The sequence below is a fragment of the Cervus elaphus genome, chromosome 26, assembly GCF_910594005.1.
Source record: "Cervus elaphus chromosome 26, mCerEla1.1, whole genome shotgun sequence".
Classification (NCBI taxonomy): domain Eukaryota; kingdom Metazoa; phylum Chordata; class Mammalia; order Artiodactyla; family Cervidae; genus Cervus; species Cervus elaphus.
Window position 1 is genome coordinate 41,939,028 of NC_057840.1, and position 144,179 is coordinate 42,083,206.

General features: G+C 44.4%; 1 long non-coding RNA gene across 4 annotated transcripts; it reads right to left on the reverse strand.

The window, feature by feature from the left end:
- Positions 1-43,017: 43,017 nt before the first annotated feature.
- Positions 43,018-102,078, reverse strand: LOC122684352. Of its 4 annotated transcripts, XR_006338001.1 has the most exons (5): positions 101,760-102,078; positions 69,818-69,925; positions 68,613-68,759; positions 58,046-58,109; positions 43,018-43,623 (listed from the first exon to the last, which is right to left on the reverse strand). It is a non-coding gene; the product is annotated as an uncharacterized LOC122684352 (long non-coding RNA). The 4 variants fall into 4 exon arrangements; XR_006338000.1 differs by lacking the exons at positions 43,018-43,623; positions 58,046-58,109 and adding an exon at positions 63,815-66,534; XR_006338002.1 differs by lacking the exons at positions 43,018-43,623; positions 58,046-58,109 and adding an exon at positions 63,815-66,534 and having other exon boundaries at positions 101,483-102,078.
- Positions 102,079-144,179: the final 42,101 nt, after the last annotated feature.

Sequence of the window (144,179 nt, forward strand, 5' to 3'; positions counted from 1 at the left end):
AGTGTGATTCTTCCAACACCATTCTTTCTCGAGGTTGTTTTGGCTATTTGGGGTCTTTCGTGTTTCCATACAAAATTAAAATTTTTTGTCCTAATTCTATGAAAACTTCCATCGGTAATTTGATAGGGATTTCATTGAATCTGTAGATTGCCTTGGGTAGTATGGTCATTGTACCAATATTGACTCTTCCAATCCAAGAATATGGTATATCTCTCCATCTGTTTGTGTTGCCTTCAATTTCTTTCATCAGTGTCTTATAGTTTTTGGAGTACTTATATTTTGTCTCCTTAGGTATGGTATCGTATAGGTAGGTATAGTATAGGTAGCTCTTCCCTAAAAGGTCTTAACATTAATATGCATCCATGTTTACTAAATAACTAACCTCTATTTTGTAAAGCATAAGAAACACAATTCTTGGATCATTTATATCAGAACATCAAGAATGCTTCTGAATTCTTGTAATCTGTGTTTTGGGCTAGAATCATATAGTGCATTGTGAAAAGATTTATTTAGACTATGTGTGAACTTAGTATATGTTAATTAATAAAGCTGAATGATTTTTCTCTTTATATATATATTTGTTGAAGTATAGTTGATGTACAATGTTTCTGCAACACAGAAATGTGATTCAGTTGTTATGCATATACATATACATGTTTTGGGTTATACATATACACACATTATTTTTCAGAGTATTTTCCATTATAGGTTATTACAGGACAATAACTATAGTTCCCTATGCTATACTGTAAACTTTTGTTGCTTGTTGTGTATCTTTTTTAAATTAGAAATCTAGCATTCTATTCATACTAGGTCAAAAAGGATTTTCTACTATGCTTGATAAAAGCTTGAGAAAGAATATAAAGAAAAAAGAGATGGAGAAATTGGAATACATAAACTAAATGAAATGGGAGCACTGAATATGACATATTAATAGAAAAAGTGAAACAAACTAGATAAAAGTAAAGGATCCTCATATAGTCCAGTTGTTTTTAAACATGGCTTCTCATTAGAAACATATCTGGTGCTCTGGAGAAACAAAGGAATACCGAGGCATTTGTATTTTTCAAAAACTTTCAAGATAATTCTGATATGTATCTGGATTTTAAAGAGCAATTACAGGGTTTTCTATTAAATGGTAGTTAGTTTGGGTGATATAAAAATACTTCCCTGGTGGTTCAGACGGTAAAGCACCTGGTTACAATGCAGGAGACCCGGGTTCAATCCCTGGGTCGGGAAGATCTCCTGGAGAAGGAAATGGCAACCCACTCCAGTACTCTTGCCTGGAAAATCCCATGGACGGAGAAGCCTGGTAGGCTACAGTCCATGGAGTCGCAAAAAGAGTCGGACATGACTGAGCGACTTCACTTCACTTGGTGATGTAGCATTCTATTATTTTCTGCTGACCAATTATGATACAATGATATTAAGTGAATAATAGTTACATAATCACAATAGTAAAAGATGCTTATCAGCTTTCACAATCAATAGCCAGACAAAAAATAAAAGATAATTACAATTGCAAGCCACAGTGGAAACATGACTAACCTAACAATATAAAATAAATACATACAATTTGGGAACTTAAGTAGAGTGATGTGGTAAGCGACAGTGCATACATGCACATATTTTCATCCACCCAGCCTGTTTCTGTCTTTTGGTTGGTGCAATTAATCCATTTACATTTAAGGTAATTATCAATATGCATGATCCTATGACCGTTTTCTTAATTGTTTTGGGTTTATTTTGTGTAGATCTTTTCTTTCACTTCTGTTTCCTCCCTAGAGAAGTTCCTTTATCATTTGTTGTACAGTTGGTGGTGCTGAATTTTCTTAACTTTTGCTTGTCTGGAAAAGCAGATTTGATTTCTTCATCAGATTTGAGCAAGAGTCTTGCTGGATAAGAGTATTCTTGGTTGCAGTTTCTTCTCTGTCATCACTTTAAATATATGGCGCCATTCCCTTCTGGCTTGTAGAGTTTCTGCTGAGAGATCAGCAGATAACCCTATGGGAGTTCCCTTGTATGTTATTTGTCATTTTTCCCTTGCTGCTTTAATATTTTATCTTTGTCTTTAGTTTTTGTTAGTTTGATTACTGTGTGTTCCTCCTTGGGTTTATCCTGTCTGGGATACTCTGGGCTTCCTGGACTTGGTTGACTATTTCCTTTCCCGTGTTAGGGAAATTTTCATTCAGCTTTTCAGGTTCAGATTTTTCATTTCAGCTCTATTAAGCTGAATGATTTTTAACATGGTTTAAAAAAAAGTTGTCACGTATGGATGTGAGAGTTCGACTATAAAGAAACTGAGTGCCAAAGAATTGATGCTTTTGAACTGTGGTGTTGGAGAAGACTCTTAAGAATCCCTTGGACTGCAAGGAGATCCAACCAGTCCATCCTAATGAAAATCAGCCCTGAATAATCACTGGAAGGACTGATGCTGAAGCTGAAGCTCTAATACTTTGGCCACCTGATGCAAAGAACTGACTCATTGGAAAAGACCCTGATGGGAAAGATTGAAGGCAGGAGGAGAAGGGGGTGAGAGAGGATGAGATGGTTGGATGGCATCACCGACATGAGCTTGAGTAAACTCTGGGAGTTTGTGATGGACAGGGAGGCCTGACGTGCTGCTGTCAATGAGGTCGCAAAAAGTTGGACACAATTGAGCAACTGAACTGAACTGAAAAAAAGTTGAAACTGAGATATTGGAGCGTAATTTTATTTTTTCTGTCTTATAAGTGACTGTTCATTTTTCTTTTAAACAAGTTGTAAGGCAAGATATTAGTATTAAAATTTTCTTTCATAATAGAATACAATATTACCTCAAGCTGTTTTTCCTCTTTTAGAAGAGTTAGTGGTAAAAAATCAACTTAAAAAAAAAAATTTACACGAGGCCTGAAGTTACCTGGATCCCAGAATCTTAGGGAGTGTCCACGCTCTTCATGGCCAGGTTGCAGGTACATCTGTGGAGGAAGTGACTCTGTGTCGAGGTCTGTATGGGGCCAGATGCCCCGGGCTGGGTGTGGCTGGCCGTGAACCCAGCTGTACAAGGGGCCACACAGAGCCAGCGCTCTGCCCACCCTGCATGCTGAGTCATCACACACCAGTGAGAACAGGCGGATCTATAAAACCATACCCTTACCAACGCCTAATTTTTTTAAACATAGAGTATAACATTTTAGAAATTTGGGAGGTTTAAATTCTTCAGATTCTTTTTTTCAGTCTAGTGATTTACGATGTAATAACATAAGTCTTAACCCTGGCAGTTCATCTTCCTTTTCTGAGCCCCCAGCAACATCACTTTACTGTGTCCTAAATCTGCGACAGGAGGAGATGACACCAAAGAAGAGATTTCTGAATGCGAGTAGCTGGGTCCCCGTGTTTCTGGACCGTATCAACCCAATCAACTTCGGTATCTGAAAACTTTGCACTTCCCAAATAGCAACAGTTAACAGAAATCAAAAAACCTTAGTATTTTATATCACCATGTGGGAAGCCGGCTAAAGTGCCTGCCTGGAAAACCCAGAGAAAAATAAGAAAATGGGCATTACAAGCGTAGGAATTAAAGCACCTTTCTCTAGGAATGAAAAGGCAACCTAGGAACTTATAAACTGGACTTCTGAGTATTTGAGAAAAGATTTGACTTTCCAGCCCATCAACTTTGGGCTCTGCATTTACCAAGTTTCTTCCATAACCTGGGGTGGACCCTAGAGACGTGGTCACAGGATCACAAGTTTTTGGTGATGTTCGCACAGGAGGACGTGTTGGCTGCTCATGGCCAAGGCCGTTACCTCTCTGCCCTTCAATGTCCCTGTTGCTACCTCTCTCCCCATATCAGGTGGCACTGGAGAGTCAATGGGCATTTGGGGGATCTGTCTAAAGAGAAGCTGAGTTTAGTGGGATACATATGTGTATTAGATATATATTATTATTATATTATATATATAAAATACACATGTCTGTATCCCACTAAACTCATCTATATCCATATCCATGTCTGTGTTTATGTCTCTATTTATCTATACGTTACAGTCGTTTCCATGTATGTTTAAGTCATTCCCAGCTGATACAGGAGAAGCTTCCAGGAATTCTCCAATTCTCCTCCCTCCCACCTGCTGACTCCACTAGGTCAGACACAGATGGGACGAAGACTCAGGAAGTCTTTGTCTTCCCATGCAACATGTGTGGGAGCTCCAGGGCCTGACCTTGGATTCACGTGGGCAGCGGAGAAGAAACAAGGTTAAAATGAACAGCGTCAGAAGTGACACCACTTCCATTTCCTCCTCCAGTGGATCTTGCCAACCCTAGGACTGAACCCCTGTCTCCCTCATTGCAGGTGGATTCTTTACCACTGAGCCACTGGAGGAAGTCAAATGAGGTCATTAGGGTGGGCCTTAATCCAATATAACTGATGTTCTTATAAGAACAGGAAATTTGGACATCAATAGTTACAGAGCAAAGAAAATGTGAAAACAGGGAGAAGAAGGCCAAGTGCAAACTAAGGAGACAGGCTCCAAAGAAACCAGCCTTGCAGACACTTTGATCTTGGTCTTATAGCTTTCAGGATTGTGAGAACATAGATTTCTATTGTTTATGCTAAAAAAAAAAAAAAGAAAAAGTTATCCCATAGAGGTTCCTCCACATCAAGCACAAAAATTGTAAGCAGAGGATTTAGTTCAGATGCCTATTCAAAATTTAAGTTCTTTCTAACTGGGATTATACACTCCAAAATGCAGTGTGTGAAATTATAAACATGTTGTGTGACATTGTTCTTCTTTCTTGGGAACAATGCAGAATAGATAGTATCAGAACTCCTGTGTTTCGAAGGCACAAACTCGCAGCAGTAAACCCAAAAAGTTGAGTGTGTCCATAACAGCCCCTGGGGGAAGGAAGATTGATAGAGATTTTTCCAAATTTAATACTGATCCGAAAACTTTATACAACATCATCAAAATTGAGTCAAGAAGCTAAGGAAACTTTGCTAAACTATCAAATAGTAAAATAACCAAGTTCAAGGGAAGACTGAACCACCTGATGTGAAGAGTCAACTCCCTGGAAAAGACTCCAATGTTGGGAAAGACTGAGGGCAAGAGAAGAAGGGGCCGACAGAGGATGAGATGATTGGATGGTATCAATAACTCAATGGACATGAGTTTGAACAAAATTCGAGACAGTGAAGGAGAGGGAAGGCTGGTGTGCTGCAGTCCATGGGGTCACAGAGTTGGATACATCAGTAATTGAACAACAACAAAAATAGTATGAAATTTTTACTAACTGAAAAAGTGGTCAGAATATGGAGCCAAAAATGTAGGAAAACATATTATAGCCAGACACCTCATTAATAAAAATAGTACAATATTTTTCTAGATCTAATGATGCTTTTTGACAACTTTTTAAAATTTGTAACATGTTGTGGCTTATTTTCTCATACCAAATTCATATTTTCACCATGGCACCTAATTTCATCTTATGCACGCTCAGTCACTCAGTCGTGTCCAACTCTTTGTGAACCCATGGACTATAGCCTACCATGCTCATCTGTTCATGGAATTTCCCAGGTAAGAAAACTGAAGTGGGTTGCCATTTCCTACTCCAGGGGACCTTCTCAACCCAAGGATCAAACCAACGTCTCTTACATCTCCTGCATTGGCAGGTGGACTCTCTACCACTGTGTTATCTGGGAAGCCATCTGGTCACCAGTTCATTCATAGATGGCCAGACTACATAGTGACTCGGGCTTTATGTTAAAACTTTTCTATTCTTTTTCTTAAAGAGGACCACTCCCAAACTGTGTAAGCTTCAGGCCCCACAAAACCAGATCCGCCCCTGCCCCTGGGTGAAAGAGGAGACGACATTCTAGAGAAATTGTGAAACACACATTTTCCTACTGGCAAAGGAGGGAACAATAAGGTAAAAAAAAATTCCTGATGACCAAATAACTGAAGTAGGAAAATCTGAAAATGGCAAAAATTCAGCAAATAAAAATAAATCCTCTAGCTTATAGATCTGCATCCTCCTTCATCAGCAGTTTTCCTTCCAGCAGCCAGAGCATCCCCAGGGTCCAGCCTGGATGACAAACCCTGAACAGGCTTCCAGAAAACATTCGGTCAATGTTCTCATTCAGAACCTGCCTTCTCCCTTTGCAAGACTTCAGCCTGGCCCCTGGAGCTCCAGACCAGATTATGAAATCCAGCTCTGCCTTGTAGATGGCTCACTCCCATGGGCAGACACTGTTCCCTGTGAATGAGAAGGAAGCAACAGACCCAGGGGGTCATGACCTTGTGAGTCTGTGTTTCTTTTTCCCACTACTGGGATGAAATTGTCCTGAGCCACTGGAGTTCTTTTCCATTGCTGGTTGTGCAAGGAGCATCTGTGTTGAGCATAAAGTGTCCCTTCCAGCCCCGGCCCTATTAACACACGTGTGATCCACCCAGATGTCTTGGATTGTTCAATTTGTTCACACAAGCAGACACTGAAATGGGCATTCTGTCAAGGCCAAAGCTGTCCACCTACCCCGCCCATCTCACCTTCTACTGGTCCTTATTTGAACTTGACTGTGTCTTGCTAACCCTAGACTGTGGCTCTGACGTCAGCTTCTGGCCTCCCTTCCATCTTGGCAACTCTCTCAACTCCATTCCCGGCGTGGGAACCCCGGTTTTGCTGTGCCCAGCCTGCCTTTCTGCGCCTTCCCCACGCAGAAACAATATCCCAGGGCCCCACAGTGGTCCCAGCACTCCCAGACTCTCCGGTTCTCTGCTGTCTCCTTCCCTGTGTGTTTGGCCATGCTCACCTTGGAGCCCCTGGTTGCAGTCTTGTCGCTGCAGCCTTTCTGCCCAGGTCCTTCCCACTCTTCCATCTCTGCCAGTTTGATTCTGAACGTTGATTTTGGGCTCTAGGTCTGCAGCCACATCCCTCCTCTGCGCTTGGCTGGCTCCCAGGACCCAGGCCAAGGCCAGATCCTGGGAGACCCACTGCCAAGGAAAGAACATTGAGCACACAGTCCAGTTTTGCTGTTTCTCTTGGTCTGAACTTTCATGTTGCCCCGGATGATCACACCCGCAATCTAGCCCCTATTCCACAGAATTTCGTGGACTCATCCTTTCCAATGAAAAGAATTTGGTGACTAAGTTTATTGGGATAGAAAAGTTTGGAGTTATCTGGTCCAACACTAAGTCTGGAGCCCCTGACATCACCGGCGCCCTGTGGTACCCAGCTTTGTTAACCCCTGGGTCCACCCAGCTAACTTTCCTCCTGGTCCAGAAACCAACCGGCTTTCCAAGACCAAAGATGCTATGTGCAGAAACCTGCAGGAGACTATGCACCCCACAGGTTTTGTTGTCTGGTTTAATCTTCATCCAGGAACTTCTGTGTAAAGGCCAAGCCTGAGAATGTGGTCCCACAGGTGGATCCTTTCATCCTTATTTCTAGGTGGTGATGTATTTATACAGGCTGTCAAAATGAGGAGGTAAAAATGACTGATATAGAAAAGAGTCTTCCAAACAGTTTACTTTTAAAATAAACTTAATCTAAACACTTTGATACAAAGCAAATTAGCAGAAAAAGTATTTTTGATAACAAAAAAATGTGGGTAATTTCCTAAACACAGCATTTTGTTCACTGCAGAAAGGCATTTCAGTGTTTTTTCAAACTTTGAAGGTATGGCAGAACTCGCAACATCAAGAAGGCCACTTAAAAGGAAGAGCCCATCAGGTTTAATATCTGAGAAGTTAAGAGGCTCATAAAAGTTTAAGACCATATCATTCCAACTTCAAACTTTGATATATCCAAATTTTCCCCTTGAACTGGACTCCAACCAAGGGGAACAGATCAAGAAATTAGGTCTTTGTCTTCATCAGACTGAGTACACCCAAGAAGTATGAAGAGACAGGAGGTAGCAACTTCCTGGATGACAAAGTTCTGCTGAATTTTCTCTAGACACTCATGGTGATAGGTCTCATCTGGAATTGCCATGAGTCATGAACAGATACCAAAGACTGCATCTGGTAAAAGGACCACAGATCATCCATTTAAAAGCTGTTGTCTGATATTCCCTTAAATCTTGCTCTTTGCTCCTGTTACTAACTCGTTTTGGACTGATCGTACATTAATTGCTCTAAGCAATTGTATTTATTATATTTATATTTATTTGGCTGCAACAGGATCTCTTGTTGTGGCATGTAGGCTCTCTTCCTTTGCACGGCCTGAGCCCCTCTCTAGTTGTGGCACATGGGCTTCGTTGCTTTGTGACACGTGGGATCCTAGTTCCCTGACTAAGGATTGAACCCTTGCCCCCTGCCTTGGAAGGCAGATTCTCAACCACAGAACCACTAGGAAAGTCCCAGCTTTAAGCCTTGCTTGGTCAGCTACATACCATGTCTAACCTTCCTTCTAGAAATGTGAGGACTTCCAGGTCCTGGTTCCACTTGGGATATGAGGTCCCAGACTCAGGACTGAGCACAGGGGAACTGTGGGTGGTGGGGAATAGCACTGGATCACCAGATGCAATGAAAAGAGCCAGTGGACATCAACTCCATTTGGAGAAACTAAAATCAAAGACAGGCACATGGTCCAGCTGAGTCGATGACTCAGTGAGGAACTCAGAGTTTGCTCAAACCCATCCTTTGAGTCAATGATGCCATCCAACCATCTCACCTCTGTCATCTGCTTCTTCTCCTGCCCTCAGTCTTTCTGTTTAGGTTACTTTGCTGCATTCAGGGTTCCCTCCAGACTGTGGATAGATAGTCCTTCTGCAACCAAATATTTCTGGTGGATATATTCTAATCTCTATACCAAAAGACAAAAATCTTTTTTGGCCCCTAAAGAATCTGTCTTTTCAGATGTAAAATAATGCCAAATTCTAGTCCCCACCAAGCACTCTCAAACCGTCCCCAGAGTACTGGGTGATGGGGATGCTCTGGCCATGTTTGTTTTCTTGGGATATCAGGCGTTGACAGTTGTTTTCTTTAGGGTAGAGCAGTCCTTTAACAATCTCAGCGGACACTTACCTCTCCCAAACTCCAAGGGGTATTTTCTTCTGTTGTTCTGGAATATAGTGCAGGAGTCTAGCAGTGTTTGCACGCTCAGTTCAACAGGGAAATAAATGACATATCAACTGACCACTGTCATCACCACTGTGGCATCAAGGCAGAGTCCATGGAAGGACCAAGGCACATGCATCTTCCCGCTGGGTGGCACAGTCCCTCCCCTGGAATGTCACACACCTCCAGCCCCGCGCTGCACTGCCCAGGACCGAGCAGACTTAACTGAAGGGTACTGCTACCATCATCCATCCTCCCCTTCTTCAGAAGGAGCTGTGTTCCGTGCTGTGTGCCATTTTGGGTGGGGAGAGGACCATCAGGAAGATGAAGAGGTGGCCGTGGTGGGGTTGAGGATGGTTCTTCTTTATGGTCGGCACTGATGGAAGGGAGCCCATACTCCCTTTTAGGGAGGACTCTGGTCCTGGTTATCTGGAAGGTCTAGAGGGCAGAGAATCTTAGCGGAGAAGGGTTGAGGAATAATATTTCCCGCTCTAGCATGGTTTGTGAGAGTGAAACGATGCCAACTGAAAGCACAGCCAAGCACAAATTCATACACTTCAAAGAGTTTTTTTATTTTTTCAATCAGAAGAGACACAAAATTCCAGACTCTCGACTCTCTATTTCAGTTCCAAACTGATGAATTGCTGAGGTTGCAGTCTTTCCGAGAGTCTTTTTGGAGAAAGCAGCAAGCGTATGAAAAGAGAAAACTGTGTTTTACCCAAATGAGCTCCCTGAGTTTGCGGAGTATGTTATTAAGCAAAGCCATGTTGGGACAAGAATCATTTCACATTCCTAAAGGGTGACGCTCTACGATGCTTCGGTCTCAGGACCGACAAAGCTCTGCAGAAACGATGGAGAAGGAGAACTCTCAAGTTACAGAGAATCTGGAGTTTCTTGTGGAAAGGAAGAAATGCGGGCACTTCTCAAACGCGTGGCTTCCTTTATTAGCCCCCACGAGGCTGGCCTGAAGCTGACCATCCCAGATCCCCCCTGGCAGCTCCGTGGCCGGCTGGGTCCTGGAGGAGCTGGTGTGGGTTGGAAGCCCCGCTCACCGCCCCAAGTCTGGTGACCCAGTCCGGGAATCAAACTGCAGAACTCTCCAAGAGGCCCCACGCTCATCCACCCCTAATGCCTCCACTGATACTGATTGGACACTTCCGGCACATGGACCACTTAAGTGTGAAATTCATTCCTGCCATGAGCATTAAATGAGCACCTATGGTATACACTGGTGGCTTCCTTTGACTTCCCTGGTGGCTTGGACGGTAAAGTGTTTGCCTGCAGTGTGGGAGACTCGGTTTCAATCCCTGGGTTGGGAAGATCCCCTGGAGAAGGAGATGGCAACCCACTCCAGTACTCTTGCCTGGAAAATCTCATGGACGGAGGAGCCTGGTGGGCTACAATCCATGGGGTGGCAAAGAGTCAGCATGACTGAGCGACTTCACTGCACTATGGTACACTAGGCAGAGAGTCCCCAGGGAACTTTCTGGGGGAAACAGATGTGAAAACAACACTCTCTGAGGGTCCCACCTCTTTGGGCTGTTGGGAAACCAGAGCATGGGCTCCGGGAGAAGCACAAACCCAGCACAGGGGGAGTCAGCCACAGCACACGAGAGTCGTTTGTGTTTAGGACGTCCCTATGCATGCATATAGGACTCTCGGTGGTTTTATTCCCAAGTGGCCTTTATTGGGGGAAAAAAAAGACTCCAGTGATCTCTATTTGCTGTGTGTTTGACACTGCTGTGCACAAAAAAACTCTATGAAGATGAAAAGAGAGAAAAAAACTACATAAGGAGTAAAGATGGGCTTCCCTGGTGGAGCAGTGGTTAAGAACCCACCTGCCAATGCAGGAGACACAGGTTTGATCCCTGGGTCAGGAAGATCCCCTGGAGAAGGAAATGGCAAACCACTCCAGTATTCTGGCCTGGAGGATCCTATGGACAGAGGAGCCTGGTGGGCTATGGTCTGTGGGGTCCCAAAAAGTTGGATGTGACTTGGGGACTCAGCAAGAACACAAGCAAGGAGTAAAGACACTGACCCTGCCATCAGGGCACTTCCGGTCTAGTGAAACCTGCAGGGTACAGTGCCTGTTGCTTCAGAAAAAGGCTGGGCAGTTTTCTTTGCTGTGAGAACGCTTTTAAACTTAATTAGGTCCCATTTGTTTGTTTTTGCTTTTATTTCCATTACTCTAGGAGATGGATCCAAAAAATATTTGTGTGATATATGTCAAAGAGCGGTCTGCCTATGTTTTCCTCTAAGAGTTTTATAGTATTCAGTCTTACATTTAGGTCTTTAATTCATTATGAGGATTGTGTTGTTGTTGTATATGGTATTAGAGAATGTTCTAATTTCATTCTTTCATGAAATTAACTGCAGAATGGAAGAAAATATTTGCAAATGATGCAACCAACAAGGGATTAATTTCCAAAATATACAAATAGCTCATACAGCTCAATACAATAAAAACCAAACAACCCAATTAAAAATGGGCAGAAGACCTAAATAGACATTTTTCCAAAGAAGACATACAGATGGCCAACAGACACATAAAAAGATGCTCAGCCTTGCTAATTATTACAGATATGCAGACCAAAATTACAAGGAGGTACCAATATAATATGTAATATCACTGATATGCTAAATCTAAAAATGATTAAATAAACTTATTTACAAAACAGAAACAGACTCACAGCCATATAAAACAAACTTATGGTAACCAAAAGAGAAAGAAAAGTGTTAGTCACTCAGTCATGTCCAACTCATTGCAACTCCATGGATTGTAGCCCACCAGGCTCCTCTGTCCATGGAATTCTCCAAGCAAGAATACTGGAGCAGCTTGCCAATTCCTTTTTCAAGAGATCTTCCCAACTCATGCATCGAACCCCCATCTCCCACACTGTAGGCAGATTCTTTACCATCTGTGCCACCAGGGAAGCCCAAAAGAGAAAGGGGGGAGGAGTTTGGAGTTTGGGATTAACAGATACATATTACTACATATAAAGTAGATAAACAAGGACCTACTGGGAAGCACGGGCTTCCCAGGTGGTGCTAGTGGTAAAGAAACCGCTTGCCAATGCAGGAGACATAAGAGATGCAGGTTCGATCCCTGGGTCAGGAAGATTCTCTGGAGGAAGAAATGGCAACCCGCTCCAGTGTTCTTGCTTGGAGAATCCTCCTGGACACAGGATCCTGGTGGTCTACAGTCCATGGGGTCACATAGAGTTGGACACGACTGAAGCAGACTTAGCACGCACGCTCTGTATAACACAGGGAACTATACTCAATAGCTTGCAGTAACATATAATGGAAAAGAATCTGGAAAACACACAAACACACACATTCTCTCTATATATATATCTATCTATATATTTATATATATATATAACGATCATTTTGCTGTATACCTAAAACTAACATAGCATTCTAAGTCAACTATACTTCAATTCAAAAGAAAAAGAAGGAAAGAGTCTGAATGAGAGAAGGTGCCCAGAGGGAGACTCAGCAGAGGTGGGCAGCAAATGCCTCCCAAGGGGGTGCAGAGCATGCCAGGTGGGGTGTAGGGGTGGCGGGGAGGCAGGGAAAGTCTTCTGAACGCTGCAGTGTTGGCAGAGCTGGGGCAGGTCCCAGGCAGGGTGTGGTGTGGCGGCAGGGAGTGGGGCTTGGGTGGGAAGAGCTTGAGGAGGGGAGGGTGGGAGGTGAGGGGAGAAGTGTGAAGGTAGATCAGGCCAGCGAGGGTGCAGGTCCTGCTGTGGCGAGGGAGCAAGTCAGAGGGTTTGGATTTTCTCTTTCAGGCAATGAAGAGTCAAGGAAGGGCCGATGAAGGATTTTAAGCTGAGGAGTAACAGCATTTGCTATTCAAAAATTGTGAATTCTTTTTTTTTTTTGAGTACAAACTACTGCCTGCTCATTGACCAAAAAACTCAGCGAGCACAAAAAACACTAAGAAAATTGAATATAATTTACAAAAGTGAGAAATCATAATCCCATCACCTAGAAAGAAAGATAAGCAAATGGTGAGCATCTGGTGTTTGCCTTGCTCTTGTTTACAGATCCTGGGGTTGGGGGTTTCGGTGGGAGATGAAGGTGTGAGACCCCTGAGAGTTTGCCGCATCAGTCAAGGTGGAAAGAAGGCAAAAGAAGCCTCATGACTGGACTGTCCCCAAGGTTCCCAAGGAAACTTCTTTCTCAGTTGGGCTGAATTCAGGTCTGTTTACTTTCTTCCAGATGAAGAGAACAACACTTATACACAGTGTTATCTGAAAACTTTTAAAAATATGGTGAAAATATTTTCAACAGCTATAAGTTGTTTCTCCTCTTTTCATCAGTTTCCTTTTCATAATGTTTAGAATTCTGGGCTAAGGAAGGGAGGGGAGAGAATTAAGAGGTGGGAACCATGGATAGGGCTTCCCCGGTGGCTCAGATGGGAAAGAATCCACCTGCAATGCAGGAGACCCAGGTTTGATCCCTGGATCGAGAAGATCCACTGGAGTTGGGCATGGCAATCCACTCTAGTATCTTGCCTGGAGAATCCCGTGAGCAGGGGAGCCTGGTGGGCTACAGTCCATGGGGTTGCAAAGAGTCAGACACGACTGAATGACTAAGCACCCACGCAACCCATGCATTACATGAACCTTTTGAAGACCTGTGTTGGCTGTGTCCCCACCATCACACCGGGCCAGTGTTACCACAGTGCCCATCCCTCGCTGGTATTGTCTCACTCACCTGTTACTTTGCTTACTCTGTTATGTTTATTTTGCGTCTCCTCCAGTTAGAACGTGAAATCCTCAGATAGAGAAGTGTCTTTCTTGTTTCCCATGGAATCTCTGTGAAAGACCGTCCACATTGCCATCGGCTTGTTCTCTGGGGAATCGGATGCGGCAACGCTTACAGAAAGCCCAGGCGTAGTCCAATGCAGGGTGCTGTTTTTATGATGCTGCTCTAGCTGGCTGTTGACTAGCTGAGCCCTGTGCTCTCCAGACATCGATCCAAAATCCTAGCTGGGAGAAGAGTCAAGCAATCGGCTGTTTCCAGTTGGCCAGTTCGTCTAGGGCTCTCACTGAATCGGGCTTTCTGATCACTGTTGTCTTCCGCAGGAGACCTGGAGCCCTGCTGGTCTCACAGAGTTCCACTAGGATTTATTCAGGAAGTGACGTTGTTGTTTAGGGTTGATGACGAGTCCGCCACTTCCGCTGGGAAGCCAGTGTACATGGAGGTACCCATGGCAGGTTGGATTTGTCAGAGGTGAACCAACACGCATCCTACCCCATGCCCTCTGACTGTGTGACTGATGCACCTACAAAGAGAGGGGGCATCTGCATTCCTTCCCCCCGAACCAGGGCAGAACTCTGAGACTGCCTTGGCCAATAGAACACAGTGGGAAGGATGCCACAGGCCTGCCAAGGCCGGGTCATAAAGGCATACAAATCTGCCTCTCTCTCTGTCTAGAGATGGTCACACTTAAACACTGGTCACCCAGGTCATATGGGAGTGTCCTGGCCCACAGTCCCAGTTGGGCCCCCAGCTAATAGCCAGCATCAACGACCACGTATGAGAGTTGTGAGCCTTCAAATGATTTCAACCCCAACCTTCGAGTCTTCCATCTGAGGCCCCAGGAGCCACACAGCAGACACAGGCCACCCCAGCTGTGCCCTAACCAAATTCCTAATGCACAGAAACTGTCAGAAATTTTAAAAAAGGTGGGGGGTGGAGGGGATTCCCTGGTGGTTCAGTGGTAAAGAATCTGCCTGCCAGTGCAGGAGACATGGATTTCATCCCTGATCCGGGAAGATCCCACATGCCATGGAGCGGCAAAACCTGTGTGCCACAGCTATTGAGCCTGTGCTCTGGAGCCCAGAAGCTGCAATTATTGAGCCCACACACTGCAGCCTGCGTGCCTTAGAACCTGTGCTCCACAACAAGAGAAGCCTCCGTGATGAGAAGCCTGCACATTGAAGCTAGAGAGTAGCCTCTGCTTGCCACGACTAGAGAAAAGCCTGTGCAGCAACAAAGACCCTGTAGAGTCAAAAATCAATAAATTTAAAAAAATTATTTTTTTAAAAGAAATAATAAAGGATAATCATTCAAGCCACTAAATTTTGGAATCATTTGTTATGTAACCACAGATAACTAATTCACAGCCTTCTTGAGACCACTATGTTTTCACTCCCAGCCTATGTGAACCTCAATAAAAGAAATAACAAGGATGGGGGCTTGGCCATCTGGCTGGAAGAGGGGTCTAGCGGACTTGTATCCATCTCTGCTTGCTTCCAGAGCACTCTGTTTTCATGTGGGGTGACTGGAGGTAAGACATGATGGAGACGCTGATAGTTAGTGTCACTATACATGTGCAAGTGTCTCTGCAATCAACCAACCCAGTAAGTGCATTTAGTAGCCCTTCTATAACCTGGTAAAAACAATCCGAGGCTCTTCTCATTGATCCATGAGAATAGCTAAACAAACTGCTACTTTGAGAACTAGATGTATTCTTGGGTTTATAATGTTATTGGGGTCTCCAGTGGATGGAAGGAGGCCTACCCCACCCCCCTTCCCACCTCCTACACTCACCAAACCTCCAATTGTGTCAATGCTGGAAATGATGCCAGCTCCATTTTTAGAAGTGCAAGCCATTTTGAGGACTATGAAAAGACAAGCAATGACCGCCAACATTTGTGTTAATGTTATACATCTGGAATAAAACAAGAGGAGTGTATGTGACATCATCCTAGCTGTCAAGAAGGCCAGAGAATAAATGGCTTCCAAGAAGTGTGTTCCTTAGACGCCAGCAAGTCTCCTGCTAGTGAAGGGGCTATGGGGATACAGGTCTTGATGAAGAGCGATCTGAGAGTTGATTCCATCTCTGTAAACAAATGGCCTCTCATGTGTTGACCTGGCACACAGCGAGCAGTGGGCTTGGAAAGCTTGCTCCACTGGAGACTTTTCTGGGAAAATAGCAAGATTTTTCTGAAGGAGTCAAAATGTATGAAAAAAAAAAGGATTAGAAAGAAAACAGCTTTGGAGAAGGGATGGAAATCATGGCGCTGCGTCTTACTTGTCAACTCGCTTCCTGGAGGATGCCTCACTAGTTCAGCATTCCCCTCTGAGTAGCAGCAAGTTATCTCTGGTTCACCCTTGAATGAACCGCAGTAAAAAATGCCTGGGGTGACAAGTGTCAGGCTGATGTAAGGGGAGGAGATTAATGAGAAATGCAGGGTTACACCCTTTCTAGGGAATGTTTGAAAATGTGCCAGTGTTCCTGAAAATCTACGACTGCTTTCAGCGTTTGAGAACTAAGAGGGGATGTTTAGAGCTCCAGAAAGGGGAAGGGGGTCTGTTTAGGACTGGAGGAGCTTTGCTTTGTACATTTAAATGGCTGTCAGGATCATGCACACTAGACCTTTTTCTCTAAGAGAAAGTTGTGACATTTGTAGTAAAAAGAAACGGGGGAAGATCACATATCTTTATTTGTGTTAGAGGAATAGTCTTTATTGCAAAAATCTTTGTGATTTACCTAAAATGGGTATCAGGGACTACAAAGTAGAAAATGGATCTTTCTGATATCCTGCTGTGGCATTTCACCTGAGTTTAATCCTATACCTGGAGCCAAAAGCCTTTCCTCACTTGGAAAATACAACTTCACAAAACCATTGCCTGGGGAGAGAAGTGAGGCCTCTTCAGTGGACCCATGAAAGACAAAGTCAAATTTGAAAACCAGAAGACAGATAGCTAGGGTCTTTTCTAAACTTTACAGAGAACAGTGTATCTGATTCATCAATATATAGATTCGAATCCAACAAACATATTTGAGACCTCTGTTGTGCCAGAAACATATTTTCTATGTGATTTATATATATATGATATACATATATAAATTCTAAAGGAAGTGAACCCTAAATATTCATTGGAAGGACTGATGCTGAAACTGAAGCTCCAATACATTGGCCACCTGATGGGAAGAGCTGACTCCCTGGAAAAGACCCTGATGCTGGGAAAGATTGAAGGCAGGAAGGGAGGGGGGTGACAGAGGATGAGATGGTTGGATGGCATCACCATCTCAATGGACATGAGTTTGAGCAACCTCTGGGGGATAGTGAAGGACAGGGAAGCCTGGTGTGCTGTAGTCCATGGGGTCACAGTTGGACGTGACTTAGCAACTGAACAACAAGAACAAAATGTGTATCTCTCTCTCACAAACGCACAGAGTCCTGCGTCCAGCACTTTCATATCGGGGGCTCCTGACTGCTTCCTGCTTGTTCTGGCTTGTCTGACTGGAGACCAGAGTTAGGAAGACTTGATTTCTCTTGCCGCCTTCATCCCTAACCTGGGCATCCTGTTTTTCTTCCTGTTCTCTGCCAGCTGGAGAAATGAGGTAAAATACGCCCACAGTCAGGCAAGCCACAATGAAATTTGATGGTGGAAAGTTCTTGGCTGTGAGGTGCCGTCCAAGTCCCAAAGCTTATAAAAATTGAGATTTAACACATAGAAGAGTGGTCAGGACAGAGTGCAGAGCCCCACATTCTTTAGTTACATCCTCTGATGTGATGAGGAAGAAAAAGGGGTGAGGTCTGGGGAGCACAAGGGTGCAGCGATCCGGTGCAACCGGCTACTGGATCCAGTGCAAAATGAATCGGGACTGCCTTGTACAGAAAGTAGTAAGGTGTTCAGGCTGCTGACCACAGAGCCCTGATCTAAGCCTGAGGCCCTGGTTAGCAGGGACCTGCGTGATGACCCAGACCACATGCCACGAGGCCGGTCCTGCACAGAATCGAACCAAAAGGGGAAGAAGTCTCTGATGCTCAGTGAAACTCGGTGAAGCTGAGTGAAACACAGTGGATGCATCAGAGAACGGGCAGTGAGGGGAGAGTGAGTACCAGCCCCATGAGGGCCAGGATGTTTACCCTCACAATCACTGTGCTGAGGATTAAGGGGAAAAAAAAATCAGAAGACAAACCGGTTGCTTTAGGATGCATTCTTATTTCCACACTCATCTTCAAGTTGGCACAAATCTATATTACTAAAATTAGAATACCCTTCAACACTTTGGGGATGAAACTTAATTCATTATATTTAATTAAAGATAAACATATTTTTTTAATGTATATTTACATTTTTACTTCCTAAATGGGAGAGAAATCTCAAAAAAGAGGGGATATATGTATACAGATGGCTGATTCACTTTGCTGCACTGTAGGAACTAATGCAACATTGGAAAGCAACTATATGCCAAAAAAAGTTAATTTAAAAAAAATACTCCGAGTTAGGCCATTTGAATTCATTGGTGCTTTTACTTGTGTTCTTAGGATGATTTTTTTTTGTTGTTGAAGATTTTCCAATTTCAGTCTAAAAAGACTAAAAGCTTAATTGTTAAAGAAAACTTGATAGACCCTAATGAGAATTTAGGTATTGAGCATCTTTTTCTCTCTGTGTGTCTCTTTTTGTTACATATTGTCTCCCTTCCTTTTTCTTTCTTCCCTCCATTCTTTCTCCTCCCCCTGCACCACATGAGCCCAGATGTCTTTTATTGTCTGCATAATACAGCTATGTTTGGATGGCTTCTAACTACAGTCATCAGGGAACCCTGAATCATGACATTATATGAGCAATCTCAATTTTTCAGGATGCTTGCTCCATTTCTACAGAGATACTACAGTAGTCTGATATTACTATTACTTACATAACACACTGACCTAATCCAGAGTAAGCGTAAAAGATAAATACATAAAAGTATAAATTGTTGTTGTTCAGCCGCTAACTCGTGTCTGACTCCTTGCGATCCCATGGACTGCAGCACACCAGGCTTCCCTGTCCTTCACTATCTCCCAGAGTTTGTTTGAGCTCATGTCCATTGAGTTGGTGATGCCATCCTACCATCTCATCTTCTGTCACCCCCTTCTCCACCTGCCTTCAATCTTTCCCGGCATCAGGGTCTTTTCCAATGAATCGGCTCTTCCTATCAGGTGGCCAAAGTATTGGAGCTTCAGCTTCAGCATCAGTCCTTCCAATGAATATTCAGGACTGATTTCCTTAAGGATGGACTGGTTGGATCTCCTTGCAGTCCAAGGGACTCTCAAGAGTCTTCTCCAACACCACAGTTCAAAATCATCAATTCTTCGGTGCTCAGCCTTCTTTATGGTCCAACTCTCACATCCATACATGACTACAGGAAAACCATAGCTTTAACTATACAGACCTTTGTGGGCAAAGTGATATTTCTGCTTTTTAATACACTCTCTAGGTTGGTCATAGTTTTTCTCCAAGGAGCAAGTGTCTTAATTTCATGGCTTCAGTCACCATCCACAGTGATTTTGGAGCCCAGGAAAATAAAATCTGTCACTGCTTCCATTTTTTCCCCTTCTATTTGCCATCAAGTTGCCAGATGCCATGATCTTAGTTTTTTTTTGTTTGTTTGTTTGTTTTTAATGTTGAGTTTCAAGCTGGAATCAAGATGGCTGGGAGAAATATCAACAACCTCAGATACACAGATGATACAACTCTAGTGACAGAAAGTGAAGAGAAAATAAATGAATAATAACAAATTATAGTAATAAATATAAATACATAATAGAATAACTAAAAATTACAAATGGCCTGTACGAGGGAAGGCAAGACTTTTCTTTATAGTCACAATGTCACTGAACTCATGTGGGCTGCATGTTTTGAGTCTGATTGATTGGACAAGTTTTGGTTTATAACCTACCATCTGCATCAGACAGGATGGGAGATGGTTTGACAGCTACATACACGACAGCAAGAAAGGTGAAAATTAACAGAGAAAGTAAAGCACAGGGAAAGTAAGAACGGCTCAGAGGTATTGCTAATAATGTTGTTCAGTCTCTAAGTCATGTCTGACTCTGTGAACCCATGGACTGCAGCACACCAGGTTTCTCTGCCCTTCACTGTCTCCTGGAATTTGCTCCCCCCCTGTCCACTGAGTCAGTAATGATGAATTTATGCTAAGTGTTTTCTCTTTCTTGACTGCTCAGTGGAACCAGAAAAACATGTGGCATTTTTTCAAGAGGAACTATACTTGAGAGCTTAGTCTCCATACAGGAACTAAACTTGAGAGCTTATCCCATGATTGAAACTCACAGCCTGAGTGAGCACCTGAATTAAGTTCTTTAGGGCTTATTTCTCAACAGCACTTAACCTATGAGATCAGCTACTCACTGACACAGTTTCCAAGCCATTTGCTTTAATACAAATGTTCCTTCTCTCCTGCGCCAATATTTATAAGCTCCACACAGAAATTCACTACCTATCTTGTTTCTCAGAAATATTCTACTAAAATTTACCATTGCCTTTTTTGTTTTATAAAAATAAATAACTGAAGTTGAAAAGTATATGAATAATCCATTTAGATTCATTTGGAAGATCTTGGCTCTGAATATACAGGGTTGATATACCAATGACTAAAGTCCCCTTCAGTCTAATTTTTGTTGTTTCATAACACCAATCCAAAGTCTTTTATTCTTGCTTCAAACTCTATTGTTAAGTCATAAATATTAAATTCCGTCACAGCTGTCATTGGTCCTTTAAGACTGTTGACTTGTAGCCACATAAAGGTGATTACATCGCCACTGGAATTTCAAAACTTGGAGCTGCTTCATTCAGTTGCGGTGAAATCTGCCTACCGATAATTATTCCCACCCTTCTTCTTTGCTAACAAAAACCCTGATTTTATTCAGAGTGGCAATTTGACCAGCCCCAGACAATGATTCATGATGGGTTTAGGCCAATTATGACAATCTTTACTCTTTGCCACATACTCTTTTTCCCAGACTGCTTTGCAAAAAAGGGTGGCTGTTTGATCCAAATCTGGTCAAGAGATGGTTTGAAGAAGCTGCTAGGGGGTTATCTGGGAAATATTTTCTTCTCTTGTGAAAGGAAATCCCTTTTTTTCATCCAGAATCTTTTTTCTTTCTAAATTAAATGTCTCTTGCAAGGATTTGATATTAGAACTGTGACAGCTATTTTGTGGGTACAAGCCTGGGGATAAAATATTGATATCTCAAGGACTAGAAGGATGAATCTGCATCCTGATGACATTCTCAGAATTCCTGCACCAAACCTGGACCCTTATCTTCAAACGTACTATGTGAGCAAACCACTTTAGGGTTTAAGTTGCTTTCAGTCAGGCATTCTGTTGCTTGGAACTTACTTACAGTGGCCCTACCAAGTGGTTAGTTAAAATTGGTGGTCTACAGAGAATTTTATCATGAAGGCAGAATTAGATCTTAACCCCATGGAGGGTAGTACTTAAAACAAGATTTGAATGATTTATTCAGATAGTTGTGTCACTAATAACTTCCGAAAACCCTCTAGTTCAGTAAATAGTCATTGAAAATCCAAACAGAGCAGTGCCATTGGGGGTTTTCCATGTCTGCATCTGAATAAAGGTGTTTGGGACTCTGCAGGAGACCCTGGTCAGATTTGCAAGACAAAAAAGAACCCCCATCCTGAGTGGATCTCACCAAATATTTGTTGCTTTGGGATGTTCTGCAGATTCCTGCTCAGAGCTCCTAAAGAAGCATCTGCAAGCTCTTTCTTGGCTCTCAGCTCTCCTTGGAAATGGAGGGTTGCCTCGTAGCCCACGGCATCCCCTTACCCTCCGTTCCCGCCTTTACTGTGCCCCAGGGTTGATGTGTGCTTAAGTGAGCAGGGGCCTGGCTGTGGACTCCTCATCTGGGGTCTTTGCACCATCACAGTTGAATTGATACACTAATCTCTCCTGTTTCTAACTACAGGACCCACCAACCACTGTGGGAGGTTGACTCAATGCACATCTGTTACTATTTATGAAACAGTGTGTCTGTTCCCCATTTCCTTTTTAAATGCATCTAAAAGCAGGGCATGTATGGATGTGAGAGTTGGACTGTGAAGAAAGCTGAGTGCTGAAAAATTGATGCTTTTGAACTGTGGTGTTGGAGAAGAATCTTGAGAGTCCCTTGGACTGCAAGGAGATCCAACCAGTCCATCCTAAAGGAAATCAGCCCTGGGTGTTCGTTGGAAGGACTGATGCTGAAGCTGAAACTCCAATACTTTGGCTACCTCATGCGAAGAGTTGACTCAATGGAAAAGACCCTGATGCTGGGAGGGATTTGGGGCAGGAGGAGAAGGGGACCACAGAGGATGAGATGGCTGGATGGCATCACCGACTCGATGGGCATGAGTTTGAGTAAACTCCAGGAGTTGGTGATGGACAAGGAGGCCTGGCGTACTGCGATTCAAGGAGTCGCAAAGGGTCGGACACGACTGAGCAACTGAACTGAACTAAACTGAAGAGCAGGGCCTCCAGAAGTCATTGGGGTCCTGCCTCCCTTCAGATCAACACCAAATCCTTACTAAGACATCTCTCTTCATTTCCAAGGTAAACCATTCAATATTACTGTCATCCAAGTCTATGCCCTGACCAGCGATGCTGAAGAAGCTGAAGTCGAACGGTTCTATGAAGACCTACAAGACCTTTTAGAACTAACACCCAAAAAAGATGTCCATTTCCTTATAAGGGACTGGAATGCAAAAATAGGAAGTCAAGAGATACCTGGAGTAACAGGCACGTTTGGCCTTGGAGTATGGAATGAAGCAGGGCAAAGGCTAATAGAGTTTTGCCAAGAGAACGCACTGGTCATAGCAAACACCCTGTCCAACACAAGAGAAGACTCTACACATAGACATCACCAGATGGTCAACACCGAAATCAGATTGATTATATTCTTTGCAGCCAAAGGTGAAAAAGCTCTATACAGTCAGCAAAAACAAGACCGGGAGCTGACTGTGGCTCAGATCATGATCTTCTTATAGCCAAACTCAGACTTAAATTGAAGAAAGTAGGGAAAACCACTAGACCACTCAGGTATGATCTAAATCAAATCTCTTACAATTATACAGTGGAAGTGAGAAATAGATTCAAGGGATTAGATCTGATAGACAGAGTGCCTAAAGAACTACTGACAGAAGTTCGTGACATTGTACAGGAGGCAGGGATCAAGACAATCCCCAAGAAACAGAAATGTGAAAAGGCAAAATGGCTGTCTGAGGAGGCCTTACAAATAGGTGAGAAAAGAAGAGAAGCTAAAGACAAAGGAGCAAAGGGAAGATACACCTATCTGAATGCAGAGTTCCAAAGAATAGCAAGGAGAGATAAAAAAGCCTTCCTCAGTGATCAATGCAAAGAAATAAAGGAAAACAATAGAATGGGAAAGACTAGAGATCTCTTCAAGAAATTAGAGAATCCAAGGGAACATTTCATGCAAAGATGGGCCCAATAAAGGACAGAAATGGTATGGCCCTAACAGAAGCAGAAGATATTAAGAAGAGGTGGCCAGAATACACAGAAGAACTGTACAAAAAAGATCTTCATGACCCAGATAATCACAATGGTGTGATCACTCACCTAGAGCCAGAATGTGAAGCCTCATTCCTGGAATGTGAAGTCAAGTGGACCTTAGGAAGCATCCCTATGAACAAAGCTAGTGGAGGTGATGGAATTCCAGCTGAGTTATTTCAAACACTAAAAGATGATGCTGTGAAAGTGCTGCACTCAATATGCCAGCAAATTTGGAAAACTCAGCAGTGGCCACAGGACTGGAAAAGGTCAGTTTTCATTCCAATCCCTAAGAAAGGCAATACCAAAGAATATTCAAACTACTGCACAATTGCACTCATCTCACATGCTAGCAAAGTAATGCTCAAAATTCTCCTAGCAAGGCTTCAACAGTACACGAACTGAGAACGTCCAGATATTTAAGCTGGATTCAGAAAAGGCAGAGGAACCAGAGGTCAAATAGCCAACATCAGTTGGATCATTGAAAAAGCAGAAGAGTTCCAGGAATACATCTACTTCTGCTTTATTGACTATGCCAAAGTCTTTGACTGTGTGGATCACAACAAACTCTGGAAAATTCTTCAAGAGATAGGAATACCAGATCACCTTACCTGCCTCCTGAGAAATCTGTATGCAGGTCAAGAAGCAACAGTTAGAACTGGACATGGAACAATGGACTGGTTCCAAATCAGGAAAGGAGTACGTCAAGGCTGTATATTGTCACCCTGATTATTTAACTTCTGTGAAGAGTACATCATATGAAATGCTGGGCTGGATGAAGCACAGGCTGGAATCAAGATTGCCGGGAGAAATATCAACAACCTCATGTATGCAGATGACACCACCCTTATGGCAGAAAGTGAAGAAGAACTAAAGAGCCTCTTGAAAGTGAAAGTAGAGAGTGAAAAAGTTGGCTTAAAACTCAACATTCAGAAAACAAAGATCATAGCATCTGGTCCCATCACTTCATGGCAAATAGATGGAGAAATAATGGAAACAGTGGGAGACTTTATTTTGGGAGGCTCCAAAATCATTGCAGATGGTGACTGTAGCCGTGAAATTAAAAGATGCTTGCTCCTTGGAAGAAAAGTTATGACCAACCTAGACAGCATATTAAAATGCAGAGACATTACTTTGTCAACAAAGGTCCATCTAGTCAAAGCTGTGGCTTTTCCAGTAGTCATGTATGGTTGTAAGAGTTGGACCATAAAGAAAGCTAAGTGTGGAAGAACTGATGCTTTTGAGCTGTGGTGTTGGAGAAAACTCTTGAGAGTCCCTTGGGCAGCAAGGAGATCAAACCAGTCAATTCTAAATCAATCTTGAATATTCATTAGAAGGACTGATGATGAAGCATAAGCTCCAATACTTTGGCCACCTGATGCAAAGAACTGACTCATTAGCAAAAACCCTGATGCTGGGAAAGATTGAAGGCAGGAGGAGAAGGGGACAACAGAGGATGAGATGGTTGGATGGCATCAGCGACTCAATGGACATGAGTTTGAGTAAACTCCGGGAGTTGGTGATGGACAGGGAGGCCTGGCATACTGCAGTCCATGGGGTCACAAAGAGTCAGACACAACTGAGCGACTGAACTGAACTGAACTGATGTGATTCAGAATTTCTGGAGTGCTTTTCTAAGAAACATTTTGTCCCGATAATTTTAAGTGTTAAGCATTTTAATCATCTAATTAAAGTAAGTTGAGATCAGGAAGGTTAAGTGACTTGCTTAGGATCACAGGGAGTGACTCATAGAGAGATGTTCTGTGTGTGTCCTCACTCTCCAGGAAGGCTGGGTGAGACCAGAGATGGGTGGTTCTGAAGGACCAGAGGCAAGTGTCAGGCAAGGAGGAGCATCCTCAGATCCTGGTCTCTGAGTGAGTGCACGATGGCGTGGGGCCAGGGGGCAGGGGGCGGGAATGGAAGCTGCAAGTACAGAAAAGCATCTGGAGTGGCCTTGACTCTGTGCTGGCCTTGTGACAGCTGGAACCCCCACCCCTGAAGGCGAAAGCAAATGGCTGAGAGTTGGAGACTGGGGTTTCACAGTTACTATAAAAGAACTCAATACAATGTGAATCAGGTTCTACCAGAAATGATCGAAAGAGAAGGTCAGCTTGATCTTAAAATGTTGTCCCTGAAACAACACAAGAAATGTCTTTGAGCAGAGGTAATAGAGATGTAGAAATTCTTGGTATTCAAAAGACAGAAGGGAAGTGTCGTGGTCCAGGCGTGGGTTGGAAAAGAATTTCCAGGCATAAGGCAGAATGAAAGAAGAATAAGGTTTGTTAGAGTGGGGAGGGGAGAGTCACTGCCAGCACTGTGGACCAGTTTCCTGATAGTAAGGGAGAGCCAATGGTGAACAGGGGTCCTTGATTAGTTTTTTATACCCAGGGTGTAAGGAGAGGGATAGGAGTCTTGCGGCTCATTTGCTGAATGGATAAGGTAGGTATATTGGGTGGGGGAGGGGGGTGGGGGTGAGGGGGTAGTAAGGCAAATACCTTCTCCCCATAGGGGAAGGAGGGGAGACAGGTTATACTGGTCAGGAGGACCTGAAATTCATTAATAGTTACAACATCGGGATGGGAGAGAAGAATGATAAGGGTCTGGTTTTTCCATTCCTGTATTCCAAGACCCTCCTTGGTTTTATCTGCTCTTTTTTCCTTGGGTCACCACAGGAAGTAAAAAGGAAGTGTCATTAGAGCTGATGAAGCTTCTTACAGAAAAGCCAAGCAGAGCAGTGAGGTTGGGAGTGGGGCACAACTTAAAAACATTACTTTCTGACATCATTTTGGCTTAACAAGACCCTAGAAGATTTTTAAGACAAAAAATAGCAACTTCTGAAAATCCTCAGGCTCATAATTTCATCTAACAAATAACACAGTCATGTTTTGGATTCTTTCTAGTTAAAAGCGTTTGTCTCTTGGGTATGGGGTGGGAACTGGTCCCATGGACAGATATTATGGTGAAGGGTGTAAGGTGACCAAATGTTTGCACAGGATTGAGGGGGTTTCCCTGGACACAGGTCTTTCAAGGCAACAACTAGGAAAGTTTCGGGCAAACCAGGGCGAGTTGGCAGTCTGGAGTTGCACTTACCCTCAGTTCAGTTCAGTCGCTCAGTCGTGTCTGACTCTTTGCGACCCCATGAATTGCAGCATGCCAGGGCTCCCTGTCCATCACCAACTCCCAGAGTTTACTCAAACTCATGCGATCGAGTCGGTGATGCCGTCCAGCCATCTCATCCTCTGTCGTCCCCTTCTCCTCCTGCTCCCAATCCTTCGCAGCATCAGGGTCTTTTCCAATGAGTCAACTCTTCACGTGAGGTGGCCAAAGTATTGGAGTTTCAGCTTCAGCATCAGTCTTTCCAATGAACACCCAGGACTGATCTCCTTTAGGATGGACTGGTTGGATCTCCTTGCAGTCCAAGGGACTCTCAAGAGTCTTCTCCAACACCACAGTTCAAAAGCATCAATTTTTCGGTGCTCAGCTTTCTTCACAGTTCAACTCTCACATCCATACATGACCACTGGAAAAACCATAGTCTTGACCAGATGGACCTTTGTTGGCAAAGTAATGTCTCTGCTTTTTAATATGCTATCCAGGTTGGTCATAACTTTCCTTCCAAGGAGTAAGTGTCTTTTAATTTCATGGCTGCAGTCACCATCTGCAGTGATTTTGGAGCCCACAAAAATAAAGTCTGACACTGTTTCCACTGTCTCCCCATCTATTTCCCATGAGGTAATGGGAACAGATGCCATGATCTTAGTTTTCTGAATGTTAAACTTTAAGCCAACTTTTTCACTCTCCTCTTTCACTTTCATCAAGAGGATTTTCAGTTCCTCTTCACTCTCTGCCATAAGGGTGGTGTCATCTGCATATCTGAGGTTATTGATATTTCTCCCAGCAATCTTGATTCCAGCTTGTGCTTCTTCCAGCCCAGCGTTTCTCATGATGTACTCTGCATATAAGTTAAATAAGCAGGGTGACAATATACAGCCTTGACGTACTCCTTTTCCTATTTGGAACCAGTCTGTTGCTCCATGTCCAGCTCTAACTGTTGCTTTCTGACCTGCATACAGGTTTCGCAAGAGGCAGGTCAGGTGGTCTGGTATTCCCATCTCTTGAAGAATTTTCCACAGTTTATTGTGATCCACACAGTCGAAGGCTTTGGCATAGTCAATAAAGCAGAAATAGATGTTTTTCTGGAACTCTCTTGCTTTTTCGATGATCCAGCAGATATTGGCAATTTGATCTCTGGTTCCTCTGCCTTTCTAAAACCAGCTTGAACATCTGGAAGTTCTCGGTTCACCTATTGCTGAAGCCTGGCTTGGAGAATTTTGAGCATTACTTTACTAGTGTGTAAGATGAGTGCAATTGTGTGATAGTTTGAGCATTCTTTGGGATTGCCTTTCTTAGGGATTGGAATGAAAACTGACCTTTTCCAGTCCTGTGGCCACTGCTGAGTTTTCCAAATTTGCTGGCATATTGAGTGCAACACTTTCACAGCATCTTTTTTCAGGATTTGAAATCGCTCAACTGGAATTCCATCACATCCACTAGCTTTGTTCGTAGTGATGCCTTCTAAGGCCCACTTGACTTCACATTCCAGGATGTCTGCCTCTAGGCAAGTGATCACACCATTGTGATTATCTGGGTCATGAAGATCTTTTTTGTACAGTTCTTCTGTGTATTCTTGCCACTTCTTCTTAATATCTTCTGCTTCTGTTAGGTCCATACCATTTCTGTCCTTTATCGAACCCATCTTTGCCTGAAATGTTCCCTTGATATCTCTAATTTTCTTGAAGAGATCTCTAGTCTTTCTCATTCTGTTGTTTTCCTCTGTTTCTTTGCATTGATCGCTGAGGAAGGCTTTCTTATCTCTCCTGGCTATTCTTTGGAACTCTGCATTCAAATGGGAATATCTTTCCTTTTCTCCTTTGCTTTTCGCTTCTCTTCTTTTCACAACTATTTATAAGGCCTCCTCAGACAACCATTTTGCCTTTTTGCATTTCTTTTCCATGAGGATGATCTTGATCCCTGTCTCCTGTACAATGTCACAAACCTCCGTCCATAGTTCATAAGGCTCTCTGTCTATCAGATCTAGTCCCTTAAATCTATCTCTCACTTCCCCTGTATAGTCATAAGGGATTTGATTTAGGTCATACCTTAATGGTCTAGTGGTTTCCCCTACTTTCTTCAGTTTAAGTCTGAATTTGGCAATAAGGAGTTCATCATCTGAGCCACAGTCAGCTCCTGGTCTTGTGTTTGCTGACTGTATAGAGCTTCTGCACCTTTGGCTGCAAAGAATATAATCAGTCTGATTTCGGTGTTGACCACCTGGTGATGTCCATGTGTAGTGTCTTCTCTTGTGTTGTTGGAAGAGGGTGTTTGCTATGACCAGTGCGTTCTCTTGGCAAAACTCTATTAGCCTTTGCCCTGCTTCATTCCATACTCCAAGGCCAAATTTGCCTGTTATTCCAGGTGTTTCTTGACTTCCTACTTTTGCATTCCAGTCCCCTATAATGAAAAGGACATCTTTTTTGGGTGTTAGTTCTAAAAGGTCTTGTAGGTCTTCATAGAACCGTTCAACTTCAGCTTCTTCAGCGTTACTAGTTGGGGCATAGGCTTGGATTATGGTGATATTGAATGGTTTGCCTTGGAAATGAACAGAGATCATTCTGTTGTTTTTGAGATTGCATCAAGTACTGCATTTTGGACTCTTTTGTTGACTATGATGGCTACGCCATTTCTTCTAAGGGATTCCTGCCCACAGTAGTAGATATAATGGTCATCTGAGTTAAACTCACCCATTCCAGTCCATTTTAGTTAGCTGATTCCTAGAATGTCTACATTCACTCTTTCCATCTCCTGTTTGACCACTTCCAATTTGCCTTGATTCATGGACCTAACATTCCAGGTCCCTATGCAATATTGCTCTTTACAGCATCGGACCTTGCTTCTATCACCAGTCACATCCACAGCTGGGTACTGTTTTTGCTTTGGCTCCATCCCTTCATTCTTTCTGGAGTTATTTCTCCACTGATCTCCAGTAGCATATTGGGCACCTACCAACCTGGGGAGTTCCTCTTTCAGTCTCCTACAATTTTGCCTTCTCATACTGTTCATGGGGTTCTCAAGGCAAGAATACTGAAGTGGTTTGCCATTCTCTTCTCCAGTGGACCACATTCTGTCAGACTTCTCCACCATGTCCCGACCGTCTTGGGTGGCCCCACACAGCATGGCTTAGTTTCATTGAGTTAGACACGACTGTGGTCCTGTGATCAAATTGGCTAGTTTTCTGTGATTATGGTTTTAGTGTGTCTGCCCTCTGATGCCCTCTCGCAACACCTACCATCTTACTTGGGTTTCTCTTACCTTGGACGTGGAGTATCTCTTCATGGCTGCTACAGCAAAGCACAGCTGTACCCTACCACTACGCAATCCTCCTTAGAAGAGCCTTAGTTTCCATAGTTGCCAGGAGGCCCCTCACCTGTGACATCCTGGCAGGTCAGGGACAGGATGGACAGACAGATGGCAGTGGGGTTGGGGTTTGGAGGGGGAGGGGGATGTTCTGATCATGGTGGTTGGGGATGGATTTAACCAGGGTGGAGGGTAAGGGTGGGCAGACACTTCCACAGCCTGCTTCAGCAACAGTCTCTACCCCATTTGATATTGTTTTAGTGGTCCATTTTCAGAAGAAAAAAATAAACATTAAGTCCCTCATATGTTCAGTAGAACTTTAAGAACTCTACCTTCAAAAAAATGAGTTTTGTTGTTATTACAAAAAGAGAGACTCTAGTGCTCATATCCTGATGAATTCTAAAATGCCTGTCCCACTTCCTCTCTCTGTACCCCCTTCTCCATTCTCTGCTTGCATTGGTATGTCAGTTGGATTATTGTGGACCAGTCAATTGGTAAACTGGGACTGACTTTTTCTACTGAATCAATGTCAGTGTGATGAACTTTGCCTCTTCATGTGTACTGCCTCAGAAGTGACATTGCATGACAAAAAACTATTTTCTAATAAAAATATGAATGAAAACCAAAATCATATACTAAAATAGAGAATGAAAATAACAGACTGGAAGCGATCTCTGTATGATGTCACGGTGGTTGCAACAAGAAGTAAGAAGAAAATTGAAAAGCAGAGGGACTGATTTTCCTTGTGATTCTTCTATCTCGGGGTTCCAGCCTCTGAAAGGCAGGGGCTGCTTGTTTGATGCAAAATGTATCCGTGACCTTGGGCAAATTATTTAAGCACTCTAAGTCACAATTAACCATTTTAATAATGTGCCTACCGGGAACGCTACTCAATGCACTGCAGTGATTTGAATGGGAAGGAAGTGCAAAAGGGAAGGGGTGTATGTATGTATGGCTGGTTCACTTCACTGTACAGTAGAAACTAACATAGCATTATCAAGTAGCTCCAATAAAAATTAATTTTAAAAAATAAAGATGAAGAGGAATGTAAGTGGTAGAATCCAGGGTTAATAAACTAAAACTGAATTTTTAATAGAACACCTAATATGTAGTAAGTGCTATAATAAATACAACTTGATGATTAAAGACAAGTAAATAAATAAATAATGCCCATATGAATTCCACTTTACAGGGCTGTTGTGAGATTTAACAAGACAACACATGTAAAGAATGGTCTTTAGCACATAGTAATTGATCAATAAATGAAATTTTAAGGTGGTAAAACTACCTAAAATAACACTCTGAGGTAAACTTCTTTTCTGAAAAAACTGTCATTATATGTCAAATTACTATATGTGAGTTTGTAAAGCAGTTTAAGTCATCAGCATCACTCATAAGTATTTATGATATCTCTGCTCTGGAAACAGTGTGTGTGTGTGTGTGTGTGTGTGTGTGTATACATGGTGGGTGTTTTTGTAGCAGGGATGGGCCGTGTTTGTAGGGGAGGTGAGGAGCGGTATAGGGCAGGTTTTAAATACAGGTGACACTTGAGTTAAGCTTTTAGTTTCCAACCTTGTTGAAGAGACAAAATCTGGGCCTAAAAATTAGCAACAGATCAAATGTTTTTCAAATGAATGATAGAAAGAATAAGCCTCCAGAAGAAGAGAGGAGGGGGAGGTCAGTCCTGGCCAGAGGGGCCCTGGAGAGCTTAACTTAACACAAGGATCTGCACTCACCCTGAAAGAGGCAGATTCCACAGGCAAAAAAAGAGGAAAGGAGACCAAAAAGCTTTTCTCCTCCTGAATCTGCAGATCAAGAACCTAAAGGTCAAGAAGTCATGAATGTCCCTGCCAGAGACAGCAGCCTGGGCAAGAAGGATGGAGAAGGGTCCACATCAAGGACAGGGGTGTGGTCCTACAGGCAGGATCCCCAGCATGCCCGTGGCTCTGGGGCCAACGACCCCATCTCTCATGACCGGCAGGCACTTTGCAAAACAGAGTCCTATATTAACGCACACGTGTGGAATCTAGAAAAATGGTATTGTTGTTCAGTCGCTATGTCATGTCCAACGCCTTGCAACCCCCGGGGCTGCAGCATGCCAAGCCTCCCTGTCCTCAACTATCTCCCAGAGTTTGCTAGAGTTCATGTCCATTGAGTCGGTGATGATATAGATGAACTTATTTGCAAAGCAGAAATAGAGACACAGACATAGAATGAGTGTATGAACACTGAGGAGGAAGGGGGAGTGGGATGGATTGGGAGATGGGGATTGGCGTATTTACACTACTGTGTATAAAATAAGTAACTACTGAGAACTTACTGTGGCGCCCAGGAAACTCTATTTAGTGCTCCGTGGTGATCTCAATGGAAATTTTAAAAAGAGGGGATATATGTATACATATATATGGCTAATTCACTTTTCTGTACAGCAGAAGCTATTAATAACACAATGCTGCAAAGCAACTATACTCCAATTAAAAAAAAAAAAAAAAGAGTCCTGGGCAGCCTTAAACAGTTCGCCTTCTGAAAATAGATCCCCTCATACTGCACTGCAGGTGGTAGCCTGCCTTCATGGTGCCCAGGGGTAACAGGAGATGTGCTGTGGGCCTTGTACAGTCCAGCTCCTCACCCCACCCAGTGTGAACCATGTCTCTGAGTGAGCAAAGGAGAGATTTTCACACTTTCACAACCTGGCTTCGCTGCTGTAGCAACCTATGGCCTGATTGTAAATGGCAATATCCTTTTAGCCCTAAATAATCCTTATTGTCTTTAGAATTTGGAAATGTTATTAAAATTTGAACATAAGAGAATGACATTTATTCCACCTCTGTGAATTAGTATTAACACTATCCCACCAACCCACATTTTTCCACACCCACCGGCACCTTCTGGAATGTCCTTGAAATGAATACAGGGTGTGATGTTAATTTTATGTGTCATCCTGACTGGCCTATGGTACCCAGTTTTTCAGTAAAGCACTAGTCTAGGAGTTGCTGTGAAGGTATTTTGTAGATATGCTCAGCATAAGGTGACTTATCCTGCGTAATGTGGTTGGGCCTCATCCAATCAGTTGAAAGCCTTAAAAACATTAACATGGTTTTCCTTAAAATGAAGGAATTTTCTGACTCAACTATAGCATAAGAATGCTGCTTGAATTTCTAGTTTGCTGGTCTACCCTACAGACTTCGGACTTTCTAGCCTCAAATCTCTCTCTCTCTCTCTCATTTCTGTGTACCCTATTGGTTCTGTTTCTCCAGAGAATTCTGATTTGTATCCCCTTAAATAATCTCACAGGATCCAGAAAAAGGATAATTTGGGAAGGTGAAAGTAGTCCACAGTGGGGCAGGGGTGGCCGAGTCAGATAAGCAACTTCCTTCCTGCCCAGGACACGTGGGCCTACTGACCTCTGAGTGCACCAAGCAAGAGACGCTGAGACACTTCTACAAATGTTACAAGTTTGCTCTCTTTTCAAAAAGACAATTGATTTCACACTTAATGAAAAGATACGACAGCCATATTTATTTACTGCAACAAGATCGGGTAATGATAATGTTTTCAGTTTCCATCATACTAAACTGGGTACTCAAAAACAGCATTAAAATTGGTCCTCTTCAAAGTTTTTCCAGATGATTCTTCCTCTTTGATGGAAATGAGGTTCTATCCCATCCCATGCTGTTCAGGCTGCCTCTCACTTGAATACAATCTCCTCAATCCCGCTCAGGAAAACCCCTTTCTCCCCCTTCTCCAGTCTCCTACATGATTAATGAAAGGTCTTTATCTTCATAGTTTTAACTAATGGCTAATTCCTCACTTCTGTAGTGTTAGCCAAAAGAAACTACTCTTCATTAAGGCCGCTTTGATGTGCGTAATCAGCCATTTCTCTTACATTTGAAATGTCTTCATTCTTGTAATATTTTCGTGGCTACAGCAGCTGTTGGACATTTCCTAGTTTTTGCAGAGCTTTGCAGCTGTGGAAAAATCCTTACCCAAGGTTCTGCAGCTTAGTTTAATGCAGATGTCTGGACCTGGTGCGGTTAGCATAAAAATTCAATGGCAGCAGTGATTATTTTTTATTATTGTAATATACGGGAAGAAGAGCCTGGCTTCCCACTTGGAAAGTCCCACGGTGAGGCAATCAAGTTTCCACCTCTGACCTCTTCAGACACTGGGATGGGGAACCTTGGGGTTTGGGGCTGAATTGAGGGTCAGGGTCAAGGCCCTGAGGCCCTGTGACCTGGGCTGGGAGCCCGAGGAGCAGAGCTGAGGTCACTGTTGGCCTTGGCACCCGGGCTCCTGCGTGTCCACTGGAGCTGGCGGCAGAGACTTGCTCTCATCCCAGGTGGGAGGGTCATGCTTTTCATTTGTTTTTCTGGTCCCAATAGAAACATTTTCTGATTGAGACGCTTGAGAGAATCCTTCACACAGGAAATCTGTGACAACACCCAGAGATGTATGGTTCATCCTCTTAAAAGGAAGTAAAAATGTCTCAAGTGTATTTGCACTAAGCTCCCCCTGGTTCAGGAGACTCCCCATGTGCAGGATCTCAGGTCAGCACTGCCTCCTATCCAGGCTCTAAATCAGAGAGTCGACAGGCTTTCATTGTGATGACTCAGTTGCTCAAGCACCTTTCCCTTAAAGGGGTGACATGATCTTTTTGAACCTGCTGTTGTTATTTGGTTGCTAAGTTGTGCCTGACTCTTTGTGACCCCATGGATTGCAGCATGCCAGGCTCCTCTGTCCTTCACTATCTCCCAGAGTTTGTTTGAACTTATGTCCATTGATTCAGGGATATCATCCAACCATCTCATCCTCTGTTGCCCCCTTCTCCTTTTGCCTTCAATCTTTCCCAGCATCAGGGTCTTTTCAAATGTGTCAGTTCTTTGCATCAGGTGGCCAAAGTATAGGAATTTCAGCTTCAGCATCAGTCTTTCCAATGAATATTCAGGACTGATTTCCTTTAGGATGGACTGTTTGGATCTCCTTGCAGTCCAAGGGACTCTCAAGAGTCTTCTCCAACGCCACAGTTCAAAAGCATCAATTCTTCTGTGCTCAACTTTCTTTATGGCCCAACTCTCACATCCTTACATGACTACTGGAAAAGCCATAGCTTTGACTGGATGCACCTTTGTCGGTAAAGTAATGTCTCTACTTTTTAATAAGCTGTCTAGATTTGTCATTTTGGTTCATCAGGGGTTGCCACTTCCAAGTTCACATTTTACCTGATCTCCAAGTGAATTGCGGTGGGGGGAGTGAGTATGAAAAGTCATTTTGAAATTTCCTTTTTTTCTAGCTTCTAAACTAATCTACAGGGAACATGATTTTGTATCTATGACATCTTAGGATATTTAAAATGTTTCTCATCTTGCAGACAAGATTCAGGGTGTGAAAGGGTGATGGATAGAAGGACCCCCAGCAGAGTGAGGAGCGTGGTGGACGGTCAGGGAATCTCTATAGATACTCAGGGACTGAAGAGCAGTTTTAATAATCAACTCAAAGAGCGTCATGGACCATAATGTAAAAAGACTTGTCCTCCCACCCCAGGGAAGAGCAGGGCAGGATGAAGAGAACCCAGAGCCTGGTGGGCTGAGGACCTGACCTGAGGAACTCACAGGACACTTACAGGAAACCATGACTAAGGGCAGTTAGAGTTCATCCACCTTCAACAGCAAGTCCAGCAAGGAGTTACCACAGTGGGCTGGTTGGTTGGTTTTTCATAGAAACAAAAACTGCTGGGTTTTCTGTGGTACTTTAGTATTCTCCTTATGTTTTTTCTTTTTTTTCCCAGTGAGGAGGAAGGCCCTTGTTCTACCAGACCCAACCACCCAGCGTGTGGCCACACTCAACCTTGCTACCTGTCCTGCCCCTGAAGGGTTCTCTGGGCCTGGGGCTGGACACTGTTGGGGAAGCCCCTCAGAGAAGCCTCTGCACTCACACACCTGATGAGATGGGCCGGCGGGGGAGGGAAAGGCCTCCTCACGTTCCGCCCCCCTCACACTGCGTCAGGACCCCAAGGGGATTCCTCAGAGCCCAGGGCTGCAGCCCCCGCGGAGGTCAGCACGTGGTTGAAGCATACGGTGAGGACGGCCAGGTCTAAATTCCAGGACCAGGAGGCCCGTTGGCTGTATGAACCCATCTCCAGAGCCTCTGCTCCCTGTCAACCACTGTATGTGGCCAAATATGGCATGTGATTTTAGGCACTCCCCACAGTTACCACCACCACCCATGCTCCCACTACAAATTCTTCTACACCTGTCTGAGGAGGGCTATCCCTTAGTACTGACAGAAGTCAGTACTTTAGAGTGAGAGTCCTCTACTAAATACATTTGGCAGGGGGGCAGAGCAGATTATTCACTGAACCACTCACACTTCATTTATCACAGATTAACTCATTAGACACCAGAAAAAGGCCTGGAAGGAAGGGACCAAAAAGGATGGACACAATTTTGATAAAGGAAGTAAAGCAAAATATTCCACAAAGAGAAGGGTGGGAGCAGGGTGGCCCGATATAAAAGCTGTGGCAGGGAGACTCCAAACCACAGAGGTCCCAGGGCAGTGAGTCAACAAATGGTTCTAACCAGTCCCACTTCCTCTTCACCTTTAAAGACCTTCAAATCAGCCCCATACCACTTGAAGTCCCTCCCCAACTTTCACAGCTCTGCAAAGCCAGCCAGCAGATACAACAAAAGTAATTAATTAAATAGATACTTGATTCAGTTCAGTTCAGTTGTCACTCAGTCGTGTCTAACTTTTTGTGACCCCATGAATCACAGCATGCCAGGCCTCCCTGTCCATCACCAACTCCCAGAGTCCACCCAAACCCATGTCCATTGAGTCAGTGATGCCATCCAACCATCTCATCCTCTGTCATCCCCTTCTCCTCCTGCCCTCAATCTTTCCCAGCATCAGGGTCTTTTCAGATGAGTCAGCTCTTCGCATCAGGTGGCCAAAGTATTGGAGTTTCAGCTTCAACCTCAGTCCTTCCAATTAACACCCAGGACTGATCTCCTTTAGGATGGATTGGCTGGATCTCCTGGTAGTCCAAGCAAATCTCAAGAGTCTTTTCCAACACCACAGTCCAAAAGCATCAATTCTTTGGTGCTCAACTTTCTTTATAGTCCAAATGATACTTGATTAATACGTAATAAAAGTCAGTGTCTCTGGATTTTGTGTTACTCATGCAAATAAATTTCAAGCACTAAATGAGCTCTTCCCAGCACCCTGCTTTCCAGAAAGCATCCTTTGAGCAGTGGTCAACTAAACAGGGTGGCCTTCTTCCAAAAACCTCCTACGTTCCTGGGGCCCCCTTTTCCAGCCTCAGAAAGCTTTGCTCACCCAATTCAGGTGAATCAGCAAAGATCCCAGGATGAATCTTTGCCATTATCCTAAACAGTGTGTGTGCAAATATCTGCTTAACATCAACAACACAAGTGTTTTGAAATGACAGTGACAGATAACTAGTCAGTGGGTCAATGTGGGGCTGCCCAGGTGCTGCAGAGAACAAGGGTCCCCTGAGGGTAAGGTTGCAGGGGAGGCGGGAGGGGAGGAAAATGGAGAGGACTCTTGTTCATCCCTATTCTCTGATCCACTAGCATCTCAACACTGCAGAAACTACGAGGTGTTGGCTTTATTAGTGGCATGCAGGTTACAGAGAGGTCATGGGACATGCATTTCATAACCTCTACCCCTCGCTGAACATTAAGATCTTCAAAGGACTTCCCTGGTGGTACAGTAGATAAGAATCTGCTTGCCAATGCAGGGAGCATGGGTTTGATCCCTGGTCCAGCAAGATTCCACATGCTGTGGAGCAACAAAGCTCATGCATCACAACTACAGAGTCCCCACTCTAGGGTGTGCAAGCCACAACTACTGAAGTCTGTGCACCTAGAGCCTGTGGTGTGCAACTAGAGAAGCCCCTGCAATGAGAAGCCCAGGCACCACAAGGGAGAGTAGCCCTGCTCGCCACAACTAGAGAAAGCCTGTGTGCAGCAAAAAAACCCAGGGCAGCCAAAAAATAAATAATAGTTAATTAATTTAAAAAGATCTTCAAGATCTGTGCTCAGGACCTTACACACATAGTCTCGTTGAAGCATCACATGGATTCTGAGAAGTCGATGCAATTATGATCAACATTCTGCAGATAAGGACATTATCTTCAGAGAGGTCAAGTCAACCTACTGAGAGTCACAGTCAGCACTGTGACCCAGGCGGGTGTGATTCCAAAGCCTGAGCTCTAACCACCAGCTCACACAGCCTTGATCTTTTGCCAGTCACACGCTCCCCTGCCTTAATCCTGGCCTCAGGTGAACCCTAATAAGTCTCCATGGTTCACATAGGAGGCTGTCTCTGCCTGGTTACCACATACTCCTCAGGGTCAGGAGCTGTAATACATCCTGCCTGGACCAAAGGTCTTAGCTGACTGTAACAGGAAACAATCATTTAAACCAGACACTGAAAAATTATCTGCAATTGAATTAAGCACAGAGAGCTGACATTTCCTTTCATTTATGTTATGGACACAGTCTTTCTTCAATATATTTGGCACATAACAATATCTCCTTTATGACTCCTTTAAACACGAGCTCATTTAAAGATTCATTGCATTTATTAAGTTTCAGCTTGAAGTGTGGCTGGCCCATTAGGCTTCCCTGGAGAGCCAAAATTTGACCACCGAAGCAAAGAGAACATTAAATAAAGAATTTCCCAGAGGGCTTATGTGTGTCTGTCAGTGGCTGGATGATGGTTGTATAGTATTCTGGGATGTCAATCACACACTCGCCCCATTAGAGTTCAAGCATCTAAAATAAATAGTTGTCTCCTCTTTGAGTCACACTTTCTTTAGTATCTGAAATGGAATAGTAACTTCATTCTATATCTCCACCTCAACCTCTCCATTCTATTTAAATCATCTCTCTTGAAGTCATTTATTTTATGCTATTCCAAGCTCCTCTGGTCTGGCCAATTTATTAAAGGAAACACTCACCTCATTCTTGGAAACTCTCAGTGGGAAAATAAGATTATTCAATTCATGCTAAAATCTCCAGGAGTTGTTAACAACACAAGAATTTTCCTGCCTGTCTTACCCAAATGCAAAATTCTAAATAGATATATCTTATATTTAGATTTTTTTACAACATTAAATTTACATATCATCTGTATTTACTTATACAGTGTTTTTTTTTTTTTTTTTTTTTGACCTCGTGGACTGTAGGCCACCAGGCTCTTCCGTCCATGAGATTTCCCAGGCAAGAATACTGGAGTGGGTTACATAGTGTTTTAAATTCAAATTGATTTAGAATTAAAAGAGATGCCTTAAGATGATTACGTGTTGATTTTTCTCTTTATTATTTTACACATTTCAAATATACATATAGAGAAACTTCTTTTTCTCATCGGATTGGGGTAACTGGTACCAGATTTACCATTACACCACAAACAACTACGATATGGATGGGTGCTCAGTCATGTCTGACTCTTTGTGATCCCATGGACTGTAACCCACCAGCCTCTTCTGTATGTGAGATATCCCAGGCAGGAATATTTGAGTGGATTGCCATTTCCTCCTCCAGGGGATCTTCCCGACCCAGGGATTGAACCCACGTCTCCCGTGTCTTTGCCACTGAGCCACAGGAGAAGCCCAAACAACTATAAGTCTGAACCAACATGACTACTTTGTTTTTAGGGACTGAACAATAGGCTTTGCCACACTGGGATCCCAGAGAAAAGGGAAGTACACAATGTGAGCCCAATGTTCATCCTCGCTCTCTGGGGTGAGATCTTAACTGGGGTCTGAACTGGGGATAATTTCTTAACTTCGGGCATCAGGAGGTGGAATTCAGAGTAGGGCAGTCCTGTTGTTGTTCAGTTGCTATGCCGTGTCCAACTCTTTGTGACCCCGTGGACTGCAACACACACACACAGGTTTCCCTGTTCTTCACTATCTTCTAAAGTTTACTTAAACTCATGGCCATTGAGTCTGTGATGCCATCCAACCATCTCATCCTTTATCACCCTCTTCTTCCTCCTGCCCTCAAGTTTTCTCAGAATTAGGTCTTTCCCAGTCAGTTGGCTCTTCGCATCAGGTGCCCAAAGTATTGGAGCTTCATCTTCAGCGTCAGTCCTTCCAATGAATATTCAGAGTTAATTTCCTTTGGGACTGACTGGTGTGATCTCCTTGCTATGGATTTTCCAGTAGTCATTTACCAATATGAAAGTTTGATCTAAAGAAGGCTGAGTGCCCAAGAATTGATGCTTTCAAATTGTGGTTCTAGAGAAGACTCTTGAGGGTCCCTTGGACAGCAAGGAGATCAAGGAGGGAGGTCCTCCTGAGATAGGAAAGCATAGTTTGGGTTTCAGGGCTTAGAATTTAAGGGAGAAGGGTGTTGCCCTGGGGAAGAAGGAAGATAGAAGTGGGAAGCAGCAAGAATGTATATAATAATTCTCTGTGGGTCCTTGGTCAGGGGCTGGCTTCAATATTGTTCCAATAGGCTTAGCAGAGAGAGTTGCTACAAGGTTGAAAGAAGAACAGACATACTAAAGATACACAGTTCTTAAAGAGTGTGGAATTCCAGCTCAGCCACAGTGGAGAGACCTTATTAACATCTCAAGTACTCAGCTGAGGCACCAGAAAGGCTAATCCTTAGGTATAAGTACAGCTCTGGAAATTAAAGGCCGCTTGTATTGTCCAAAATGTCCAGCATAGTAACAAAAATTTTTAGACATGTGAGAAGCAGAAAGCTTTCCCCCACAATCAAGGACAAAAATAGTAAACAGAAACAGACCCTGAAATGACCCAGATACTAGAATTACTATATAGGAAATATGAAACTGGTATAATAAGTATGCTGAAAGTCTTAAAGGAAACTATGATCTCAATAAACAAAGAGATAGTCTCAGCAGAGAAATGGAAACTATAAAAAAGAAACAAATGGAAATTCCAGAAGTAAAACAACCAAATTTAAAATGAAAATATGAAATAGTGGTCAGATTAGATATGACTGAAGAAATGGCCAGTGAATTCAAAGGCAGATCCATATAAATTACCCAATCTGAAGAACAGAGAGAAGTAAGAGCAAGACAAAATAGAGTTTCAGTGACCTATGGGTAGCAAATGATCTAAAGTGCATGTAATGAATCCCAGAAAAGAAGAGGAAGAATAAAAGCAGGAAAATATATTGGAAGAAAGTATGATCAGTATGGCAAAAACCATTACAATATTGCAAAGTTATTAGCCTCCAATTAAAATAAATAAATTAATTTAAAAAAAGAAAAATCAAGGAGCAGGGGAAAAAAGAAAGTATGATCAAAATTTCCCTAGATTTGGTGAAAACACACCAACTCACACAGCCAACATGTCCAGAAAACCAGGCCAAGCTGGATCATAGTCAAAAGATAAAGAGAAAATTTTTAAATGGAAGGGAAGATAAAATAGAGTGGGAAGAAATGATCTGTTACATTCAGAGGAACAATAATTCAAATTATGGTTAACTTCTCATCAGAAACAACAGAAGCCAGAAGACAATGTTATGAAATTTTTAAAGAGATCTTTTTTTAAAAGAGGACATATTCAGATAAATAAAAGCTGAGAGAATTAATTTCCAGCAGAATTTCATTATAAGAAATATTAAAAGAAGTTACTTAGTATGAGAAAAAATGATATCAGAGGGAAACACAGATATATAAGAATGATTAGAGAACATACAAAAGTTAAATATATGGATAGATACAAAAGAAACATCTTTTCTTCTCTTAATTTCTGTAACAGATAAATAACTATTTAAGTAAAAATACTAGCATCGTAAGATGAGGTTTATAACATATATGTAAAGTAAAATACATGACTTAAAACCAACCATATCAATAATTACATTGAGTAAAATGGACTGGGCATTTTAATTAAAAGGTGGAGATTATAAAGCAAAACCCAACTATCTTCTGTCTGTAAGAGATATACTTAAAATATAAGGCACAAACAGGTTGAAAGTATTAAGAAGAGGATGGAAAGATAAAGCAAACAAACAGTATATAAGCACTCAGAAACTAGCATGACTCTATTAATATTAAAGTAGATTTTAAATCAAGGAGTGTACAGAAAATAAAGAGGGACATTTCGCAAAAACAAAAGGATCCATTGAAAAGGAAGACACACAAATATACACATAAGCTATCTGTATGTGTATAAGCATGTGTTTCTATTTTAACTATTATTTCTCCATTCCACCCTACTTCAGAACACGTTTCTGTGACCCAGAATCTGGACAACCATTACCCATGTTTCTCAGACTCTTGCATTTAGGGTTCTGTATGTGACCAAGGATGAGAACCATCAGACGGTCTTGAGTGAATTTTGGATGGCAGAGTGAGGCAGACGCTGTGCTTCCAAGAGGCACAATCAAAGATGTGCTTAGAGCCTTTTTATATCAGTGTTAGTGGAGGTATCAGTGTCTAGTAAACCTTGGGAGTGAACTGACAAGGAATAGGGCATACTACTGTGGGTCACAGAAAGTCCTAGAGGCAGCAGACACATCAGCTTTCCTGACGGTGGCTGCCTCTCCATCACAGGGTCCCTTTACTGTGGGGTTGTGCTTCTGGAGCCAGGGGCTTCTGAATCATTGAGAAGTCAGCAGTCTCTTGGTGGGTCAACGTTGCTGTGTGCCTTTGGGACACATTTCCTGAAAACTCAGCACGAAGTCTCTTTCCTCAGCACTGCCGCTGGTTCTCTAAGTCAGTTAAAGACCTGTACTAAGTTCTTTGAAGGTAAACTGTACCCCTCCAAGCTCCTCTGGCCGTGGGATTCTCCAGGCAAGAAGACTGGAGTGAGTAGCCATTCTCTTCTTCAGGAGCTCTTCCCAACCCAGGGATCAAACCCAGGTCTTCGACATTGCAAGCGGATTCTTTAACGTCTGGGGCACCAGGGAAGCCCGTGTAAAATAACTAGAGGGTTCTGTTTTCAACAACTTAACCCTCACAGACACAAGTATGATCTAGCCTTGATTATCCAATATAGACTAAACTAACCATTTGTAGTAATCAGAACCTGTCTGGATATTATTCCTACTTTCTTCTTTAAGTGAATTTCTCTTGTCCTTTAAGACCTAATTCTTGCTTCTGTGGCAATATCTCTGGTTTTGCAGGCTTACTTATAACCTCTTCATCTATGTTTCCACCACATTTTGCCTGTTCGGTTTTTAGTGGATTCTTACAGTGCATCATACTATTTATTATTTATAGTGTATCATGTAACAAATGCTTTTCTCCTTCAATAGTTTATTCAGTCTTTGAGATGACAGCATATCACATTCATGCCTATATTCCCTCTACCTAACGAAGATATAGTATACCACACATATTCAAAATTGTTTATTATGAATGAATGAATAAATAAGTAAAAACCTGATAATACAAACACCTGTTTTCAAGTGTGTGTGTGTGTGTGTGTGTGTTGTGTGTCTTCCCCACCCACCCTCCAGCCTCTGTTTTTTCTCTTTGTATCAAAAGTTTCTGTTACTTTTAGGCTATTAGGCAAAGCCTGAAGCTGAGATCTTGTCTGCTTCTCATGGTTAGTCTGGTGCATTGCGAGTTCAGAGCAGTGGAGACAGAACTACTTGAGTGTGTTGGCCTCTTGACACTGGAACTCCAGACAAGCACTTTGAAACTGAGTTATGTGGTCCATAAACTGATTTATGTGGCCTTCTTTGGTCTGATTGCCTTTTTACCTACTTCCAACATCCATCCTCAGGGAGCTGAATTAGAGTTGCAGCTCTGTGGGCATGTGACCAGGGTATCTCTCTGCCACCAAAGGAGAAGCTTCTGGTTGAAAAACTCTCACTCATCACAGCAGGACACCCTGTTCAAAATCAACTTTTTGAAAACACGTTGAGAGAACATGAGTGAGAAAACACTGCAAGGAGGCACCATTTCCTGTGATGTCGTAGGGCTCCAACCCTCCTCCCCCAAATACCCAGGACCAGTGAGGGAGGCAGACTCAGGAATCGTGGGCCCGAGGACATCACCCTCCTCCCACATTCACCCAGCATCTCACCTCCCCACTGCACAGCTTCTCTGCGTGGACAAGAGGCTGCCGGGCACCCAAAGGTAGCTCACAGCTTACGACAGAGGGCGGCCCTTCGTGCCCGTCTCCCGCCCAGATCAAGAGAGTTTAACTTTGAATAAAGAACACAAGTTTGGAACTGACAGGACTGAGTCATTACAAAGACAGGAGCTGAACACTCAGGAGCCCAAAACCAAATGAAAAGCAGCCTGGAGGCCCACGTGCCCTGCTCTCACACTGCTTATGGGATTCACAGGGAAATTATTGAGAGTCTATGTGGCCAACTGCTCCTTGAAATCCTGATTACGACAAAACTGTTAAGTGTCCAAGAGAAGAAATACAGGGAGAGGTGCAGAATTCAGGATTAGCAGCCAGCACAGCTGGCGGGGCGCTGGACAGGGTGAAAGCCTCAGGTAAGGTGGGTTGGTTTACCCCAGCTCAACCTCTGGAGGTGTCAGAGCGTTCCACAGCCTCTCAGGGGACGTGCACAGATACAGTGCTCTAAAAACATGCCCTGTCACTGTGAAGGCATTTTTTAAAATCAGTGTTTCACCAAATTACGTTGGATTCTTTTGTGTCTTTGTAAAAACTAGTTTTCTGTAGGTGTTTTTTGTTTTTTCCCCATCCCATGGCTGAACTTATATTTTTAGGGCACAGTGACAGACTTTCAGAGCAACCACTGTAAAATAGGATAATCTCATAAGCTGCTCCTTACAATCATCTGTCAGCTGAAATAACAGGCTCACAGCTGGCCTGAGTCTCAGTCTCCACCTCCCCAGATCCAGGTGCTTCTGTGAGAACCCCCTGGTCCCCCAGCCCCAGACTTTGTGAGAGAAGTTGGTACCCAGAAACACAGAAGTGACCTGAGACAGAACCAGAACTGGATCTCAGAGACATTGTGGCGCTGATTTGTGGCCCAGCATCCACAAGCATCAGCTGATCAATATATAACCCCAACATGTGCCAGACTTGGAATGAGCCCTTTTTCATGAAGAATATCAATTAATCCTCACCACCCTCCTACAAGACTGACACTATTATTAAGCTCATTAACAGATGGATGAAAGGAAACCCGGAAGGATTAAGTGTCTTTTCCAAAGTCAGCTTCTGCTGGGAACCCAGAGAGGTGTGCCGGGCTGACCATGGCCCGTGCATCCAACCATGTCACCTGATCCCCTAAGCCCACGAGGGGCGCCAAGATGGACCCAGACCCTGGCATGAGATGTTGAGAGAGGAAGACCCTGTGAGGTCTTCTGGCTGCCATGCCCAGAGCTGCTTGCTCTGTTCCCCTAGATTTTGCTGTGGGCCCCTCTTCTGCACCCCCCCCCCCCGCTTCATCTGTATCACTGACCCCAAACTACCCTCTCAATGCACTGAACTCAGCGTTCCCAGTTTAAGTTTTCTCAATGGCTCATTGGACACAGAGGCTGCTTTTAATTCAGTCATGTCTGTAATCAGTTGGTCCCATGAACTAAGTCATGAGTTTCCACATGGGCCAGTTGCTGAGTTATTCACAAATGAAACTTGGCCTTGTGCACATGAACCACAGCAGCCTTTGAAGGAGCTCTGAGTCCCACTCACTTTGTCTGGAACGGGTGCACAGACGTGTTGATTTCTGCCCTGGCCAGCAGCTGGGAAAGATTGCCATCCTAGTTTTGCAAGTGATGGTGATGAATCATAGCTCCAGCTCTCTCCAAGGCAGGTGCCAAGCTGACCTAATCTTGAGGTGAGGCAGGGGGATGGGCCCACCCCCTTCTGTGGACATTTCTGCTTTACATTTCCAGCGGGTTTTATGAAGTCTGAATGTCAAGGGCCCCACCGTTTGTTAATAGACTCACTACTAATGTAAGGAAAGAAAAAATGGAGGCAGACAGAAAGTCAGTGAGTTCATAAAGCCGCCCACACACCTGTTGGGCCAGAGCTTTGGGTTCAGTCAAGCCCCGAGAAGCCCACATTCCTATAATAGGTCTCCGAGGACAGCCTCAATCATGAACCTCGTGACTGTTGGCCTTCTGAGGAGGAGGAAAGAGGAGAAATCATGGGCAGAATGTAAGCCTCTCCTAATGAGATCTCAGAAACGTTTCTCCAAACAGTCAGCTGGAGGCTTGGGTCTTGGGTCTGTAGGAAGCTGGGCAGGAGAAGGGGTGCTGACTAAAGGGGAGGAGAGATTATTTTTCAGGCAGAAGGGTTCACTAAGTCACGATGACTTGGCTCCTGATCTGGCTGGTGACTATTCAGATGCTCAGAAGTCCCAGAGGAAATGAGAATGGGGAAACGAAGATAAAGAAGAGTGGGAAAAATGAAGTCTGAGACTTGTAATAAGGCCAACAAGTCACCAGATGATTTGCTTTTGTGCCTAAAATATTTAACAAAATACTTCATTAATGGAATAATATAGCCCTGGTGCCTCAGACGGTAAAGTGTCTGCCTAAAATGCGGGAGACCTGGGTTTGATCCCTGGGTGGGGAAGATCCTCTGGAGAAGGAAATGGCAACCCACTCCAGTATTCTTGCCTGGAAAATCCCATGAGAGGAGCCTGGTAGACTAGTCCATGGGGTCGCAAAGAGTCAGACATGACTGAGTGACTTCATACCATATGTTGGTCATCAAACATAATTATAAAAGACATAGCTGAGAACCAGCACTGAACAACCAGAGCCAATACCTTTGAACTGACCTAGTTGTTTCCTCCTGATTGACCTGTGATAAGGAAAATCCTAAAACTTGTGTTTATCATTGCACCTTTTAAAAATAGTTTACACATGTATCTTTCAACAGTATGTGGCTTGTTTTTGAGCCTTATAAAAATGGTACCATGAAAATAGCTAGCTAGCAGGAAGCTGCTGTAGAGCACTGGGAATTCAGCTCGGTTCTCTGTGATGACCTGGAGGGGTGGGATGGGGTTGGGAGGGGGTTCAAGAGGGAGAGGATGTATCTTAGCGTAGCTGATTCACATTATTGTACAGCAGAAACCAATGCAGCATTGTAAAGCAATTATACCCCAATCTTAAAAATAAATGGAAAATAAAATAAGAAGCAGATCTGCCCCCCCCAAAAAAGGTACCATAGTGAATATACAACCTTCTTTCACTTGCTTATTGCACTCAGAATTTTTTCCAAGATTCATCCCGTTTGTTATATGTTGCTAAATTAATTCATCTTCCTTGTTATTTAATATTCCATTGTATGGGTGTCCAATACATGTATCCAGTCCTAACAATGAACGTTAATAAAATTAAAAGATGCTTACTCCCTGGAAGGAAAGTTACAACCAACCTAGACAGCACATTAAAAAGCAGAGACATTACTTTGCCAACAAAGACCCATCTACTCAAGGCTATGGTTTTTCCAGTAGTCATGTATGGATGCGAGATTTGGACTGTAAAGAAAGCTGAGTGCCAAAGAATTGATGTTTTTGAACTGTGGTATTGGAGAAGACTCTTGAGAGTCCCTTGGACTGCAAGGAGATTCAACCAGTCCATCCTAAATGAAACAGATCACCAGTCCAGGTTGGATGCATAAGACAAGTGCTCAAGGCTGATACAGTGGGATGACCCAGAGGGATGGGATGGGGAGGGAGGTGGGAGGGGGGTTCAGGATGGGGAACGCATGTAAATCCATGGCTGATTCATGTCAATGTCTGGCAAAAACCACTACAATATTGTAAAGTAATTAGTCTCCAACTAATAAAAATAAATGAAAATAAATAAATAAAAGATTTTTTTAAAAAAAAGGAGATCAGTCCTGGGTGTTCATTGGTAGGACTGATGTTGAAGCTGAAACTCCAATAGTTTGGCCACATGATGTGAAGAGCTGACTCATTTGAAAAGACCCTGATGCTGGGAAAGATTGAAGGTGGGAGAAGGAGATAACAGAGGATGAGATGGTTGGATGGCATCACCAACTCAATGGACATGAGTTTGGGTAAACTCCGGAAGTTGCTGATGGACAGGGAGGCCTGGCATGCTGCAGTCCATGGGGTCTCAAAGAGTCGGACACGAGTCAGCGACTGAACTGAACTGAACAATGAACATTCGGGCTGTTTCCAGGGTTTTTGCCCTAATGACACTGTTAAGGATGCAGTTGTATCTGTCTTCCAACCCCCATATGCAGATGTTCTCTGTGGTGCATGTACCCACTCCTGGGAGTGGAATTGGAATTTCTGACTTGGAGAGCGTGTTAAGCACTTTCTCAGCTTTAGAAGATAACGCCGCATTTTTCTCCAAAGTGACTGTACCAGCTTCCATTCTCACCTCTACAGCATTTAGATCTTCTCCAGTACTTAGTGTTTTCAGCTGTATTGATTTTTGTTAATACAGTTCAGCCAAGGTATATATTGTATGTTCTTGGTTTACATTTCCCTGATTTAAAAAGATATTGACTATATTTTGTATGCTTACTTGCCATTCATACTTCCTCTTCTGGATGCTTATTTGCCATTCATACTTCCTCTTCTATAAAATATCCAGTTGATTTTTTTATTTCGTTATTTCTCTTTTCCTTGGGCTTCCCTAATAGCTCAGCTGGTAAAGAATCCGCCTGCAATGCAGGAGACCCTAGTTCGATTCCTGGGTCAGGAAGATCTGCTGGAGAAGGGATAGGCTACTGACTCCAGTATTCTTGGGCTACCCTTGTGGCTCAGCTGGTAAAGAATCTGTCTGCAATGCGGGAGACCTGGATTTGATCCCTGGGTTGGGAAGATCCCCCTGGAGAAGGGAAAGGCTACCCACTCCAGTATTCTGGCCTGGAGAATTCCATGGGCTCTATAGTCCATGGGGTCGAAAGAGTTGGACATGACTTTCACTACACTGACAACATGAAGGAATTTTTAATGTACAAAGAGTAACCATCACTTGTTGCTTAAATGTTTTAAAAAAACACATTCTAGACAGGAGCATGTTTCATTTTATTTTTACTATCTATTTCATTTTATTCTTACTCACAGAAATCCTTCCTTTCAGTGCAGTTGAGTATATCAATTTTTCTTTTATAGTTAATGCTTAGTGTAAACTTCTCTGCCTCCAAAGTCTTAAAGATACTCTCCAGTATTTTTTTCTTAAGGTTTGAGACTTTTGCCTTTCATATGAAAGGCTTTACATCCATCTGGAGTTGATTTTTGTGTATGGCACGATGTCTGGGTCCAATTTCATTTTTTCCCATCTAGGTAGCAAATGGTCCCAACAGCACTTACAGAACAGTTAATCCTTTTCTAGTAATCTGCGCTGCCACCTGTATCATATTTCAAATTCACAAAAGGCGTGGGACTGTTTTTGGTTCTCTGTTCTGTTACATGGGTCACCGTGTCTCTCACTGAGCCAATACCATACTATTTCAGTTAGCCTTACTTAATTTTTTTACTTTTATTTTTTGCAGCCCATAATAAATTTATTGTGTCTTTAAGACACTGCAATGTACACTCCTCTCCCAGAGAAGGTTCTTTCAGAGACCAGGAATCATTATCCAAATGGGTTGCTCATTTGTCATTTTCATAGGCAGCTGGATTCTTCCTCTTGGATTTCTCAGACTCCTGCGTTCCCCGTGTGTAGATAAGATAAAACACTAGGAAGGGCGGTGCAAAGCGAAAGATGCACTCCAGACTTCAACACAGCACGTTGGCGACGCCCTTGCTGAAGTAGTGCAGGAAGGTGTGCTGCTCAGACGGCAAGCTATAGGTGATCACGTGGCTCATGTCAGATGCCCAGGCTCATGGTCCACAGTCATGGCGCCGAGGTCACTTCGTCCTCTGCAGAGGAGAATTCACCTGCACATGTGCTCGGTCACTCAGTTGTGTCCGACTCTTTGTGACCCCATGGACTGTAGCCCACCAGGCTCCTCCATCCATGGGATTTCCCAGGCAAGAATATTGGAGTGGGTTGCCCCATGCCCTCCTCACAATCCACCTATCTACCCTCACTTTAAACATAGATACCTCTTCAGACCTTTTCCTTTACCTTGTTTTTCCTCTTTGTTAGTGTGCTGATCCTATTACACTAGAGCCTTTGTTTTCCATTTAAATTGTATAGAAACTGCTGTGTTCCTTGAAGAACTGTTACACATTTGAGACAATTGATTTACTAGATGGTAAGTCAACACATACACACACACACACACACACACACACAAAACCATGTTCTCTCTCTCCATTTATTTAGAACTTTGATATCTTTTAACAGAATTAAAATGTTTCTTCACACAGCTCTGACATAACTTTTGTTAGATTTCTAGTGCCTAATTTTGAAAACAGGTGTGTTACAGCAAATAGTAGCTATTGCTATATTTTATAAATTGTTGCTGGTGTTTTATAAATGCAGTCAACTTTTTATATCAATCTTTTCCAAAATTTATATATTTTAATTGGAGGCTAATTACTTTACAATATCGTGGTTTTTCCCATACACTGACATGAATCAGCCACGGGTGTACATGTGTCTCCCCATCCCAAACCCCCCTCCCACCTCCCTCCCCATCCATCCCTCAGGGTTGTCCCAGTGCACTGGCTTTGAGTGCCCTGTTTCATGCATCACACTTGGACTGGTCATCTATTTCACACATGGTAATATACATGTTTCAATTCTATTCTCTCAAATCATCCCACCCTCACCTTCTCCTACAGAGGTCCAAAAGTCTATTCTTTATATCTGTGTCTCTTTTGCTGACTTGCATGTAGGGCCATCATTACCATTTTCTAAATTCCATATATATGTGCAAATCTACTGTAATGGTGTTTTTCTTTCTGACTTACTTCACTCTATATAATAGGCTCCAGTTTCATCCACCTCATTAGAACTGACTCAAATGCATTCTTTTTTCATAGCTGAGTAATATTCCATTGTGTATAAGTACCACAACTTTCTTAGCCATTCATCTGCCGATGGATATCTAGGTTGCTTCCATGTCCTAGCTGTTGTAAACAGTGCTGCGATGAACATTGGGGTACACGTGTCTCTTTCCATTCTGGTTTCCTCAGTGTGTATGCCCAGCAGCGAGATTGGTAGGTCGTATGGCAGTTCTATTTCCAGTTTTTTAAGGAATCTCCACACTGTTCTCCATAGTGGCTGTACTAGTTTGCATTCCCACCAACAGTGTAAGAGGGTTCCCTTTTCTCCACACCCTCTCCAGCATTTATTGTTTGTAGACTTTTTGATGACAGCCATTCTGACTGGCCTGAGATGGTACCTCGTTGTGGTTTTGATTTGCATTTCTCTGATAATGAGTGATGTTGAGCATCTTTTCATGTGTTTATTAGCCATGTATATGTCTTCTTTGGAGAAATGTCTGTTTAGTTCTTTGGTCCATTTTTTTGATTGGGTCGTTTACTTTTTCTGGTATTGAGCTGCATGAGCTGCTTATATATTTTGGAGATTAATTCTTTGTCAGTTGTTTCATTTGCTATTACTTTCTTGAATTCCGAAGGCTGCATTTTCACCTCGCTTATAGCTTCCTTCGTTGTGCAAAAGCTTTTAAGTTTAATTATGTCCTATTTGTTTATTTTTACTTTTATTTCTATTACTCTGGGAGGTGGGTCATAGAGAATCTTGCTGTGATTTATGTCAGGGATTGTTCTGCCTATGTTTTCCTCTAGGAGTTTTATAGTTTCTGGTCTTACATTTAGATCTTTATACATTTTGAATTTATTTTTGTGTATGATGTTAGAAAGTGGTCTAGTTTCATTCTTTTACAGGTGGTTGACCAGTTTTTCCAGCACCACTTGTTAAAGAGATTGTCTGTTCTCCATTGTATATTCTTGCCTCCTTTGTCAAAGGTAAGGGGTCCATAGGTGCATGGATTCATCTCTGGGTTTTCTATTTTGTTCCATTGATCTGTATTTCTGTTTTTGTGCCAGTACTGTACTGTCTTGATGACTGTAGCTTTGCAGTATAGCCTGAAGTCAGGCAGGTTGATTCCTCCAGTTCCATTCTTCTTTCTCAAGATTGCTTTGGCTAGTCGAGGTTTTCTGTGTCTCCATGAAAATTTTGGAATTATTCTAAATTTTGAAATTGTTCTAGTTCTATGAAAAATACCATTGGTAGCTTGATAGGGATTGCATTGAATTTATAGATTGCTTTGGGTAGTATACTCATTTTCACTACATTGATTCTTCTGATTCATGAACATGGTATATTTCTCCATCTATTTGTGTCATCTTTGATTTCTTTCATTAGTGTTTTATAGTTTTCTATATATAGGTCTTTTTTTCTTTAGGTAAATTTATTCCTAAGTATTTTATTATTTTCGTTGCAATGATGAATGGGATTTTTTCCTTAATTTCTCTGTTTTCTCATTGTTCAGCTCAGGTCAGCCGCTCAGTTGTGTCCAACTCTTTGCAACCCCATGAATCACAGCACGCCAGGCCTCCCTGTCCATCTCAAACTCCCGGAGTTTACTCAAACTCATGCCCATCAAGTTGGTGATGCCATCCAGCCATCTCATCCTCTGTCATCCCCTTCTCCTCCTGCCCCCAATCCCTCCCAGCATCAGGGTCTTTTCCAATGAGTCAACTCTTCACATGAGGTGGCCAAAGTATTGGAGTTTCAGCTTCAGCATCAGTCCTTCCAGTGAACACCCAGGACTGATCTCCTTCAGGATGGGCTGGTTGGATCTCCTTGCAGTCCAAGGGACTCTCAAGAGTCTTCTCCCACACCACAGTTCAAAAGCATCAATTTTTCGGTGCTCAGCTTTCTTCACAGTTCAACTCTCACATCCATACATGACCACTGGAAAAACCATAGCCTTGACCAGACGGACCTTTGTTGGTATATAGGAATGCAATGGATTTATGTATTAATTTTATATCCTGCAACTCTACTATATTCATTGATTAGCTCTAGTAATTTTCTGGTGGAGTCTTTAGGGTTTTCTATGTAGAGGATCATGTTACCTGCAAACAGTGAGTTTTACTTCTTCTTTTCCAATCTGCATTCCTTTTATTTCTTTTTCTTCTCTGATTACTGTGTCTAAGACTTACAATGTTGAAGTCACCACTACTATGTTGAATAGTAGTGGTGAGAATGGGAACCCTTGTCTTGCTCCTGACTTTAGAGGAAATGTTTTCAATTTTTCACCATTGAGGATAATGTTTGCTGTGGGTTTAACATAGATGGCTTTTATCATGTTGAGGTATGTTCCTTCTATGCCTGCTTTCTGGAGAGTTTTTATCATAAATGGGTGCTGAATTTTGTCAAAGGCTTTCTCTGCAGCTATTGAGATAATCTTATGGTTTTTATCTTTCAATTTGTTAATATGGTATATCACATTAATTGATTTGTGAATATCAAAGGATCCTTGCATCCTTGGGATAAAGCCCACTTGGTCATGATGTATGATCTTTTTAATACATTGTTGGATTCTGTTTGCTGGAATTTTGTTGAGGATTTTTACATCTATGTTCATCAGTGATATTGGCATAGTTTTCCTTTTTTGTGGCATCTTTGGTTTTGGTATTAGGGTGATGGTGGCCTCATAGAATGAGTTTGGAAGTTTACCTTCCTCTGCAATTCTCTGGAAGAGTTTGAGTTACTGGTGTTTTATAAATGCAGTTGACTTTGTATACCAACCTTAAATCCAGTTATCTTGTAGAAACACTCTTAATGAGTTTTCTATAGATACTTTGAGGCTTTTTAATGTAGATTGAACTGTATCACCTAATAAGCAATGATAGTTTTGTCTTTTTCTTTTCTTACCTGCTTGACTTGTAATGTTATTCTCTTACTGTGCTAGCTATTATTTCTACTGTCAAAAAGATGGTGATTGTGGTATCCTGGTCTTGTTCCTAAATGATATCCAGTTTGAAATTAATGCTTCTAGCATTTCACCATTGAGAATAATGTGGGCTCTGATTTTGATACACACCATTGATTAATCATTAAGGAAGTCTCTTTCCATTCTTAGATTACTATATATTTTTTACCTTTATGAAATACTTCATCATCTATTGAAAAGCAGGAGATAATATGTTACATCTACAGATTTTTTATAAACAACTCTTACATTACTGAGACAAATTCATCTTTATCTTGGTGCATTCTCTGCTTTGTTACAATCCTATCTTTGATTTCCTAATATTTTATTTAGGATTTTTGCATCCATGTTCATGAGTGAGGTTGTCTGACAACTTTCCTTTATACAGTCCTTGTTTGGTTTTGTCATCAAAGTCATAATGACCTCTTATACTACATATCTCTTATGCTATACTACATTGCTTCCTCTTTTGTGTATTCTTTGAAACGGTTTGTGTGAGATTGAATGAATAGTATTTCCATAACATCTTATGGAAAAATACAAAGAATTTTTTGGCCAACCCAATAATTTAAAAGTTTGTTTTAAAACTCACCTATAAAACCATCTGAGTCTCTGAGAAAAGGTGATATAACTTTCCATAAATGCTTTAAGAATAATGGAATTATCAAAGCTTTCTATTTCTTCTTGAGTATGTTTTGATAAGTGATATTTTCCTGGAATTTATTCATTTCATTTTTTAAAATTTTCATGTTTATAGTATATTGTTATATATATTGTATATATATTTATTGTTAAATATATGATTTAAGGGCTTCCCAGATGGCAAATAGTGATAAAGAACCTGCCTACCAATGCAGGATACATAAAAGACATGGGTTCAATCCCTGGGTCAGGAAGATCCCCTGTAGGAGGACTTGAAAATCTACTCCAGTATTCTTGCCTGGAGAATGCCATGGACAGAGGAGCCTGGTGGGCTACGGTCCATAGGGTCACACAGAGTCATGGGTCACACATGACTGAAGCGACTTCGCTTGCACATATACATATGGTTTAAATATATATATATATACCATAGTATTCTTTCTTAATATCTGTCTTCTATATTATTTATGGCATTCTTTCACTCTTAATTTTTTGTTTATGACTTCTCTATATTTTTCCTGATTCATCTCAGCAATGCTTTGTCTATTTTATTAATCTATTTAAAAATTCCTTTTGGCATTGTTGATTATATCTTTGCTTCCTACTTCACTTATTTTTGCTCATTCCTTTTTTAATTTTTAAATTTTTTTCTGGAGTCACTTTGATAACTTCTTGTGTTGGATACTCAGCTTCTCAAGTTTTTGCCTTTCTTCTTTCCTAAGACAAACTTTTAAGACATATGTATATCTCAAACTATTGCTTTGGCAATATCTCATGAATTTATATATATACATATACTGTCATTCAATTGTATTTTTAATTTCCATTGAATTAAATGTTGCTTCTTCTTTTACACATTTTTCAGAAGCATACTCATTAAACTTAAAAATTGCAGGTTTTCACATTTAATTTTTGTTATTTATTTCAGCTTAACTGAGGCTTGCCTGGTGTCTCAGAGGTAAAGAATGTGTCAGCTAAGCAGGAGACATGGGTTCAATCCCTGGGGAAGATCCCCTGGAGAAGGAAATGACAACCACTCCAATATTCTTGCTGGGGAAATCCCACGGACAGAGGAACCTGGCAGGATACAGTCCATGGGGTCACAAAAGAGTCAGACATGACTTAGCAACTAAACAACAATTACATAGTAATCAAAGAATATGTTGTGCGTGATTCCAGTTCTTTCAATTTATAGAAATTTGTTTATGGCTTAGTATGAGGTCTCTCTAATTTTTGTGAACGTTCCTTGTGTAGAGTGTAGAGATGAATGTGTATTCCCTAATTTCTGGTTCTATGCATGCATGCATGCTAAGTCACTTCAGTTGTGTTCAACTCTGTGCTACCCTATGCACCATAGCCCACCAGGCTCCTCTGTCCATGGGATTCTCCAGGCAAGAATACTAGAGTGGGTTGCCATGCCCTCCTCCAGGGGATCTTACAGACCCAGGGATAAAACCCACATCTCTCATGTCTCCTGCATTGGTAGACAAGCTCTTTACCGCCAGTACCATCTGGGAAGGTCCCTTCTGATTCTATAAATGTCCAGTAAATCTATCAAGTTGATCATATTTTTCAATTTTTTCTATATTTTTACATTATTTTGGTTTGCTTGACATGCCAGTAATTGAGAGAAATATGTTAAATTCTCACACCAGGATCATGAATCTGTTTATTTTTCTTGATTGATTGATATGGGCAGTCAATCATATTTTGAGGTTATGTTATTTTACCAAATTCAGAAGTTAAGAATTATATATTTTAAGTGAACTTAACCTTTCTATGTAGTGAACTTTTTGTCATAATGATTGTTTTTTCTTAAAGTTTTTGTGTTGGATATAACTGCAGATACCACATCTTTTGTTTGCTTTGTTTATATTTTTCTCATATATATTTTTTCATCTTGTTTTTCTAATGTGTTTTAAGTTTTAGTAGTGCATGTAAATTAGCAATCTTGTAAGCTACCTAGAACAGGACCTGGCCTAGAGTAAATATTCAAGAATGATCATGATTAATTAATATCTTTGGAGAAGAGAGGAAAGTTTCCAATGTTAGGGCAGCCTAGGAATTGGACGTAAGTCAGTTTTCAGTCAAATTCGTTTTGTACTTTGGTTTTCTCTTCTGCAACACAGTTTTCCATCTGTCAAGAGAAATCCACTCTGTCCAAAAACCTCAGAAGTGTTTATGAAAGGACTATACAAGTAAAGTATGCTATAGCTTTGGTTTCAGGATCCAAGACAAATTCAGTAGGAAAAAAAATCTCACAAACTTTCTCTACTGGAATGAAAAGTCCGTTGTTTTTTTCCTTAAGGAGTAGCAGTTGAAGAGCAGGTGGAGATATTAACATCCCTAGAGGCTTTCAAAACAGTGCCTTCTGGATCCTGAGGTAAAAAATCCTGACACAGTCAAGTTGGGACTAGAAATCTCCTCTCACACATCAAGCAGCGAATGGAGTCTGTTTGCCTCATTTTGTTGCCTCATTAAGATGTGTCCAATCCCAAAGAAGGGCAATGCCTAAGAATGTTCAAACTGCCACACAAGTGCACTCATTTTACAGGCTGGTGAGGTAATGCTCAAAATCCCTCAAACTAGACTTCAGCAGTATATGAACCCAGAACTTCCAGATGTACAAGCTGGATTTAGAAAAGGCAGAGGAATCAGAGATCAAATTGCCAACATTCATTGGATCATAGAGAAAGCAAGGGAATTCCAGAAAAACATCTACTTCTGCTTCATTGACAATGCTAAAGCCTTTGACTGTGTGCATCATGACAAACTGGAAAATTCTTAAAGAGATGAGAGTACCAGACTGCCTTACCTGCCTCCTGAGAAACCGGTATGAGGGTCAAGAAGCAACAGTTAGAACTGGACATGGAACAACAGACTGGTTCAAATTTGGGAAAAGAGTATGTCAAGGCTGTATATTATCACCCTACTTATTTAACTTCTGTGCAGAGTATGTCTTGCAAAATGCCAGGCTGGATGAATCACAAGCAGCAATCAAGATTGCTGGGAAAAATATCAACAACCTCAAGTATGCAGATGATACCACTCTAATGGCAGAAAGCAAAGAGGAACTAAACAGTCTTTTGATGAGGGTGAAAGGAGAGTGAAAAAGCTGGCTTAAAACTCAGCATTCAAAAAACTAAGATCATGGCATCCAGTCCCATCATTTCATGGTAAACAGAAGAGGGAAAAGTGGAAACAGTGACAGATTTTATTTTCTTAGATTCCAAAATCATTGCAGATGGTGACCGCAGCCATGAAATTAAAGACACTTGCTCCTTAGAAGGAAAGCTATGACAAATCTAGACAGTGTATTAAAAGGCAGAGACATCACTCTGCCAACAAAGATCCATAGAGTCAAACGTATGGTTTTTCCAATAGCTGTGTATGGATGTGAGAGTTGGACCATAAACAAGACTGAGCATCAAAGAACTGATGCTTTTGAATTGTGGTACAGGAGAAGACTCCTGAGAGTCCCTGTAGACAGCAAGGAGACCAAACCAGTCAATCCTAAAGGAAATCAATCCTGAATATTCATTGGAAGGACTGATGTTGAAGCTGAAGCTCAATACTTTGGCCACCTAATGCAAAGAGCCGACTCATTGGAAAAGACCAATGCTGGGAAAGATTGAAGGCAAAAGGAGAAGGGGGCAGGAGAGGATGAGATGGTTAGATAGCATCACTGACTCAATGGACATGAATTTGAGCAAACTCCAGGAGATAGTGAAAGATAGGGAAGCCTAGTATTCTGCAGTCCATGGGGTTGCAAAGAGTCGGACAAAACTGAGCAACTGCGCAACAAGATCTATCTGGGGGACTTCCCTGGCAGTCCAGTGGTTAAGACTTTACCTTCCAATGTGGGGGGCACTGGTTCAATCCCTGGTTGGGGAGCTGAGATGGCCGTGCTTCATGGCTGAAAACCAAAAACATAAAACAGAAGCAATGTTGTAACAAATTCAAAAAAGACTTTTAAAAAGAGTCCACATCAAAAACAAAAAAAAAGATGTGTCAGATGAAGAGAGTAGGGAACCATGCCTGTCTCTAGCCTTTCACAAACAGTCTAAGCCAACACTATACAAAATCCCAATTGTGTTCCATAGCCTTTGTGCCCACCTGTGGATCAGACAGCTGTCCTACCAGCAGCTCCCAGCTGGGCTGATGGATAATGCAACAACCTAATTATTCAGCTTGGATTTTCATCAGCAATGTGTGCCAATGCTGGTCCATGGGCTAAGGCTCCTCGCTCCCAATGCAGGGGGGGCAGGTTTGATCTCTGGTCAGAGAACTGGACCCAAATGCTGCAACTAAAGATCCCATGTGCCCCAGCAAAGACTGAAGATCCTGTGTGCAGCGACTAAGAGCTGACCCAGCCAGATACATAGATCAGTGTTAAATAAACCAGTGAGTGTGTGCTTTGCTAACCAGGGACGACATCGTAAAGCTGGGATGTCACATATGAGAGAGTAAACGGATAAAAGCAGGAGTGTTGGCCGTGGAGAAGCTGCCTGAAGCCTTTCAGACTGTCAGCGGGGATTCGGAATCAGACACGGGGCAGCAGCCACTTTGGGATCAGGACTCCAGCCCCCCTTTCTCCATTCGACAGCTAAGGGCCTGTGTGAGGGGCAGAGAGGGGCTCAGCTTGGTGCAGCAAACACACAACAGGAGAGAGGAATATCGAAACTAAATATTGTAATTAAAGTAACACACGAAGTTCATCAGAAAGGAAACAGAGGTCCATGAGCGCTGCCATAGCACAGAGAAGGTGACAGTTCACAGGACGAGTCTGTGTGTTTATAAGTGTGTGTGAGAGTGTGTGAGTGTGTGTATGTGAGTGTGCATGAGTTTGCATGCGTGTGTGTATGTGTGAGCGTGTGTGTGAGACTATGAGTGTGTGTGAACATGTGTGAGAGTGTGTGTATGTGGACATGCATGTGAATGTGTGTGTAAGTATATTTGAGGGAGTGTATATGTGTATGTGTGTGAGTGTGTGTGTTTGAGTGTGTGTATTTGTGTGAGTGTGTGTATGTGTGCATGTTCATGTGAGTGTGTGTGTGTGAGTGTGTGTATGTTTGAGTGTGTATGTGTGAGTGTATATGTGTGTGTACACATGTGCATATGAGTGTGTGTGTAAGTGTGTATGTGTGTGAGTATGTGTGTAAGTGTGTGTGCACATATGCATGTGTGTGAGTGTATGTTTGAGTGTGTATGAGAGTATGTGTGTGTGTGTGAATGTGTACATGTGTGAGTGTGAATGTGTAAGTGTGTGGTGTATATGTGTGAGTGTGTATGTGTGTGAGTGTGTAGACAGGAGGCTCATTTTCAGGGACTGGCTTGCGTGTATGCTGGGTTGACAGCGCTGAGACCTGCACGCAGGGCAAGCTGGCGGGCAGGAAGTCTAGGTGAACGCTGGTCCTGACATCCTGATCTTGAGTTCGAGTCCCTCAGGCAGCTAGCTGGAAGCTGGGGGCGTCTGTGTTTCAGTCTTAAGGCAGAAAGGCCCCTTCTTTCAGGAACCCCGTCTTTGCTCTTAAGGCCTTCCACTCGTCAGATGAGGCTCACCCACACTCTGGAGGATAGTTTTCTTTACTCAAGGTCTGCTGGTTATAGATATGAATAACATCTAAGAAACGCCTTCCCAGCCACAGCTGGGCTGGTGTTTGAGCCACGTCTGGGTCCCTCGGCCCTGCGGGTAGACAGATGCCGTGAGCTGTTCATCAGGGAAGCCGTCTCTGGGGACGTACTGGTTCATCAGAGAGGGGATCCCAGGAAGGATCCAGAGTAAGGGAGGGGAAAGGCCATCCAGGGAGTGGAAAGAAGCCAATGAAGAGTGTGCCCATGAGCTAGTTGTCGCTATGGGCAACTGGGATTCATTCCCACCAGGGACCCTCTGTGGCCTTTGGGGCTTTGAATTACAGCCAACTGGCAACAGTGCCCATGCAGCAAAGCCCAGCAGCCTCATCCTAAGCCTGAGCCCTGGGGTCAGGGCTGTCTGGTGGCCCATTACAGACCCTGACCCTAAACTTCACAGGCAGGAGTGATTAACTCCTGTGTTCCCACCTGGACACATCCCCAGACAGTGAGCCCTCAGCTGTCCCAGTCTGGCTGAACTGCCCTGCGTGTGGGCTCAGAAAGTTCCTGGTGGGGCTGAAGGAAGCTTCCAGCACACCCCGCCCCCCCCCAAAAAAAAAACGTGACTTGAAATCAGGGAGCAGGCCTTAACCTCATCTGCCAGCCTTGCCCAACTCAACCTTTTACTGTGTGACTTTGGCAAACTAACCCCTCTGAGCCTCTAATTCCTTATCTGTGGATGGGTGGGCTTGAAAATTAAGGAGAACATGCTGAGAATAAGGATGAACTTTCAGTTGACATTTCCCATCTCCCCCGCCCTGGGCCAACTTGAGCAGTCTGGATTCACTGTTTCCAAAGCAAGGAGGCTTTGCTCTCCTTTTGTGTCTGCAAGCTCCGGAGCCTTCCGGCAAAGCAAGGAGGTCTGCGTCGAGGGGTCAAAGTCACCAGACTTTGCCTCCCATGACTCAGTTTCTCAAACAAGACAGACTGGAGGTGCCAACATGGGGGAGAAGGATGCCTTGAATTCTCTAGAGTCGAGTCCATTTTGATGTCGATGGCCTAACCCAGTTCCCACAAGACCAAACCCCCATCACAGTCTTATCTGGGAATGACTCAGGCCACTCTCATAAAGCGCTTTCTATGGTGACCTTCTCATAACCTCCACATCAAGTCCGCCGTCCGAGGGCGAAGCAGCTGTCCCAGGAGCCGAAGCGCCCCCTGCATCTGTATTGACCATCGAGTCTTTCACGGCACCATCCTGCCCTCCACTCCCTTTGCTGACCGTGACCCATGCTTGGCCTTCAGGAGGAGATGCTCTTGGCCAGCTTCCCAGCTCTCACCATGAACGTGCTTCTGTAGGGACTGTCCGCCTTCTCTGATACAGAAGGTGACAGGATCTCTGAAGGGTTTCTTGTAATTTCAGCTGGTATTTAGGCAAGCATGGTATTCAGTGGCTCATTTAAGCTCACAGAAGCCCTATGAGTAGGGGCTAGTCTCTGCCCATCTGACAACTGAGGAGACGGGTGCAGGTTTTTGCTGTTGCTCTTCAGTTGCTGAATCGTGTCTGACTCTTTTTGAGCCCAGGGACGGCAGCACGCCAGGCCTCCCTGTCCCTCGCCATCTCCCGGAGTTCACCCAAGTTCATGTTCATTGAATCAGGGGGATTAATAACGTGGTTAGTGGATAATCAGAATGCAGTGGAGTCAGGATGGGAAGCCGTGAAGTCCAGCTCCGGAACCTGCACTCTTTTTTTTTTAAACTTTTTTATTTTATATTGAGATATAGACAATTGACATGTTGTGATGGTTTCAGGCAAACGGCAAAGGGACTCAGTCATACATATACGTGTATCTGTCACGCGAGTGTATGCTCCTCAGTTCTTTGTTTCGTCACAACAAAAATTGGAGTGACGGACATTAAAGCCCCTTGGCGGGTCACAGCTCTTGGAGGACAGACCATGTTATAGCTCTCAGGTCTCGAACGGACCGTGTTATAGCTCTTAAATAAATCAGTGTTACAGCTCAGTGTTACAGCTCTATTTATTTAGATAATAGCAGGAAAATCCATCTTTGAGGCGTGAGGGCACATCGATCCAAAGACCCGAAGAGAAGATCGCCCCATCGCGCGGGGAAGAGGGAGGGAGCAAAAGGGGAGAAGAGGGCTTTGGCTCCTCTTTTTCTGTTTCTCTGTCCCTGGGCCTGTCTTATGTAAATTGGGCTTAGGCAGGAGCGTTGTTTGTTTTACCTGAGGTTCTCACTCCGGTCCTCGGACCTTCCTTTGTTCTATTTTTGCAGGCTTTCCCTTCCAGGTCTTTTAGCCACCGCCATTTTGGACTCTTTTTCCCTATTCTAACTACCTAACATATCCATTCTCCCCCAAACCTGCCTCCCATCCAGGCTGCCACATAACATTGAGCAGAGTTCCATGTGCTACACAACAGGTCCTTATTGGTGATCCATTTTAAATATAGCATTATCTGCCACGTTGTATTTCCTCCTTATTGTTTGAACATCTTGACTTCTCTCTGGCTGAGGTTTATGAAACCAATGGTGGGCCTGATCCACCAGGAAAAGAGTTGTTTGTCTGAACTGTGTGTCTGAGAGGGAGAGGCGTGCTGTTAAGGTACAACCGCACTGTATAAAGGGGATGAGCACCTTCCTCCCCTCCCGCCCTGAGAAGCTGAGGGAGCTGGCCCACCAGGACGGGCCTGCAGACACGCTGACCCAGGCGTCGGGGGCGTGGGGGGGAAGACCCCTCCCCCAGAGGCCCGCCCCAGGCGCAGGGCAGGGCAGCCTCAATTCCATGGGACTTTTCAGAATTTGGGCCACCTTGAGAGACCCCAAACCAGAGAAGACTGAGCCCCCTGCCCACCCCTGCACAAGTCACTGAAAAGAAAAATAGGGCTCGACTATGAACTAAGCATAAAGAAGTCCTGAAAAGTTATGATTTGTACCTGCTAACTACTCCAATTTTTAAAAATCAAACAGCAGGTTCTTTTGCAATTCTGTCTGTACTCCGCTGTGCTCTGAGCACCTTCTTGGTCTGCCCTTTGGGCAAGTCCAGCAGTGCTCCTGTGTTTATAATAAAGTCCCCTTTCTCACTGGAGTTTCCATCCCTGTTGTTTCTGCTCCAGCATCTGACTTCCAGTGGCTGAGTTGCTCAGCCGTATGTATCTGACTTTGCAGGAAGCGCCCCCCACCGAGCCCCTTGCAAACACAGCGACCATCTGCAATGAATTACGAAGGCCTTTTAGGCTATGTTTTGACCCATTACTGTAAGTCTTATTGTTTTTGGTTGAATGTAGGTCTTTGGTAAATGTGTTTGCCTGAAGATGTGCTCAATGAAGTTTTAATGACATCTTCTTAGAGATTGAGAACAAGCATGTAAACAGGAAAACCTTGTCAATGGGAAACAGCAAGTACTGGGAGTGGGCTGGGGCACCCTTAAACATCTGGTGCTATTTTGGAGGAAGTGTGATCAACCAGTTTCACTGTGTATGGACACGCGGAGGAAGCCCTTGGTCAGGGAAGACAGCCATCCATGTCATGACCGGAATTGTCTCAAGAGCAAGTTTGCTGGTGCCACGAAAGGTCCCGGGGGGTGTGATACATCTGCTCCCACAGCCACAGGACACGGTACCCCAGGTCACTGGGCCCGTGCTTGGCACCAGAGTGGTCCCATTTCAAAGGGATGCACCTGTCAGGCGAGTGTATGCTCCTCGGTTCTTTGTCTCATCACAACAAAAATTTGGAGTGATGGACATTAAAGCCCCTTGGCGGGTCACAGCTCTCGGAGGACAGACCGTGTTGTAGTTCTTGAATAGATCAGTGTTACAGCTCTATTTATTTAGATAATATCAGGAAAATCCATCTTTGAGGCGTGAGGGCACGTCGACCCAAAGACGCAAAGAGAAGAGTGCCCCATCGTGCGGGAGAGAGAGAGGGAGAAGAGCTTTGTCTCCTCTTTTTATATGTGTCTCTGTCCCTGGGCCTGTCTTATGTAAATTGGGCCAGCCAGGAGTGTTGTTTCTTTTACCTGAGGTTCTCACTCAGGTCCTCGGTCCTCGGACCTTCCTTTGTTCTATTTTCACGGGCTCTTCCCTTCCAGGTCTTTTAGCCACCACCATTCTGGACTCATTTTCCCTATTCTAACTACCTAACACACCCAACCACCCTCCCTGTTTTTGTCTCCAAGGCCACCTGTGCAGGCACTTATTTGCTCTCAGTTCTGGAAACCCCAAATCAAGGCATTGGCAGGGCCACAGTCTCTCGAAGCTCTTCTGGAGGGTCTGTGCCCCGCTTTCCTCCTGGCGTCAGTGTCCCCAGCAATCTCGGAGTCCCCGCTGGTAGACACGAGGCACTGGCCTGCATCGTCACGGCATTCTCCCCCTTGTCTTCACAGGATTCTTCTCCCTCTGGATCCATCTGTCTCTGTGGTCCTTCTCCTATTCTTACAAGGACCGCAGTCACGTGGACTTCATGACCTCATCTTAACTCCATTTCACTGCCAAGATTCTATTTCCAAATCAGGTCCTTTCACGAGTACAGGGGTTAGGATTTAAGTGCATCTTTGGGGGCTGGGGGACACAATTTCACACAGCACAATGTCCACTCAGAACACTGTCCACTCAGAACAATGTCCAGACTTCCCTCTTCTTCCCCACACCTTGCCTCCGGCTCTGAGTGGGAACCCAGGCCTGCCCTGTCCAATTCCCTTGCCCCCTCCAGCAGCTCCCCCAGTTTCATCCACCTGCCCTGGGCTCAGCTTGTGGGCCCAGTGGTCTTGGAACCTTCTTGCAAGCCTCCTCCCACCTCAGGTTATACCCACCAGCATCCAGACCCTGCTCGGATTCGCCTTCCCCCAGGCTAATCCAGGAAGGATTCTGGAAATCTCACAGGGCCTCCTTGGCAGCTGATCATGGGGCCTGGGGCCCACTCCTGAGGCTGGGGTTCTGTCTTCTCCCTGGGGGAGAGCTTGGCATCCTCCAGCACCTGTGCAGGTTGGGTCTTTCTTGGCTTCCCAGGACTACTCGGATGGTTGACATCTGCTCCTGGTGGAGGGGACACCTCCCCTGGTGGAGAAAACGGCTGCCACTTGCTTGACAATCTTATCTCGTCTCTGAAACTTTCAGAACATCAAGGGTGCACAATGCTTTGTGCTTTGCAGGGGGCACACAAGAGCATAGGTAGGTGCTGCAGCCCTTATTAAATCAATAAACAAACAGATCATTTTCTCTGTGAGAGGTAGCAAACCATTTGACTTGGCACTGATGCCGAATTGACCAAACTACTCAGAGCCAAGAGTTCTACACTTCAGTTTGCAGAAGGATTCCTTCCGGCTGCTCATTGCACATCAGATTTCTGCAGTTCCCTAAGTCCTGCATCTTGTGAGCAAAACACCCAGATCGGAGCCCAGCGGGTCCAGGCCCTTGGCCTCAGCCTTGCTGCCCCTTGGGGTGGGGACAGCGGAGATGGTGGTAACGTTGTACATGTGACTTCAGAATCCAGGGGCCTGGAATGTCCCTTGAGCTCACTCTCCTGTCCTGCCTCTTAAATTCTATTCTCTCTTCTTTTCTATTCTGTGCTATCTATTCTCTTCTCCCTTTACTTACAAGGTAAAAAAAAAAAAAAAAAAATACTATATACCTGAAACTAACACAACACTATAAATAAACTCTATTTCAATTTAAAAAAAAACACAAACACCAAAATGGGGGCAGGAGAGCAGCAGGGAAGGGGTGAGTGTCCAGACAGGGAGAAAAAGGAAGAGGAAAGAAGAGACAATGAATGGGCGCACAAACAGCCCAGGGGCATGTGGTCACTCACTGCAGGATTTCCCCAGCCACAAGGAGAGGTAAGGGTCCAGAGCAGTGGCTACACAGACAGAAAACCAGCATTGAGGACAATTCTCACTGGATTTCTGCTCAGCCCACCCAGGGCCCCAGCTGAGCTTTGGTGAGCTTTTCAAGCCTCAACTTCCGTCTCCCACTTCCGTTCCTTGTGGAGCAGGGAGGGGATGTTCTCATTTGGATTGCTTCTTAGCTTGGTTTCTTTTTTCACCTTCTGGGAAGATTTCCTGCACAAACGATCTCTCTCCAAAAGTTCATTTCCAGGGACTTGTTTTTCTTTAAAAAAAAAAAGTCTACAGATTTTTCTCTGCAGACTTCATGTCTGAAACACACCCCGTTCCCGCTCCGGAATAGTTTCCTCTGTACGTTTCTCCTTGTGGGTTTTATTCCAAATGGAGCCAGGGTGGCTATCACCAGACAAGGCCCTTTGTGCTCCCCTCCTGGAGGCCAGGGGGTGGTTCAGCAGGTTGTCGACACAGAGAGAAAGCAGCGTTCCAGCCCAGACCCTTGCCGGAGAACATGCTCCTTTTTTAGACAAATGATGAGCTCCCCTTCTTGAGCCCCTTTACCAGGCTCCCCTTCATGAGAACTGCGTTGGCTCCCCTGCTGCAGATCTGGAATCCTTTGAACTCACCATGTTGTCATCAGGTAAAGCCCTGGACCCCAGGGAGCATGGCCACCATCATGAAAACATCATGAGAACATGAAGGTGGCCAGGGAGCACAGCCACCTTCATGAGAACTGCATGGGATCCCCTGCTGCAGATCTGGAATCCTGTGAACACACCATGTTGTCCTCAGGTAAAGCCCTGGACTCCAGGGAGCACAGCCACCATCTTCCAGCCCCGGTCCACTGACAGATGTCCATCTCTTAGGCTCTGGGCTGCAGAACTGGGAGGACGCGTGTCAGGAAGGAAGTGAAGCTGGAGTGTGGAACATATAACATTAGGCTTAAGGTTGAAGACTGGAAGGAATAAGTGCTTTATTTGCTTAAGGCAGCTCAGTTGCACCTGATTTTCATAAATGAAATAAGGCCGGACGGTATTTAAGACAACTGGACACACTGGAACATGGGATAGAGCATGAAGAAAATCCAGAAGTTGGCAATAAATACACTGAATAAATTCAGTCAGTCATTTCAATTCCCTTTTGGTAAGACATTCATGGGAATCGGATGTTTGGAGGGTCTCCACGAGTTTTTACTTCTTCGTGGAATGCTTAATCCCCTTGTGTTGTGACAACAAGCTGCACCGCAGCATCGATGGAAGAAGGGACTGGTGTCTCAGACACAGCTGGTCTGATGCAAACTGTGCTTCCCGTTGGAAATTTTGGAGGCTCCCCCAAATACAGGTAAAGACCATATTCAGGAAAATAGCAATAACTAACATTTTTTTCTAAAGAATCTGTTTTTATGTGGGCCATTTTAAAGTCTCTACTGAGTTTGTTACAACATTGTTTATGTTTTCTGTTTTGGTCTTTCGGCCATGAGGCATGGGGGAACCTAGCTTCCCGACTAGGGATCGAACCCGTACCCCCTGTGATGGAAGGTGAAGTCCCAACCACTGGACTACCAGGGAAGTCTCAATAACTAACATTTCTGAGTATGGGCCTCAGGTACTGGGTTAACTGTCTTATAAATTATTTCATTTAACCCTCATAAGCCTCATGATGGGTTTCCCAAGTGGTTCAGTGGTAAAGAATTTGCCTGCAATGCAGGAGACATGGGTTTGATCCCTGGATCAGGAAGATCCCCTGGAGAAGGAAAATGGTAACCCACTCCAGTATCTCTGCCTGGGAAATCCGATGGACAGAGGAGCCTGGTGGGCTAGAGTTCATGTGGTCGCAAAGAGACAGACACGACTTGGCGACTAAACAACAAAGCCTCATGATACAGCATGATTCCACTTTATGTGTGGGAAAACTGGGAGCCAAGAAGCCTGGGGACTCGCCCAAGGTGATGCACCTAGTAGCTGCAACGTGAATTCAGCTCCAGTCTGGCAGCTGAGTCCATAACCTGTGCTCTCATTTCCTAAGATTATTAACCGACTCTCAGTTATCCAGGAGCTCATCACTTGGAGTTATCTTTTTCGTGTTCTAGCTTTTCTGAGATGTAATTGACACATCACAGTATAAGGTTAAGGTGGACAATATGCTGACATGATGTATCTGTATGCTGTAAAATGATCACCACCTTAGGGTTAGCGATACCTCCCTCACGTACAGTTACGATTTCTTTCCTGTGGTGAGAACATGGAAGATCTACTCTCTTGACACTTTTTAAATGCATCATTTGTGGTATCAACGTCAATCACCATGCTGCACGTTAGATCCCCAGAACTCATTCGTCTTCTAACTAGAAATGTGAACACTTTCCCCCACCCCACCCCCCCACCCCCCGTCTCCTGGGGACCGCCACTCCACTCTGATTGTATGACTTCAGTTTTTTCAGATTCCACATGGAAGTGAAGTTATACAGTATGTCTTTTCTAACTTATTTTACTTAACACCCTCAAGGTCAGGCCATGTTGTCACAAATGTCAAGATTTCCTTCTTGCTTATGGCTGAATAACTGTCCATTATGTAGGCTGGGCTGGTGGCTTAGACGATAAGGAATCTGCCAGCAATGCAGGAGATGTGGGTTTGATCCCTGGGTGGGGAAGATCCCCTGGAGAAGGAAATGGAAAAACCACTCCAATATTCTCGCCTGGAGAATCCCATGGACAGAGGAGGCTGGCGGGCTGCAGTCCTCAGGTTTGCAAAGAGTCAGACATGACTGAGCGACTAACACCTGTACTTCACTTCATATATATTATATATGTAATATACATCTTCTTTATCAATTCGTCTGTTGATGGACATTCACCTTGTTTCTTAAGACTTGGTTATGGCAAATAACCCTACAATGAACAGGAGGGTGCAGATATCTCTCTAAGACTCTGATTTCCTTTCCTTTGGTGGATGTATATCTGGTCTTATTTTCAACCCACTCCAGTATTCTTACCTGGAGAATTCCATGGACAGAGGAGCCTGGAGAACTACAGTCCATGGGATCACAAAGAGCTGGATATCGCTGAGCAACTGAGCACACATACAGATGCCGATAGTTTACACAAGGCAGAGGCAATAATATGAGCTGTGTTACCATTTCCTGTGAAAGTCACAAAGGTAATATAGCATGAAACCTCAACCCACGAGACATTTATAATCTATTTGTAGAGACAAGTCTAAAAATAATTTCAGTTACAATTCAAGTTGACATCAAATGTTCACTGAAACCATATTTTATCAAAGCTCAGGATCTACACAAGTAACCACCACCTCCTAATGCCCAGATCTCTCCGGTGAAGTCAGCATGTCTATCACATAGAGACTCCTATCTGAGTGTCATAGAACCTGCAGGATTCTGGAGTGAAGATGGGATGCAGATGAACCTGTTGGCAGGGCAGCAATGGAGATGCAGACATAGAGAACAGACTTCAGCACACAGTGTGGGAAGGAGAGGGTAGGATAAATTTAGAGAGGAGCATTGAAACGTATATATTACCATATGTAAAACAGATCGCCAGCGAGAATTTGCTGTGGGATGCAGAGAGCTCAGCCTGGTGCTCTGTCATAACCAGTGGGGTGGGGTGGGATGGGAGGTAGGAGGGAGGTTCAAGAAGCAAGGAATATATGTATACCTATGGCTGATTCATGTTGATGTATGGCAGAGACCAACACAATATTATAAAGCAATTGCTCTCCAATTAAAAATAAACAACAACAACAGAAAGATGAGACCCGGCAGAGGGCAGAGGGCGCATGGGCAGGAAGGGAGGGTCAGAGGTCAAGGAAGAAACAGAATGAGCCCTTGGCCAGTTCAAGCCTCCCTCCAGCCATGCTCCCCAGCCTCAACACCACTGACAATGCATCTCTGCCTTCTTTCCTTGTTGAGGAAGGAGAGGCAGGTGAGAAGAGACCAGAAAAGGGAAGGAAACAAAAAATGTATTAAGGAAAAGATGAAAAAAAAATGCCAGCAAAAGAGAAGGTTTTAATGATCTTTGCACTGCTCTGAAGGTGAGAAAGAGAAATAAAATCTCTAAAAAAAATAACCCTTCACTCTTGGCTATTTCAAGCAATGACTTTGTAATATTTACTTCTCTGGAGAAGAGGAAACAGGCAGAAGGAAATGAATGGACAGGGCTTCTCTACATGGGATGTGTGTACCTCAGAGGAAACCGTAAGCTCAAAAGTTTTTCAAGTTACTTCGTTTCTGTGATTTTTCTGAGGAAATGGTTCTGGAGCTCCCATCAGCATCTCAAGGATTTCCCAGTCCTGCAGATGAAGGCAGAGATATGTTAGAAGATGTAGCTTTAAAATTCTCACTTGGCAGGCTACTGTGAATCTTCCCCCAGGGGGCTTCCCCCGAAAGGATGAAATAGTGACTTGATCAGACTTTCCAGAAGCCCAGATGTTACACAGAGTCGTTTCCAGGCACATGTCCATATCCTTTAACCATGTCTCTTTTGATAAGATTTCAGCTTTTCTCACTATTCCCCAGTTGCTTCTAAACATGCACTGGTCAATTTGTCTCTTAGCATGTGGCATCCACAAAGCCAGCATTGTACTCCAGAGTAAGTCCAACCAGCACAGAGAAAAGATAGTCACCAGCTGTTTTTTGGACACTGTGCTTCTGCTGATCCAATCTAAGATCACATCAACTTTTAAAATAAGCACATAACTCTCTTGTCTTGCATCAAGCCTTTTTGACAAGTGAAATTTCTAAGTCTTTCTGTATCTGTTACCTCTGAACTCTATCAGTTTTCATTTCTCTTTTACTTATATGGTTGATTTTGAGAGGAATAAGGGGCAGAAAATTATGTTTATCTTTTTCCAATTTTATCTTGTTGGGTTTGGTCATTGTTATCAGATGCTTATTTAGGTTGATCAATGAATCAACGCTATTTAAATAGAAAGTGATCAAATGGTTGTCAATCAAGCTATGATGGCATCCAGCCCACGTCACTCCATCATGGCAATTTGAATTTCATGAAATTCTTTCTTAAGCAACTTGCTCAAACTTACCCTCCCCAGGTGGCACAGTGGTAAAGAATCCACCTGCCCATACAGGAGATGCAAGAGACACGAGCTTGACCCCTGGGTTGGGAAGATCTCCTGGAGTAGGAAATGTCAACCCACTCCAATATTCTTGCCTGGAAAATCCCATGGACAGAGGAGCCTACTGGGCTACAGTCCGTGGGGGTCACAAAGAGTCAGATACAACTGAGCAACTGAGCACACACACACACACATTTAGTTTGCCTCATGAAAACTGTGGTTGAAAGACAGATTTTGGCTCAACAATTAAAGCTCCTTGGGAATAGAATTGATGTTCCAGATGGCTGTGAGTGTCCTGTCAATGAAGATTGTCTAATGTCTAGCTGGTCATGGATCAGAAATAAAATAGAAAAGTTTCATGTATCATATGAAGTATTGAATTCTGCAATCTGTATGGTGACTCACAATTCCAGAATTTTTTGACTGCAGATGACTTCAGCAGGTAGTGAATAAATCAAGTGGAGGCTTCAGGTGCAGCTTGATCCAGAGCACGATGATGTCATCATGACACCTCTCTCTGCTCAGCTTGCTGTGTGTGTTGGTTTCACCTGTTGGCTGTCTCACTTGGCTATAGTCAGGCAGCTATAGCATCCTCCCAAGCCTGTGTACTCAACCTACCAAGCCCAAAGGATTCCAGCATTCCCAGCAAACTGCTTCAGGCTTACACAGATCAGGCTGGACTGGGTCACATGTCCATCCTACAACAATCACTGTGGCCAAAGAGATGAGACCTACTTCTGTGGCTATCGGTCCCTGGATAGCCAGTCACTTCACAACTTAGGGACTCGAACAACAATCACTTCATTATGGCTCCTGGTTTCTGTGGGTTAGGAATTTGAGTAAGCTCACTTGGGTAAGCTCTGGCTTAGAGTCTCTCGTACATCTACAGTCAGACTGGGCTGGGAGATGGAAAGGTCGGGGAGGGGTAGTCGGTCCTGGGAGCTGGCCCTTCTCCTAGAGTCTTGGAACTTCTCCATGTGATCTCTCCAGTTGGGCCAGTTCGGGCTTCCCTCACAGCATGGAGGGCTTCCCTGGTGGCTCAGAGGGCAGAGCATCTGCCTGCAATGCGGGAGACCTAGGTTCGATCCCTGAGTCAGGAAGATCCCCTGGAGAAGGAAATGGCATTCTTGCCTAGAAAATTCTGTGGACGGAGGAGCCTGATGGGCTACAGTCTGTGGGGTCGCAAAGAGTCAGACACGACTGAGTGGCTTCACTTTCACTTTCTCACAGCGTGGAGGTCTCAGAACTGTCAGAGTGCTCGCCTGGCAGGGTCCCAGGAGAACAAAGCGTGAGTGTTTGGCATTTTTGTGACCCAGCCTCGGAAACCACGCAGCGTGACTTCACCCTACGCTACTGAGTGAAACAGTTGCAAAAACGCACCCAGGTTCAAGAGGCAGGTACACAGACTCTGCCTCTTAATAGAAGAGCAGCAAGGTACTAGAAGAACATTTGGAAGCACGGCCATCTTTAGAAAGTATAATCACCGCATATACCAATGGGCTTAATCCCATCCAATCCTAGTGTTGAGCTGAGAACCCTGTAGGTGACAGTACCCCCTAAAAAACCTGGGTGTTGTTGATGGAGAAGAGAGACATGGACAGTGATATGGGAAGGCCACTGTTTCTCCCTAATTTGATGTCTTAATATATATTCTATAATACCTTTATCATATGACTTAAATTTTGCCGAAAACTTATTTTTCACCAAAATGAAACACAAAAGTTTAATTTTAAAAGATTTTATTAGATTACACCTCATTAACTTAGTTAGGTCCAGTTGAAAAGTAGTCTGACACATTAGGCTGAGGGTTTTTTTGCACAGCATAGCACATAGACAGACTAATGGCATTAGCAAAGGCAAAAGCCAATGAACTATTTTTAGAGGCAAACAGCTTAACAGTTGTTGAAGAACAAGGGCTAATTACAAATGTTTCTGAGAACCTGCTCGTTCAGCACTTTTGAGGTTATGAAACTTCTCTCCTATCCTCATCCTGGCTATAAAATTATTAAATTCTAGGAGGAATTTAGCAAATACAGCAAAATGTGTGGAAAATAAAGCCTTATTTTTTCCCCCAGCCACCCACAACTCAGTATTTTTGTGCTTTTGCTGAAGTAACATTGACCCTATCCTATTTACAGTCAGGCTTTATACTGTTTTATAATTTCAGGAAATGACTGCCAAAAGAAAGATGAAATTTATTATTATAAATTCATACTTGAAAGGTAAAAAAAAAAAAAAAACCTGACCTTTGTGGATGCACAGCTGTTGTTTCAAAGATTTCCTTTCCTCCAAAAAAGAGGAGATATATGTAAACACACAGCTGATCTACTTTGCTGTAGAGCAGAAACTAACGCAACACTATAAAGCAACTAAGCGTGTGTGCTAAGTCGCTTCAGTTGTGCCCGACTCTTTACAACCCTGTGGACTGTAGCCCGCCAGTCTCCTGTGCCCATGGGATTCTCCAGGCAAGAATACTGGAGTGGGTTGCCATACCCACCTCCAGGGGATCCTCCCTACCCAGGAAATGAACCCGTGTCTTTTAAGTCTCCTGCATTGACAGGTGGGTTCTTTACCACTAGCGCCACCTGGGAAGCCTGGAAAGCAACTATACACCATAAAATAGTTTTAAAAGATTTCCCTTCCTTCCTCCAGGTTGGCTGATAGATTAGAGCATCCCTGCTCTGAACCTTTTTTGTCTTGCTAAATAAATGCCTCGACAAGCTTATTAAAATGAAAGCCCTCCACCCTCTCCCTGGGAGGGGTGGCCAACTTCAGTTAATCACCTGTTGATGGCTACATCACCTGTTGGCGGCCTGCCAGGACTGGCAAGGGGGTTGTTGAGTGCGCGGAAAGATGCTCAGCGCAGGTCTCACAGCCTCCGCTCCCTGACACCACAGCCCACTCCCAACAGAACAATGTTCAAGCAGCTGAAGGATTGGTTCCACAGCTTTATGGTTTGGCTGTGGCTAGGTGAGATTTCTGAGCAGTTTCTTCACTCAGACGCCTATTATGCCAACCCCTCAATAAAGGAACCAGCTAAGAAGTTCAGTGTTCAGACAATGGTTCATTGTCAGGTCTGTATGAATTCCAACAGCAGGCTGGCTGGATGTCTTTAAAAAAAAAAAAAATTAACTAATTGATCTATTATTTTCACATCATGCAGGATGTTGGGAGGGTTGCAAAAACCTACTTTCCAATTTTAGTTTCTTGCTGGATACACTTAGTCTGAACTTGTGATTCCTTTGTCTCTGGTTCAGTGCCCCATGGACTTAAATCTGATTCCTGTGGACAGAGGGGGCTGCAGGTAAAAATAAAATGTGCTGCCTCCTCCTAGAACTCCAGACAATATTAACATTCACGGTAGTACGACTGATACTATACAAAAGACCGTAACAAATATTGAACTGTTAATGGCACGCATAGGGATGCAGGGCACGGATGTCTGCCGTTCTCTTCAGTTCAGTTCAGTCACTCAGTTGTGTCCGACTCTTTGTGACCCCATGGACTGCAGCATGCCAGGCTTCCGTGTCCATCACCAACTCCTGGAGCCTACTCAAACTCATGTCCATCGCGTTGGTGATGCCATCCAACCATCTCACCCTCTGTTGTCCCCTTTTCCTCCCGCCTTCAATCTTTCCCAGCATCAGGGTCTTTTCCAATGAGCTGGTTCTTCACATCAGGTGGCAAAAGTATTGGAGCTACAGCTTCAGCATCAGTCCTTCCAATGAATATTCAGGACTGATTTCCATTAGGATGGATTGGTTGGATCTCCTTGCAGTCCAAGGGACTCTCAAGAGTCTTCTCCAACACCACAGTTCAAAAACCTCAATTCTTTGGCATTTAGCTTTCTTTATAATCCAACTCTCACATCCATACATGACTACTGGAAAAACCATACCTTTGACTAGACGGAGTTATGGCAAAGTGATGTCTCTGCTTTTTAATACACTGTCTAGGTTTTGGTCTACAAAGTTGGCAAAGTGATGTCTCTGCTTTTTAACACACTTTCTAGGTTTGTCATAGCTTTTCTTCCAAGGAGCAACAGTCTTTTAATTTCATGGCTGCAGTCACCATCTGCAGTGATTTTGGAGCCCCCAAAAATAAAGTCTCTCACTATTTCCATTGTTTTTCCATCTATTTGCATGAAGTTATGGGACCAGATGCCATGATCTTTGTTTTCTGAATGTTGAGTTTTAAGCCAACTTTTTCACTCTCCTCTTTCACTTTCATCAAGAGGCTCTTTAGTTCCTCTTCACTTTCTGCCATAAGGGTCATCTGTGCATCTGAAGTTATTTCTCCCGGCAATCTTGATTGTAGCCTGTGCTTCATCCAGCTCTCTTAGAAATGCCTAAAAGTGCAGAATGCAGAATGCCTAAAAGAAGTGCCGGTCTCTTAGAAATGCCCAAAACAATATGACAGGCTGATGAATGGGTGAATGGAAAGAGAAGAAGAAATGGTGGGGCCAAGTGGTCCTGGGTGGACCAGGGGCAAGAGCTCCCTGGAGACCCACCCCCACCCCAGGACTCATTTTGGGGGACCTTGCAGATGTCCTGAATCTTGCATTAAGAATCGACCATTCTTTAATTTTAAAAAGAGAAAGAAAGCCACTGGAGCTCCAGTTACAGATGAAAATGCATATAATTTTTCAGATCTACAGTACAGATTTGTTTTGATCCAGAAATTTCACATCATGAACTAAATTATGTTTGTAACTTTTAAAGATGACTCTTCTTTTTTGTAAAAAATCACTTTCTCTTAGATAGCAGAGTACACATCATTTACCACAAGTTTAGCAAAAGACAGAAAACATTTCCAATTAAATATTATCAAAGTTTACTCCCTGATACATAACCATAATATGTTAGTCACTAAGTTGTGTCTGACTCTTTGCCACCCCATAGACTATAGCCCACCAGGCTCCTTTGTCCATTCTTGCCGGGATCCTCCAGGCAAGATTACTGGAGTGGGTTGTCATTCCCTTCTCCAGGGAATTTTCCTGACCCAGGGATCAAACACAGGTCTCCTGCATTGCAGGCAGATTCTTTACCATCTGAGCCACCAGGGAAGCTAATCCATAACCATAATATTCTCCTTCTTTTCTGTGATGAGTTACTGCCTATGGAAGGAAGACCCAGGATCGATTCAAAATTGGGCCTTAGTCCCTGCACCATTGACAAGTCATGGTTTAAATACGGGAGTGAGAGTGATGGGATGTGTTTTTGTCGTGTAACTTCAAATTTCTCTAAAGTAGAAGCTGAGTAATGTGAAGTGGACCCGTGGACATCCACGTACTCTGCTCCCTACCCGTGAGCAGAGCAGCTCTGATGCTGTCTGGAACCACTAGGACACTCTCCAGACATTAAGTGCTCTTCCAACTCCTTCTTTCATATTAAAGTGTGAATGACTCAGAACAGTTATTGAATCGTCCCCACATAGAACCAAGCTTTAAAATCAACACACACACGAAAATGTATTATTGATTGACATGTAAAAATGAGAGGTGAAGATAAAGAAGACTAATTTCTTTACATTCATTCTGAACAAGATATTTATGTCTCAGTTACCTTGATGAGGCTTATTTGCAGGAGGTCTCCCAAATTTTCCACTGCCAGACATTCTTACTTTGCAAATCTTGTCCCACTGCTCAGAGTAGAGGAGGGAGCCCAGCGGGGGCAGGTGACCCCCCCAGATCCAGTCTCAATTCCCCCTCCAACATAAACCATCATAGGGTTACCCGGACTTAGAGTCAAGAGTCACACGACGGAGAGGAAAAAAGAAGCGTGCACTGGGAATGTATGGACAATGGGAAGTGCCACGTGACAGGAACAGGGGCTCCCAGAAGTCCAGGCAGGAGCACAGTCAAGGGAACGTGACAAGGTCAAGGTCACTACCAGCAACCCCTACAGTGTGTGACCTAATTGAGCTCAGGGCAGGTTCTCAACATTTGCTGCTCAGTTCTGGAGTAGGAGGCCAGAAGGTAGTTGGTGATCAACATGTGATTAGAGGCTCTTCTAGTCTCTCTAATAGTGAGACTCTTTCACCCTGACTCCACAACCCTTCTATTCAATATCAGCTTGCCACTCAAAGTTGATATTCCACATTTAGAGAGTCATTCCTTTGACTTCAAGCTTTATCCCCTATTGCATTTAATACTCATTACAGTAACTTTGGAGAAGGGCACAACAGCCCACCCCAGTATTCTTGCCTGGAGAATCCCGTGGACAGAGGAGCCTGGTGGGCTACAGTCCATGGGGTCGCAAAGAGTCGGACAGGACTCAGCGACTTAGCACACAGCATCACCCGGTAACATTGGTCATGGTAGTTTGCAGCACAGTAGACGTAGATTCCTAAGAGCCCTTCCTGAGAACATGTTTTGATAGAGGGGAAGACACAAAGAGCATAAGCAGGTTGGGAGCCTGGTATGGAGCCAACAGACAGATCTGCAGCAGAGATGGGCCTGGGGAGGGGGAGAGGCTGGGAGGCAGGATTCTCCAAATGGGACGTTTTATATGAGAGCTTTCTTACTGAGTCTCACTTAAGGACAGACCTAATAAGCTCAGGATCATACAGATCATAAAAAAGGGCTTTTTTCCAGGACGTTTGCTATTCTTTCTTTTCCTTAACCTTGGCCAGAAACACACAAGAAGATGATTTTGGCAAGAAATGAATGACTCTACATAGCCAACCCTCTCTCTAGAAAGAAGTCAAAGGACGGTGCCTGCTGAGGGGTGTCTGGGTCTCAACTTCAAAGCCGAGATGAACCGAGTGGGCGGGGCTGCCCCGAGAACCCCCAGGCAGGCGGGAGGGGACTGCAGGGACCCTGCCTGGAAGGTAAGTCACAGAACCCAGGAGCCACGGAGAAACGCGACAGCAGACTTGAATGTTGACAGGGAAGAGTCAGTCTCAGTCCAAGACACATATGGATGTTGGGTCCCGAAAATGGAGCAAGCCAGGAGCCAAGGCCGACCAACTCGAGGGGACCCAGAGAGATGGACACAGCCATCAAAAAGCCCCTGCCCAGCACTGCTGGGTGGGGGCAGTGACCTCAATTCTCCAGCATCTCCACCAAACATGGATGGTGCCACCTTGCCTTTACAGGTAGGAAGGCTGAGGCCACATTGCTAGTTAGTGAAAAGCGGAGCTACTGCTCCAGACTGCGAGAGGAAAGTTTCGTACAAAGGAGAACACATGATTTACTGCTCTTAGGAAAATATTATCAAAGGATTATGATTCCTCCTTTTCCAAAGATTGAGAATGCTTGCTCTGAGGCCAGCCTGTAGTGTCCAATGCAAGCCTGCAGATCTGGAAAAGCCCTGTGCCGGGTGATCCATTCACGGGAAGCAGGCAGGAACCAGAGCTGCTCACACATGACCAGTTGCCTCAGCTCACTCCTGTTCACCGGATCTGCATCCTCGGGGGGAAAAAAAAACAACCCATCATGCACAGGTTTGAAGATGAAACAGCATCACTTCTTCTGCTGGCAAAGTAGGTCAAAGGGCCATCTGAGTCTCAAGGAGAGAGGCAAAGGGCTCCACCTTCAGATGAGAGGAGAGACCAAGCCACATTTCAGAAGAGAAGAGGGGGACCTCTCCAGCGGTCCAGTGGCTAAGACTCTATGCTCACAGTCCCTGGACAGGGAACTAGATCCCTCATGCTGCAACAAAGATCGAAGACCCCACCAACTAAGACCTGGCACAGCCAGATAAGTAAATAAATATTTTTTAAAAAGAGAGAATAGGGACTGGCCAGGGTTTGGGAAGGCTTCCCAGGTGGCGCTAGTGGTAAAGAATCCGACTGCCCATGCAGGAGACATCAGAGATGTGGGTTCAATCCCTGGGTCGGACAGACCCACTGGAGGAGGGCATGGCAACCCACTGCAGTATTCTCACCTGGAGAAACCCATGGACAGAGGAGCCTGGAGGGCTACAGTCCTTAGGGTCGCAAAGAGTCAGACACGACTCAAGTGACTTAGCAAAAACACGTGCAGGATTTTGGTAGCCACCTTTGGACAAACATCCACAGAACCCCAAACTCTGTACAATGCCAAGCACCCGGGTCTTGAGGGCCACCAGTGACCTTCTCATGTCATCAGGACCACTTCAAAGACAGCTTGCATCCAAGCCAAGGGCACAGGGCCGAAGGTGACCCCACCCTTCAGTTAGTTCTCAGGCTCCGTGTCCTCTGAGGGCCGGCCCGAAAGCAGAAAGGAGCAGGCCCCCAAGAGTCAGATGTGGCTCCTGCTGCCCAGAGAACATGGTCCCCTGAGAGGAGAGGCCTGTGTTCAGAGGGACTGAGTCATGTTCCCTCTGGAGACAATGAGGACTTTTGAAAGCAGGGAGCACTGGGCTCCCAGTTCACCTGGGTCTATTCAGTACCTCATTTTTCTAGGCATTCTGTCACACTTTGCTACCAAGAGGCTTTAGAAAATAAAACTTTAAGCTGAGAAGTTATTAAGCCCACAATTTTTTTTTAAAATGTAAAGTGATTAAAAAAAAAAAGTCCTCTCGATCTTGAAAGTCGGAACATGAGCCATAGCCATCCAGAACAGAGGAGGCGGCAGGGTGTGCTCTGTTTATTAACGGCAGATGCCAAAACCCAAACTCAGAGAAACTCGCAGGAATCCTGCCCCTCTTGAGAGTGTCAGGTTGTTGTTCAGGAGCTCAGTTGTGTCTGACTCTTTGCGACCCCATGGACTGCAGCACACCAGGCTTCCCTGTCCATCACCAACTCCCGGAGCTTGCTCAAACTCATGTCCATTGAGTCAGTGATGCCATCCAACCATCTCATCCTCTGTCGTCCCCTTCTCCTCCTGCCTTCAATCTTTCCCATCAGGGTCTTTTCCAATGAGTCAGTTCTTCTCATCAGGTGACCAAAGTATTAGAGTTTCAGCTTTAGCATCAATGAATATTCTAATGAATATTCAGGACTGATTTCCATTAGGATGGACTGGTTGGATCTCCTTGTAGTCCAAGGGACTCTCAAGAGTCTTCTCCAACACCACAGTTCAAAAGCATCAACTCTTCGGTGCTCAGCCTTCTTTACAGCCCAACTCTCATCCATACATGACTACCGGAAAAAGCATAGCTTTGACTAGATGGACTTTGTCTGTAAAGTGATGCCTCTGCTTTTTAATATGCTGTCTAGGTTCATCATAGCTTTTCTTCCAAGGAGCAAGAGTGGAGCGGGTCAGGTGGTAGGAGCCAATCTAGGGATGAAAAGGTTCCCCAGGGTGCCCATTCTGCTGAAGCTAAACCCAGCCACTGCTGACAGTGCTGGGATGTTCACGTGGGTGCATCCCCATGGGCCAGGGCTCTCACCCCATCCTCCATCCTTGGTCTAAGAAAGTCAAAAAAGCTCGTCCTCCTGGCAGCCCTCAGCCTCCAGAATGAACCACTGGGCTCCCAGCACAGAAATCTTTTTCTGTTGCAGGTGTAAGCCTGTTTGTCCATGAAAACACAGTTGCTTTCCTCAATGTACCTGCTACTTGGCCAGGCTGAACCATGAGACCTGCCCGCAAGGTTGCTACCAATACCCCATCCATTACTGAGGTCCTCTGTGGGCTACCCAGGTGTGGAACATGAGAGCTCTCCCAGAAACCCAGAGAAACACAGTTGAGCTCTGGAGGCTCAAAGCCTAGCAGAGAGGACAGAAAGGTACATTTCTAGGTGAAAATCGAAGAATATCTAGAAGTTCAATGTTTCTCACCCAGTAGTTTCTGATCTTTTATTTAATTTGGAAACTTGTTTTTCTATGTGTTTATGTGATACACTCTCTTCTCCAGGGTTTTTGAGGTGGCAAAAATGTTCAGGTTTAGTCATCACTGCCCGCAGTGTGCAAAGGTGCCTGACCTCTGTGCTTCAGCCAAAAACACAATAAATAAACAATCCACAGCTCCAGATGTGTGGAAACCAGGTTGGGAGGAATGAGGATGAGAACTCACAGCTGCCAGGCAATGATCCTATCCCATGCTTTTATCAAAGGGCATCCTCCCTTGCAGCCAGGATGCTTTACATTAGGAAGTTGACTTTGTCAAAGCCTCGCAGATCTAATTATCCAATATTGGACATGCTATGGGGTGGAGCTGTCTAGGAATGAGACAAAGCAGAGGGTGATTATTTTAGAGTTCCACACAGGATTTCTGTAAGGGCTTCCACCTATGGAGATAGCTTCACAATTATTTCTTTCACCTGAATGGATCAGAACTGAGTACTTTATTCATGAAGGAATAAATGATGAGTCAGCATTGTCTTGGGTTTGACTGAGCTGAGATGCTATTTTGAGCACTCATATTTTGAGCCATTCATATTTCCTGGCGTGTCTTCTCCGTGGTCCCCTCCCCTTCTACTCTTTGCTTCACTTACCCTCTAGATTTCACGTCCCCCTTTTTAATCTTGAATCACCTCCAAATGCAAATGAAGTCTTTTAAAGATGACACAGGAAGGCGTTTCTTCATGAAGCCTCAAGACTTGTGCCCAGCAGGCCTCTTCCTTAAGGTTCCAGAGGCTCACGAGGGCTCCTCCGCTCTGAAAGCAGCTTGAAGCAGAACTTAGGACTGAGAATTGTCCTCATCGGCTATTTTCCAGCGCCAGAGTCAGCTGCCTCCCCTGGGAGGGTCAAGTTGCAGGCATGAGTCATAAGCGAAGATTCCTTCCTAAGTCATGCTGCTCCCATTGAGAACACCCCTGGACCGAACCATCGAATGGTAAAATGCTTTTACAGTGGCAACTGAACCTGACCCCACGGCCACAAGGAGCTGGTAAATCGAAGGGAACTAATGATGATTTGCATTTTTCAAAGGCTACCCAGAATAGCATCAACGTTCTCTTCGCTAGCTCCTAGGCAGTCATGATGACGCTCAGATAATGCTTATCTCTAAGGCATTTACAGTCATGTTCGTGGGTTGAAGTTCATTGATGATGCATTTCACAGACACTCATCACCATCCCCAGCTGGAAACTGAAACTTCCCACGGAGTTTCAGATAAAAGATCAAACAAAGGCCAGCTTCCTCCAGGCCAGAGGCGGGATCTGAGGACGCGTCTCCCATGAGTGCCCTTCTCCCGACAACATCAAGCTTTGGGACGAGGGTGGGGCATCTGCGCTAAGCCTTGCTGACTCCAGCCCCGCAATGAGTCCTTGCTGCCCTGAGAGAGCCCCTGTGAGGGTCATGCTCCCAAATCAGAGAGTGTGCATGCTTGCATGCTAACTAAGTCGCTTCAGTCGTGTCTGACTCTTTGCGACCCCATGGACTGTAGCCCACCTGGCTCCTCTGTCCATGGAATTCTCCAAGCAAGAATACTGGAGTGGTTTGTCATTTCCTACTCCAGGGGATCTTGCTGACCCAGGCATTGAACCTGTGTCTCTTATGTCTTCTGCATTGGCAGGCTGGTTCTTTACCAATAGTGCCACCTGGGAATCCCTAAATCAGAGAAAAGTTCTATGAAATATTGATCTTGGGGGACCAGAAAGAGCTGCTTGTAGGAAGTTTCAAATGGAAAATTCTTCACAGTTCTTATGTGGATGTGAGTGGAGGTATGAGCCTTGTACTCAGAAGCTGATGTGAGCTTCTGAGTGTCTGTGCCCAGGCCCAAGGCAGCCCCCCAGGGTGGCACTGCTGATGACACCCAGGGACCCTTGCTGCCACCCCCGCCAAAGAGGAATTGGACCAGGGAGCTCTCAGGACTCGGGGTTGGGGCCCCTGAAGCTAAAAACTTTTTAAAATTATCATTGCTTTCTGTGGCCAAAGGATTTTCTCATCTTCCCACCCATCACCTCCCTGTTTCTGATGCCGAGGGAGGTGCTTCAAACAGCTGGGGCCGGTGGCAGCCTTACAGCAAGACCTCAAGTGCTTTGACACTCTGTCCCCCGAAGGCCGGGCCTCTCTTCCCTTGATTCTGGAGGCGTCTGTGACGGCTCTGACCTGTAGAAGGGGGTGGAAATGACTCTCTGGGGCCCCTAAGGCAGGCAGAAAAGGACTTACTTACCAAAACACTCTCTCTGGGGGCTCTGACCCTCCAGGTCAGAAATCTGGTGACCCCAGGGCCACCATGTTGGGAGGAAGCTCCAGCCACTTGAAGAGGCCACATGTAGGCACTCCGGTGGAGAGCCCCCCAGGCCAGCTTTCCTGTCATCTCAGCCCGGGCACCTGACATGTGAGGGAAGAACCAGTTCCATTGTTCAAGACCCTCTCAGATGTTCTGGTCTCCCCAGGTGAGACCTCAGACACCATGGAGGCAGAGATAAGCCAGCCTGGTGTACCGTATTTAAATTTCTGTCCCGTAGCATCCACATGCATAATAATAAGCTTCTGTTTTTATAAACCCAGGCCCTGGGGTGTGCGTAGGCAGCTCTAGACAGCCAGAGCACATCCTAAGGTTCGTCTCTCATCCCAGCTTTCACAGAAGAACCACAGACCATCTGCTGAGCCTCCACCAGCAGCAGACAGCCACGCGTGCCGTGTGTGTGCTGGGTGCTGCGTGTGTAAGGGATTGGTGTAGAGGACGTGAAAGCCCCAGCCCCAGCCTCCAAGTCACTTCTGATGAGTTGAGGGGCCCTCCTCCACCACGTCCTACACATGCAGAAGTGAAGGTTATGTTTAAGGAGTGAATCTCCCAGCAGCCCTTCACTGTGGAGGGACCCTCCCTGATCCCATCAGGACCACCTCCTGATCCCAGAACAGCAGTGGGCGCTAACCGGCCCACATTCCGAGCATTTGCACTCCCAGGGGCAGAAGCCACCTAGGACACAAGGAAATCTGTGTCCTCTGGAGTCTGAGAGCTCTGCCCCTGGCAGCGCCGCAGAGGACCTGGGGTCTTCCCAAAGCTCTTGGAGAGGTTGTTCTGACCGCTCAGTGGAAAGCCAGCTTGCAGACCCTTCCCGGTGGAGCAGAGCCTGACTGGTCGTGGGGAGTGTGGAGAATTGGAGCTGGAAAGAGGCAGGAAAGAGCACCACTGCAGGCGCCCCTGGCAGCACATGAAACAAACGAAGATCACATTTGTGAGTCATGACACCAGCGCAGAAAAGCCTGGAGGCATCCTTTCTCGTGTCTCCCTCCCCGCCGCTCCCCCTTCCCCGATCTACCCACGGCTCTGTCTCCAACACCTGCCTGCTTGGAGTGAGCCCCGGGGGTGCCGAGGACACGAGGAATCCAGACAACCAGACACTCAGGCAGGAGTTAAATTCCAAGGGCTCAAGTTCTCCGGCCAACAATGACTTCACGTTCTTGGGAATAAACTATTGACCAGATGCACAAAGAGAAGATCCATGTGCGAAAACGAACACAGAGACCAGGATAGGAGTCTGAACCCAGAGAGTCTTTCCCAGACAAATCAACCCCGTGGGACTCAACTCCCAAGCCCCAGACCCTCAAAACCCTCTTAAGAGCAGCCTTGCATCTGTGTGAGCCGAGGCGTCCTTGGGTTCGGCCCCAAAGACAGTGTGTCCTCAGCATATAACTTCCAGGAAGGTAATGCCTTTGGGCTCCATTTACTTGGAAGTCCAACTCAAATATGATCACTGTCTGGAAAACTCGCTTTTTCTGTCCTGGCAACTGTCCTTTCTATCTGTTTTAAATTTAAAAGCAACACATGTCCTAGAATGTTTAGAAAATATAACCCCACATTCCCGTCCATGGGTCGTTACTTCAGCAAATCTGAAACGTTTTCACTCTAGATCTCACACTGGCAGCTGCTTTGTACAGAAAAAGAAACTGAGGCAGCAGCTAGGGGAGAAGTGGATGAAAGTCAAAGTGCTGACCAGCAGAGACTGGGACTTTCAGCAGTGAGCATCCTGGGGGCAAGAGTGTGTCTTGTCCCTTTCCTCAAGAGCATCATGACACCTGGCACTCAGCAGGGATTCTAATAAGAATATGAGGAATTAATGGATGGATAAATGAAAAGCAAATACATTAATGTGTGAATGGAGAGCCAGTGAATAAGTTAGTGAGTTGCTCAGAAAGATTAAAGGTGGGAGGAGAAGGGGACAACAGAGGATGAGATGGTTGGATGGCATCACCAGTGTGATGGACGTGAGTTTGAGTAGGCTCCGGGAGTTGGTGATGGACAGGGAAGACTGGCGTGCTGGGTCTGTGGGGTTGCGAACAGTCAGACATGACTGAGCGACTGAACTGAACACATGTACATACACGCATGGGTAGATGAATGCATAGTGAGATGGCCCTAGACAGCACCTTCTTCTCCCACAAGGATCTGAATATCAAGCCTAGCCCTCTGTCCCAGTTTCCATTCTTGCATCTCTAATGGCTCTCTGGTCACATAGCTCATTGTATGACCTGACATTCCTTAAAAATTAACACTGAAACTAAGTTCATCATTATCTCATCACGGAATCCAGCTCCCTGCCCACCCCCTACAATGTCACTAGTTTCTGTTGGAGGCACGATGCCTGTTAGTGATTCCCCAGGGGCAAATCTTAGACTCTTCTTTACCTCCTAACTTCCCTGAACCTCCATATCTAGTTGGACAGCCAACTCTTTTCATTATTTTTTCAAAATATCTCCCGTCTACCTATCCCTTCCATTTCATGCCTCTGTCACAGTCAGTCTCTGGTGTATGTGTCATTATCACTTGGCCACAGAGCGCTGTAACTGGGATCCCACATCCAGTGTCTCCTGCTCCTGTCCTCCCTCCATGGAATAAAAGTCAAACACCCAAACCAGATATTCCGGGTGTTTAAAATTCCTGACCTTTCTGATCAACCTGCTTGTTCTTATCCTCTCCTTGCAAATTTGTTCCTTACAGCCAATCTCACCTATAAAAGGTACAATTTCCCTTTCTTGGCTCTTGAAATGAAATTCACACTTAAACTGTCAGCCCAGGGACTTCCTAGTGGTTCAGTGGCTAAGACTCCATGCTCACAATACAGCGTTCAATCCTTGGCCAAGGAACTAGCTCCTGCAAGCTGCGACTATGGATCTGCATGCCACAATGAAAGATCCCGCATGCTGCAACAAACATCGAAGATCCCGCCTGCCGCAACTAACACTTGGCACAGAAAAATAAATCAATAAGTATAAATAAATATGAAAAAAAAAAACTCAGCCCACTCCCTGTCTTCCTGATGGGAGGAGGAGCCTTCTGGGACTGCAACCCTGGAAAGCCTCACTCTCTAAGGAATCCAACCCCAAATCTCTTCCCCTTCAGGATGGCAGTGGCCATCTTGCCTTTGCGGTCTTACGCTCTGCCTCATTTTAAACGTTTTTTGGCCTGTATTCACTGTGATGGTATTGGCAGTGCCACCTTAGCTTAGGTCATATCCCCCCTAAGATGCTAACACCAACCATAGTCTTTGGCACCTTGTCTTTGAATACAGAAATCCCAATTCTGACATTCGTGGTGGAGGAGAGGAAAAGTTATCCTTCACTAGTGCACTTAACACGCTACTTTAATCTGTTCGTCCTCTCCAGTTGACTGAAGTTTCTGGAGAACAGTCATTCTGTCTTATCTATCTTTTTGTCACCAGGACAGAGCACTCAAGCAAGTAATCTTGATGGAATAACCATCACGATCGTCACAGTTACATTGTTGTTTGCAGTTATACACAGCACTCTACAATCAGCCGTTAGAAACCCGTATGGGCAGTGAGAGAGTTGCCACCAAGGTAATGTGATTGGAAGGATACGATGGAAAATGACTAGGACCCACTGTCCTACAGACTCTGCCCCTGAACTGACGAAAGTGTTCCCTTATTGAGGGCGATTTTGTTGGTTAGCCAGCACATAGGTGGGGATTTATCTGATGCCTTTTAACCTTCACCATCATCTGGGGATAAGGAAGGCAATGTTAGGGATAAATTTGACCTCCTTTAAACTTGACTCAGAGGTTAAACTTACACTCAGACAGATACATGCATATACCAATTTATTAATCTATAGACAATTCCAATTCAATTAGAAAATTTGTGTCTTTGTTCACGCATGAATCTCCAGGGAAAATCCTTAGCTGACACCTGATTTAGTCACACAAACCTGTTAACAAGGAGTACATACATGCACACTAAGTCGCTTCCGTCTTGTCCAACTCTTTGCGAGCCTGTGGACTGTAGTCCTCCAGGCTCCTCTGTCCACAGGATTTTCCAGGCAAGAATACTGGAGTGGGTTGTTGTGCCCTCCTCCAGGGGATCTTCCTGACCCAGGGATCAAACCAGCTTCTTTTAAGTCTCCTGCATTGGCAGGCAGGTTCTTTACCACTAGCACCACCTGGGAAGCCCAACAAAAGGTACAAGAGAAATAAAGTCAAGGCCAGAAAACATGAAGAAAAAATAGTATAAAAATAAGTATGAAGAAAAGCTTTAAATAGCCAGTGTGACTTATGTTTTCAGACAAATCTCTGCTCCAAAACAGTTGAATAGTTTCTTAACAAATAGGAAAATAAAGATAATTTAATACTTAGTTCTTGAGTACAATTTTGGCCTTTTGGTATTCAAAGATATGCTTAAGAAAAACATGGTTTATTTTGCTGGATTGACTTTCAGATAAATGGTTTAATAATGTTTATAACACATAAGCTTTAAAACTTGTTTCCACCAGCTTTTAAGCATATTATATTTCTACTGCCAAGAATTTTTTCAAAGTTCCTAATTTGTTCAACCAGAAGTGACAGAGCCATTCCTTTCTTTATATGCAAACAGTAGAACTTTGAAAGCTATTGTCTCTATGGTGAAATAATGAAATAAATATTATAAGAAAGAACTGAATGATTCCATGCATACAGTGATTGATTGTGAAGAAATATTAGAATAAAAAAATAGTGGACAAAACTGAGCCCTTCTCTGTATCCTGCCACCTATGCTAAATTCAGGCAGCTTAATCTCTACACCATCCACCTATTGTAAGTTAGAATTCATTTGCACCCACTGGACGTGACTTTATATAAGCATCACCTTTTCACCCCTAGGGTGTCCCTGGTGGCTCAGATAGTGAAGAATCTGCCTGCAATGCAGGAGAACTGGGTTTAATCCCTGAACTGGGAAGATCCCCTGAGAAGGGAATGGAAACCCACTCCAGTATTCTTGCCTGGAGAATTCCATGGACAGAGGAGCCTGGTGGGCTACAGTCCATGGAGTCGCAAAGAGTTGGCTTCAATCATGAAATTGGTCACGAGTTAATTACTTGATCTATCTGATGCATGGATATATTTGGGCACTCACAATGACCCTGGAATAAGCATTCCCTAAGATTCCTACTAACTAGAAGCCTATGATTTATCTGGTGAAGACTCCTTAGCCTGCAAACAAAGGCAAAATATGAGCTGAAGCCTTATAGCAGGTTTCAATATTAATACTATATACTAGAAACTTGCATGTTTTCAAAGTATTCCTGGCTACATTAATCATAAAAATAAATTACTAGATGCCAGAATGTAAGTGTCTGCTGGGCCCAGCTAGTCTAGACCCTACAACCAGAGAAATACAAGCAATTCAGATAAAGCTCTAAAGGGAGCAAAAGGGACCACAGTTTCCAAAGTAGGGAAAGAAAAAGGACAGATGGAAAACGTTAAGGAGCCTTCAGCAGTACATCCTATGGGTCAGAAAGGAACCAGGTGGATTTTTCACCTGGCTCAGAAGGAGGTGGAAATGAGCTTGTTGTTCAATCTCTAAGTGGTGTCTGATGCTTTGTGATCCCATGGACTGCAGCACACCAGGCTTCCCTGTCCTTCATCATCTCCCAGAGTTTGCTCAAACTCATGTCCATTGAGTCAGTGATGCCATCCAATCATCTCATCCTCTGTCATCCCCTTCTCCTTGTGCCCCCAATCTTCCCCAGCATTGTTACTGAGTCCAAGCTCACTCTGCTCACCATATGACAGGCCAAGGAATCTGAGAGACGAGGGGTTGAGGCAAGGAAGAGACTTTAATCGGGGACCCAGCTGACCAAGAAGATGGCAGGCTAGTGCCTCAAAATAACCATCTTATCGGGGTCTGGATGCCAGGTTGTTTTATAGCTCAAAGATGGAGGGAGGTGAGGAAGCAAAGTAAAAGGGCCATTAATCTTGCAAACATCTCTTAGAATGGCAAACCTCAGGCAGAGGACGTGTTAATTTCTTCCTTCCTGCAATCTACAAGTGGACAAGGTTCTGAACAAAGGCACTTTAGTTTAACGGTCAGGCAGAGAGGCAGGATTCTCTGAGGCAGACCATTCTGTATGATTATAAAGCAACAAAAGCAAGTCAAAGAAACAGGCCCAACATGGAGTCAGAATTGGCTTCTTCTCTGCAACAGCATCAGGGTCTTTTCCAATGAGTCGGCTCTTCCCATCAGGTGGCCAAAGGATTGGATCTTCAGCTTCACCATCAGTTGTTCCAATGAATATTTAGGGTTGATTTCCTTTAGGATTGACTGGTTTGATCTCCTTGCTGTCCAAGGGACACTCAAGACTCTTATCTAACACCACAGTTAGAAAACATCAAAGAATTGATGCTTCTGGTCCAACTCTTCTTCTTGGTCCAACTTCTTCCTGGTTCAACTCTCACAACTGTATATGGACATGAGCTTGAGTAGACTATGGGAGTTGGTGATAGACAAGGAGGTCTGGCATGCTGCAGTCCATGGGGTCGCAAAGAGTTGGACACGAATGAGCAACTGAACTGAACTGACTAGAGATGAGGAAAAGGGCTGAAAATGGCTAGGTTGCACCCACCAGAAGATTGCCCCCTACTGGGGGCCTTTGGGAACAAGAGGAGACTTCCCGGGAAGTCTTGCCCAGGCCCCTGAGCCACCTGCCCATCTCCTTTATTTGCTGATGCTGAGTCAGTTTATGAATTTCACTTGATTGACCCAACATAGACAGGCATCCTGGGCCACCAAAGGTGAATGTCTACACTGCCTGTAAAATATAGACCCCTGGGCAAACTGTATCACACACTGATCTTTAAAAGTATGTTCATTGCAAAAGAGTAAACACATCTCCAGCAGAGAGAAGAGGCCTCTACCTTCCAGGCTGACTGTTCAGACTTGTATCCATGGAAGCATCTCTCAGAGCCATAAACCCAGATCTATTTACAGTGCTCTGTGCATTCCGTTGAGTCAGGCCAACGGAATGTGTGGCTCCGAGTTCCCAAGTGTGATGTGCGGGCTAGAGGGCCCTGGAGTTAATGTGGTGATGCTTTTGTGTGATTAAATCAGTACTGACATTTTCAAGGCAGGGAGGGAGACATTCTTATTGTGGAAAATCTCAAACATAAACAAGAAGAGAGAAAGCTAGAGAATGAGTCCTCCTTTGCCCACTGTTCAATTTTAATAATATCTAACAAACCCAATAATTTACTGATCTTTGTTTGCTTTTTCTACCTCGCTCGCTCTCTCTCACACACATACACATATATACACTTTTTTTCTGAACTACTTTAAAATACATCTCAAGATGCAGACGTAGAAGGTGGCCTGTGGACACAGCGGGGGAAGGAAAGGGTGGGACGAATTGAAAAAGAAGCATTAACATATGTACACTACCGTATGTGAAATAGAGAGCTAGTGGGAAACTGTTGTATAACACAGGGAGTTCAGCCCGGGGCTCTGTGATGACCTCGAGGGGTGGGAGCAACGCTACAGAGGAAGGGGATATATGTATACTTATAGCTGAATCCCTTCATTGTATAGCAGAAAAAAATACAACATTGAAAAGCAATTGTACTTCAGTTTTTAAAAAATTGGTAGAGTAATAATAACCAAAATAATAACAGATCACAAATGAAAAAAAATAAAGCATATCTCAGGTATCATGCCATTGTGCTGTAAATATTTCAGAAGACATCTCTAACTGATAGCATGAATTTTTCCATGAATGTCTGAACAGTCACACCTAACAAAATCAGCAAGGCTTCCCTATTACCAGTTAGTGTCCACTTTATATTTAAATTTCCCCAGTTGTTTCAGAGACGTCTTCTTGTATTGGCAGTTACAATGTTGGAATCGCCACCCAGGCCAGTCCTGTGTTGCTATGGTTGTGGGTCTAATCCAGCAACTTCAAGCTCTCCATCCCCTTTGACTTCCTTCCATCCCAGTGGTAAAGCCAGAGGGCAAAGGGGAATACAGTGTTTACTTCATAATATTACGGGTTTGTCACCCTTTCCAGTGTTCAGAGTTGAACTCGATGCGAGTGCCCTCATGACCTTTGGGAAGATAACCACCGTTTGAATGATAGCCCCTTTCTCTCCTCTCCTTTCACCTGCTCTTCTTTGTCCATCTTCCCGCAATGCACATCTACTTGTCCTTCCCAGCTTCCCACCTCTGCTTTCAGGTGCCCTGTAGGTTGTTTCCTATTCCCTTCCTTTCTGCAATGTCTCTTTGCCCACCACATTTCAGTGACTTCAGACACCAACCTCCAAAAGGCTAACCCACCAGGGTCTGATTTCTTTTCATTCATTTGTTTGTCTTTAAAAGAAGCATTTGACTGCGTTCCCACCCAGAATCTTCCGTTTACCAACACCTACCTGTTCCTGTCACCCATGACACCACGTGCCTGGTCCACTCGTGGCAGCACCTGCCCCTTGCCAGGCCCCCTGAGCAGGCTCACCTTGTGTCAATCACTCTCTATCCTTCTACACAGCCAGCTTGCAGCTCAAGGCAACATCCTGAGAGCTTCTCAGTTATTTGTTAGCAATTCCTGCTGGTCTAGAGACTGTTTCTGAAAATGTTCATTAAAAAATAAACTCATTTGAGGTAAGCCAATCCCCAAAGCCTGATTCCACTGATATGAAGTATGTAAATGAGTCAAAATCACAGAAATAAAAAGTAGGATGGTGATTGCCAGGAGCTGTAGGAGAGGGAACTCGTGTTCAATGGCTCTGGAATTTCAGTTGCAAGAGGAGAAAGTTCTAGAAATCTATTTTACAACAATGTGAATGCACATTTCTGAACTGTACATGACAAAATCTAAGGTCATAAATTTAACTTTATGTGTTTTCACCACCATGTAAATAGATAAGAAGCTAGAGAAACAAATAAGTAAGAACTCACTTCAAGCAATCTTACTCTGATTTGGCCCTGACCCAAAAATAAACACCTCTGACAGCTTTGCAATTCTCATTTTTACACGACTTTTCTTTTGTAAATGAGGAAACTGAATATTTCTCCTTTCTGACCATCTGTCACCAAAGTTAGTTGCCAGTTTACGGCTGTAGCAAAACAGCAAATTAGCCAAGATGGTGGTATCAGGCTCTCTTATCCCCTCGACTTCTTGCTTTCACTCCATGTTTGGTGAATACTGATTATGTAACAGCTGAGATCACTTATAGCACTGCGCATGCACGTCACAAAGTACTCGCTTGGCCATGGGCTACTTCTGTCCCCCATAGCCAGTCCCTCTCATCAGGAAGCTTCCACAAGCCTCTTATCCTTCTCCATCAGATGGCAGAGAGAATGGAAACCACAATCACAGAAAACTAACCAAACTGATCACATGGATCACAGCCTTGTCTAACTCAATGAAACTATGAGCCATGCTGTGTAGGGCCACCCAAGACGGACTGGTCATGGTGGAGAGTTCTGACAAAATGTGGTCCTCTGGAGAAGAGAATGGCAGATCCTTCAGTATTTTGCTTTGAGAACCACTCAAACAGTATGAAAAGAGAAGAAGATACAACACTGAAAGATGAACTTCCCAGGTCAGTAGGTGCCCAATATGATACTGGAGAAGAGTGGAGAAACGGCTCCAAAAAGAATGAAGAGGCTGAGCCAAAGCAAAAACAACGCCCAGTTGTGGATGTGACTGGTGATGGAAGTAAAGTCTAATTCTGTAAAGAACAATATTGCATAGGAACCTGGAATGTTAGGTCCCTGAATCAAGGTAAATTATGTGAGTGGGTGAGTGAAAGTAGTTCAGTCATGTCTGACTCTTTGCCACCCCATGGACCATACAGTCCATGGAATTCTCCAGGCCAGAATACTGGAGTGGGTAGCCTTTCCCTTCTCCAGGGGATCTTCCCAACCCAGGGATTGAACCCAGGTTTCGTGCATTGCAGGTGGATTCTTTACCAGCTGAGACACCAGGGAAGTGATCAGACAGGAGATAGCAAGAGTGAACACCAACATTTTAGGAATCAGTGAACTAAAATTGACCAGAACGGGTGACTTTAATTCAGATGAACATTATATCTACTACTGTGGGCAAGAATCCCTTGGAAGAAATGGAGTAGCCCTCATGGTCAACAAAAAGAGTCCAAAATGCAGTACTTGGGTGCAATCTCAAAAACGACAGAATGATCTCCATTCATTTCCAAGGCAAACCATTCAATATCACAGTAATCCAAGTCTATGCCCCAACTACTAATGCTGAAGAAGCTGAAGTTGAATGGTTCTATGAAGAACTACAAGACCTTCTAGAACTAACACCCAAAAAATAGTCCTTTTCATCAGAGGAGACTGGAATATAAAAATAGGAAGTCAAGAAATACCTGGAGTAACAGGCAAATATGGCCTTGGAGTACAGAAGAATCAGGGCAAAGGCTAACAGAGTTTTGCCAAGAGAACACACTGGTCATAGCAGACACCCTCTTTAAGCAGCACAAGAGAAGACTTTACACATGGACATCACCAGATGGTCAATCTCAAAATCAGATTGATTATATTCTTTGCAGCCAAAGATGGAGAAGCTCTCTACAGTCAGCAGAAACAAGACTGGGTGCTGACTGTGACTCAAATCATGAACTCCTTATTGCAAAACTGAGACTTAAATTGAAGAAAGTAGGGAAAACCACTAGATCATTCAGGTATGACCTAAATCAAATCCCTTACAGTTATACAGTGGAGAAGACAAATAGATTCAAGGGATTAGATCTGATAGACAGAGTGCCTGAAGAACTCTGGAAGAAGGTTTGTAAAGAGGTGGTGACCAAAATCATCCCCACGAAAAAGCAGCACAAAAAGGCAAAATGGTTGTCTGAGGAGGCCTTACAAATAGCTGAGAAAAGAAGAGAAGTAAAAGGCAAAGGAGAAAAGGAAAGAGAAATCCAAGTGAATGAAGAATTCCAAAGAATAGCAAGGAGCAGTAAGAAAGCCTTCCTCAGTAATCAAGGCAAAAAAATAGAGGAAAACAATGAATGGGAAAGACTAGAGATCTCTTCAAGAAAATTAGAGCTACCAAGGGAACATTTCATGCAAATAAGGATACAATAAAGGACAGATATGGTATGCACCTAACAGAAGCAGAAGATATTAGGAAGAGGTGGCAAGAATACACAGAAGAACTGTACAAAAAAGATCTTTATGACCCAGATAACCACGATGCTGTGATCACTCACCTAGAGCCAGACATCCTGGAGTCCGAAGTCAAGTGGGCCTTAGGAAGCATCACTATGAACAAAGCTAGTAGAGGTGATGGAATTTCAGCTGAGCTATTGCAAATCCTAAAGATGATGCTGTGAAAGTGCTGCACTCAATATGCCAGAAAATTTGGAAAACTCAGCAGTGGCTACAGAACTGGAAAAGGTCAGTTTTCATTCCAATCCCAAAGAAAGGCAATGCCAAAAATGTTCAAACTACTGCACAGTTGCACTCATCTCACACGCTAGAAAAGTAATGCTCAAAACTCTCCAAGTGAGGCTTCAACAATACATGAATTGGAAGTTCCAGATGTTCAAGCTGGATTTAGAAAAGCCAGAGGAATCAGAGATCAAATTGCCAACATCCATTGGATCATTGAAAAAGCAAGAGAATTCCAGAACAACATCTACTTCTGATTCATTGACTACGCTAAAACCTTTGACTGTGTGGATCACAAAAAACTGTGGAAAATTCTTCAAGAGATGGGAATACCAAACCATCTTACCTGCCTCCTGAGAAACCTGTATGCAGGTCAAGAAGCAACAATTAGAACCGGACATGGAACAATGAACTTGTTCCAAATTGGGAAAGGAATACATCAAGGCTGTATATTGTCACCTTGCTTATTTAACTTATATGCAGAGTACATCATGAGAAACGCTGGGCTGGATGAAGCACAAGCTGAAAGCAAGATTGCCGAGAGAAATATCAGTAACCTTAGATATGCAGATGACACCACCCTTATGGCAGAAAGAGAAGAGGAATTAAAGAACCTCTTGATGAAAGTGAAAGAGGAGAGTGAAAAAGCTGGCTTAAAACTCAACATTCAAAAACCTAAGATCATGTCATCCAGTGCCATCACTTCATGGCAAATAGATGGGGAAACAATGGAAACAGTGAAAGACTTCATTTTCTTGGTCTCCAAAATCACTGCAAATGGTGACTGCAGTAATGAAATGAAAAGATGCTTGCTCCTTGGAAGAAAAACTATGACAAACCTAGACAAAATATTGAAAAACAGAGACATTACTTTACCAACAAAGGTCCACCTAGTCAAAGCTATGGTTTTTCCAGTAGTCATGTATGGATGTGAGAGTTGGACTATAAAGAAAGCTGAGCACCAAAGAATTGATGCTTTTGAACTGTGGTGTTGGAGAAGACTCTTGAGAGTTCCTTAGACAGCAAATCAGACCAAACCAGTCAATCCTAAAGGAAATCAGTCCTGAATGTTCATTGGAAGGATTGATGCTGAAGCATAAGCTCCAATACTTTGGCCTCCTGATTCAAAGAACTGACTCTTTGGAAAAAACCCTGATGCTGGGAAAGATTGAAGGCAGGAGGAGAAGGGGATGGCAAAGGATAGATGGTTGGATGGCATCACTGACTGGATGAACATGAGTTTGAGCAAACTCTGGGAGCTGGTGATGGACCGGGAGGCCTGGCGTGCTGCAGTCCATGGGGTCGCAAAGAGTCAGACACGACTGAGCGACTGAACTGAACTGAACTGAAGCATACACAAGCTCCACCTGGAAAAGCCCTTGCGACTGTGAGCTGTTAGGTTATATTGTTATGTCTGCTGCTGCAGCTGCTATGCCAGCCGGGAGAGAATAAACGCGTCTGCAGTTCCTGTGGCTCCTTGCATTCTCTTCCAGCTTATGCCTTGCCTGCCATGGGTTCAGTGAACAGTGTGCACTGTGAGGTACAGCGAGGCGGGGGTATTATTGGGTTTTTTAAAGCTATTTCACTGGACCTCAGAGTAGGCATTCTTTTGGAATCTAAACCACTTTCTTGTGTGCATCTTAAGTTATTCTGTTCCGGATATTTTCATTTTACTAATAAAGAGGGAAGGGAGTTTAATTTGCAGCATTTATCAACTTCCATCTCTAAAAGAAAATTAATTTTGGGAACTTTGGGAATTTCTGGCAAGATCCAGAGCCAGAAATGTCATCCAAATCTTTCCCTAGCTTCCTGTGTGTTGACTGGGTGTCACAAAAAAAAGCCAGATTCCAAATTCATGTATGAACGCTTTCTAAATGGCTGCTCCTTGGGTCTGCCGAATCTATCAGGAGGTGAGCACAGGTAACATGGACTTATCAGTGGGGCGGGAGAGCTGTGTCAGGACCCTCTGTCTTATCCTGAAGATTCTCCTGCAATCAAGATGCAGAAGATTGAGAAAACGCTTCAAGCAAGGGGGTCCCATGAGCACGTAGAGGGGACACCAGGCCCTGCCAGGAGAAACAGAACCAGCCCTGAGTCGGGCTGACCAGCAGGTGCAGATCAGGGAGGAGCCAGGAGAGCTGGTCCTGGGTGATCCTTTTTTAGTAGCTCTCCAGGTGGTTTTGATCTTAAAACCCTCACTGTCCATCAAAACCACCTGGAGAGCTACTGAAAAAGGAACGCCGAGGACCAACTAAATCAAAAGTCTCTGTGAGGGGGACTCTGTGAGAACCCAGGCATCTCACTACATTTTCTAAAAGTCTACTGGTTGATTCTGAGGTAGAGGGAAGCTCAGAGTTACTGGTCTAGCATCGTGGTCTGTAGTCCTCTGGGAAGATCTTCATGAAGTGATAAGGCAGCATCTCAGTTCCTGCCTCCTCTCTTCCTTGTCAAAATACAAAGCCTCTGGGGTGTCCTACACCTTTGTGTGGGGCTTCCCTGGTGGCTCAGTGGCAAAGAATCCACCTGTGAATGCAGGAGATGTGGGTTCCATCCTTGGGTCGGGAAGAACCCCTGGAGGAGGAAATGGCAACCCACTCCAGGATTCTTGCCTGGAAAACCCCATGGACAGAGGAGCCTGGAGGGTCAAGGTTCAAAGGATTGCAAAGAGTCACACAACTAAACGACTGAGTATGCACATGCACACATATGCGTACCTTCATACAGGATAAGATGTGGTCCTCGGCCAGCAATACTCACTTCACCTGGGAGTTGGACAGAATGCAGGATCTGGGGCCTCACCCGCCCGCTCTGAAGGAAAGTCTGCCTAGTACCCAAGGCCCCGGGTTACTTCTACAGTCATTAAGGCTTGAGAAGCCCTGTACCACACCATTTCATGATTCCCCTTTTACATATTACAAGCTCTTCTATTAGAGATCCTCTGAAAACAAAGGACGCTATTGGAAATACAGTTGTCTGTTTTAGTCATGCACACCAAGGGCTCTCACTTCCTGATAAAAGTCATTCCCTCTCACATTTCCTGTTGTCACACTGACATACAGTGATAAAGGCGAGGACAGCTATTTTTCTCTCAAGCTAAGTCTGTCGTCCCTTGGCCCAGATGGACTTCTAGGCCTCAGAGCTGTTTCTCAAAAAGAAACAGAAGAAACCCTACCCCAACACTGTCCCGAAGGCCAAAAGGGGAGAGTTATTTGTACATGAGGATGCTGAAGGCATTATTCCATCTCCTTTAAAATTTTATTTTCTCTTCTCATCCAGACTAGTCCAGGAAATAATTTATTTTCAAGTTTTTTTTTTTTTTAGTTTCCAATTAAGAAATCTTGGAAAGTAGTTGACCTATATTTACTGTAACCATACTTTCCAAATAAAATTCCAAACACATGGTCTGATAAGTATGCATGCACTTACCACACGATTTAAAAATAAAATTAGAAATAAAATGCATTGCTTTTTTTTCCTGCTTAAAAAAGTAACCCATGTTTATTTTAGAAACTACAGAAAAGTCAAAGAAGCAACTAAAAACATCTGTAATCCCACCACCCAGAAAGAACTACTATTAACATTTTAATCCATATTCTTGCTCAGTTTTTATCTATAACAGAAGATAAATTTATCAAGTTAGGTAGTACACTAAATATATAACTTTAATTCCTGACCTTTCCATTTAAACCTATGTCACAAGGATTTTTTCTCACATCGTTGAAGATTCTCTGTAAACTTTATTTTTAATGGCTGCATGCTATTCTATCTTTGTATATGCCATAATTAGACTTTGATAAACATTCTTATATCTTTGTTCACACTTCTGAAAATTTCTACCACATAGCCAAGAAACAAAATTACTGCATAATAGGATAAAATTACTTTGAATCTCTTCATGCATATCACCAATTTTATTTTCATGGAAACATTGCACCAACTTATACTTAACACCTGTTTCTGAAGTTATCATGTGAAAATATTTTAAATCAGCACTGTTCCAGAGAATTCAGAAGATTTAAGAAACAAGTTTACTGAGCATATATTATGTGCCAGAGTGTGATAAGGACTTTGTATGTACTGTCTCAGTTACTCCTTAAAAAAGCGCCATGAGGACAAGATGCCATTATGAGTCCCATTTTACCCATGGAGAAGGTTTGGGGAAGTAGCCCAAGTTAAACAGCCAATTCCTTGTAAAGTTCAAATAGTGAAACTGATCCAATGTGGAGGTTTGTTTGTTTCTCTGACTTCAGTGATCACGCCCTGTACTCTCTACTCAAGGGGCTTCTGCCCAGAGGGTCCCAGCAGAGGGTCTGGAAGAGGGTCAGAGCCTCAGGGCAGGGTCCTCAGCTGTCAGGACAGACAGTGGACCTGGGCCGAGATCCCTGAGCAACGAGTCCAGAACGCCCCGTGCTCGATGCCCAGCTCTCAGTGAACTGACGAACTTGGGAACAGCAAAGCAATAGCATGCCGTGGTGAGTGAGAAGGACTGACACGGTTATCTGTAGCACATGTGAGACACCCAGGAGCCCCTTGTAGGGGATTTCAAGGAAGGAGAGCAAAGTTATGGGGCCTCAGAAGTTTTACTAGTGGGCATCAGAGTCATCATAATCATATTGAACTAAAAGCAATCGTGACCTAGAGAAAGGTGACTTTCATCTTTCCTTTATAGATGAATTGATGTGGGGCTCTTCAGGGCACCCCCTAACCTGCATATTTTGCAGGCTGTTCAGTGCTCAGGGGGTTTTCATGGATGGGGCTCAAGACCCAGCCCAAGTTCCATTGCCCCTCTGGGCATGCATGGAGCTCCGCCCACCTGCTGTTTTGTCCCTGACCCTGCTCCCCCTCCCCACCTGCTTCCACAGCCCTGGGCACTCTGCCCATCGCCTCTCCACCCAGTCATGCCAATCTCAGGGCCTTTGCCTGGCTCTTCCATCTGCCTGGAAAGCTTTGGCCCATCTCTTCAACTCAACCACCACCTTAAGGACAATGACAACGCCAACCCCCCTTCCCAAGCCCCCACCCCATGCCCTCCAGGGAGACAGTGAATTCTGTTTGTTTTGTTTGCTGATCCTTCCAAGTGCCTAGAACATTCCTGGCAAATAGCTCTCCATAAATATTTGTTGAATTGAATGAAATCACCAAATGGGTAAACCAAGGAGATGATTAAGTCTTGCTTCAGTTATTTTTACATTGAGAAAACCGACAGCTTGAGAAATGAAGTGACCTTAGCCAAGATCACTTGCAGGTTTTCTTTCCCCGAAGTGCCCAGACTTTCAGAACTGGCCTTGAAGTTCTCCAGCTCAGCCCAAACAACACTCTCCCTCTGTGAGGCTGATACCCGCAACAGATCTGGTTAAAGCAATTGGACGAACGGCATAAATGATGACCAAGCACCATCCTTCCAGGGAGTAAGCTTCAGATGAACCTCCAACCTAAGGGAAATCTCTCTTTGAGCTGTGAGTCAATTACATACATTCTCCTTTCCTACCCTCCCAAGACCAACCATCTAACAACATGGAAGCCACTGGAAGCCAAGTCCCCAACCCACCTTGTTTAGTAGTTCAAATCCAAGTCCCATCCTGTCTCTCTTTTCCAAGTGGCCAGACACTGGAAGAAATCATTCCAGGCATTGAGACAGAGTGAGCTGCTCTGGGGTTGTTCAAACCACAACTCATTACAAATGCCCAGTATCATAAACACCTCTCTCAACTATTTCCCTCTTTCCTCACCAAGAGTTTGCAGAGAACAAACACAGATTATACATAATTTTGGAGCAGATTTATATTTTCCATGATCTCTGCTCTCTTCCAATGAACAATTTGTCATATATATTAGCTTAAAATCAAATAAAAACCTGGCAGTTGTTATCAAAATCAAGAATCCCCCCAAAATAAAAGCTCTCTCAACAAGTATGTGTTCTAGGATTTTGAACACAAGGTCCACGGACCCCCAAGAGATCCTTGTGTGGGATTCTGTGGTCTGAGAAGCCCCTAAAATTGTTTGCAAACTCTTGTGGATATACGAAGATGTGCTTTCTTATTGGTGAGCTTTCATAAGATTCTCAAAGGAATGTTTCTCCCCAGATTACTGAGAACCATTGATTTTTGACACAGGAGAACATGTTAAAACCTAAAAGGGTGATAATCAAAGTTAACTTCACAGTGTGGAATGCAAAATGTGTGGTAACATGGTCTATCAGCTTGGCCAAAAAGTTCATTCGGGTTCTTCCATACTATCTATGGAAAAACCCAAACGAACTTTTTGGCCGACCCAACATCTACAACAGGTTTCCCTGGTGGCTCAGTTGGTAAAGAATCTGCCTGCAATGCAGGAGACTTGCCTGAGTGCAGGAGACCTGGGTTCAACTCCTGGGTGGGGAAGATCCCCTGGAGAAGGAAATGGCAACCCACTCCAGTGTTCTTGCCTGGAGAATCCTATGGACAGAGGAGCTTGGTGGGCTACAGTCCATGGGGTCTCAAAGAGTCGGACACAACTTAGGGACTAAAAGACCACCATCACCATATTCATTTAATACTGGTAGCTCTGACACGGTAGACATCATCATAAGGTATCTTCTCTAATTCTGGCTCTGAATCATGAGTCAACAGCAGTATAAAATATTGCCATCACCCAGCTCAGGACTTCCTAAGAATCCTTCCTTTGGAGCCACATAAGGCAGCCCAACGTCTGCACAAAAAACTTCCGAGTCCAGAGGGGCAAGCTTGGCTCTGCCAGGAGCTTCACCTAAAGAACCAGCAAGAAACGAACTGTGACCTCTTTCCCAGAACGGGCGCCGTGCCACCAACCTCTCACAGGAATGTATGAGAGCAACGTGGGTTAAGAATCAACTCTCCCGGGCTTCCAGAGTGGCTCAGTGGTAAGGAATCCGCCTGCCAATGCAGGAGACATGGGTTCCATCCCTGATCTGGGAAGATCCCACATACCCTGGAGCAGCTAAGCCCGGGCACCACAACTATTGAAACTGTGCTCTAGAGCCTGGGACCAACAATACTGAACCCACCGGCCGCAACTATTGAAGCCTGCACTTCTTACAGCCCATCTCCGTGACAACAGAGGCCACCGCAGTGAGAAGCCCGCACACAGGAACTAGAGTAAAACCTGTACAACGGTGAAGACCGTTCACAGCCCCGAAAAAGAAAAGAGAGAATCAGCTCTCCCCAACTGCAAATGGCATTGATGGAAAATACATCATGCACATATGTGTTATCATATGAAGGTTGCCTAGAAGAAAATTATTTGGAAAGCGACGGAGACATTATTTATAGCTTTAAAACAGAGACTGTTCAAAATGGGGGAAACAAGGTACTTCTCTCCCTACCACCGACGTGTTTTTTGGTATCCATCTTCCGTGTGCATCTCTGAGTCTTTGTGAGTCCCCTGCAACCCTGCATGATTCACGAACTCAAGTCACCGTCACAATTTCCTAGTAGTGGGCAAGCATTTAATCCCCAGCAGCAGCGATTTTCTCATTTAGCAAGACGATGAAAGGAAGTGGGAAGGTTTGGCTCAGTGTGAAAGTCTCAGAGTGTCCCCACGCACACAGGCTCCAGGGAAGTCAGTCTTGATGGAGAGATCGGAAAGCGGAGCTCGCTTACCTTCGCGGATCACAGTTTCCAGCAGAGCTTCCAAAAATTCGTTTTGTGTATTTTCTGGCAGATCCACTTCTAAGTTATTGGATTCTAGCAGACTCAGGTCAAATATCAGCGTGTGTCCTTATAACTGAGTCACCAACATCAACGACTGCCAAAGCGGCAGGGCAACCTCTCAGATCTCCTCCTCCTGTGCCCCTGTGTGGGGACAAGCTCTTACGACTCCAGACAAAGGCTGGCTTCCCTTATCTGGGCCACCACCTAGCCCACTTCCTTCTCGCACATGTAGGACCATAGCCACTTGCTTGCCAATAACACTCTTACCCCTGTGAATGTACCCTGGAGAAAAATCATTTCTAAGTCATCAAATCTAACTGGTGGAGGGCTACTGCCCCCTAGGGAGCATTTGAGAAACGTGTGTCAGAGTTAGTTGCTCAGTCAAGCCCGGTTCTTTGAGACCCCATGGACTGTAGCCGGCCAGGTTCCTCTGCCCATGGGATTCTCCAGGCGAGAATACTGGAGTGGGTTACCATTTCCTTCTCCAAGGGATCTTCCTGACTTGGGAATCGAACCCGGGTCTCCTGCATTGCAAGCAGGTTCTTTACCGTCTGAGCCACTAGAGAGCCTAATTCTTTTTTGAGAATTGTGAAGATTGGGTGTTCCTGCATTGAGTGGATGGAGGCCAGGAACACAGAAGACAATTCTGTGCAACTGTTCCATGTCCCACCAGACAGTTATGTAGGTGAGAAACTTGTTTATAGTTTTCTGAGCTTGGAACCCAACTCCACTTTTACATCCAACTAGAAAGTACTTTTGTACAGTCTTAGTAGACACTGACTTTTCCAAAAATGCAATCATCGTGTAAGTCAAAGAGAAAATTGTACATTGTGTCTTTGAAATTTTACCGAGAGTTCAGCATTTCAAAAAAATCACAGCACCCACAGCAACACAGCTTGTAGCGTGACAGTTGTCCTGACACTCCCGTGGCAGTGTGTCTTCCCAGTGGCCACGTGCAAGACGGTGTGGGTGAGAGCCTTAATATGCCCCTTTATACGGTGGTGCCTACACACTTACATATTGAAAGTAAAAGCTGTACTATTTTATTGAAAATTATTTCCTTTTATTTCTCCTTTATTGAACATCTAGGTCATTGTATTAGCACTTTAAATTAACTTCTATGAGTGAGTATTACATAAAAAATTCGTAAAGCAAAATATTTGCCTTTAAAAAAGATTTTTAGGGACTTCCTTAGCAGTCCAGTGGTTAAGACTCTGCACTTCCACTGCAGGGGATGCAGGTTCGATCCCTGGTCAGGGAATTAAGCACCCATGTGTCATGTGGCCTGGTCAAAAAAATTAAAAAATAATAATAATAAAGACATATAAATATATACTTAAAGGGTCATTAGTTTGAATCAGATTTAAACATTGGTGCGAACCATGAAAACTCCTTTATATTAAGAGCTGCCGAATTAAATGGTCTTTAAGGATTTTAGATGGGATGTGAAGTGAACCATTTCTATTTAATAGTGCCCTACAAAGAACAGTGAGTTCCTAGTGTTCAACCATAGGTACGCATGAGAATAATGTGAGAGCTTTTAAAAATTGCCGAGACCTACTTAGTGACTGATGCTGAAGCTGAAACTCCAATACTTTGGCCACCTGATGCAAAGAACTGACTCATTGGAAAAGACCCTGATGCTGGGAAAGATTGAAGGTGGGGGGAGAGGGGGATGACAGAAGATGAGCTGGTTGGATGGCATCAACGACACGATGGACATGAGTTTGAGCAAGCTCTGGGAGTTGGTGATGGACAGAGAGGCCTGGTGTGCCTCGGTCCATGGTGTCTCAGACACTACTGAGCGACTGAACTGAACTTAGCAACTAAACCACCACCACCCTGACCAATGAGGTAAAATCCCAAGTGTCAATTGCACGTACTTAAACCTTAAGACAGCCTCTTGGGTGTGGAGAAAAGGGAACCCTCTTACACTGTTGGTGGGAATGCAAACTAGTACAGCCGCTATGGAAAACAGTGTGGAGATTTCTTAAAAAACTGGAAATAGAACTGCCATATGACTCAGCAATCCCACTTCTGGGCATACACACTGAGGAAACCAGATCTGAAAGAGACACGTGCACCCCAGTGTTCATCGCAGCACTGTTTATAATAGCCAGGACATGGAAGCAACCTAGATGCCCATCAGCAGACAAATGGATAAGGAAGCTGTGGTACATATACACCATGGAATATTACTCAGCAGTTAAAAAGAATTCATTTGAATCAGTCCTAATGAGATGGATGAAACTGGAGCCCCTTATACAGAGTGAAGTAAGCCAGAAAGATAAAGACCATTACAGCATACTAACACATATATATGGAATTTAGAAAGATGGTAATGATAACCCTATATGCAAAACAGAAAAAGAGACACAGAAGTACAGAACAGACTTTTGAACTCTGTGGGAGAAGGTGAGGGTGGGATGTTTCAAAAGAACAGCATGTATACTATCTATGGTGAAACAGATCACCAGCCCAGGTGGGATGCATGAGACAAGTGCTCGGGCCCGGTGCACTGGGAAGACCCAGGGGAATCGGGTGGAGAGGGAGGTGGGAGGGGGGATCGGGATGGGGAATACGTGTAACTCTATGGCTGATTCATATCAATGTATGACAAAACCCACTGAAATGTTGTGAAGTAATTAGCCTCCAACTAAAAAAAAAAAAAAAAAAGACAGCCCCTTGGAGGAGTGATTCTCCATCCACATTACATGTTAAGAGGTGCCCCCGAATGTAGCAGCAACCCCAGTAGGAAAGTCTGAGTGAGATCCAGGCACACGAGTTTTCTTAAATTTCCCAGGTGACTCTAATTTATGACCATTGATGGGCATCACTCTTCCAGAACATAACTAGGAGTTCTGAGAGCCTAGGGCTCCCCAGGTGGCTCAGTGCTAAAGAATCCGCCTGCCAGTGCAGAGGACTTGGGTTCGATTCCTGGGTCGGGAAGATCCTCTGGAGGAAGAAGTGGGAACCCACTCCAGTATTCTTGCCTGGAGAATCCCACGGACAGAGGAGCCCATGGGGTCTCAAAGGGTCGGACACGACTGAGCGACCGAGCATGCTGAGCACCTGAGAGGTCGGTCAAGAAAGGCTTCGGGCTCTGGAAATTAAACATCAGGCTTTGATGAGAGCTACACCATTTGCTTTCTGTGCCTTGGCATCCTCTCTTATCGAATGAGGATCACAGCAACATCTGCTTCAAGGGATGTGGGAATTAAACAAGTTCATTCATACAAGGCCCTCGGAACAGACCAGGTGTTCTGTACTCCAGAGTCACCCAGTGAGACTTAGAAAAATATGAGAAAAATATTCAGTATTATCCCAATCTTTGTCATTAACATGTTACATTTCATTCACATCTGTTCCTAAGATGATTGAACATTCTGATTCAAAACTATAATTTTGCTTCAAGATGGCAAACCACCATCATTCAAATGTCCACTTTTTTTCGTAGCACTCTTTTTTTTAAAAAAAACAATTCTTTTTAAATGTGAGCCATTTTAAAAGTCTTTATTGAATTTCTTACATTATCGCTTCTGTTTTATGTTTCAGTTTTTTGGCTGCGAGGCATGTGGGGTCTCAGCTTGCTGGCAAGGGATCAAACCCTCACCCCCAACCCTGGAAGGCAAAGTCTTAAACACTGGACTGCCAGGGAAGTCCCTCAATCACACTCTTGATTTAGTTAAAATCTGACTTTGTCTCCTGTGGTCTATGTACATCACTCTACCACCTGCCACACTCCAAGGCCAAGGTTAGAGGCTCAAGTGAACCCTGGAAAGAGCCCAGAGGAAGAAAATGTCCCACAGTCATTACAAAGTGAGCATCAATAGTCTCAAGCATGTTTTTCCATATTTTTGAGAGCGAGTTTCAGTGTATAGAAAGTATGAATACACATCTTAGGTCTTTATGTCAATGGAGAGGTTAAAAAAAAATATTAGATGCTGCCGGAATCTGAGGGCTCAGGGATTCCAAGATGACTTTGAGAAGAGAGAAATTCTACAGAGCTCAGATGGTTGACCACACAAAGGAAATCCATTTGAGAAGCTGTCCAGCTAGCTCCATGCATGCATAGACACTGCAGTATTATTTTCCTGGCACTCAGCAATTCATTCCCCGGGTCTGAGAACATCGTCTAAATCCTAATTGACGCTGTAGCTGCGTTTGAGCGAGAGACGAAGATGAGTCAGAGCTCCTCTCTAGTTTAAACCACGTATCACAACTGGAATACTGATTTACATGGTCTTCTTCACTTTTCTGAGTTAATTCACAACAGTGTGTGTGTGTGTGTGTGTGTGTGTATGTACAAAGAGGGCTTCCCTGATAGCTCAGACAGTAAAGAATCTGCCTACAATGCAGGAGACCTGAGTTCGATCCCTGAGTCAGGAAGATTCCATGGAGAAGGGACTGGCAATCCATTCCAGCACTCTTGCCGGCAGAATTCCATGGATAGAGGAGCCTGATGGGCTACAGTCCATGGGGTTGCAAAAAGTCAGACACGACTGAGCGACTAATACATGTACAGAAAGAGAGTATAATTTTATGACCTGAGAAACCCGAATCTTCTAAGACAGGCGGAAGGTGGCAGGGTCACACAGTCTGCTTTCTACCGGGGAGGGGAGCAGGACACCTCTGAGAACGGGAAGGCACACCATCCCAGGCCTCCAGCATCCCATCCATCCTGGGGATGGTGCAGCTGCTGTTCTTCTATAGGTCGCCTTTCCCCCGTCACGTGACTCAACATCTAGAATCAGAACTGGCAAACGTTTCCTTTAAAGGTCAAGACAGTAAATCAGTCAGTCAGTTCAGCCACTCAGTTGTGGAAATATTTAAGGCTTTGTGGGATGTCCCTGTCTGATAACCCCCCTTGTTTTCTTCTCACTCTCTTTTTCACAACCTTTTAAAAATTTAAAGTCCTTCCACACTCCAGAGATGCACAAAAACAGACTGCAAGCTAGACTTGGCTGTCGGACGATAGTCTGCCAACCCCAGCTCTTGATAAATGGGTCTAAAACTGGTGCCCAGGACTTAGTCAGGGCTGAGGTTGGCAGCCCTGGTTTGAGCAGAATATGGAGCTAGATAGAGGGTCTGAAGGAGACGACAGAGCAGGCAAGGACAAACCAGCAGAGCAGGGACAGGATCTGGGTCCTCACCCCACTTCACTCCAGATGTGTCTCAGGTCAGTTCAGTCACTCAGTCGTGTCCGACCCTTTGTGACCCCATGGACTGCAGCACGCCAGGCCTCCCTGTCCATCACCAGCTCCTGGAGCTTGCTCAGACTCATGTCCATGGAGTCGGTGATGCCATCCAACCATCTCATCCTCTGTCTGCTGCTTTCTCTTTCTCTGGATTCAGAGAGGACGAGAGAAAGAGTGCTGGGGAGACCCTCCGTGTACATCAAGCAGTCTCAAAGCACAGAAATGAGACCTCTTGAAGAAAATGGCCAGCACGTTCCCCTTCATAAAAGACTGAAATTCTCTAAACTCAAAAATCCTCTCTGATAATTCAAGCTACTATGGGCAGGGGTGTCACCTGGCCCCCCTTCTCGTTGCCCTGTGAGAACTGGGCCTCAGGACTGGTGCAAAAATAAGCCTTATCACCTGCTGCTGAGGGGAATAAAGTCCTGCCTCTCTGACCTGGGAGTCCCACGTCTTTCTAGGTCCATGCCCTGAAAGAGAAGTCTGCAGAAAAAGGAATTGTGAGCCAGGAAGGCATTCCCCAACGTCTGCCAAGGCACCTTCAGATAACGTTAGAGGCTACATTTTGTTTTTACCTTTGTGTCTGACTCAGAATCTAGGATGTTGCCTGACAGTATGGATATTTAGTGAATGTGGATGGAAGGAAGGAAGGAGGAAGTAAAGAAGAGGAAAAACGAAGGGCAGGAGGAATCCCTTTCAGGGCTCACTTGTGTAAACTCTGTCATAAGCATTTTCCATGACCACTCAATTTTTCCAAACAGAAAGAAACCAGCTATTTCTAGTTCTGTCACTCTAAAGTAAAGGATGAATTTATCCAGAGCTCTCCTTACCCGCAGCTTGGGACGAGAATCCAGGACTGAACTAAAGTGATAAATAAAGACTAAAAGGTGGTGTGGGGCAGGGGGTTGGGGGGGGGGGAGATATGGTTTCCAAAATGAGTGCTACATGATTTGAGAAGGAATATCTCAGGGGTCCAACTGAACTGTTCAGCTGCAGTCTGCAATATTACTAAAACAGCTGATGTAGACACCTTTGTGCAGTCACGCTATAGGAGTCATTTGGAGCCAGCTGCTCTGGCTGGAGGATCTCTGTGTGCTGTGCTTAGCCTCTCAGTCGTGCCCGACTCTTTGCGACCCCATGGACTGTAGCCCACCAGGCTCCTCTGTCCATGGGGATTCTCCAGCCAAGAATACTGGAGTGGGTTGCCATGCCCTCCTCCAGGGGATCTTCCCAAGCCAGGGATCAAACCCAGGTCTCCCACCTTGCAGGCAGATTCTTTACTGTCTGGGCCACCAGGGAAGCCCAAGAATACTGGAGTGGTTAGCCTATCTCTTCTGCAGGGGATTTTCGTGACCCAGGAATTGAACCGGGGTCTCCCGCATTGCAGATGGATACCTTACCAGCTGAGCTACCAAGGAAGCCTGGAGGATCTCTACGTGTGACTAAATGTGTAAAGAAGCAAATGGGGCCTCGGATGAAGTGTCAGTTATGAAGGTGCTCTCATGACAAAAGCTGGCCCCAAAGCAATCCCAGAAGCTTTGAAAGCACTCTGGGGGTAGAAAGCACGCTCAGGGAACATAGGGTTCGAAGTAGGACTGTTGTTGTTATTATGATCGAGTTATTTTCCAAATAATTTTCGATCATCTGTCACAGCTTTGAGGAAAGTCTTCAATATCATTGTCCCACACAGTGAATGTGGGTAAAACAGGAAATAGATGGAACTTTAACAGGCAAATCTGGAGACTGAAGCATCACAGAAACCCTGACACCAACCAGAAGTGTAACAGGTCACCTGCACCCTTTCGAGGCATTCAGAGCAGAAAGGCAGCGTGTGGGTATCGACTTGCGGGGCACATGAACAGGTGTCTGTGTTGCAGAAGGCTGGCTGGTCCCCAGGGCAGGGTACCTCTCTGACACCTTCCTCATTAGCAAATGGGACCAGTGTGATAACCCACCCAGCCAGATGCTGCTCCATCCCTGATGTCAAAGAGTTCACCTGTCGTCTACAGCATTTTGCGAACACTAATTCACAGTCCCAGGCCAGGTAAGCTCTGTATTTCCTGGGTAACTTTTAACAATTTTAAAAGCTAAACATCAGAGGTTCTGATTCAGGCATAGAAACTCAGGAATTTTTTTTTTTTTTTAATTCCCCTAGTGATGTTAGACAGTCATAAAAAATCACTGGTGTATGCTTTCTATTTTTGAATGTAATTAGATTGTCTTGCTGTTCTTTTATTATTATTATTATTATTCAATTATTACTAGGTTGAAGTTACTCATCTAAGATTTGAGAGCACTGTTCCCCGATCCTGGTCAATGGTACTCCCAGTACTGAATGAATGAATGAAGGTACACCCAGGGTCAGAGGGTCAGGAGGGATGATGTTTCTCTTGTGGTCTCCACATTCCTGGGAGAAGAAACACAAATCCCCCTTTTTAAGGAAACAAAAAGGGAAAGGGAGGGAAGAGAAAGAGGGTATAAGAAAGAAGGAAGAAAGAAATCACATTAAAAATTGACAGAAAATGTTCTTTGACTTCAAGGGGGCCAGTGTGATAAGCCTCCAAAGAGAAGGGGCTGTGAGCTCTCCGGTAAGGACTGCAGTATGAACGCTGCTGGAGTCCACAAACTCAGGTGCTGGCTCAGATGCCAGCTCCTTCCTGGGTTCCTTGGTCCCTCCAAGGAAGCCGGGATCCTTCCAGTGTTAACAGGTATCACGGGAGTTAAGTTGGGGGACGCTCTACCCAGACAAGTATGGCAAAAATTGGCTTAAGGAAAGTTAGCCGGGTTTCTATGCGTCAAGAGTTCTGAGCTTGAAACTTGCTAATGTGCACAGAACTTTTCCTGAAAAGAAGTGTATTATTAGAGCTTGCCCCAGACACAATTGACAATGGCACCGATCTCGCGATGCACACGCAAGGATCGGCAGAGGTGCGTTGAGCACCTACTATGTGCCAGGCACTGTGCCGAGTGCAAAACAAGCCCCTTGCAATCCCTGCCCCAGCTCCACGGTGCTTTCTGAGCAGACACCTGGGGAGTGCTCATCTTGCGGTCCTGCGTCCCCAGTTCTCCCCTTCCTCTCCCCTCCAGTCCTGCATTTTCTCTCGGTCTTCAAGGTCCTTTGAGGACGGGGTAACTTTTCCTGGCTGGACTCCAGCCTGGTTCCCACCCTTTGAACTTCCAGGAGAACCATGGCCTTGGCCATCATTCCACTTGCCCCTGTAGACAGGGTCACCTGGGCCCTTTCTTCCAGTGCCACGCTTGTCACCTTACCCAGCCTCCCTGAGCCCAGCTGCTGGCATTCATCACTGCTGTCTGTCTCCTCAGTGCTGACCCCCTTCTTTTCTTTCCATATCCTCCTGGGCTTGCACCTGAAGCTCTTCTGTCGACCTGGTTCCACATCTATGGTTCCATCCTGGTTCCATCTATGTATTGGGTCCGTGTTTGAGCTCCCTTAGCCTCCTACCCTGGCCCATCCTCTCCCTGGCCCATCTGGCTCAGCCTGGGACTCCTCTCCTGGGAGAATCACCATAGTCCCGCTTCAAAACTTGATACTTAGCTCCACCAAATGGTGAATACCCTGTATCCTGCTGGGGAACATCCCTCAAGGTTGTCCACAAGTAAAGAAACAAAAATGAAATACTCAGCCCTGTCCACATGCTGTTTCCTTCATCCATCCTCTGCGCTGAGTCGCCCGCCCACCGTGGGAGGAGTCCACCCCCGTCTCCGGAAGCAGCTCTGTTCTGGAAGCATGGTCCCCACCTGCCCTGCCCTGCATAAGCAGCAGTGCCCCACGCTCTGTGGGGTTTTTTGTTTTATTTCCTTTTTTTTTGTCTTGTTTTGCTGCGTTGAGCCTTTGTTGTTGCTTCTCTAGTTGTGGCCAGTGGGGGTTACTCCTCTTTGCGGTGCCAGGGTTCTCGTTGTGGAGGCTTCTCTTGTTTCAGAGCACCGGCTCTAGTTGTGTGAGCTAAGTAGTTGCGGCATGCAGGCTCAATAGTTTTCGCTCTAGGGCTTCATTATTGGAGAAGGAAATGGCAACCCTCTCCAGTGTTTCTGCCTGGAGAATCCCAGGGATGGCGGAGCCAGGTGGGCTGCTGTCTATGGGGACACACAGAGTCAGACACGACTGAAACGACTTAGCAGCAGCAGCAGCAGGGCCTCATTGCCCCATGGCATGTGAAATATCCCCAGATTAGGAATCGAACCCATGTCCTCTGCAGTGTCAGGTGGATTCTTAACCACTGGACCATCACCAGGGAAGTCCTCATGCTCTGGTTTTATACAGAAGATCAGCTCTGCTTCCTGGTCACAGCCTATTGGACCAGGAATTAGCACCTGAGCAGAAAGCAGCTCCCACAAGCTGGGCCCTGGGCAGCCAGACACCACTTCCCCACGTGGCTTGGATACAGCTTCTGTCCTCAGCTTCAGTTTCACCTGGAGAGCAGCAAGATGGCCTGAGAAGGGACAACTGATCAGGTTTGCTTCCGAGCAGGGGAAGAAATGAGTGAAGACGGCAAGAGGGAAGAGCAGTAGAAAAGCACCAACAAGATGCTTGACGGGCCAGGGTCGATGGTGGAGCCACAGAGGCTGGTTAACACCAGAGAATTCTTTGCCTTTTGAGTTGTGTGTGTTGCTGAGAGGCAGCCCCACCCCTTCAGTCTCAGCACCCACCGTGTTGTTAAAGTCTGCTGGGCCACATGGACTTCATGCGAGTGGTTCTGGATAAGTTTGGTCTGGTTCTGGTTGTTAGAATACAAAGGGGGTGGTGTTTAAACCAGAATCAACTCTGAAGAGTAGAGAATTTTTTGTGTATGAGAGGCACCTGAACCCCCTTGGGTTCTCCTGGGGCTTCCACTCCTTTGCACAGAGATCGCCAGGAAATGTGAGGCCACAGCTGACACTTAGATTTCATCCACTTATTAATCTGCCCAACCAACCTCACAGCAAGCAAGAACAGGAAGGGTTTCTGGGTAAAGTAGGATTCATTGAAAATATTTGTGCAAAGAAAGTGAGTTTTGTAGGCAAAAAGGAAGACAGCCTCCCATAGAGCAGATGTATTTCAAGATGGCAAACCAACAATATCCATAAAACTCAGAGATGCAAATAGGCATGAGGGCTGGTGACTCACGTGTGGCAGGTGTGGGAGGCGCTGAAGGAAGACCCTTCCTTCAGGTTAAAGGCATCTATTGTTTGTCAAACAAGCAGCCCCCTCCCACTGGGAGCTTTTCCTACCATGCATCTGCATTCACAGGGTCTCCATGGGCAGTGATGTTTTCTATGACCCATCCTTCTCCCGGCGTAACAGTTCTTAGATGTGGAATGCTGGCTCTGGGTGGCCACGGTTCCTACAATGTGGATGCTGGTACCCTGGCTCGCTGAGCAGAGGAGAATGATGCAAGATGAGCGGAAAGGCGCAAGAGAGATTCTTGGTGGCTTCTAAGTCTCTGTGTTCCAGGTAATCCCGAGACATAGCCGGTTTTCGGCCCTTAGATTTTGGACGTCCCACCTTCTAAATGTAGATGTCCTTAAAAAGAGCTCTGTCTGGTACAGTCTCTGTGAGCTTCCAGAGAAGAAAGAGGAAAGAACCCAGTGGCGGCGAGATGACTGGCCAAGAAGCTCGAATGGTTGTCCGGGCTCGATGAGGCTCAGAGCTTGACCACGGCTATAACAGCGGGAATGAGCACATCTCTTGGAGGGGATCACGCTGTCAGAAGTGACGACGGAGTAGAGAGTTTCCCAGCACGTGGAGCACTCACCATAGCAACCTGTTCCTGTGACACCTTCATGGACGGCAGCATTTTTATAGCAGTGATGGATATAACAGCCTGGGTACTAACCCAGTAGCTCCTAGGACAGGACTCAACCATGAAACACGTCAGAAAACCAAGGGCATTAATTGAGACTCAGGGGAGCTATAACTTAACCCAAAGAAGAGATTTACCCAGCCTTTCCAAAAAGGAAATTAAGCAATTCAGCTACCAAATTCACCAGCAAGTCCTAATCTCTCCGAATGAAAGGGCAGCTGTGACTCCACAGGAAGCACCAGGGTCTGTTCCCTGGAGGGCTTGGACCGGAGCTAAAGCATCTGGTATCCAGGGAAAGTGATCAACTGAGAGTTAGGTCCTGGAGCGGCGCCATGGCAACCGGAGCCAAAAATGTGTCCAAGTCCAGAGAAACATCACAGCTCATTAGACTAGTCTGTGTTTTCTAACCACCTATACAAATATTTGTGGATCTTTCCCCTGTGATCTAGGCTGATGATAAGCTTTGGGGAAATTTATAGGGCAGTGATCTCACAAACTTTCCTTGCACCAGTCTTTCCTTTAACTAAGATCCCTGACATTAATTATTAGCCATATAAGAGGGAGTCTCTGGGAACAATGATTCCTCCAGGGCCTTCTTTTAGAGGAAAGGAAGGTTTACACAGAATCCTATCATTCCATGACATTCAAGTTTATTATCCATTAGTAATTCCAGAACCTCCAAAGAAAATGTGAATGCTTAACAAGAAGAAATCAATCTGCAGCAGAAGTAAGTAAGTTAGTCCTTTGGCCCTCCCAGCATTCAATTTCAAAGTATAGAAATTTTAGTTCCTGCACAGTGAGGGATGGGAAGTAACCTGGATCAGTCAGGGTAGGATCTGTGTTATGCTGCAGACGCAAAAGACCCAACAACCTTAGGGGCTCAAAGTGTGAAAGTGAAAGTGTCCAACTCTTCGTGACCCCATGGACTATACAGTCCATGGTATTCTCCAGGCCAGAATACTGGAATGGGTAGCTGTTCCCTTCTCGAGGGGATCTTCCCAACCCAGGGATCGAATCCAGGTCTCCTGCATTGCGGGCGGATTCTTTACCAGCCTTCACAAAGTTCATTTCTAGCTCACATTCCATGTAGAAAGGCCAGCAGGGGGCACCACTTGCAACAGTAGCTCATTGGCCTAGGCTAAGAGTGCTGCCATCTCCAATTGCTGATGGTAGTGCTAGAGGGAGAAATCTCTTACTGTTTCCACCAGAAAGGCTACGTGTCTAGTCCACTTACACCTCATCAACCAAAGTGAGTCATGTGGCCGCACCTTACTCTTAAGTGGCCAGCGAAGTGAAATAATCCCCTGTGCTTTAGGGCTTCCCTGGTGGCTCAGATGGTACAGAATCTGCCTGCAATGCAGGAGACTGCAGGTTTGATCCCTGGGTCGGGAAGATCCCCTGGAGGAGGAAACGTTCTACACACTCTAGTATTCTTGCCTGGAGAATTCCATGGGGTCGCAAACAGTCAGACACAATTGAGCACATATGCAATTAGTCATTAGTCAGCGAAAGAGTTGAGAAGATTTTATGGAAAAGCTGGCTTAAAATTGATCTTCAAGAAGGGGCAGGAGTTGAATAGGCTGTGAGGAAGGTGTGAGGGAGGCAGGGACAGTGACCCAGCAGGCAACATTCACAGGAGATAACAAGGGAACTGGTTTGAGGTCTTCGTGGGCCCAGGACTACCGTTCCCTGAACGTCTGCTGAGTAGACTTGGCATCTCTGGGGTGCACAATAGAATAAAAAATATAGTTAAATCTGACTCATAGAATACTGGAAATAACATATCATTTTGCTTATTTACATAATGAAACCAGGCAATCTGACTCTTCACGTGTGTGGAAATCTGAGCTTATATTGCCATCTCCTCCAAGATTTTCTCTGCTCCAAGCATTGCAACAACATAATACAAGTTGTTAGGATCCACAACAGCTTCCTAGGTGGCTCAGATGGTAAAGAATCCACCTGCAATGCAGGAAATCTGGGTTTGATCCCTGGGTCAGGAAGATTCCCTGGAGAAGGGAATGGCTACCCACTCCAATATTCTCACCTGGGAAATCCCTGGACAGAGGAGCCTGGCGGGCTACAGTCTGTGGGGTCGCAGAGAGTGAACTGAGTGATAACACATAGACAGGATGCACAATGGTTAGAATGTTTATCAGGAGAGGTAGAAAGGAGGGAGTGTTCTGTTACTTTTCAAATACCTCTTGTTCAGTTCAGTTCAGTCGCTCAGTCGTGTCTGACTCTTTGTGACCCCATGAATCGCAGCACGCCAGGCCTCCCTGTCCATCACCAACTCCCGGAGTTTACTCAAACTCATGTCCTTCGAGTCTGTGATGCCACCCAACCATCTCATCCTCTGTCGTCCCCTTCTCCTCCTGCCCCCAATCCCTCCCAGCATCAGGGTCTTTTCCAATGAGTCAACTCTTCGCATGAGGTGGCCAAAGTATTGGAGTTTCAGCTTCAGCATCAGTCCTTCCAAAGAATGCCCAGGACTGATCTCCTTCAGGATGGACTGGTTGGATCTCCTTGCAGTCCAAGGGACTCTCAAGAGTCTTCTCCAACACCACAGTTCAAAAGCATCAATTCTTTGGTGCTTAATGCCCTAATTCTTATCCAAAGCTCAATTCCAGCACCGACTCTTTCATGAATCACTCTCCAACCCAAGTCTTAGAACCAAACACTCTTTCTCTATGCTGTCATTGCACTCCATTGTACTTAATTAACTTCTATTCTATAATATTTACTTATTCCCACTGTATCGTTATTATCTGTTTTCTGGTTTGAAGTAGATGGTAGTTCTTAGCAGACAAAGATTTTGTTTATCCTCTCTATATCCTTAATGGAAGTAAAGTTGCATAGTAAGTACATAATATGAATGAACCAAGACAAGATTCTCATTTTGACGAACTGACTTGTAACAGACAACACTTTCCATCAGTTATCATAGATAACTGACTGAAATATTGAAAGTATCTGTTCAAAGGCATTGGGGAGCTGCCAAGGCAGCAGGACTTGAGGGGCTAAAATCCTGGAGAGAAAGAAAACGTACTGATGAGTCTGACATCATACACCACTCTTCTTCTAATGAAATTGCTAATTTATAATCAATTTTTCAAAGTCTGAAAATCCAAGAAGAAAGTGGCAAAGTAAATGAGAAGTGACATAGACTTTGTGACCGTCTCAAACACTGGAGAGTTAAAAATTAGAATCCAGGGTCACCAAGGCAAGTAACACTTGCAGAGCCAGGAACCCAGCAAACAGGGATGCACAGAGAAATGTGTCTGATATTTGCCATGCTTTTTCCCTGTCGTTTACTGATTTGTAAGCAGTGCCCAGCCTTCCCAGGTGGCGCTAGTGGTAAAGAAACCACCTGCCAATGCAAGAGACATAAGAGATGCAGGTTCGATCCCTGGGTCAGGAAGATCCCCTGGAGGAGGGCATGGCAACCCACTCCAGTATTCTTGCCTGGAGAATCCCATGGATAGAGGAGCCTGGTGGGCTGCAGTCCATAGGGTCGCAAAGAGTCGGACACGACTAAAGCAACTTAGCACACACACAGCAGTGTCCACAAGATTGAGAAGGTATGCAGAGCTGTCAGTGGTCTCAGGGTGCCATGGAGATAAAAACTGGAGGTCAAGGGCTTATCCAGGCTTTCAGCTGGGATGTCTGAACTACTATATTGGGATATGAGTGAATCATGAATAGACCAACCCTCCTGAGAACTGAAACCAGATTCTAGTCAGCTCAATCCAAGACAGGATTTAGATGACCTGCCCCTATTCTAGCTTCTCTCCAGAAGCAAAAATATCTCTCTGGAGAAAGACATCACCCAGAGCACCTGTAATTTTCCATATGCATTGCCTGGCATTCAATAACTTTTACCAGGCATACTAGGAAAGAAGTCCAAATAGCTTAAAAAAAAAAGAAAAGAATAAAAAGATATTATAGAAAAAGGCCCACAGGAGATCCAGATATTGGCGCTATCAGATATGAAAGTTAACTGTGAATAGTAAGTTCAGTAAATAGATGACAGGATAAAAGATTTCACCAGAGAAGTAAAGTCTATTTTAAAAATCAAATGGATATTCTAGAACTGAAATACAATAGCTGAAATTAAGAGCTCAACTGTTGTTTAGTTGCTAAGTTGTGTCCGACTCTTTGTGACCCCGTGGACTGCAGCACGTCAGGCTCCTCTGTCCTTTATGATGTCCTGGAGTTTGCTCAAATTCATGTCCATTGAATCGGTGATGCTGTCTCATCCTTTTCCACCCCCTTCTCCTTTTGCCTTCAATCTTCCCCAGCATCAAGGTCTTTTCCATGAGTTGGCTCTTAGCATCAGGTGGCCAAAGTACTGGAGCTTCAGCTCCAGCATCAGTCCTTCCAATGAATATTCAGGACTGATTTCCTTTAGGATGGACTGGTTTGACCTCCTTGCAGACTGGTTTGATCTCCTTGCAGTCCAAAGGAATCTCAAGTGTCTTCTCCAGCACCACAGTTCAGAAGCATATATTCTTCTGCTCTCAGAAGAATTATGGTCCAACTCTCACATCCGTACATAATTACTGAAAACACCATAATTTTGACTATAGGGACTTTTGCTGGCAAACTGATCTCTTTGTTTTATAATATGCTGTCTAGCTTGGTTGTAGCTTTCCTTCCAAGGGGCAAGTGTCTTTTAAATTCATGGCGGCAGTTACCGTCTGCAGTGATTTTGGAGTCCAAGAAGATAAAATCTGTCACTGCTTCCATTTTTTCCCCTTCTATTTGCTATGCAGTGAAGGGACCAGGTGCCATGATCAGTTTTTTTTTTTGAATGTTGAGTTTTAAGCCAGCTTTTTCACTCTCTTCTTTCACCCTCATCAAGAGGCTCTTTAGTTTCTCTTCACTTTCTGCATTAGTGTGGTATCATCTGCATATCTGAGGTAGTTGATATTTCTCCCGGGAATCTTGATTCCAGCTTGTGATTCATCCAGCTTGGCATTTCACATGACGTATAGATGGTTTTAATTTTAGATTAGACCCAGAAGAAGGAGGGGATTCATAAACTGGAAGACAACTGAGTGGAAAACATCCAGGATGTATTGGGTGGGGGGGGGGGGGGGGGGGGGGGGGGAGATACAAAAAAAGCACAAATTATATGAAACAGGTGAAAATGTCTTACATACATATGATTGGAATGAGAAGGAAATGAGACTGAAGCAATATCTGAAGAAATAGTGGCAAAGAATTGATAAAAGGTCTCAGTATGACTGGCTAAAATTTTTAAAATTCACTCCTGAAAAAGTAACTCAAAAATTTTTGTTGCATCAGAGCATGTTTTAAACTGTGGATCACAGCCAGCTTCACTCATTATTTGTGCTCAGTCTTTTCCATTCAGATCTCTGCAGTAACAGGTCTATAAAATACTCAACAGAGCACCAGTTGTTAAGTGAGCATAATTTAAACAAGAGAAAAAACATAGGCTGATTTTCTAAAGGTGCCTGGAGTATTTCCAAGCAGACCGACACAACAAAGTGATGTACATTTATCTACAAGAGGAGATGAACTGGCTCAGAAAAAGTCAAAAGTTTTGTTTCCAGATTTTACATACGTTATACATAGAATAAATACAAAAATAAAACACATGCAAACAATAAAATTGCAAGTATTGTATACATACAATGAAAATTTTTAATAAAAATAATAACAGCAATAATTCAGTCCAGGAGCATCAGTTTTAGAAAGAAAGAGAAATGCAGATTTTTAAAATCAGTTCATCTAAATCATGTGAAGTCACATAGCTTTAAACAAAATACAGAAAATTGTTTCTGTTCTAAACTAATCTAATCAATTATTATCCCATCATTTAACTCTCACAAAGCAATTAACTGTAAGAGGTAAATTCTTTTCTTTACAACATCTACAATTTAGATTTTTCCCCCCTTTTTTGACAGTTTTATTGAGGTTTGTGCTCAGACTCTCAGTCATGTCCGACTCTTTGCAACGCATGGACTGTAGCCCGCCAGACTCCTCTATTTATGGGATTCTCATGGCAAGAATACTGGAATTTTATTGAAACTTAACTGATACAAAAAGAAAATTGCACATGTTAAATTGATACAATTTGATGAGTTTGAGACATGCATACACCCATGATACAACCACCACAATCAAGGTAATAAACATGTCCATTACCTCCAAAAGTTTCCTTGTGGCCCTTTGTGGTTTTTGCTTTTGTTTGTGGTAAGAACACTAAACTGAAAGAAAGTGAAAGTCGTGTCCGACTCTTTGCGACCCCATGGACTGTATAGTCCCTGGAACTCTCCAGGCCAGAATACAGAAGCAGGTAGCCTTTCTCTTCTCCAGCAGATCTTCCCAACCCAGGGATCAAACCCAGGTCTCCCACATTGCAGCGGATTCTTTACCAGCTGAGCTACAAGGGAAGTCTGAGGATGCTGGAGTGGGTAGCCTATCCCTTCTCCAGCGGATCTTCCCGATCCAGGAATCGAACCGGGATCTCAAGCATGAGATTTACCTCTTAACACATTCTGAAGCACACAATCCTGTGTCATTAACTACAAGCACCACCTTGTACGGTAGGTCTCTAGAACTCTTTCCTCTAGAATAACCGAAGCTTTGTATCCACTGAACAACAACTGCCCATCTTCCCCAGCCCCTGGCCACCTCCATTCTACTTGCTGCTTTTATGTGTTTGACTATTTTAGATTCCTCATAAAATGGAATCCTGCTTTCCTAGTGGCTCAGTTGGTAAAGAAACCTGCAGGCAATGTGGGAGACCTGGGTTCGATCTCTGGGTTGGGAAAATCCCTTGGAGACGGGAACGGCTGGCTACTCACTCCAGTAATTCTGCCCAGGAAAAACCCATGGACTGTATAGTCCATGGGGTCTCAAAGAGTCAGACATGACTGAGCAACTTTCACACACATATAAATGGAAGCAGTGTCTGTCCTTCTGAATCTGGCGTATTTCATTTATAACAATCTTCAGCTTCATCTGTGTTGCCACAAATGGCAGGACCTCCTTCTTTATTAAGGCTGACTAGCTCTCCATTGTGTGTGTGTGTGCCGTATTTTCTTTAAACATTCATCTGTTGATGGAGATTTGGGTTGTTTTCATGTCTAATTCAGATTTTCAAAAAAGGACGCTGGTCTTCCTCTCCAGTTTCAGTATAGCTCTTCACTTTAATCCCTTTCAACTGAAGATAATCAGCATGCATAAGACTGAGCTGACAAGATGTTGCAGATTTTCAGAACAACTGGGGTTAGTCCCCTCACTATGTCAGGTGAGTCATGCAGAACATCGTGGCTGTAAGAAGACTGCCGTGAAGATATGTACCTCCACAATTTTTAGTCACGTGACCGCTTTGTCATAAAACTTCTGTTTTTCTTGAGAAGATTAATAGAAATCAATGTTCTCATCTTCTCCAAAGGATAGGCCAGTTTGTATACACTGTTGCCAAGTAAATCTGAAGACTCTTTTAATTTTAGAGAAAAACAGAATTTTGTAATTTAACTCTTTCCTTTTTATCCCAAAGGGGAACATTCAGAGAGGACAACTTCTCAGTACTCCATGTTTTCAACAGAATCCAACGCAGGTCATGCCAGCACGTCTTTTTTTTTTTCCCAGAAAATAAATTACTTCACCTATCCCCTGTGAAAAGGAAATTATGACTAAATACTTTGAGTTCTTTCTCGAGCAAATAAGTTACATTTATGGGACATGAAAGCCGAAATAAAGTGGTGTGGAATGAAACAAAGCTTCAGGACATGGGGACAGAAGAGGACCGCACCCCTGACCTTAGACCTTAACTCTGAGTGCCTATGCAACCCATATATGTTGGCTTCTGCCATACATTAACATGAATTCAATGGCTTCTATTAACACCAGGCACTAACACCCTGTCCATCACCAACTCCCGGAGTTTACTCAAACTCATGTCCATTGAATTGGTGATGCCATCCAACCATCTCATCCTCTGTCGTCCCCTTCCCCTCCTGCCTTCAATCTTTCCCAGCATCAGGGTCTTTTCAAATGAGTCAGCTCTTTGCATCAGGTGGCCAAAGTATTGCAGTTTCAGCTTCAGCATCAGTCCTTCCAATGAACACCCAGGACTGATCTCCTTCAGGATGGACTGGTTGGATCTCCTTGCACTTCAGAGCATCAGACAAAAATTCTAGGAAGAGACTGACTACTTTTATTGCAATGTCTTTAAAGAACAGACTGGTCATACCTTTCTCACTGCTTTTATGCTTGCACAGGACTTCTCTTGCTAGACTAGCAAGTTAGAAATCTAATTCTCAAAGTTAACTTTCTATAGATAATTCCAACATGGAATACTTTGGAGTTAAAAAAAGTATGGCCTCAGGAAGGGCTAAAATCTGCCCTAGAAGGAAGTGGGCACAAAAAATGGACCAAGTTGTACATACTATTTCTGGTTTCAGTGCCTTGAAAGCTTTTCAAGTCTTACTCTGTGACATTTACAGAGCAGTTTACTATACTAGAATAGACTTTTTGAAAGTGCCTTTCTTCAACTACAGTATCCATTTATGCATCATCAGTGTATAATGATAGTTCAAGACTGATGCTAAAAATATGGCAAAGGAGAGAAACTGATTCTACGGGCTCAATGAAGCTGAGTTATCTAGGGAAATAGCTCTGGAGAGAATAAGACGTGGGGCTCCCCCACAGTGCTCAGACTTTTCTCCCTCTACAAAGTGAGATCCTAGATAAAATGGACTTTATATTATTTTTTATGTGTCTGGGCTCCAGGAAGTAAGTTAAATCTCCAAGGACACATTTTTTAGAAAAATTATTGAGCTGAAATCAGAGCAGGGAGTCACAAGTTCCAAACAGAGGGATCTGGTACAATTGATGTAAGAGCAAATGATGATCCCACTCAGCAATAAAAATCTGAGACTTGCACCTGCTGCTGGGTGAAAAGATGACTTTGAGATTCCTGCATTAAGTTTGACCACCTGAAGACACTGTGGTATGCCAAATCCTGGTGGAACCAAATGCAAAGTCTTCTCTGGAGGGAAATCCCCAGTTTGGGCTCTCAGGATTCCCCAGTGTAAAGATCAAACAAATTCAAGCTCACAACCAAAGATCAAATTTGCAAAGAAAAAATTACCAGGAACGTGAGTTAACAGAAATAAATTTGGGTCCCCACACAATGACTTCAGAGAGCAAAATCATCAAACATAGATAAATTCTGTGTTAAGTGTTTGAAAGAAGGAAATTTTGTTGTTCAGTTGGTAAGTCATGTCTGATTCTTTGCGACCCCATGGACTATAGCATGCCAGGCTTCACTGTCCTCCACTATCTCTCAGAGTTTGCTCAAACTCATGTCCATTGAGTCAGTGATGCTATCTAACCATCTCATCCTCTGCTATCCCCTTCTCCTCTTGCCTTCAATCTTTCCCAGCATCAGGGTCTTTTCAAATGAGTCGGTTCTTTGCATCAGGTGACCAATGTATTGGAGCTTCAGCATCAGTCATTCCAATGAATATTCAGGACTGATTTCCTTTAGGATTGACTGCTTTGATCTCCTTGCTGTACAAGGAACTCTCAAGAGTCTTTTCCAGCCCCACAATTCAAGAGCACCAATTCTTTGGCACTCAACCCTTTTTTATGGTCTAACTCTCACATCCATACATGACTACTGGAAAAACCACAGGTTTGATTAGATGGACCTTTGTTGGCAAAGTGATGTCTCTGCTTTTTGATATACTGTCTGGGTTTGTCATAGCTTTCCTTCCAAGCAGCAAGTGTCTTTGAATTTCATGGCTGCAGTCTGCAGTGATTTTGGAGCCCAAGAAAATAAAAATGATCATAAGACTTCAAAATATGTTTTTAAAATGAAGAAAGAAAGAAGGCAAGCGGTGAAAACCGCACTTAACTTGTATGACTTGTTTGTTGGACCATCAGACTTCCAGGTCTAGTCTAGCCTCTTAGAAAGACTCACACATTCTTGAACACATGGATTACTAGACATCCCAAGAGTGACAGTGTTCCTCACATGTCGTTAATATTTCTGACTACCCACTTGTTAAAGCAGGGCCTTGAACACTATTGGACATGAGTTTCTCCTGAGTCTCCCTCCCTTGGTCACTCACCTGATACTAGTCTACCTCTGAGAGCTGATCACCTAGGTGCAGAGGGAAAAAGCAAATGGGTTCAATCGCTGCTTTGCACTCCACTTTCCTGTGATTGAGTCCTAAGAAATGATGGTGGATCTTCACACACAAAAGCTGACACTTGAATGACTCCATGCCCTGGAATTTAGTAGCAGGGTCCTACATTTTCTGGGAGAGGGGAAGCAGCAGGAGGGTTATTTATCCAAAAATATTTGTAGGAACTTTTTTTTTTCAGTCTATCAATCAGCCAAAACCACTGGACATCTACTTGTCTCCAGCATTGCCCTGGGACTATAAAGTAGTTCAAAGAAATGTAAGACATGGCCCCATGCAGCAGCCTCAAAGATTATCTGGGAGGGTTGGTTGGTGTACCAGTCAAAGATCAATGAGAAGAGCAAAGCCATGTTTTAGGGATAAGGGGTTTAATGGGAATTAGACCTTACATAACGGTTGGAGTGGCTTAAGAAGTGGAGACTTGGAAGGCAAAGTTTGAAGGATCAGAGAAGAATCACCACTAGGCCACCTGTGGCTCTAATAGAAAAGTCAGAGCTTGTGGGGAAATCTGAGAAGCTGGGTTGGGCAGCCCCAATGTGAGACAATAAAGGGGTCTTACGGAGGGGGATTTGGGGCCATGCCTCAGTGGCTGCTACCTCTGAGGGTCTATGGCCTGATACTGAGCTTGCACCCACTATGGTCAGCCAAGCCGGCGGCTGGGCAGAGGAGCTGGACACAGGGCAAGAGGACCTGGCACAAGCTGGGAGCCGCTGGGCAGCTCTGTATCCATCCATCATTGGACGTGACCACGAGGAACTTCTGCGAGTGATGGGCACACTTCATTCCTGCCTTCCAAAGCTCACACAAATCGCTTTGGCCAACTCTAGCCCAGGGCAGGAAATGTAAGGAACCGCAGCACACCCAGCTTGACCACGTTGGCCCAGAACAACCCAGCACAGCTGGAAATGGCAAACAGTTGCTGAGTGAAGAACATAACTTGAAGAAGACAGAGAAAAGGTGGGTAGAGTTTTTGTAAGACATCCATGGAGGAGGCACGGCGCTCACCAAGGCTCAAGGAAGGATATGATTAGAATATGGGGAAAGGAGAGAACAAGCAAATCAGTTCAGTTCAGTTGCTCAGTCATGTCCAACTCTTTGTGGCTCCATGGACTGCAGCACGCCAGGCTTCCCTGTCCATCACCAACTCCAGGAGCCTACTCAAACTCATGTCCATTGGGTTGGTGATGCCATCCAACCATCTCATCCTCTGTTGTCCCCTTCTCCTCCCGCCTTCAATCTTTCCCAGCACCAGGGCCTTTTTTCCAATGAGTCAGTTCTTTGCATCAGGTGGCCAAACTATTGGAGTTTAAGCTTCAGCATCAGTCCTTCCAATGAATATTCAGGACTGATTTCCTTTAAGATGGACTAGTTTGATCTCCTTTCAGTCCAAGGGACTCTCAAGAGTCTTCTCCAACACCACAGTTCAAAAGCATCAATTCTTCGGTGCTCAGCTTTCTTTATGGTCCAACTCTCACATCCATACATAACCACTGGAAAACCAACGTGGCTGCTTTTTTATTTCAATGTTGGTCCAGGATGTATACAGCTTCTACAGAACACTGACGGGAACCACGGGCTCCTGACTGGGGTGTGATGTGGGGACACATAGACATCTCACCTGGCACTTGACTCTGTCCTGGGGGAGGACTGAGCCAGGGTCCTGCTGCCCAGACCTGGAGAAACGTGTGTGTCCAGAGGCTTCATCTTTGCATCCCACTGCTTCTGTGTCTCCTGGGTGACCACTTGGCAGGCCTGCCCAAGAAGGGAAGTCTGCTTCGAGAATAATGAATTCTGTCTGGCTGCTTTTTAAGGGGCTACCCTGGTAGCTCAGACGGTAAAGCACCTGCCTACAATACAGGAGACCTGGGTTCGATCCCTGGGTCAGGAAGATCCCTTGGAGAAGGAAATGGCAACCCACTCCAGTATCCTTGCCTGGAAAATCCCATGGACTGAGGAGCCTGGTGGGCTACAGTCCATGGGGTTCCAAAGAGTCGGACATGACTGAGCGACTTCACTTTCTCTTTGAAATAAAGACAGCATTGAAAGCAAGTAGTGTTCTGTTCTCTGCTGACCTCAGTGAGGTGCCCGCCGGCACCAGGGCCCAATAGCCTGGATTTCAGGGCCACCAATGAGCTGGTGGCCCCGAGCACAGAGTGAGCAGTGCAGGGAAGGGACCCCGAGCTGTGAGTTTGCACCACGGCAGGAGGAAGAGCAGCCACTTCCTGAAGGGTCCCACCAGGGAAGGGCTGCAGGGGTGGCCCTGGGTACCTCACAGGGGAGGAGGGTGGGGAGATAGATGCTTAAAGGGTGCCTGGTGCTCAGAAGGAGAGAAGTTCTGAGAGGGAGGAGGTTGTAGCCAATGAAGACATGGGCTCCCTAAAGATGAACTTCAAACCTCAACCTGTTGCCATGTACCCCGACACCTCAGGAGCCTTCAGGAAGCCAAAGAGTAACATAGGAGCATAAGACGCCTCTGGTCCCATTGTCCTGCAAACTGTGTCTCCTCATCTCATGACAAGATTTGAAAGCAACTGTTCTCCTACAAGTTCCTTTGGGAACAACAGCAGATTTTTTCGAAGCTATCTCTTCATTATTTTCAGGTCCTCTCCTCTAGATTGTCAACATTGCAATAGGCTCTTCACCTTGCCAACTCCACATGTATGTTACTGTATGCATGGCAGAACTTCCCTGGTAGCTCAGACGGTAAAGCGTCTGCCTACAATGCGGGAGACCTGGGTTCGATCCCTGGGTCGGGAAGATCCCCTAGAGAAGGAAATGGCAACCCACTCCAGCCTTCTTGCCTGGAAAATCCCATAAACTGAGGAGCCTGGTAGGCTACAGTCCATGGGGTCACAAAGAGTCAGACACGACTGAGCACTTTCACTTTATTGCTAACTGGGAACATTAATGTTAACAGGCCTTTTTTAAAATTTTTTTATTGAAGGGTAATTGCTTTACAGAATTTTGTTGTTTTCTGTCAAACCTCAACATGAATCAGCCATAGGTATACATATATCTCCTCCCTTTTGAACCTCCCTCCCATTTCCTGCCCCATCCCACCCCCTAGGTGATACAGAGCCCCTGTTTGAGTTTCCTGAGGCATACAGCAAATTCCCATTGGCGATTATTTTACATACAGTATTTTGTTTCCATGTTTTTCTTTCCATACGTCTCACCTTCTCCTCCCCTCTCCCCATGTCCATAAGTCTGTTCTCTATGTCTGTTTCTCCATTGCTTCCCTGTAAATAAATTCTTCAGTACCGTTTTTCTAGATTCCATATATATACGTTAGAACATGATATTTATCTTTCTCTTTCTGACTCACTTCACTTTGTATAATAGGTTCTAAAGTTAACAGACTTTTTAAATGGCATTGAGGAATACTGAGGTGTTTTCTGTCCCATTAGGTCACTGAGTGAGTGTTAGAAGCTCAGTCATGTCCAACTGTTTGTGACCCCATGAACGGTAGCCCACCAGGCTCCTCCATCCATGGGATTCTCCAGCAAGAATACTGGAGTAGGTTGCCATTCCCTTCTCCAGGGGAATCTTCCCATCCTAGGGATCAAGCCCAGGTCTCCCAGCATCGCAGGCAGATCCTTTACTTCTGTGCCACCTGGGAAGGGTGAGAAGGTGCCAAAGCACATTTTCTCAGCTTACATCTGCTCAGTGGGGGGGTTCCTCCACCTACCGCTGGATGAAGCCAATCCCTCCCTGGAGAAGTCATTTGCCTGAAGCTGTCACTACGCTCGTGAGGGGCTCTTCTCCGACCCCCATCTCAGGGGGACCAGTGTGGGAGGATAATGAATGTCCTGGACGGAGGGAGTTGATGAGACTGGGAAGCCAAGGCCACAGGTGACGGCCTTTGACCACCTGGAAGGGCAGCCTCCCACCTGGCCTGTCCCGCTTGGCCTCGCTGTGTTCTCCACGCCCCTCTGTGTCCAGCCAGCCCCACCCACTCTCCAAAGCTGCTGCAATTATATCTTTCCAGTGCAGGGGGGGTGCAGGGAGGGCGGGTTGTTACTTTCCTGCTGACAGTCATCCTCTGGCTTCCACTGTCTGTGGTCTAAAAGCTTTTTCAGGCCTCAGCCCCCTCTCTTCCCAGCCCCCCTCCCTGGCCTGAACTTCGTTAGGTTCTTCTCTCCTGTCACAGCAACTTCCCCCTCTGGCTCCCACTTGCTCCCTCCCTGCCGGGCTGCTGGCCTGTCCCTCTCCCCTGTCCTTCTGGCCAATGCCTCTGCCTCCAGAGGACTTTGTGACCTCTAACCCCTGTCCCCGAAACCTCCTGCATGGATTTTATGTCTTCATTTGCCTAGTTTTCCAACCTCCATCTCTCCCAACAGAACAGAAGCTTCAAGCGTCCAGACATTGTACCTGTTTTTCCCACTATGGATTATTTAGAGCCTAGTACAATGCCCGCCATGCTGAAAGGGCTCAAGGATCACTTGCTGAGTGAATGAATGAATGAATGGACAAATGGTGTGGCTGAGATTTCCACATCCTGCTCCACCCGTGCCCCTGGGTGCGCAGGGAGGGCCCAGGCCTGGCCGTTCCTTCCTGGACTCAGGCCTGGTATCTGTAGTTATGTTAGATCCACCCACCAGCAGGAAATGTGCCCCTTCACTTCCGCCCACAGCAAAAAGCATGAGAAATCCGCATGTTCTGGATCTCCAGAAGCTCCAAGGAACTCCAGCTTCTAACCCGAGCACCCTGTCCCCCTTGTTGAAGTTAGCGTCAGCAGCCTCAGGCCTGGAAGGTACCCCTGCGGTACTTCCCCTTCATCTCTCCCGCCCTTGTTTACTGATGAGCGAAAGACCCAGGACAGTCTCAGAGGAAGTAACCAGATAGTCTGTTTTAAAATCCTAGGATATTCTAGAATTCCCAGAAGTTTTACTGCTGTGAAATGAAATATTTTCTGCTCTACCACCAGTCAACAAGCCTTTTCCAAATACAAATTTCTGAGCCCAGGTGAAACAAAGCCAGCTGTTTGGAAGCCACCATCAGCTACTTCCTCCCGGTGAGTGACGAGGAGATGGAGGGATGTGAGAGGTGGCCATCGGCCACATCCACCTTCTCTTACGCCAAACAAGGAATTAGGATGTGAACTATAATGAAAGCGGGACTGGCCCCAGATAGCTAGATGCACATGAAAGAAAGGATTTCAGCAAGCCAGGATGCCTGCATCTTCCCATACATAGAAGATTGCTAAATCTCTTCCTGTGAGAGATTAAGTTTTTCTTAATTAACAGTAATCTTTTCATATTCAGATTACCTGCTCCTTGCTGCAACCTCATATATAGCCTGGTTTCTCCCCTGCCTCCTTCGAGTCAGCTCTCTTGGGGGGTCCCCTGAGGTATTGTTTCCCAGGATCGAGTCCTAACATTCTCACCAAATAAAATCTAACTTTTAACTTTTAGGTTGCGGGTATTTATTTTTCAGTCCATGCTGCATATGCACTGTCGATCTCTCACACATGGTCAGCGTCGTCCCCCTCCCGTTCTTTGGGTCAGAGCTTCAGATCCCAGGAGAGGGTTATTCTTATTTTCCGAGGGCTTCTTCACCGTCAGCTCTGATTTCAGAATGACTTTGAGACATAACAAGATTTAAACCAATATTGATAGAGTCTAACCAAACAATGCTTTTGCCAGCTCTCCTGTAGAAACAATGTCTCCTCCATTTTCCCTTTAGAGATTTCATTTCTGGAGCACCAGTCCTAAAGGAAAACTTGACACTTGTGTTCATAGGTGTGCCTGAATACACACTTGAAAAATCTGAGTATCTCTTCCAGGGGACTCCATGTCTGAGGGATGAAATCTGACTGAGGAAGAGGGATTCTCAATGACCACAGTAAATGAATGAATAAATGATCTGAAAACCATGAAAGGAATAAGTAGAATTTTGAGCCACGAGATAAGGGAAAGGAATTTACTGTTAAAAATGTGCACAGAAAGGTGTGTCTTAATAATAATGCTGTTCCAAAATGAACTTTGTCTAATATAAACAGCCTGAGATGTTTTCACATGCAATAACAAAATGAAGATTATTGGCCCCTATAGCTCCTTCGGGATTATTTGTCTGTGAGCCGCATATGAAGAAACCTTTGGAACCACATCCATATAACAGAAAACATCTGTTTGGGCATCTTTCAATTATAATATGTTACAGAGGAGAAAAAACTGGGATTCAGAAATACCAATCTGACATGTAAACTGGCCATTCCCGATTTAAACATTTCATAGACTTCCTTGGCAGAAACAGCTATGATGAGCCTTTAAATTTTCCTCTTTTGCAATTCTTAAAAAATTTGTCTCCCCATCCTCTTATGTGGTAAATAAAGTAACTAGTGTGCTTGCATGCCCAGTTACGTCCAATTCTTTGTGGCCCCATGGACTGCAGCCTGCCAGCCTCTTCTGTCCATTGAATTTTCCAGGCAAGAATACTGGAGTGGGTTGCCATTTCCTCCTCCAGAGGACCTTCCTGACCCAGGGATGCAACCCAAGTGTCTTGCGTCTCCTGCATTGGCAGGCGGATTCTACCACTGTGTCACCTAGGAAGGCAAGATAAAGTAACTAGACATAGACATATAAACAAAGAGTAATCATGAGGCCGGGTTCAAAAACACTTCCCTATGAATATGTAATAAGAGGGAGGAATAGGACAACCTGGACAGACACAGTTGGAAAATCTTAGTCATATGATGTGAGTCACTGATTTTCATTTTTCAGGTGGAGGATGGCAGGCAGTGTAGAGGGGAAGAGCTGCATCTTCCAAATTTAAAAAAATGTCTGTGATCCCACAAGGCCTTCCAATGCTGTGTTCTCTCCTACTTCACAGCGAACCAAGCGCCCAGCCATGCTCTCACCAGGATGACACCAGGCACCTGGGCTCCAGAAGCTAGACTCTTCCCTGAAGTCTTCCGAGAGTCACCAGTGGTGTCCTGATGGGTAAATATGATGCCTACAATACATAAGGGGCTCCCCTGGTGGCTCAGATGGGTAAGCCCCCTGGGTTCAACCCCTAGGTTAGGAAGAGCCTCTGGAGAAGGGAATGGCAATGCACTCCAGTATTCTTACCTGGAGAATTCCACGGACAGAGGAACCTGGCAGGCTACAGTCTGTGGGGTTGTAAAGAGTCGGACATAACTGAGGGACTAACATTAGGACTTTCCCTGACTCTCCAAATTCTCTTCACCTTGACAATTGATTCCTCTTCTTCTCCACGCTATTTGCTATTTGCAAATACTGGGGATTCCTAAAGCTATGTCCTGTGACTGCAGCTACCAGCCCCAGGGTGTTTCTAAGGCTGCTCATTGTCAGCATCTCCACCTTGGTCCAGGCCCTCATCTTTCGCACCTGGACCACTGCATCTACCTGCTCATTGGCCTCCTCCAGTCTAGGTTGGCATCTCCACTGCACTGTACCTCCTAATCCTTCCTCAAGACAGGATGGCCAGCCTAAATGGCTTCTTCTTTTTCTCTCTTAAAATCTTTCAACGGCACATTCTGGCTCTCAAGATATAGTCCAAACTCCCCAGCGTGCCCCTCCCAGCCTGGGCCATCCTGGCCCACTCTGCCTCCTGTCCTGCCTACCCCTACAACCGTCCAACTGCTCCGGCAGGTGAGCGACTGAGGCCTCCATCCCAATTCGGATTGTCCCCACTGCCCAAGATGCCCCTTCCCTTTCATCACCTCTTGATGCATGCTCATCCTCTAAACCTCAGCCTCTATACCCCCTTTTTTCATGTCCAGCATTGGTTACTTCTACATTCTTTCCATTTTTTTATTGATCAGTCTCACCCAAATTAATAACTTTTATTCATCTTTTCAAAAAGCACAACTTTTGACTTTGTTGATCTTTCCTATTCTACATTTTCAGTACTTTTTGCTCTTGTTTTTATTATTTCTTTTCTTCTTTCTTTGCATTTAATTTTACTTTCTTTTTTTGCAATTTCTTGAGACAAATACTTGGCTCATTGAGTTTTTTCAGCCTATAGTCTTTCCTAATATAACATTTTAAAGTGAAGATCTCCCTAAAGGGAGTTACTTTCACGTGTTTTGAGAAAAAGCAGTATATTTGTTTAGATTGGGGGGGGGGGGGGCTGCTACTGAGTTAAATACTTGTCTTAATTTTTAAATATATGCTGATTTTTCCAGTTATCTTTTTGTCTTTTAATTGTGATCATAGTATATACCTTGTCATTTTAAAATCCTTTGAAATTGTTGAGACTGGCTCTGTGACCCATGCCAAGGTTTCAGCGTCTCAGTTTTTTACTCATGCATTAGAAACCTTTTTTTTTTTTAACAGATTATTTTTTTTGCCTGCTTGTCCTCTTTCTGAGGAAGATTTATTATAAAACTCCAGCATGCCTATGGATTTATCCATTTCCCCTTACAAGTCTTTCTGTCTCTTTTGCTTCAAATTTTCAAGGACATAAAATTAGATGTGTATAAATTTTAAATTATTCTATCTTCCCAATGGATTGAATCCCTAGTCAATAAAAAATGACTCTTAATCTCCAAAATTTTTTTGCTTTAAGATCAAATTTGTCTGATGTCCATATAGATTTACCAGCGTTCCTTTGACTATTATTGGCACAGTGTAATTTATTCCACTCTTTTATTTCCAAATTCTTTTTATCTTTACATTTTAATTTATGCCTTTAAAAGACCATAAAATTTGGCTTTGACTTATAATTGTGTCAGAATGTCTTTGTCTATTAACTGAAGTATTTTATCTATTTATATTTAATATACTTGCTAATATATTTGACTTTAAACTTACCATCTTTCAGTATGTTTTCTATTTGCTTCATTAATTCCATGTTTTTTTCTCTTTTCTTGCCTTTTTTTGGATTGACTTTTTATAGCTTCATTTTATCACTTTATTTATTTGAAAGTTTTACACTTCCTATTTTGCTTTTATGGTTACCTTGGAAATTATAATACGAATTCTTGACTTATCAAACTTTAAAGGTACTTGGTACTTTTACTGCCTCTTGGACAATAAAAGGACCTTAGAACACTTAAAAGTTCTTTAATGTCCCTCCCAACTTAAAGATTTTTTGGTCTTATGTCTTTAAATAGATAGATGATACACTCTTATTGTTCAATTGCTAAGTCGTGTCTAACTCTTTGCAATTCCATGGATTGTAGTACACCAGTCTCCCTTTCCTTCAGTATTTCCCAGAGCTTGCTCAAACTCATGTCCATCGAGTCAGTGATGCCATCCAACCATCTCATCCTCTGTCGTTCCCTTCTCCTCCCACCTTCAGTCTTTCCCAGAATCAGGGTCTTCCCATCAGGTGGCGAAAGGATTAGAGTTTCAGCTTCAGCATCAGTCCTTCCAATGAATAATCAGGGCTAATTCCCTTTAGGATTGACTGATTTGATCTCCTTGCAGTCCAAGGAACTCTCAAGAGTCTTCTTCTCCAGCACCACAATTTGAAAGCATCAATTATTCAATGCTCAGCCTTCTTTACGATCCAACTGCACACAACTACTGGAAAAACCATAGCTTTGACTATACTGACCGTTGTTGGCAAAATGATGTTTCTGCTCAGATGATACATAAATAGATAGATAATAACTTACACACATATGTACCCACAAATATGAATTATTATTGTTTTATAAATTCAATATAATTTGGATTTACTCATATATTTATACTTTCCTTTGCTCTAGATTTATTCTGTATCCTCACTTTCCATCTAGGATTACTTTCTGTCTGCCTAAACAACTCTCCTTAATGTTCCCTTTACTGAAGGTCTAGTGGTAACAACTCTCTCTGATTTTGTCTGAAAATGTCTTTATTTCACCTTTATACTTAAAAGACATTTTTATTAACAGTCTATATTGGTGACTTGTTTTTTTTTCTCAGTACATTAAAGATATTCCAGTATCTTCTGACTTCCAATGTTGCTTTCAATAACTTTATTATCAGTCTAACTATTGTACCTTTTAAAAGTAATCTCTTTTTCTCTCTGGCAGCTTTATGTATTTGATTGTCTACAATTTCATTATAATACATCCTTTATGTTTATCCTGACTTAGAAACTTTGGGAATTTTCCTAGGAAAATTGTCACTTATTATTGCTTTATGCTTAAGACTTTTAGACTCTGGTCCTTCTGAGTAGCCCTTTGGACATATGTTGGACCTTTTAATTATATCCTCTATGGGTTTTATGTTTTCTCATTACCTTATTACCTTTAGCCTTTACATGCTTAATTTTGCATATTTTTCTATAACCAAGCTCATAGTTTACTATAGCTTTCTCTTCAACTATATCTGAATTTTTAATTCAGTCAGATTTTCAAGTTCTAGCATTTACTTTGTTCTTATTTAAGACTGCTTTGCCACTTTTTATAGTTTTCAACAGTCTGTCAAATTTTCCCCTGGGTGGGGAAGATCCCCTGGAGAAGGAAATGTCAACCCACTCCAGTATTCCTGCCTGGAGAATTGCGTGGACAGAGGAGCCTAGTGGGCTACAGTCCATGAGATCACAAAGAGTCAGACATGACTGAAGGACTAACATTTTCACCAGATTTTTCAAGCTTCCCTTTCTCTTCTTGAAAGTAGTAAATATAGTTGCTATGTAGTCTCTTGGTATTAGTTCCCATACCTGATATTCTGATGAGTGTGTGTGTATTTCTTATTTTCACTTTCATAGGTGAATAGGTTTCATAGGTTCTTTCACAGGTGAATGTGTACCATGTGCCTAGCTTTTTGTTTTCTTATTGTTGATTTCAACTATGTGCTTGACATTGTATTTTTTAATTTATATAAATATTTTGAAACCTCAGATGATGCTATTTTTCTTTAGATATAGTTTTCATTTGCTTTTGCCTAGTCCTGGGGCACAATCAAATCAATCAACTATCATGTAGTCCAACTTCAGGCAATAAAATTTTCTTGGTCACCCAGATGACCTATAAATGGGCAACTTTTCATGGAAGAACTGTTTCACTTCCATTTCACCCTTATTTCTAGGAGAAGCAATTCCACTGAAAATGAGACCAAGGCATAGGAAGTTTTATCCCTATTTGAGCCCTGGGCTCAAATTTCATGCTCCCCTGATCTTACAGGACTAGAAGCATATTGCTCACTCTCCTAGACATGTATTTCAGATTCCCAATTGCCCTTTGGTCAAAAGTAGTCCCAAATGCCAACCTCACTTCTATGAATTTTCATCTTCCTCTGGATCTGGAGCCAGTGATTCCTCACTACCTTTATAGCCTCTTGCTGCTGTTAAAGAACTCTTTTTAATGTTTGCTGACAAAGGTCTGTATAGTCAAAGCTATGATTTTTCCAGTAGTCATGTATGGATGTGAAAGTTAGACAAGAAAGAAGGCTGAGCATCAAAGAACTGATGCTTTCAAATTGTGGTGCTGGAAAAGACTCTTGAGAGTCCCTTGGATTACAAGGAGATCAAACCAGTCCATCCTCAAGGCAGTCAACTCTGAATATTCTCTGGAAGGACTGATGCTGAAGTTGAAGCTCCACTACTTTGGCCACCTGATGCGAAGAGCCAACTCATTGGAAAAGACCCTGATGCTGGGAAAGATTGAGGGCAGGAGGAGAACTGATTCAATGGGCATGAATTTGAGCAAACTTTGGGACATAGTGAAGGGCAGAGGAGCCTGGTGTGCTGCAGTCCATGAGGCTGAAAAGAGTCAGACATGATTTAGTGACTAGAGAACAACAATTATTTGGTGGTTATTTTCAGTGAGATGATTGACCTAAATTACCCCATCACTATCACTAAAAAACAAAGAATATCTTGTGACACTTTCAAGCAACACTACAACCTTCACATCATTTCTATGCAGTATCAAGTAATAGTGAAGCACTGGTCCATGGCATTGTGAGACTGTGATAACCCCGAGCACTAAATGCAATAATTTGTTCAATATTGGGCAAAAGGCTAGCAAAGAAGAAACATTCAGCTTCTCCAGTCGACTTGTGTCCCTCTCCTGGGCCTCATCCTCTTCTGTCCTCTTAGTCCCTCATCAGTGATATCATCCCCACTTTCCCTTGGCTCCCTTCTCTCATGCCCCTGTATCTTTATAAAAGCAATTCATCCGATAAATGGCTTTTGAATCCATTCTCACTTTTTATGATTTCCATCCTAAAAAATCAAAAGTGGTTTTGTTCCTGTAGGAATTCAGATGACTCTTCATTTTAAAAAAAAGAAAGAAAGAAAGAAAGGTCCAGTTGCATTAAACTAAAAGAGACTTTAAGAAGGAAAGTTAAATAAGTGATTCATCATGCTGACATTGACTGGGAGAGCCTCCAAAGCACACAGAAGAGTAAATACCACTTAGAAAGACGGCTTTTCATGTTTAAAATCATAATAATCACGTTACCCGAGTCCTCTTTGTTGAAGCTTAAAGTGCCAGGCTAAAAGTAATTAAGTTTCACACTCAATACAGAAATATATTCAGAAAGCCATTGTGTCTCAACTTTATTTTTATGTTTATGATTCTCTAACCAGGACTGGCTGTGATGTAAAGGAGGGGACCCTGCATTGTAAACCCTGCTCATGCTCAGCTTCCCTCCACTCTCAGAAAAGCCTCAAAGGATGTAAAACCCACAAGATTGAGCTTACTAAAGAAAAACCCCAAACAAAATCCCTACATTCCTCCCTTTTTACATATCTCCAAAAGAACCAACAGCCCTCAGCCCTACAAACGACCACAGTATTTCCTTTCCAATGCAAACAAACATGCTTTAACTGAGAAATCTTAAAATCCATGGCAATCAATAAGTCAGATAACTCCTCTCAAGAAAGGCACATACTTGTAAATAACAAAGCAAAGCAAATTTTGAGGGGCATTTATACCCCATGATTTTCATCAGCTATCCCCCCAGTGTCATCCACGCCACCTGACATTCTTCCTCAGTCAAAAAACAACCTAATTAAAACTAGCTGTTTGCCATGGAAATGTATATGTGTATAGCTAGAAAGAGACAGAATATGATATAACTGGAGATACAGGTAAAGATAGAGATGACAGAGAGAGGAAGTGGGGAGATGGAGAACAATAAGAAATGTGGAAAAGTATTCACATTTGGGTGATCTGGGTGAAGGATAGTTGGAAATTTTTTCTATAAGTAAAAAATCATTCCAAAATAGAAAATAAGAACAACAACAAAATTCCAGGGCTTCACCCTCCATTCATGAGCTAAAACACAAATCTCCATTCTCTAGCCCCTTTTCAAATAAGTCACCACAAACAATATCACATCCTACAGGCGAGGTGCAAAGCAGTCACCTGTGTTAGGAGCTTCTTTTATGTCTTTGCTGTCAATGATCCTCCCTAAGGTCTTGCCTTGTTGCCGTGATCAAACTTGGGTGTCTTGCTGGTCTCTGCTAGAGATAGGTTAGTACACCATCTCCAGGCAGAGACCTTCTGCAGATGCTCCCAACCAAAAAGAAGAAAAAAAAAAAGTTGAGGATGAACAAGGTTAGTTTGTAAAGAAGAAACCAAATTGACTGATAGCTCACAGCAGACAAGGTTTGAAGTAACCTCTATTGACGTTTGGTGGATCCATGCCAAGGTATGAAAAAAAGAATGAAGCAAAGAGGAATACTACAAATTGCACAACGCACACAGATGTATCCATGGTGTGACTTGCACACTGTCTCCTCTGGCCCGGTCTTGCTTAACGTCGAGATGGTCTACCGAGGTCCACATCCTGACTCTGCTCCATCCTGCAGCCACGTCAGTTTCCTCAGACCCTGGAAGCTTCAGAACAGCTAAGTTAACTGCAGAGAGAGCAGTTCCTTACCTATAAATTCTCACGTTTCAGTCTTTAACGCACAAACATCTCTCAGACTCAACTACAGAGACTTCATAAACTTTCTTTTGCTCCGGGTCTTTCTACTTAACAAATTCATTAATTGCAAGAACTGGTGGAGGCGGAACCCTCTCCAAGTCAAACACACTCAGCAAAATGCTGTAAGCTTGCTAAGACCTCTGGAGTGTGGTTAGGGGCTTGCAGACATTCCCCAGTTTAGGTGGGTACAACCATATCCTCCATGCTGAGGGCTCTCTGCGTGATCATTCTCCATTTCTCACTTTTCTTCTCTAATTGCCTCCCGTCTTTCTTCTAATTGTGTTAAAACGCAGCCACCTGCTAAATATTTGCCTTGTTGGACCTTTGAGGTTTCATGTTTTATGTACTCACACTTGTGGGTTACAATTATTCAGCAAAACCTATCAATGGGGTTGACCACAAACAAGGTATTGTTCCTGCTGACCTACAACACATATGCTCTCAGAAATCACACTTCAGATATGAGCATTTGACAGTATATCATGTATCCACCTGAGAAGTATCAGCTCAGATAATGTTGGTTAACCGTCTGTGCCCACCTCACACTAAACAGCTTTTTAAATAATGAATGAAAATGTAGTGAACATCTACAAAGTGAGTTCCCTGGTGGCTCAGAGGATAAAACATCTGCCTACAATTGCTGGAGACCCAGCTTCTATCACTGGGTGGGGAAGATCCCCTGGAGAAGGAAATGGCAACCCACTCCAATACTCTTGCCTGGGAAACCCCATGGATGGAGGAGCCTGGCAAGCTACAGTCAGTCCATGGGGTCGCAAAGAGTCCAACATGACTGAGTGACTTCACTTTCTTTTATACCCAACAGAAAAGAGGTGTGAGATGGTACTCCTTAACCTACAGGAGTGGGAGAGTTCAAACTCTTCTTAGAGGAGATGAGACATCAATGTGTGGGACCCCAACCATTTATGGAAATTAAGAGCCAGGAACCGCCCCCGCCCCCCCGCGCCACTGCCCTTTAAAAGAAGGATTTGAAGGGAAGGCCCCGGGAGGGCTCCAGACACCGGGAAAGCGGCGTGAGAAAGGTTTCCAAGCCGACTTTCCGGATGCTCTTCCACTAGGTTACACGGATTACTGCCTACCGCGCATCCCTCCAACGGTGCAGAACGGGGTGCCCCACCTGCTCACAGCGGCAGCCGCGCAGCTCGGGTTCGAGCGGGTCCAGGGGGCGCACAGACCACCTGGTGTGGGAGCTGCGGACGTGCACGGCCACCCCGTCTGCTGGGCTTTCCGAGGCACCCTGGGCGGTGGAAGGAAGGTGTGTGCGCGTCTGGCTCCCCGCGGACTCAGGAGGCACCTCCTATCATCCCGGACAGTCTGAGATGTCTGCACTCCTCTCCCCAGCAAAAGGGGCAGACGATGCCAGTCTGATACACGGCTGCTGCCCCGAGTCCTCCGGGCATCAGGCTACCTGGCCTGAACGGTCCAGCCGAGGCCTCTAGTGCCCACTGTGGAATAGGCTGGGGCTGGACCGCGGGGCACTTTAGAAACACGCACGAGTGTGGAGGGTACCGCCCACCCATGGGGCCCGGGCCTAGTTGGGGGTTGGGGGTGGCTGTCGGGCTGTTCTCACTAAGCCAGCGGGTTCACCTTCATTCACTCCTTCCTAAGGATGAACCTTTGCTGAGCTCATTCCTGGTTGCTCCAGACGTGACTCCTGGCTTAAAGCAGCGAAGCCTCCAAAGGGACCCCTGCATAGCCCATGAGGCCAATGGTCTGCGGCTGCGCCCGCGTTAATTCATAGAACACCGCAGAGGGCCCGGCTCTGGGGCCCGGGACACCGATGCTGGGTGCCCGTCTGAAATGCGGGGACAGAGACACGCCTGGGAGAGCTGGGGTTCACCTTCCTGCTGGAGAATCTCAGGCCCGATTCCTCCTTGGGGAAGAGGTTACCAAGCTGATTAAATCTCCCACGGCGCCAGGATGCAGGCTCCATGAGCCCCATGCCGCCGGTCAGCTCTGAAGTCTGGGAAGGAGACGCCAAGCCCGCAAGTAAAGCAAAGCTTCCCTCCACCTCCACCCCACCCCCCCAGTGACGGAGCCCACCTGCTCCACCTCCTGAGTGGCCCAGGGGACTGAGCAACGCAACCTGGTGAGGTGCAGAGTCCTCGGTGGGCTGCCCCACCCCCCAGCCCCCCCAACCTCCCCACCTTCCCCCACCATCATCCCACCACCCCACCCCAGGGGCTCAGCCTTCTCTTTGGAAAGTGCCACCAAGGCAGCCTCGGAGTGTGCGTTTCTGAAACTGCCCTCTCTTTGGGGGCCTTCCTGGCCACAGGCTGGAACAGAAGGTGCAGAGCCCGTGTTGCCAGGCAGACAGAGCAGGGCGTCCTGAAGACTTTCAGAGGCTGCCAGATGCCTTTGAGTGATGCTTTTTCCTCCAGGAAGGCAGACTCTCCTGGAATAACCGAGCCAGCCTGAGCTCCTGCTCTGCCCTCCCGCGTCTGGTCCGGCAGTGGAGCCCAGTGCCCACAACGCCCTCGTTGACCATGACCCCATCTCCAAATGCCACAGGCCAGGCCTCCTGGAGTAGGAGCAGCGGGATGGAAAGGAGGAGTGTGAAGTCTGTAGATGTGGGCAGACAGCTTCACAGAACTCCCAGCCCCTCGTGACTCCTGCACGCACCTCCTCGCACACAGTGAGGCCTCCCTGGAGGGCTTCCGGGAAGAGGAGGAGGGCAGGGCTGAGTGTGGTGGGGAGGTGATGGGCAAGGAGGGGGAGCCGTGAGGCCAGGGTGACGAGGCTTCTCTCAGGTTGGATTAGGAACCCTCTGAGGGCTCGGGGCACCTCCTCTCCAAGAGAAAGGCAACCTAGACAGACGGCAGGGGCCCTCCCAGAAGGCTGCAGGCACAATGGGGACAGAGGATGCCAAGTTGGGGAAGGCGGTCATGTGATGCCCTCTTGCGGCACCCGGCAAAGGGGCCTTGAGGTCTCAAGGTTCCCCCTACTTGGCCCAGCCTAGACCCTTGTCTCCCCACTTACCCTCCCGACCACCACCCCCTCAGTCACTGTCGGTCAAAGTCAGAACACTCTTCACCTTGACTCATGCTGTCTCAGCTGCTCAGAGTTCTAGGGGCTCCAGAGGAAACAAGGAATTTCTGGGGCCAGCCTTTCCCCAGGAGCCCTCTTTCAGCTCAGCCGAGTCGTTATTAAACAGACTAATCCTAAATCTTCTGCTTCATCCAGAACTCTGGGCTACAAGGGAAATCCATCAGGGTCCCAAGAAGGGACAGTCTTACCCTGGCCACATAGGCAGAGAAGTCTGGATAACTCAGAGTTTGCACCAGATGCCATGTACACCCACCATAGTGATGGTTCCCAAGCCTCTGCCTGTCGACCCCGTGAAGATTCACAGCAACATGTGAGGTAAACACAACCATCACGGCTTCGTAGAGAAGGAAATGAGGGGTGGGGATTCTCAGCTGTAACAGGACCTGTGAAATTCCACCTCATAATATTGTTTTGCAAATTAAATGAGATGGGAAGAGAGATGAGTAGGTAGAGCTCAGGGAAATTTTAGACTATTTTAAACTATTCTATGCTGGTGACTCAGTCAGTAAAGAATCTGCCTGTAATGCAGGAGACCTGGGTTCGGCTCCTGGGTCAGGAAGATCCCCTGGAGAAGGGAATGACAACCCACTCCAGTGTTCTTGCCTAGAGAATCCCATGGACAGTGGAGCCTGGTGGGCTACAGTCCATGGGGTCGCAAAGAGTTGGACAGAACTGAGCAACTAACACACACATGTGTAACTGCATTATACATTTGTGCAGTCTGTGGACTGTGAAGCACAGTAAACTCTGGACTTTAGTTAATAATAAGGTAAAGCCATTGACAAAGGTTATTTTGAGAATACTTGGCATTGAGCTCACAGTCACATCTTACTACAAAATTATGATAGAAGGTTGGGAAGGTTTATAAGTCAAACCTATCAGAAACACTCAAGGATATAAACACTAAGCAGTTTGAAAAATTCTTATTCTGTTTCTTGTCCAACTGAGTCTAGGCTAATTTGTTCACGGGAAACTCTCCAGGGACATTCTGTTTGTAAATTCTAAAAGCCTTACTACTATCTTATCGGAGTTCAATTGGGGATATAACCCTTAATCACCAGGCTGTACTGGCTTAGCAAGGTCATTATGGAGAGTTGCATTTCCTCACTGTTTTGTTTGTTTTGGAAAATTGTATTTGCTATCAGATGTTTATGGGAAGACATTAGTTTACTCACCTAAATTGTAATATACACATCGGCACTGTTGCATTTAACTCATTATCATGACCTCACTAATTTTATTCTGAAAAGTTCACCTGTGTGAATGGCTTGACTTCGCTTATGAATCAGAAAGTATCAAGAGTTTATCTTGGTTTTCACTCTACAGGCTGGTTTGAGAAACAAAATAGACCTGATCAGATTCAGATTCGTTCTTTTGAAAACAACTTGAAGCATGTTTTCCACAGCACAGGTGTGTAGAAAGTTTAGGTGAATAACACTATGGACGAATCTTAAAGACAGCTGCGAATTACATAGGCTTCTTTCTAATAAGTGCTCCTTTTTATACATTGCACGTACAGCTTTGCCCAACCCTCCAGAGAGATGCTCCCAGAAATAATCTGGGAGGGAAGAGAGGGTTGTTTCTGGAACCCTGCCCTTGCTTATCACCAGCCGCTAGACAAGAGCAGAGAAAAATGGTACTTCTTAGCATCACAAGTTGACACACTCCGTGGGCAGGAGCCTGTCTTGTTACCACTATATACTGGTGTAGCAGGGCTTAACATACAGAAATTGTGCAATAAATATTTATTGGGTGAATGAATGAATAAACTAAGTCCAGCTTTCATTTCCTGTGGTGTGTATTGAGCTGTAGAACGTCTTAGTTTCTTGTTTTTCTACGACACACACAACCCCAGCCTCCCATGTTGAAGAAAGCATGGTATAATGGAATTACTGGGACTTCCCTGATGGTCTAGTAGTTAAGACTTGGCCTTTCAACACAGGGGGTGTGGGTTCAACCCTTGGTTGGGGAGCTGAGATCACACATGCCCCTTCGGCCAAAAGGCAAAACGCAAAACAAATTCAATAAAGACTTGAAAAATGGTCCACCTCAAAAAAATCTTTAAATAAAAGGTAAAATTAAGAATTTTTAAATGGAATTAACATCTCATGGGGTAAGCGAAAGATTAATCATAAAACATCACAGTTATAGCTAGTGATCTCCTTCATGGTACTGGTGATGACTCACGGCCAGGAGAGAAGACACAGTCGCCTCTGGCTTCCTTTTTACCACTCGGGGACCACCTGCTATGCAGCAGACACCGGGCCACATGCTGGGACCGGCCTGCAGAGGTTCCCAAGCTCTGGCCCTCTATCAATGAAAGGGCTTCCCAGGTGGCTCAGTGGTGAAGAATCTGCCTGCCAAGCAGGAGATGTGGGTTTGACCCCTGGGTTGGAAAGATCCCCTGGAGAAGAAAATGGTAACCCACTCCAGTATTCTTGCCTGGAAAATCCCATGGACAGAGGAGCCTGGTGGTCTAAAGTCCATGGAATCATAAAAGAGTCAGACACAACTGAGCAACTAAACAGCAATAACATTCTTCCATCAATGAATGCCAAAGCCCACAGGTGAAAGGGTCGGGATTATAGGAACTATTATTTTCTCAAAGTCTCTCTCCACAGGGTCTTCTCAGATGGCTCAGACAGTAAAGAATCTGTCTGTAATGCCAGAGACCCCGGTTAGATCCCTGGGTCGGGAAGATCCCCTGGAGAGGGGCATGGCTACCCACCCACTCCAGCATTCTTGCCCAGAGAATCTCATGGACAGAGGAGCCTGGTGGGCTACAGTTCAAGGGGTTGCAAAGAATCAGGCACGACTGAATGACTAACACTTTCACACTTTCTCCCCACAAAAACCTTACTAATTACAAGATAAAAAGTCACTTTTCAGTGGAGAGACCTGGCCGGGATCACCTTAACTAATCACCAAATTACCATTTCCAGGACCAGAACAGATCAACTGCCAGGGCCTCCGGACTCGATGCACAAAGACACATCATCACTCCCTTGCTATGACGGATGACCCTAAGCACACAACCCAAACCTGATCATGGAATCAGTCGACACACCCAAAGTGAGGGACGTGTTGCACAATCAGTGACCTGTACTCTTCAAAAGCGCCAATGTTATGAGAAACAAACAAAGCCTCAGGCACTGCTCCAGATAAAGAGAGACTAATGGGACAAGGCAATGAAATACAAGGCCTTGGGTTTCCTTTTTCTGTAGAGAACACTGTTGATCCATTGGCAATTTAAAGTTTTCAAATTAAATAGTGTTATTGTATTGGTGCTGATTTCTGTTTTTTGATAATTATACTCTATAATTCCTGGATTTTAGGAAACAAAGACATTTAGGAATAAAAGGGAACCATATCTCATATCTATAACTTCCTCTTACATTGTTCAGAAAAAATCCTACACATATATAATAATAAACCTATGTGTGTGTGTGGTGGGGGGGAGGTGGGGGGGGTGTGTGTAGAAAGAGAGAGCCAGAGAATATAGTAATCTGTTACCATTTAGGTCCTCTAGGTAAAATTGTTCAGGAATTCCTTCTATGATTCTTGTACCTTTTCTGTGACTTTCACATTATGTCAAAAATTTTAAAAATTTACATTGAGATACTTGGGCTCTGCCCTGGGAAATTTTGATTCTGTAGTTCCGGGGTGAGTTGGCGTTTTCATTTTTAACAAGTACCCAGGTAGTTCTGATGCAGTGGCCTGTAGGAGAGGATTAGGGAAACAGCACTGAGATTTCCCTACGACCATACAGCTAGTCAGGGACCAAGCCGAGACCAGAAGCTCTCTTTCTTTCCCATCCAGGGCTCCTCCCACCACATTGCATACTTTGTTAAAGCAAAATTAGGCCCATTTTAAAGATGATTTCCAGTCAATAGTTATCAAAATTGCAAAACTAAGGGGTAAAAATGAAAGAAAGAATGACCCATTCAGGTCAAATCCTCTCCATGTGAGTATCAAAATTAAACTCTCCGTCCTCTGCTAACCCCAGAAAACCTCTCAGTCGCTGTCTTTCCTGCTAGTCTACTCAACTCACCTGAGCCAGAACCCTGGAGCAACCTGACAATTCTACGTCTGCATCAGCTTCCAAATTCTCCTGCCCTAAGAGTTCAATTCTGTTGTCTTTCTCTTACTTCAGGGATGGTTTTGTTTCTCATCAGGACAGCTGCGAAACCTGTGTTTCGTTTTGCTATGTCAAGTCCACTCATCTTTGCTTCTGTAGTGTCTTCTCTGCTGCTAGGCCTGCCCAGCAAACTTTGCATCT